Here is a 114,114-nt window from a genome sequence, read left to right on the forward strand (position 1 = left end):
AAAATTTGTTCTAGGCATGGAAACTTATACACACATACACATATCCTCAACCTTTGCTCCGCACTACTCCCCAGTCCCCACAATAACCTGTTTAGTTTAAATAAACTAACATTACACGGATGGTGTACTGCAATTTTGCTGCCATATATTACATTGCAAGTATATCTTGTAATATAGCATGATGTTATATGATATATATGATATAATGTCAATGATATGATGCAAAGCCCCAATTATCACATCTTTATTTGATGGTGCCTTTTCCCTGCATGGCAGTTATGTGCAGTAATACAGTACTTATCGACTTTTTATTATGAAAACTTGATATTAACTGCCTTCTAAAGGGCTGTACAGCTGATGCACTAGTGTGGCGTGCAGTGGTGTGACCTGTGGCCCAGAATGCAATTCTGTCCCAATCCTGAATCCGGTAAATTTGTGGCCGTATTGAGTCCGCTTGGGTGACCCATTCCTGTGGCACGGTCGTTGGCAGCAGTTTTTAAAAATTGAAAACAAGCACATCGAGCGGGCCGCAGGCGCCGTATGAATGAACATTTCCCTCCCGCGCCGTCTGAAGCGTCGGCCCTGTCCGCGTGTCCCACGCCCGTGTCCCGGCACCTCTGCCTCCCCGCTACGCTCCCCAGCCCAGGAACACGACGCGCTCGAATTGCAGATCCACTCCGGCAGCACAGGCAGAATGAAATATTAATAGGAGAGAAGAGGCGCGGGCGCGTTTTTTTGGCTGGCTCCCCCCCCCCCACCCCCCCCCACCCGCGGATCGTGCGCCCGTCAGGGGCGCCCCTCGCGGAGCCCGCTCTGACTCGTCCCATTTAGAGAGCGATTCCACTCGCCGGGGCACCGCCATGAAAAAACAATTGGCCGTGATTCGCCGCGGAGGAACATAAGCTATCCATCACTCTGCATTCAGAGCCGCACCCCCCCCCCCCCCCCCCCCAGCCTGTGTGCAAATGAGCGCCATGTCTGCGGGAGCAAGTTTGGGAATCGCTCAGCGCTCTGTGTTGTGGTTGGCTGGGAAATGCATCTTTTCTCATTTTAATGTTATTTATCCTGAATTAAGAAACTTATTATTATTATTAAGATGATGATGATTATGATGATGGTGGTGATGATGATGATGATGATTATTATTATTATTATTATTATTATTATTATTATCCCTTTGACAGCGAGTTCTGTTGGGATTTGGTCATGGAGAATTGAGAATCATTCTCCTGGAATTCAGATGAACAATATATGTAATATTCTGAATGTACATGGCAATTTCCATTGCTTTTTCATTCTGTTCTGAACCGCAAGGCTACATTTTTCTCTCGTGAAAAATGATTTGTACTGATTAAGCAGGGAGATACGCGCAATACAATAAACACGAAAATGGTCCTGTAGATTTCTTCTCTCTACATTAACGTTATTAGTCACCACCTAATTTTAGCCTTCCCTCTATCTTACCCGGGCTGAATTATTTATTGCGCTGGTGGAGCCTCGCAGTGCTTTTGCACTCAAACACATTATATGTAAGAGTTCCCAACAGCTGCTCCTCCAGCCATTTTCCATTGAAAATGAAATACAGCATTCAAACAGCATTCAAACACTGTGATGCGCCACACATTCCATCGAATAAATGACCTGAGTGTGGATATAAATCAGCAGGGTGCCGTCTGGCCTGCCCCCCCCCCCCCCCAACCCGCCACCCCCCCACCCCCGGCCAACAAACACCCCCCCCGCCCCCGCCCCCGCCCCCGCCGCCACCCCCACCCCCTCCCTCCTCTGCGGAGCGAGAGCAGGGAGAGCAGGAGGAGAGGAGGTGAATAAGTGCAGCTGATGGGGAGAGGAGTGACGGGACACACCTGAGCTCCCGCGCGTGATTAATATCGGAGCGCGGACGCGCTGATGGTAAGTACCCAGAGTTCCTGCGCAATTTATAGCTCCTGGCGCACGCCTCCCCCGGTCTTCCCCAGCTGTTCCGCACCTGGATAGCGGCCCGCGAGAGAGACGCGCCATCCATCTCTCCGAGGGGCAGGGGGCGGGGGGGGGCGGGGACGGAAGGGGGCGAGAGGGGGAGGGGCCGGGCACGCCCGGCGGGTGGCGTGCGGAGGTGAAGGGGGGCAGGACGATATCGTAGGCACCAGAAGATTTGAGCCGGGGATGACCCCCTCCCACCCCAATCATGGGAAAGGTATGCATGAGGGCAATGATTCAGTACTCCTCACTCACACACTTCCTAATGTGTTTGAAGGTTAAGGCACAGGGTATGCGTGTGCACAAGTCTCTGTTTAAGTCGGAACAGACTGCTGGCTTTGTGGTTGATACTTTAAAGGCTCAATATTTTGCGGTTTCCTGACTGGTGGTCGCAGCTTTGTTCTGCTTCAGACGACTATTTTTAGAAGACGCTCGCATACGCCAGAAGAATTCTTGCCTTTCACATTCTGATGCACTTAGCACTTAGACGTGAAAAGGTAAAATAAATTGGTTCAGATAAATGCTATCCATTTGCTGCCATCGAGACACATGATGCGGCTTGCAGTATTCAAATGAACTGCTCGGATGCGTGTGATCCCCAGAAGCTTGTTTGGTTGAAAAATTTGTGCTGCCAAAAACATAAAACAGAACAATTGCAGGTAAAGCACGCACAGTGCAGTGCTCTTTTTCATGTGCACGGACCAGCATGATGCTCAGTCACACTGCATAGGCTTATTAGGCAAGTATAAACGTCTGTGTGGGTTTGTTTTTATTCATTTTTTAAAAATCAACAGTATATCAACAAATATTCTGGCAATTACTATTTATCTGATGCAAAAATATCTATTTGCAGTAAAAAGTTGGTCAAACCGCTGGAGTGTATTGCATATCCGTGATCTTTTTATAAGATTTGTTGATTCGAAATGTAACATCATACCGACTTGAGGGGTATCAACTACAGCACCTGCAAAGCAATTATTTGCTGCTACATTAGTTCACAAATCCATCTCGCTGGGAGATGATGGCAAGAATTCTAATTTTACATCAGCCCTGGTTATCTCGATCTGAGGGCAAACAGATAACATTTCATTTCTAATAGCATACATGCAAAGCCTGTTACACTCTGTACATTGAAGCACTGATACATTAGTACCTCTAATACCATTTTTCAAGGATAAGATGTGCATATTTTGATTACAATGCAGACATTGTAATGGCTACTTGTCAAGTGATGACCCTCTGGGGTCAGACTAAGGTTTTGTGATGGACTGATAAGATGGCATTCCATGATGATGAGGATGATGAGTTGAGAGATGAGCAGTGTGGGCAGAGAGGGCATGGAGGTTAGATTAAAAGATGTAGTTTGTGACCCAAACTTACAGAATAGCGGACATTTTGTACTTTGCAGACAACCTTGTACTGGCATAAATGGTATAAATTTAATTTAAGCGTAAGGCATTTCATTTGTGACTTTTTCTTGTTCTTCCTCAAGCAGAAGATGCATCTTAATTTGAATTAATCTTAATTTAATTTTAAAGCAAGAGTTTTGTTCTTAAGGAACCTCTTTTTAAAATGGAGCTGTATGGACCATTTTTCCATACAATAAAACCATTTAAAAATAGCAGTTTTGTTTACAATAAAAATGAATAATATTTGTGAAAATTCATTACTATGAATAATAGATGTTCATGAATACTTCTGTACCATCCATAACTGCATCATAATAGATTAACTATCATCTTTTGTTTTGATCTTTTTATGCAAGGAGACCTAACCATGTATCACGCTATCAAGGGACAATTTCCCAAACCCAGAACCAAACAAGGGAAGAAACAAATCTATCTGCTCTCTGAGAAGAACATACAGTCTTGTTATTCTAAATACATTAACAAAAAAATGATAAAAGGAGATGCACTGAAACCTTTGTGTCATGGGAGATGCCATTTTTCAGAAATTACCCCCCGTTTTCAAAACGAATTCTGCATCTAGCTGCCACTTAGAGTGCATCCTTTTTTTTTTTTCCTCCAGAAGTTTAATTTCACTTTGCAGATTCTGAATCTTAATGAAATATATCTGAGCTCTGGGCCCTCCCCAGGCTTATTAACCAAGCAGCCCCGCTCAGGAGAAGTGGAACTGAAGTAAGATGGAGGAGGCTTGTCAAGCCAAGAGGAAGAGTCTGGCAGCCAGGCAACCCGGGAGATATCCGGGGTGGATCCTCCCTGTCTCAAGCATAATCAAGGCCAGATTAACTCCGTTCTCAAAATTATGCAGACATATATGTTCTCCTGTCATTTTCTTCTTTTCCCCCAAAAATATTACATCTCACAACTGGAATATAATTTGCCCTTTTCATTTAATATTTGCTGTTTTCCCCAAATGGTAGGCCTATACTAGAGCCATGTTGTGATAAATCACGCAGTGCAAAGGGAAATCTCGGGTTTTATTAGGGACAGGCTCATGACATAACTGTACCAGGCCTGTTACATTTAATAGGCTTTGTGAATTGAATCATATTATGGAAATTGCCGCACAATATCTTTTAGAATAACACATTGTTACGACCACCCGTTAATGTGCACGTTTTTATATAGCTTGCTGTTTTCAAACACATAATATATAAAGCTAGCTATGGAGCCAAGCAAATAGTCAGTCTCTGCTCTGGTCAGGTTGAGACTTCAAGACGCAATGACCATTGGGAACACAGTGACTCAACCGTGATCCAGTCGGTGTTGCAGTCAGTGTGCCAGTCCACAAAGCACTGATGTGGATGATTATGTTTGCATTGCATTTGGTAACCATGAAGCTTTGACCACACGACTTTTGCACATGCAGTCAGTGAATAATGCACGCCCACAGTGGAATGAACTATGAAAGGATTCTCAATGTGAATAAGCAATCTGAGTATAGTACAGGGTGGAGTTGTGGCTTGTCTTTTTGGAGCTTGTGTATGGTTATATTTCTATGTTAGTCTAATTGTTGATTTTAAAGAGAAAATAATGCTATGTTTCTTAGTTAAAGTAGTTTGCAAACTGAAATTTGAGAGTTGAATGAGAAAAGACTTTCTACTTTCCCTTATTATTATTTTTTTCTCGCTTTTATTCAGATGGCGGTTTGGGTGGGGGGGGGGAGGCGTGAGGGGGTGAGGGGGTGAGGGGGTGGAGCAGAGTGTCATAGCTGGGAATCGAGCCGAACTATAGAATGTGATCCAGCAGTCTGATCGCTTCTAACAGATGCTAACTCACAGATAACAGAAGGGTACAATCATACCAATCATACCAATGCAAGGGAAACCAAATTCCTATAGGGCAGTTATCATTATGCTTCTCCTATCCAATCCTCTCCATTCTCTGAAATTGTGGGAGTTTTAACTTCAGAGTTCAGACAGGATAGCATTTACTTTAATTGAACTATTATGTGCTTTGCCCCAAAAGAATATGTCTAATCTTTATGTTATTCACTTTGTATAGAACATTATCCAAGAAAGTCCCATGACAATCAAAATAATACAGTAATTTGATTCAATATGTAACCTAAAGTGCCGCTCTGAAACAAGAGCTGAAATCTTTCAACAGTTAGGCAGTTTAGGCTGTGAATAGATTGAGTGCAAGCCAAAGTTAAGACCTCACTTCACTGTTCTGTAGCTGTCCTTATTTCAGGTTTGGTGTGATTAATGCTTTTTCTTTCAAAACTGTGCATATCTGTCCTAGCTCTCAGTTAGAAAGGCGAGCTTTGCTCGGCACATGCTGCCAATTTGAAAGGCTTCCAGAGCATTATCTTCAAACATCTGTCTCATCTATCTTTTATTCCTGTCTCCCAGATTTAAAACAAATGTTTGACCGAGCCGGTCCACAGTACCATTCAACTGTATGAAGGATTGGTGCACATCTGACAAGATGCATTGGACTGTTTAATCGTATTAATGCTGAATAAATATTTACAGACGGGCGTTCGCTCCGTCTCCATTGTGAGCCGCGGCGATGATTTATATTTTGTCAGTTACGGGCAGAAGGCTCCGCCGCAGCGTCGGCGCGCGGCGGGTTCGGCTCCGGATAATTCGAGTGCGGCGCAACGGAACCCCCGCGTCCCGAGGTGCCGGAGCCGCTCCATCACTCGCGTGACGAAACGGCTTGTCACGGCCGACATTTATAGAGTGGGCGTAAAAAAAAGCGGAGCCTCTGGCTTATGACGCTCGGCCCCGCACCTGTACGTGTGTGTGCGTGCGTGTGCTACACTGTGAGCCACCACGAGGGACTTCGTTCATTCTACCTCACACTTGTCTATGAAACCATCTCATACGCTCATATGAAACGCTCATGTGTATATTTAGCTACTACTCAGAACTCACACACGTATTCTAAATACTCATATGTTCAAAAAGTGTGAGTAGGCCTATTTTATGTGAAAAAATAGTCTTCAAGTTATCCAGCTAGTTGGATGGAATAGTTAGCTATATTACATACCATATGCTAAGTGACCCTTTTAACCATTACAAATATCGCAAATACCAAGAACAGTGAAAGTGAAAGAACATGGGTATGCTAATTAAAGTTTACCAGCATTTTCCAGCCAGCTATGTAGGTAGTTTGGATGGCTAGGAGTCTTGCTAGCTGTTTGATATGGACAGCTAGTTGGATATCCAGCAATATCACTTCAACATCATTATTATGCCTGCCTGACTCTCCCTTCAGATTTCAGTCTAACTGAAAATAATATCCAATGCATACAAACACACACACACACACACACACTCACACACACACAGAAGGTGTACGTGTTTGAGGTTTGAACATACATGCGAGTGTTCATATGAGCATATGAGAGACCTTGCATACTAGCATGAGTGAGGAAAAGCATAAATGAGGTTCCTAGCTGCTCATCATAGTACACCTCTCACTCTATAACATGACTGTGGGACTGTGTTACAGCTATAGTTCTCTCTCCCCTTACTTAGAAAGCGCATTGTCATTCATAAATGAGTTTTCTATACAGTTAAGATGCTTGCTTTATCCATAAATGTATATTGCCTGCTTTTCAAGGGACTGCCATTAACGGTGTCATAACAGATTATGATATATAAAAATCCCACACATAATGTATACATTTTTGGGGGGGAGTTTTTGTCTCCCATTTTATCCTTATTATTATTTGGGTCATACAGATGTTCTTTATCACTCAGCCACGATAAATTCTAACCGCATGTGGAGCGAATGTGTACCTGAACACTCTCTCTACAGACAAAAGGCCATCGAGATCCTCTTCCAGTAAACAGGTGAGCAGGACGTCTCCTGCCCCACTGGCTCTCCTGACATCTGGTCATCAGCCCTTCTCAGGAAACCTTCTCCAGGCTGCTCACCTGGGTCAGTGCAGGTTCTCCCGCAAGATGGCCCCTGTCATCCATTATGGATCACAGTTCACATGCGGTGGGTCTTGCATACCTTCCCAGCAGGAGAGACACCTGGAACCTGTTTTTTTTTTTATTTCTTTTTGTCTGCCCCTGTGATTGCATTGCATTCTGGGAACAGGCATTGGGTATCATTGACTGTCATCCCGGGGGGCCAGTATGCATTAGAAATTATGTAAATATTATTTACTTCCTTGTCTCCGAATGGACGCTGGCTTTACTACACACAGAAAGCACTGGAGGGTGACCTCCATCTGAAACTCTTATAGCACTGAATAATGTTGAGCACAAATCTGAAATATACCATAATGCTATAATGCAATCAAGTCTCAAATACTGGCATGCCTGCCGCCCAAATAGTTTCAGTCAACTTATCATAAAGACATGGCGATAAGTATAAGGCACAACTCGTCACCATCGATGGGCATAGTATTGATTATAGAACAGCAACCCGAGCAAGTGATCAAGAACTATTTAAGCCAAGGATACTGCATTTAATAATGTTTATAGCTATAATTAATCTATGGACTTGGGTCTCAGAAAGTATGATGCAATGATGTCCAGGTATAAGAAGTCACTTTTGAGGAGGCAAGACATTCAGATTAACTCTGCTGAATCCAGAGTGTGTTTCCTGCAATTATGACAACTGTCATTCCTGCAAATAAAAATCTTTGATGAAGATTGGACCTGTGCCTTTTTTTACTTACAATTTGTAACTCAGACCTAAGGAGAAAACTGCTGTGTGATTAATTCAAACAGTACCTTCAATCCCTATGTTTGTTTTTGAATATAATATTTCAAGGAACACTCCTGAATTCTTTTGTTCTAAACCTGAAGCCAGCTAGCATTGTTTGAGGGTCTATAAATCATGGCTGTATATTTGCTTACAACAACAGTGGCAGTTTTGTTCTAGCTGGGTTGGGAGCTACTGTGTACAGTAGCCTGCATGATGTGACATCATCAGCATGCTGGGCTAGTAGTACAATGGTCTGCATAAGCAGAAGCCGGTGAGTTCATACAGATCAAACATAAATGAAAGAACACTCACCCTGTGGCAAAGGCTGGAGGTGTGACAGCTGTCTGCTTTCTTCTCCAACCTCAAGGCAGCTTTGAACAGAAAAGGACAGTGTCTTAGCTGTGGCCAAACTCGGGAAAAATCCATCAGCATACAGCAGTGTGTCTGTCTCACCTGGAGTCTGTCTCACCTGCGCTCGGAATCATGGGAAACGTGCATCTCATCCACAGTCTCAGAGCCACCGATTTCAGTTTCAAAGCTAAAATGTGAGAGAGGCTAATTGCCTAGCAGGAAAAACAACAGTAAATGGAGAAAGAAAATTATGAAGTGAGGCATTCTACTCCCCTGAAACCCCATCAGTACACAGAAGTGCCAAAGAATGGCAGAAACGTTTGTGGATAAATGGCACAAACTTTTGCCACTATGTTTAATTTAATACAAGCTTTTTTAATGAGTTCAACAGAAACTGAAAGAGCTGCAGAACTGACATGGTCATGTTTGCAAATGATGATCATTTCTAGTTCAGTGTTTGTCAGAGCCTCTGGCTATATTCTTTTCAAAACCCTTCTGAATTGCATAGGTGCCGGAGGTTGTTATCTGTCAATAAAAATGTTCATGTCTCTAAAGTACACATATAGCTCAAATGTACTACCGTGTTGGAATACCGAGCTGTTGTCTAGTAAAAATTGTCACTGCATATTAACTATTATCTTGTCTTTGGCTGTATATGTGCTGAGGTTGTTCTATGATTGAGATTAGACGAGCGATGAGGGATGAGATTCAACAAATTATATTGTACATATTTTCTCTCGCCATATATTACAGTATGGAGTCCAACCGGAACAAGGATAATAGCCTAAGTAAGGTGAACAAAGTTCACTGAGCAACCTTAAAGAACATTGCATTGAAAACTGAATGGTTTACTCAATTCCAAATACACTGCACACCCAACCATCTTCAAACACAAACAGCCACAAAAGAGGAGGGGGTATACATCTTCCATCAATTTGAACATCGCATCACTTCAACATGAGGACAACTCAACTGTTTCAGATATTACCTTTCCATTCAAGAAATGTTACATTTTCCCTTTGGTGCTGTGAAAATGAGTGGAAGGGGGGCAATGCACAAGAGAGAGAAACAGATTAAAAATTAAAGCCAAAACAAATGTGAAAAATATCACACACGAGACGTTGCGGAAATCATCTGGTTCCCATTTGCTGCTCCGGTTAAGTAAATCACAGTGTGGCATCTCGGTGCCCAGTGAAGGATCAAATCAAACCGCGTCTGAGCGTTTCGAAAAACCCACCGAATCAGCTGGCGGTTGAGACTGGCGCGGTATCTAAGTTGGAGAAGGCTGTCTGTGTAAAGACAGTGTCCAAATTGATTATTTACAGAAAAGGAAGCTGTGTGAAATCTGGGCCCCGGTCTCATACATTGCCTTTCTGCACCTGTTTTAATTCACGGCCATCCTTTTTGGCTGCGGTAAGTATGATTGAGATGTCCTCCGCGGCCCAATCCCAACCACCAGATCCGGGGCTGAATCCTGTTAGGTTAACAGGAGGCCCTGACTGGTGCTGCGCGGGTGTGAGGGAGAGATAGCAATAACGAGCCCCCCTCTTCAAGGACGTTCTTCCCTCCGGCCTGCGCTGCCCACCCCGGCCAGATGTTGGGCCACTGGCAGCCGGCCGCCGCGAGCGCCCCCCGTTCTAGAAAAAGGCTAGCGCCCAGATGCCGCTACCTGCGAGGCCCGCGAGCCAGCTGCCTCCCGTCCCGAGCGTCGACCGACCGGCGCACGACCCACCGGGCTCTCTCTCTCTCTCTCTCTCTCACTCTCTCTCTCTCTCTCTCTCTCTCACTCTCTGTCTCTGTCTCTCTCTTTCTCTCTCTCTCTTTCTCACTCTCTGTCTCTGTCTCTCTCTCTCTCTCTCTCTCTCTCTCTCTCCTCAAAGACAGTAAATCCAGAAAGCGTATAAATCAGGGTCATCGTAAATCAAATGGCCACACTCAAAACTGCTATTATAAGGCTTTAATTCTTGGACAAAGGCAACCAGGAAGTAACGGAAACTTTTCAGAATAGCCTTTATCAACCCCAGGTGGAGTCGGTGAGACAAGAAGGTCTATGGTATTGGGTGACATGGTCCTTTCCTTTGTTTTAATATTTGTCCTGAAGTCAAATGACCAAAGCAGCAGACTGTATCTACAGAAAGCAGTGGTCATTTTCAATGATTTCCATGATTCTAATGTAATTATACGGTTAAGATATAATTGTTAAAATGTTAAAATTCAACCATTAATGTGGCGGCAACTAAACTGGCACCATTTAGGGAGCTGGAAACATGAAGTTCAGAGGACTTTTCATCTTATTGAGAGATCTCAGTGGGTTTCATTGGACACCTTTTCATCCCACTGTTTCATTGGATACTTTTCAAAAAGTAGCATATTACCTGGCAGGCATTTTCTTCACCCTTTCAGTGCTTTTAGGCATATTATCTGAGCATCTGCATGTGGATGAATGGCATATGTCGTCTGATAGTTTCTCACTGATGTTTGTAATATAAAACATCATCAAATCACAAACATTTTTGTTGAAATTTATGAGAATTAAAGCAACCCAAATTGTGTGGGATTACACTGAATCACCTATGGTGTTTCTAAACAATATTTTATTGAGCCAGTTTTATTTTGGCAAAATATCATACAGAGCAAGCAAAAAACATACACACTCAGACTAACAGTGTATTCCAAATTTGCAGTACATGGCGCAGCTTTTTTGAAATAAAAGAACGAACCGTGGATATGCTGATGACGAATGGAGTCTGCTTTTGTATTATGTACAGAAGACACTCTTATCCACGGCTTACTGTCTTTACATGCTGTTCAATTCTGCCTTTGAATGATGGCTACAAGCACAGCTGTAGTGTTCCACAGGGAAAATGAGCCTGAAGCCTCTAAATCACCGGGCAACTTTACTGACCATCATACTACACTGCTACCACATTGTATGCTGCGGATTGATCAGAGAGCACAATATAGTCTCTGGCCTGGCCCAACCAATCGTCCCAATCTTAAAAATTGCTGCAACCCAGCTAGACCAAATGATTTGTACCAAGCTGGGAGCACCCTGTAATTATGGTATTTTTTCAACAAAATTCATTTTTTCATTTGCTTTGCACTTGGTAGTAGCATTCTAAAAACCGTTTTTCCATTTTATATTACAAATTAGCATGTATAATGAATATGTGCGAACGAGATCTATTTATCGGTGCCAAGTAGGCAAATCATATGGGGTAACATGTGAGAAGCTTGTGGCAGTGTCACTTGAAATTATCTACAGTAAGTATATCTAAGGTGTGCAGTTTCTAAATCATGTTTCTTTTTACAGTTTTATTGTTTCACAATTGCTCAATCATTTCAAAATGTTTAAGGCAAATTTCTCTTTGAACAAAAAGAATTACACATTCGCACATTGTAAACATTCTAAAGAATACATTCAGGACTATATGCAATGCCAATTGCATGTTTTCAATGGTGTTCCTTATAATTTGTTTTGAATAACAATTTGCATGTTCTGAAAAAACAGGCAGATATTACTGGCCATTCTTTGTTCATCAACGTCATACACAATTATGTTTCAGTTTGGAGGATTTATAAAAAGCAACATCTTCATTTGTAATGTATAGTTTAGTGGCCAATCTTTGTTTGTTTCCTTCTACCATGAATTAAACTGTTGTACATTTGGTTCGCCGTTGTCCATTTTGGTTCTCAGGATGTATACCTTCTAATGGAAGTATCCTTGGTGCACAGGGTAAGTCCTATAACCGTGGCACTCATTGCCATTGCAAAGTAAAAATCATTCTCTTGTAGGTGTGTTTATGTGCTGAAAATTGGGTATACATTTTGGCTTAAAAATTAAACATCAGTGGGATGTTTTGGTCAAAATAAAGTTAGATACATAAAATTGAAGAAAAAAAAATCTAAGTGAAACAGAATGAACAAGAAGCTTCAAACTGAAAGTTTTAAAACCCTCCAGAAACTGATTTTTTCTGGAATTCAGCTCATCCTGGAGACCTGTCTGGTGCCTCTTATGGAAGGTCTCTAGTCATTACGAATGGTGTGCAGGTTTTCCAAACACACAACGAAGATTAAAGCTTTTATTTTCTTTGAAGTTTCTGCGAAGCACTGTTTTTCCTCTTAGCAATATAGTTGTTTGTCTTCTGTCAGAAAAAGAATAACTGCCAAATTTAACTTGAGGTCATCTTCTCGTCTTTGAATCCACCACAATAACTAGGTGTAATAGCAAAATGGGGCTGCTTCCTTCTTATGTCTAAGGACAGCAAAACAGCTATTACTGAAAATCACACAAAAAAAGGGACTCGGGCAGATTTCCCAGCTACATGATGTGTACACAGCTGATGATCACAGAAATATATTCCATAAATATTTATGTGAAAAAATTGTTAAATATGGCATTCCTCAGTTTCTCTCCTCCAGGTTTTAATCCACTCTTGACACATAAACCACATTAAGGAAAGCAGCCAGTGTAAGTGAAATCCATCAACACTTGGCAGCAAATACAGCATATTTCTTCTGTATTATGCATCTATTTGTTATCACAATGAAATGAATTACACTTTACCGTATGTACTGTGTTTGTTACAAAACTGTCTTTTTCTTGCAAAGTTATAGCTAATCTTTTTTGGTCATATGGACACTTATTTTTCAATTTGTATGATTTTTTTAAGCTGTATATTTTTTGCCTCCTCCGTTACATGGGTACTAGTCTGTATTTTGGGTGACGTTCGAATTCTAGCTGCTTCCATTATTTTTCCAACATGCTCCAGAGAGACACATTGCCATCTAGTGGCCAACAGGATCACTGCGACTTGAGACGAGATTGATCATAGAAACAGTATGCTGACAATGCCTTGGTATGCTGCCAGCAGCACAATAGGAGATCCTTCACTCTGCATAAGATGTGAGACAATAGATTTCACTGATTGGAGTGCACTCCTTGCAGATCGACGGCAGCTCACTGCTTGGTATTGAGTGATTTTTTTTTCTCCCAGGGCATGAGCCCCTGATTAATTAAGCAGTAAATAATATTCATTTCTGCACAGCCATTCCTCTGGGTTGCAAAGTAAATTTAAAGGAGTTCTCCTCATAGGAGTGAGCTATGAATACACAGCTCTCAGGCAATCAGTAAAATATCTCCACCAGTATTATTATTTTATCATTACATTTTTAAATATAATTACCCGAATTGCTATCTCGGTATAATCTAGGACCCATTTGTGCGTAGACAGAATCTAACTATAACTCTTTATTACTCAAATGATCACGCATACATAAATCTCATGTGTTTAAGGTTCAAGTCCCTGAAAATTTGAGCTATACAGTATATGAGTTATATTGTTTATCAGAGACACAAGACAGAAATGACAATACTCGATCTCTTTCGAAATAAGCTATGAAGTAATACCGTTCCATGTTTTAAAGTGGTTCTGAAATCACAAAGCCCGAAGAACAGACACGCAGTAAGAGAGATGAAAAGTAATGGACCCGGTGAGATTTTCGATAGATCACTCGGAGGCATTCTGAGCCACGGTAAATGTAAATTTATGCACAGCCACTTCATCATTCTCTACATTCCCCATGAGGTAACAGTAAAAGATTTTTCTCTGTGGGCAATATTCCTTCTCAGTAATTACATCAAAAACACACCGGCTAATTATCATACAGGATGCACGCGGGGAATTTACGAGAGCTTTTCGTCTTGGTCATTTACGGACGTCATCTACTCCTTTGAAAAGAATTCTATAACACCATCAACATACATCAAACATGAGTCACCCGTATTCCAGCACGTGCATTTGTTCCATACAAATTGGAGGGGTGCTTGGCGTGCCCACACATCACATGTAAAGCACACGAGCAGAGAGTGTCTCCTGTTTGTATCTGTGAAATGAGGTTAGGAATACAAAGAGGCTGGCGTGCTTGTGTTAACAAACCGGAGTCATTATGGAGAGACATTCACACAAGGGTGACACCAGACAGAGCCTGAGGGCTGCTTTGCTGCCCCCGGCCCCAACATCTGGTCCCTGGAATAATGTGCATTCGATGGTAATTTTTTTTTTTCTTTTTTCGGTAGTACAAATGTGAAGTACTACCCCCCACTTTTCAAAGACAAAAGGTTATTTGATCAGATGCTCGGACATTTCCGATCTGTCCCAGAATCAGAATCGTTCAACCATACACGGACACACGATGAATTCCACGGGTGACTCAGTCTAACCAGTCAAACCCAGAAGCGTTTACCTGAAAAGGACTGACAACTTCACCAAAAACAATTAGGCCAGAATGTATGCTGCAATTCTGTTTTGTGCCATTGAGAGTGTTTTTCTCTCTCCCTTTATGAAAAATAGCTTCAAAGGCAAGCCAAATTGGTTTACAAAGGCAAATGAATTAGCAAGAAATAAAATACAATGCATTTCCCTTAGGCCCTCTCCTGCTTGAGTTTTTTGGAGACCATTATTTAAATGTAACATTATGTAATCCACTAGGATCACTAAAATACGGTTCTATGTTCTATGTATAACTGATTTTCCGTGTAATCCATCCCTAAATACCTGTAGATGGGAAAATAAGCCTAAGGAATGTGCCCACTCATTAAATGCCACAGAAGTTCTCTAAACATCTCAAAGCATATTGAAAGCAGTAACAACTCCATGTGTATAGCTACAAACCTCTGGAACAGAAATAGTTTAATCCCCCTCATGCGATAAATCTTTGAAATACATTTATGAAAACAAATCTATAGCACGCATGCATACACGCACGCACGTACGCACGTACGCACGCACACACACACACACGCACACATACATCTGAGCTCCATAATGTTCGGAACATATTTTTCCTTTAATGAGCTCTGTACTCCACAATTTTAGATTTAAATGTGGTCAAAGTAACGTTCTCTGATTTTAAGAGTATTTTTATACACTCTGATTTCCCTATGTAGAAATCACGGCAGTTTTTTTTTAGATAGCAAGCTCCATAATGTTTGGGACAAAAACATAATTACACCATCTAGAAATTACAGCACTTTACATATGCACTGGCAACTGTAATCTCGCACAAGAAAAGACCTGGAATTATATATCATAACTGCGTAACAGCAGAGATATTCAGTAATGAGTTCCTGTCACGTGACAAACAGGCTGTGCCAGGAGAATAAACGCATGCCTCATTTTTCCATTTAACTCATCACCAGACTGGGATTTCTCATATTGTGGACAGGTATTGTTCGTTGTTGGCAGAGCATATGCTCATTCCATCTCAACTGAGATGAACAGTTGCACCTTTATGAAACATCAATTGGTTAATATAAGGCTCGTTACAGATTGTTACAGATTGCTTCTGAGTCCATTTTATTACAAATATTACAAGTTGTAGCAGGTGTCATGAATTATATGGAAAAAGAAATGACTGAATAGAAATGTTCTGCATGTTCTTTATGAATTCAATCGACGCTTATTTTCAAAACAAAGGGATTATCAAATTGGTATATCTTCCAGTTTAGAATGTTGACATACTGCATTAAAGATTTCCTGTAGAGGGGAAAAAATAAAACAGAATGTGGTAGAGCAAAGTAGATGGCAGATATACTGCAGTCTATTGAATACTTGATACAGTAAATGGGAGGGGCCCAGAGAGTTGAGGGGTTGACTCCCTGATGATCTCACTCTCTCATACTGTAATTAATGTATCTTAACTTTTTGAATATTGCTGTGTGGTATATTTGAGTTTGCAGTATTGTAGGTGTATGGAGGTGTTCTATACTCGTGATGGAATAGATCTGAAGCAAAAACTCAATTTTACTTCTCACTTATCCATATAAGTTACTTATCTTGCTTTGCTTCAGTGAGTTATCTTTGTTTTGTACAGATTGTGTGTGTGGGTCAACTGTAGTAACACAGAAAATGTTGAGCAGCTAGGCACAGCACATGGAAAATCACACTCCCCGGCTCAGCAATGCAGTAGCCATCCACAGCTGAACCTACTGCAGTCCTGTGGGCTGTTTGTGGGCAGCCTACAGCCTGCAAGTCTCTAAGAAAATGCATAATAATGGATTGCATAGAGGTGGAGTACTGTGGCTAATGTATTCCTATTGATAACATGAGCACTGTAGAGCGGCATTATTACTATTATTATTGTAGCACACCCAAACATACAAACAAACAAACGCTTGCAGATTGTGGAAGAAAATACCCACGAAAGCCAATGTTCACTGTTGGCTATAAGGCTGTGGCTGTATTCAGGGGACCTCACTATGCCACACTTTGTTCAAACCACTCAAATAAAGGCCCTGCTTTTACGTGAGGTTCTTTTTTGACTGGACTTCTCCACTGACATTAGTTTGCTAAGTGCACTTTCCTGGCACTCCTGGATTGATTGAAACAAAATGTCACAATTATGCCCCGTAGCGCAAGCTTTAATTATTCATCAATTAGCGTTTTTTTTTTCTTTTTTTTTCTTTAAACTGATTTTTCATTCAGTTTGCAGAGATGTACGGTTCCCCCTGCTGTTAACCAGTCCAATGTCATTAGTTTCTGGGTTTGCAATTAAACCTAATGCATAATTCATCAACCCCGAGTCTTTAGACACTGCAATGAGCTCTTGAGGACTAGATGGGAAATTAATTCTGGGAAATGACGTACTTCTTGGGAGCGAGCAGATGCCATTGGTCTGGGCAGGAAAACGGGAAAAATTAACTGTCATATCATCTATTTAAGCCTAAGAGAGGCCAAGTCTCAGAATAAGGACAGTAGAACATCGTGCACTTTTCCATTTGCCTCCTGCCTCTTTGAAATTCTGATTTGGAAAAATATACTGTATACAGTAAACATAGTTTGAGACTCATGACCTTTAACTTGTGCCCCCTTTGCACAAATAAAATTCACAAAACACATCACATTGGATGTTTTATATACTGTTTTTATGTGAAAAGAAATTAGCCACAAGGAACTGTACAGGACCAAGAAGAGCCGAATGACAAGTTCTCAGCATTATACAGACTTTTTCCCCAGCTACAGCAACCTTTCAATATTTAACAGAGTACGTTTTTCAGAACTCAGTCTGGCTAGAACAGGGAGTATGGAAATGTGGTGATATGCCTAAATTAAGCTGAAGATAGCCAAATACTTCATGCATGTTCAAATGTACTAGAATTTATGTCTTTGACATTTATATAAAAACACAATTGCATATCTGCACAAAGACATCAGGCCATCATTCTGTACTACTGTTGTCACCTAGTGGAGGACTTGTGCCACAGCATTTAGCAAATACCAGTAAGTCTCGGGATATAAAATGCAATTGCTTAGAGACTGACAAATATTGAATTTGGAATATGTTCTTTTCTTTTGGTATATTTAATGTTGTAATGTAATTAATTTTTTTTCTCAGATGTAAATTTGAGTGTATTTTAAATGATGTCATGGAGAAAAGCACAAGATGGACTGACTTTATTTGGAACATTAGATGTTTACAGCAGCAGAACACATCTATTTATAGCTGAAGAAATTTTGCATCTGCTTTTAGATGTGAATTAGCAAAGAAGTATTGAACATATGTGCAGGCTATTTTTTGGTTTAAAAAATGCGTGTATACATACACACACATATATATATATATATATACCGTGTGTGTGTGTATATATATATATATATAAATGTATTTTTTTTTCTTGCCATGTAAAATGGAGCACATCACACCACAGACTTCCGTATAAAGATTTAGCCACAGTAGCTTTTAACCAAAGGTCATTCTAAAGAAAGCCATTCAGAGGCATATAAACAGACTTACACCTTTTTTTCTATACAGATGCAACTCCGTAGTACATGTGACCGCTCTGGTTGAAGCAGCTGTAGGAACAGAGCTGAACTCGCACTGGGACGGACTGCGAGCTTCTCAACTTCATGTCCTGAAGGCAGAAATGGGCAGGAGTCATCCTCCATGTCAATTATACCCGGTTTTCCCATTATATTCTAATAATTTATGCTTGTCATATTATTATTATTCTTATTATTATTATTCTTATTATTATTGTTATTATTATTATTATTAACAATATTATTATTGTTCTAAATACAGCCTTGCCAGTCGCACAAGGGTCATAGTATCCATAGATCACTGTATCCATTGAGAATAGGCAAACACAGCAGAACAACATTAGAATATATGGACATAAGAGAGCATAAGAATATATTGATGGGAATATGGTCATGGTCCAGCTCTACTCCACAACCTGTTCTCTATGCTTTGCTGCCACCAGGTGCCTAGCTCCCCCCTCCCAGCACTGACACAGTCATCGGTCCTCTCAGCCTCGACTCATCTCCCTACTGGCTCCCCACAGGTGGAATGACCTTCAGTCTGCTTCATTCAGGACACCAGAGCCCTTCCCTACCTTTCAGCATAATCTGAAGACCTTATTCTCTATTTCCCTACCCAAAAAACCCTCTCTACCTTCCCTTCCACATGTTAATTCCAGTGACAAATGATTCTCTATTACTGGTGTGTTACGGCTCAACGACTGCACCCTCATTAATTGCTACTTGGGATGCTGGTGATCTAGGCCTTTTCTTTGTGCACTAACTGTAAGTCGCTATGGATAAGACTCTCAACTAAATGCCTAAAATGTAAATGTAAAATGTCCTGCCCATCTAGGCTGACCAGTCACCTACAAATTAGAGTATTTAGCACTGTGTCAAGCCAGGATTTGAACACCCCTAGGGTCTCTGCCTCTACTACATGACTATTAGATGAAGATAAAGGATGTTAAGGATGTTAAAATGGATTTATCAAGCTCTGACTGGTTAGTCACTTCTTGTATCACCAGTATGCTAACAATCCATCCATCCATTATCTATACCCGCTTATCCTGGGCAGGGTCACGGGGGGTGCTGGTGCCTATCCCAGCGTGCATTGGACGAGAGGCAAGAACACACCCTGGACAGGCTGCCAATCTATCGCAGAGCACACACACCATTCACTCACTCATACCTATGGGCGATTTAGAGTCTCCAATTAGCCTACCTGCATGTCTTTGGACCATGGGAGGAAACCGAAGGAAACCCGTGTGGACATGGGGAGAACATGCAAACTCCACAGAGAAAGGCCTGATTCGAACCCAGGACCTTCTTCTGTGAGGCGACAATGCTGCTCACTGCACCACCGTGCCACCCTCATATGCTAACGACCCTAACCAAAATCAAAAAGTATAGTGTATTGCATGACCCCTCTGACATATTGGACTTAATGTATCTGGTGACTGCACTGTACTGTGATTTTTTTCTCAAGTGTTAACCTGTTCTGATTCGCTCATTCATTATGAATATTCAAAAAGAGAGTGGCTGAAGGCTGAACATCTATAGTTTGCAGTGCAGCAGACAGCATAGAAATCTCCCGTTAACCTTAATTTTTTCAAAAACAAGGAAGTAAGGGGTATTGGAAGGAATTTTAGAACTGTATATGCATTCTACATATCAAATATCAGTGTCCATACTTTGTGGTGCTGTGATCATATCTCTAGCAGGTGTAGTGCTTTGGCAAGATGAGCAGTTTGCCAGCCCTGGCATCATTCCTATAAATGTAGCTGTACGGACTATGATTGAGACAGGTGCTGCCATAAAGTGCAGAGCCATACCTTCCTGAGGTTAACAAACCGCACGCACTCCAGCCAGGTGGTGAGGAAGGCCTGAGAGCAGAGGGCACACCTGCCCGCCAGAGACAGCGCGTCCGCCACGGCCGGGTGGAGCGCCAGGGCCCGGCGCAGGACAGAGCGCTCCCTCCTGCACTCCATCAGGATCAGCCTGGCCGCCTGCTCCTGGCCAAGAAGGGACGGCAACAGGCATGACTAATTGAGCCCCGCTCGTCAACCTGCTGCAGAGAGGCCGCCGCTCTCCTCCCGGGCAGTCTCGTCTTGAGTGGTTTTCATAAAAGCCCAAATTCTTCACACGTTCCCATGACCAGAGGGAATATAGTTGGTTTTTTAATTTACGAAGTGCGGGATACATGACCTGCTCAAAGGTGTTCAAACCATGAAAAAATTCAAAGGCTGACAAGCTACCTTCTAGTCCTGCTTGTCCAAAGCAACAACTTGTTTAATAAATGGTAATATAGATTAAGTCTGAGCTCCTTTACTTCAAGAATGCGTACATTTTTCTGTGAACAAAGAAAATCTCTCTTTCATTCAACATGGATGGCTTAGAGAGCACTTGGGTTGTATAGCTGTGTTTCCTTCCAATGGGTTGTTGGGCATACGGGTATGGTTTGTTAGTTCAGACATTTTTATCAACATTTAGTTATGTATGCGCCGAATCTGCCAAAGAAAACCTATGTCAGTTGCTGGATCTGGAGCAGTTTTCACAGATTATAAAGACAAGGCCATCTCCAAATGTATGTACAAAACATTGCAACATATGTTTCCATTTACATCTCTTTTCCAAATTATTTGACACTAATTGCAACATTAATATGTGGAATTGCAAGAAAAATGAATAAATACCGCACATGGATGGCACTTAACCTAATACAATGCATTCAGCAGTGCTCCCCAGTAATAATAAAAGTACTAAGAGTAGTAAGAAAAGCACTCAAATTTAAACACATTACCTTTAAAGACAGCACCTCTGTCTCTTGAATGGATTCTACCAATTTGTGCTGGACGAAAGCATTTCCTTCGCAGTACAGCTCCTCCACCCTGACAAGGTGGAACTAGCAGACCAGTATCATACAAACCAGTTAACTGCTGAACGAAAGTAAATTCAGGAATTTACAACTGGTGAAAAGTAAATAAGTATTTATGTAGCACAAACTGTATTTTACCACATCTTCTTCGTCTTGACAGTTATTTGCCTTTCCTCAGCATAGAATTGATTTGTTTTGAAGAATGAATAATAGATTCAGATCCAATATACTTATTGGATATTGGTATTATTTTTTTCCTCAGTATGTTGTCTCATTAAAATAAGCCAGCACCTCTAGACATTTTTAAATGACATACATACATCCACTGGAAACATGGTCAGACAATTTCCTGCAACATCTAGGACTTTGAGCTTCGACAGTCTGAATATCCCCTGTGAAAAAGGATGAAGACTTGACTTAGTAAAGTAGGTATTTTATATAAAATTATAATTTGGAAAAAATATTGCATATTAAATTGAACAGCAGGCCTATGGACTGAATTTTGTGCTTTAGGTTTGTTAGTTCCTTTACCAAATCTTCAGTTTAAGAGTCACATAAAAGTTTAACACTGTCATTCACAGATATTTTCTTCATACCTGCAGCAGCACAGACATGTATAGATACAGTATAAGCTGTCCTGACTGAGTAAGAATTCATTATTATTCAATAATATATTTGCAGAGCTTGCACTAGAATGAAAGGATCTTACCTCAGGTAGTTCTTTCAGATAGTTTCTTGCAATATAGAGCTTTGACAGTTGTGGCAAGAAGCAGAGTTGTGGTGGCAAAGTGACAAGGTTGTTGTTAGTTAAGTTGAGCTCAGTCAGCTTATTAAGCAAAGCTATTTCAGCAGGAATAACTTCCAGTTGGTTGTGAGTCAGACTCAAAATTTCCAAGTGAGTAAGCCTGTGGATAAATGAGACCTTATGCTTTAGTTGGATCCTTCACCTTGCACTATTCGTTCAAAAAAATCTCCTTAGGCACTGAGATGTGAAGCATTCAGAAATATAACTGAAATCATGCACTGGAAAGCTAAACTTTGCAATGGTTATCTCAAATAGCCTTTTTATATACCAATGGCATACATGAACAAGTATATTCTTACAGCAATGACATGACTTTTGCACAAATAAAAACATGTTTTAAGTTACCCTTTTATCTCTGGTGGAAGGACTCTAATTTTGTTGTGATTCAAATTCAGAAGGACAAGTTTTGAGAGCGCACCTGCGGAGGACAGCTTTGGTAAGGTTCAGTACTCATTGTAATAGCTGATAAAACATTCCATTAGCAAATCGGGTGTATGTAATGTTTATCAGAATGGACGTACCAAAAATGTCTTCAGGCAAATTTTCGATTTGGTTTCCAAATACATACAGTTTTCTTAGCGATGGAAGATACTTCAGAACAGGTGGAATCTCTTCGAGAAGATTGTTTCCCAGGTTCAGCTCTGTCAACTTTCGATAGGTAAAACTGGTTTAATCGATCATGATTAATTCATTATATGTGGAAATTTAGCAAATGCTGCTGGTTGCGATAAAGTCGTTTTAAAATGATTACGTTATGTACTTACGTGGCACAAAGACTGCAATTCAATGGGCAGAGTTGAAAGGCAATTGTTATTTAACTGTAGTTTCAAAAGACTTGTAAGATTTGCAACTGTGCTAGGAATCTGGTTTATATTCTTAGAACTCAAACTAAACGATTTTGCATTTCCTCTTAAAGCTCTGATGACAAGATTGTTTGCCATTTGAAGTCACTCTCCTTGAACCTCCGCATTCAAGGTACAGCGTTTCTATGGAAATAAGACGCATCAAGAGAAAATGCTGTTGGCCGCAGAACAACAGCGACCTCTACCGCTGTATCTGTATTCCGGTGTTAAAACTACTCTCATCATTTTGGTTATTGTATGAAACTGTACTGAACGATAAAACTTTCAATTTCACTAAGAAAAGCACCTTTTAAAATTATATTGCATTATGAAAATGATCACCATTTGAGCAGAATTATTGCCAGAACTACGTGAACCACTTGAAAATGTATACATCATACAGGTTGGTGGCAATTCATTCAGATCATGTTCATTACTTTGTGGTAAGACTTGCATTCCGCCTGATCGACACAGTGTTTCTGCTGAAGACATCAGCAATGTACTAACATAGCACCATATTTTGTCAACCAGAAAAGTTTTAACCCATTTCAAATTCCAGTTCCTGGTGACCAAACAAAACTTGTTTGGATACAAATGCTGTATTTTGCATCATTAAAAAATGAGTATTAAAAACAAGATGGAAAAAATATTTTGAAACTGTTATATTTCCTTTCGCCTTACACACCTTCCAAAGTACCAGCTTGAATTTTCCTATTGCTGTTATAATACATATATTTATGACAAATTCCAGAGGAAAACCCCCACCCCCCAATGTTACCAATAATAAAAAGGCAAAATATTCAACAGTGGAGATTGTATTTTATTGAGTCAGAAAAGGTATGCCACTTAATCCAGTATTTTGAATGTTTGTGAGTATATGAAAAGTGCCAATATAGTTTGGTGTTCTATCCTGTAACATTGATATCGAAGAACTGCGTCTCCCAATCTAATCAGCTATAAAGTGAGATACCTGTGATTATAGCACTGTGCTTCCGCAGTAGACAGAATCACATTGGTTCTTAATGATCACAGAAGCTACAAAGCAGCAGTCTAATTATAAATGGTACATGATGAAATTCCCTCAGGCACAGCCTCTGTCTTTGGGCATTGCCCATGTCCTGCAGTTTCTACACTCAGCTTTACGGTATAGGTTCTTCTTTCCCGCAGGAAGGTGCAATTAACTCAAGTAAAACTTAAATAAGCGGTGTCCTTTATGACTTTAATTGCAAGATGCAATGTTGTCATAAGCATACACATAGTCCACTACCCGTTTCAGAATATACCAAAGAATAAAATGGCACACAACTGAAACTACACTGAATTACACACTTCCACGACGTGACTATTCTCTGACAAGAACGGACACACTTAACCCACTACTGAACCCTCTCTATGGTTCATTTCAACAGCACACTGCTGTATTCGCCGTCTCTGACGTTTTAGGCTAAAGCATGATCCAACAGTCACTTCATTCCTCTCTCGCATCCCAAGAATGTCTTGAGAGACACGTCTAGTTACATCCTACAGAATCCTTAAAATGATATGGGGGGTTAGCATCCTTTGAATGATAATTTCAGCTCTCCTCTTCCTTAGGCGCTTCTTTCAAAGGCTCCACAGAGTTGTAGTGCTCTCCCAGTCCATACGCATGATGCATGTATCTGAAACAGAACACGTACAGTATAGGGTGTGAGGAAGGTATTCCTCAGAAGAGGGAAGACAGGCCTATTACCTGTGGACACATCTTATATCACTCATTTCTGCTAATTTGCCTAACAACAGCAACAATTAAGAGCACGTTTCACCATTCTACTTTCGTTTCTATTGTGAAATTACATTGTATTACAGGCATTTATACAGCCAGATATATACTGAAGCAATGTAGGTTAAATACCTTGCAGGGTACAATGGCAGTTTACTACCCGGGAATCGAACTGGATAAAGACCAGTTCCTTATACCTTATACTACACTGCCCTCACAAACTCATACCTAAACAAACAGACTGCTATAAAAAGTACTAGACAATTGAAAACAAGGAAAACAGAATACAAGCAGACTCCATCGTGTACTATTTTACTGTTTAGTTAATGGTTTTTACATTATTCTAATGTTTTTCATTGTATCAGATAATACAAGCCAATAAGAGTATTGCAAGAGTGTGGCATTTCAGAACTGAACTGAAAACTGAATATCTGAACAGGGCATCCTTTTAATAATAATAATCACTTTATTTATATAGTACTTTTCATACAACGGTTTGCAGCCCAAAGTGCTTCACAGAAGAGCATTTGCACAATTTTTACCCTTAAGTAGAGACTGCTTAACTGCATGCCAATTCATAACTTTCAAAACATGAGAACCAAATGGAACCCTACATCCAAACTTCAGAAAAACGGACACGTGTTACAGACAGGGGGGCAGGAAATGGAACCCCACAACCAAACTTGTGTAAAATGGACCACAGAGATCACGGGAGGTCTGTACTCACATAAGCGTGACTGGTGCGCCCTTGTACTCTTCCCCAATCACTATTGTGGGAGAGTCGGCCTGGATGACTTCAATGGGCATCTGGAGGACCTGAGTCAGAGCCCGCAACTGTAAAACAAATGACAACCATTATCAAAACAGGACATCCTTTGCTAATTTCATTAGGATAACTAGCTGCATTTTTACATTTCACCTGTATTATTTTGGATCAAATCCAGCTGAACAAATAGGAGATATTCGTAAATTCCAAAAGTTTCACCCAAAATATCATCAGAGGAGCCAGATAAACCACTGTGAGATCCGAACACAACTCCCAAAATCAGCATTACCAGGAGAGAATCACAGGCTCATTACATACTTCAGCAGTGCAGGGGGCAGTGTGGTGAGCCAGTGAGTGTGTCCTTACCTCCAGCTGTCCACCCCAGGCAGCAGTGCTCTCCACATCGCTGCAGTACTTCTCAAATTCACCTGAGAACACACATCACACACTCTTAATGACAGGGAACAAAACATGAGTCCAGCTTCACACAGCTGCAACTATTCTGCACAACTGTGTAAAATGTGGAGATCAATTATTCCCTGTAATAAAACATCTATGTACAGTCCTGACTAAGCATGGGGGGGGAAGCTTTTAAAAACGGTCTGAGTATCAATATTTAGTGAGAGAATGATTCATTGTGATGGCTAATCTGTTCTTGGATATTGTAACGAACTTCGCGGGAGTGGGGGGTGGTGGATTCACTTTTAGCGAAACAGCCAGCCAGTGTATGAAGCGGATCGCTGCAGATATAATTACACATCACTGGACTGAAGTCATCTGGTGCAGCAATGCGATCTGAAAAAGTAATGCTGGTCCCATGGGACCTTACTTTGTTCCACAGAGCTGTTGGCTAGCACTACAGTTTAATGCATTTTTTTTTTTTTTTTTTAAATGGTCATCAATGTGCTTAATTACCTGAACAGGAAAACATGACCAATGCATTTCCCCAGTGTTCAATAGCCAATTGCTTACTCAGTGTCCGAAAAGAGGCTGGATCAAGCCCAGATACACACACTGGCCCTTCGCTGGGTCTAAACAACAGCCATCCTTGCAGGGTGTTTTAATGGCTGAGTATCACACATAAAATTTAATGGAAGGAACGCTCGGCAGATGGGTGCCACGCCGGATGGTCCGACAGCGAGTCCTGACGGCGCCAGAGCCAACAGTGGCTGCCAGGCGAACAGTGGGCAGCGCAATGGGCTAAAGCAGGACCCCGGTGAGACCGTTTCACAAGGCTACTTATCACACAGCAACAACTGCCCCGCTCAAACAGGTGACTGCAGGCCTCCTGCAGCAGCTGCGTTAGACGCGCAGGCTTCTGCTGCAGTGACATCACAGCTCAGACGGACTACGGTGTGAAAGGAAGAAGCAGCGGCTGACGGTTTGCGCCTCAGAGCGTTTCTAAAATTGACAAAGGCCGCAGTTGCGCCTACAAACACAAAGGGGCAGTCCAATCGGGGATAGAAAGAAAAACATGGGTATAAAATGAAATCAAAGCCGACTCAACTAAACAACTGTACCCTTCGTATGAATCTCACTTTACAGTACGAACACACGTTTATGTAGATTACCGGCAGGGAAAGGGGTCTTCTGACTGAAAGTCATGGGCTCCATACAGACGTCATCTTGGATAAGAGAGTTATTTATGTACTCAATAAAACGCACTATAATGAACCACTAAAATAGATCGTTTCCCAGCTTTCATTCAACAGCATAGCCACGTTTCCAGCCCTCACCTGCGGTGTACATGTCCCCAGTGTTGGGGTTGGTGAGGAAGGGCAGGAAGTCGTCGGCGTGGCTCCTCATGTGCTGGGCGGTCAGGGTGCGGAGCTGCGCCAGGTCCAGGGCGTGCCCGCGCGCCCCCAGCTGGTCCTCCACGGCGCGGTACATGCAGTGCCCGTCCGAGGAGATCTCCCTGATTTGCAGCTGCCGCTCGGCCAACTTCTCGGACACCTTCAGCTTCTCCTGGTGCCTGAAGCCCGACAGGTTCATGACCTCAGCCTCAGCAATCCTGCTCTCCCTCTCCTTCTCAAGGGCTGCCTTCTTATCCTAGGAGGGGGGGGGGGGGGTTATCCATTTTATATATATACATGCACACAAACATACAGTGCCCTCCATAATGACTGGGACTGAGACATGTGTTTCTTTCCTTGATTTGGCTCTGTATACACTATTTTAGTCTTGTAATTAAACAATTCAGAAGTTAAGTGCAAATTCTCCGCCTTTATTAAAGGGTATTTTCATACTTTTTATTTTCACCATGTAGAACTCACAGCACTCTTTTATACATAGCAGCCCCTCCCGCCTATTTCAGGGCACCATGATATTTGGGACACACTCATGTCATGTCAAAGTAGTCATGTTCAGTAATTCGTAGCATTTCCTTCGCATGGAATGGCTGCTTGAAGTCTGAGGCCCAAAACATTGTCAGGTGCGGAGTATCTTGTCTGATGGTGCTCTGCTAGGCCTGTACTGCAGCCCTCTTCAGCTCCCGCTTGTTTCAGGGACTAGTTGCCTTTTTTTCTTTTTCTTCAGCATATAAAACACATGTTCAATTGGATTCATACCAGGTGACTGATGTGTTAAGTCAAGAATTTTCCAGTTTTTGGCTTTGTAAAACTCCTTTGTTGCCACAGCAGAATGTTTGGGATCATTGTCTTACTGAAGTGATGAAGTGCCATCCAATGGGCATGCAGGCATTTGCTTGAACTTGAGAAGATGTTTCTGTACACTTCGAAATTCATTCTGCTGCTGCTATCAGCAGTTACATCATCATGTTACACAGATGAGGCAGTATTCTTTGGATGTTGGGCAGTCGCTTTTGGCCTCCACATTTTGCTCCACATCTCTGATACAAATCAACCTTGGTCTCATCTGTCCACAAGACATTTTTCCAGAACTCCGCAGGCTCTTTTAGGTACATCTTAGCAAACTGTAACCTGGCCATCCTGTGCTTGCAGCTAAGTAGTGTTCTGGCTGTTGTAGTGTCACCACTGTAGTTCTGTATGTGAACTCTTGTGTGGACAATAGACACTAACATAGGCCTGAAGAGTGTTCCTGATCGGTCAGACAGGGGTTTGGGGGTTTGTCATCATTATGGAGAAAATTATTTGGTCATAAACTTGTAGAGGTCCTCCTTGGCCTACTAAGCCCTTTGTGAATACTGAGCTCTCTTTCTTCTTAATGATGTTCCAAACAGTTGATTTTGGTAAGACTAAAGTCTGGCCTATGTCTATGGCAGTTTTTTCTTATTTGTCAACCTCATATTGGCTGCCTTGGCTTTCATTGGCACAACTCTTGTCCTCATATAGACAAACACCAATAACAGACTTTGAAGGAAATCAAAAGCCTAGAATCAAGACTAGATACTGAAAGCTCTCTTATAGTAGCACTAAGGAAGCAATTGAAACACCTGGCTAATCAGAAACACCTGTGAAGCCATTCGTCCCAAACATTTTGGCACCCTTGAAGTGTATATAAAGTGCTGTAATGCAATGGTGAAACAGAAATACAAAAAAAAACCTTGAATTTATTTGTTTGATACGAATCTAATATTGTACAGTACAGAGCCAAATCAAGAAAAAAATGTTTTAGTCCCAAATGTATTATGGAGAGCACTGTGTGTGTGTGTGTGTGTGAGAGAGAGAGAGAGAGAGAAAGTGTGAGTGTGAGTGCATATATATATATATATATAGACAGACAGACAGACAAAACTAATATGCACAAGCCCGACAGAGGTCCAAAGGCAAATGATATGAAACTTAGTGGCTCTTGCACAGACTCATTCGCTATGAGAGAAACAGGAATGTGATGTTTTATGATCAGAAAGCACTGAAGTTCTATCAGATCCCTGAGAGGCTTTTCTCACCCGCCTCTTCTGAGCCTTGGAAGTACGACTTTGCTTGGTTTCTTTCGGTTCTTCAACGTCCAAATCCAGTTTCTCTACCCCATTTTCGATGGTGTCAACCTTAAAGAAACACTTCAGATGTGAAACCAATTAATACCAAATATAGCCTTTCATGAGAATACCTTTTAATTTATGCAATGCACATTATATATATATATATATATATATATATATATATATATATATATATACTCAAACAAATACATTGTAAAAACTGCATACCTTATCTCCATCTTGGTTATCGTTTAGCTGCTTAAGTTCTTCCTCATGTTTTTGATTGAGTTCAGCCTCCAGCTTGGCAATGTCTTCTACAAGTTGCTTTCTCCTCTTTTTATCGTTTTTGGGGACAGCATTTTTCATGCTTTGAATTTTGGCTGCAAAATATCGAATATATATTTAGGTATGTGTTGTTTGAAATGAACTGATTTGTTACCGCTATTCTCTTTTGCTTTCATCCAGTTAGTTGCCGTGTCATCATATGAGAGATAAACTACCAAGATACAATGACAATACATAACATCAATGCTAGCAATTATTGTCATTGTTGTTAGTTAGCGTTAGTGGTTAGAGCAGGTTCACTAATAGCAGACATGAAATCGGTATTTTAAATATTCTTACGACACGTTCAAGTCCATATTAGGCTGAATGGCGTGCCAGTCTTGTTGATTCACTTAAGATTTTTGGCAAGCTAGCTAGCAACAACACATTTGTCCCCATTCAAAGGATTTGCTGTGCAAGCGAGCTGGTGTTAATGTTCATGCAGAAAATGACAATGGTAACAATCACTGCGTTTTGCTTGTGAACCCCCCGGCTAAGATGAAATCGTCTGGTTTGTATGGGCATGCTAGGCTAGTTGCTAGCCAGCTAGCACTAGCAAGCTGGTTCACTATCCCGAGCCCACACATACCCTGCAAATCCTTTTTCTCTTTCCGATGTTGTTTGCTTACGAGTTCCTCCGGCGTCTCAGCTACTTCCATTGTTGTTGATAGGGTGTTAAATATAAGTGAATATCTAATCAGAAAAATATCAAACACAGTAGCATGCTTCTCCCTGCCATGACCAGCAGACAGAAGGGCCGAGTGATCTACAAGGCGCACTGTCAATGACGTTTGGTTTCCGGATGCTTGCATTTTATTGGTCACTCGAAAGCATAGCTGCCGTCGACGCGAGTGGGGTTGCCAGATCACAGAAAACGCAGTATTTCAACAGGATTTAGAGAAAAGGAAATCGAGAATATTGGGAGAAATGTTTGTGTGGAGAAATTGATTGGGAGCGTACAGCGTAGTGTTCGTTTAATTAGATTCGGATACTTAGTTCTGCAAGTCCCTGCTTCTTCTTTTACGTGAACAGGAGAAAAAAGAAAAATGTAAAATATGTGAAAATACCTTCAAATGAGTATTTTTGACTCTGTATTACAATGGAAATTTGCAGCACTTCAGATGACCACAGTGACTGCAGTGAATACCTACATTGAGATATTATCTGTGGTTTGACATACTCCAGCACACCCACAGAGCTGATATAATGTAATGTGACCATAAAGGAAAAGAGGCAGTCTGGCCCAGAGGAAAAAGAGAAATGGCAGAAGTAGACAAACAGAACAATTAAATCAAAGCAACTGACACTGATAGATGTAGCACTGCCTGTCTCGTCCAGTGAAAATATGGTGTCCCAAAGACAAAGAAAGAAAATGACCTCATAAGCAAAGAGCAACTGGTTTCCCACTGTTTTCTAACATTAGTGAGCATCATTTTAATTATGTGTTTTTATTATTAACAGGTTAAACATGTGGGCAGGATTTGGCATGACCTTGGGAGCCATGGACCTCATCCTTCAGTAAACAACAGAGCATTTAGCCCAAGACTTGAGACATCCTAGCCAGCAAAGAAAGCCAGCTATTGATTGGTCTTTTTTTTTTTTTTTTTTTTTTTTTTTTTTTGCAGTATGTCATAATATGCCCATAAGGAACAAAGGGAGTCATATTTCCTTTTGTTCATTTCATGATTTGGCATTACGGCTGACAAGTCAACAGCTCATCTACAGGATTAGCAGGCAATACAACAACATTTGACCTTTAATATTATTAACCCACAATATAAAGTAAACTGATTGTTAAGAGAGGTTTTAGATCACCAATATGTTTTATAGTAACCTCAGGGGAAACTACTGTATCAAAACTCTTCCTTTCTTATATCTGCATTTAGTTTTCTGAATAACTATAGCATAGAGTGCATGTTGTTGTCTGAGAAAGTGCAGTATATGCATCTAGTGAGTGAAGTACTGAACTCACTGCCAATGAGTGTGTGCAGCCCATTGTTTAAATTATATTATGCAGTATGGAATGACTGTGTCCAGTTAAGAGTCTGAGTTGTGACATTGTGCTTCACACTTGAAAATTAAATTATAACATTAAACCTCTCATGTAAAACAAAGCATGTGTATTTAAAAACCAGGTTCCCCTGGTCTGAATCTTGGAAACCTGAAAAAAGGCAGAAGAAATCACAGAACATTAATTTATCAAATGTATTCAATTTATTAAATGACTTAATAGATATCATGCCCAGCACCTGGAAACAACTGAGATAACATGACCCACTGTAGCAATAGTAACAAGCGCTTGAAGCTTAAAAAAAAAAAAAACTGGCAGTTGCTGGCTGTTTTGCAATTACTTGCTTAATTTGGTCCATCACAGAATGAAAGAGCAAGCTTTTTGCCTTTAATTTAACAAAACGTTGTTAGAAATAAAGCATCGTAAAATTGCATTATTAAAGTAAACATGGATACCGTGTGTCAGGTTTTATATCTTTAAATATGTTGGACATTGCAAGGTTTGAGTCTTCGACTGATGGTCTTCAACACTGTTGACAGGGGCCATCAATCATCTGATTGCAACAACTGACAAGGACAAGAATCTTGATCCCAGTGCATTCCAGAATGTGCATAGTAGCATATGCATTGTTTTGCTATGTTTCTCCCAGCATTTGGCAATAGGCTATTGTTAAAATACATGGGTCTATAGTAACAACACCAGAGGCTACCTTAAGATTGACAGTTACCATCCTGAACTGGCAACAAAAAAATCACAGAAAGCACTAAAAACAGAGGAAATGGCAAAATATATGGAAAGTCATAGAATCTGTGGCACCAGTGACTCCCATAACAAAAAATGGATATGATCCAGCAGCAAATGTTAAAACCAAGCCAGAAACAACCAAAATGCTTCCGTTTAATACCACCAAGTTCCGCTATGCCGAATGCTTAATGTTACTGTTGCGCTCAGTGTTTTCGTATTGCATTCCCTTGCTCTGCCCTCCCCGTTTACGTTTTTAGCCCCGCCTCCAGAAGGCTGCCCTCTCCGAAGCCGGAGGAGCATTTCTCACGAGTCACTGGTCTTTTCCCAAAGAACAGACCGAGGGAACCCGACGGAGCTGTTGTTGTTTTGCTGTCGCTGCCAACCGCTGCAAACGCCGGTGTTACCGCTGCAGACATGGCCTCCGATGGCATGGATGAACGATCCCCTCTGTTGTCAGCACCAAACTCTGGGAATGTCACACCCACGGCACCACCGTACCTGCAGGACACCAGTCCAAGAGGTAGGCTTATACGTAAGACGGCGATATGACAGACTGAGCGTGCTGATTCATTTTGGGCGTATCTTCTTGTGCAATGTTTTGTGTTGTGGTGCAAGTGAATTAATAGAACGGACAAGGGCATCTGCAACGGATCACTGGACCAGTGTAAATGAAAAAGGTGGAGCTTTGGACAGTAAAGGCAGTAAACGTAGGCCTTCGGTCTTGCACAGTACTGAACAATTCTACCAATGCAGCAATTTCGTTTTCACTACGGTCTCAAAATTTTTTTTATTAAATGGTTTTGAAAATCTGCTCAAATGAACAGCCGTTGCTTTTATTTATTTTTTTACCAGAAATAGTGTGCCATATGTGACCCGATGGATGTATAATGTATAGAGTCGAGATGTGTTGTGATAACCTAGCTTATAAAATTTTATAGGGTGGGGTGTCTTAGTATGGGTTGTAACAAGTACTTAATTACTAAAGTACACAGTAAATTGTAGCCTACTAATGTATAATAATGCTATTGTATAAATTTCGAAAATGTAAAACATTTGCACTATTATATAAATATATGGAGGTTTGAATTCCGTAGTTAGCTAGCTTAAAAGTATGATCTTTTACCATTTTAAGATAGCTAACATGAGAATATTTCATTAATAATTTATAGCTTAATGTATGCTGATGCCGTGAAATGTGTTAGAGACAAAAACATCAAATTCTGAAAGAATTGTACACCATTCAATTTTATTTGAATTGACTTTGTAATTGATGGGCCTGGACATCCCCTAGAATTTCAGTGGTGACTGTAATCTCAGCGCATATCTGTCGAAGCAAGCAAGCACTTTTCTGAAAGGGAAGAGCTTTGTTTTGTCCTCAGAAGTCTGAAATAAACTGTAGTAGGCTTGAACGTGTTGTTGTTTGTCAATTTATCAGTGCACCATTTGTATTTTAAAATGCAATACTTTCAAATGTGCGAATGTTTGTCGTTCGGTATCTGTCTAATCATGGCCAGACAAGTATGGGATGGGACAATGTGCTGTCTTTATTTAGCCAACAGGCGAGCTGTCTTTAAAGTATCTATAGGTGATAGTGTATATACAGTGAGATCCATAAATGTTTGGGACATTAGTATTGCTTGGTTTGACTCTGTACTCCACAATTTTAGATTTGTAATCAATTAATAATTCACATATGGTTATAGTACAGATTCTAAGCTCCCCCCCACCCCTCAAGACATAATAATAATATTTGGTACACATTAATGTCATGAAAATACTAGTCAAGTCATGTTTAGTATGTTGTTGCATTTCCTTGTCATGCAATGACTGCTTGAAGTCTATGACTCATAAACATTGACTGATGCTGAGTATCTTCTCTGGCGATGCTCTGCCAGGCCTGAGCTGCAGCAGTCTTCAGCTCCTGCTTGTTTCAGGGGCGAGTTGCCTTACATTTTCTCTTCAGCATATGACACGCATGTTCATTTGGATTCAGATCGGGTGACTGACTTGGGCAGTCAAGAATTTTCCAGTTTTTGGCTTTGAAAATCTCATGGGTTACTTTAGCTGTGTGTTTGGGATCATTGTCCTGCTGCATGTTGCAGCACCGTCTAATGAGTTTGGAGGCATTTGGTGGAACTTGAGCACATAAGATGCTTCTGTACACTTCAGAATTCATACTGCTGCTGCTATCAGCAGTTATCTCATCAATGAATACAAGCCAGTACCTGTGGCAACCATACATGCCAAAACCATAACACCGCCACCACCGTATTTCACAGATGGGGGGTGGGGGGAGGTGCTTTGGATCCAGGGCAGTCCCTTTTGGCTTCCACACTTAGCTCTTGCCCTCACTCTGATGTAAGTAAATCGTGGTGTCATCTGTCCACAAGGCCTTTTTCCAGAACTCCGCAGGCTCTTTTGGGTACTTCTTAGCAAACTGTAACCTGGCCATCCTGTTCTTGCAGTGAAGTAGTGTTCTGGATGTTGTAGTGTTGCCACTGTAGTTCTGTATGTGTGCTGACAATAAGTAGTCACTAACACATGCCTCCTGAAGAGTGTTTCTCATCTGTCAGACAGAACTAACCAGATAGCCTAAACAAATGAGCCCTATAGCGTCGACACCAATAGTGTCTGGGCTTTGTTACTAGTCAACTGTGATGAAGGGTCTGTGGTGGTTGTCCTGTTGTCTCCTCTTTTTATAAGGTGGCCTTATATCGGCATGCATGCCTTAGGTCGCTACTGCTGAAGGGCCTTCTAGATTCTCATCATCTAGCACCTATGTATACTATGGACCAATGATTGGTCATGGTATTTGTTTTGCACCAATAATTGGTTGTGTTATTATTTTTGCGTGTGCTAAAAGGTTTTGCATATGCTAAAGGTCCTATGTGGCTTGTATGTGTGTGTTTTGGAAAAGTGCATGAGGTTCAGGTGCAGTGATCACTGTGTGGCTGTGGGTGGCATAATGGTCACAGCAGAGCATACTGCAACAGGAGATTCCAAAAGTGTGTTTAAAGAAGGAACCCCCTCCCCCAATAAAAAGAAAATAGATATGGACAACCCCCTTCACATGAACATAAATATCCGACATGGCTACTGCATGAGAACTTGGAGACACTCCCAAGAGTCTTCAGCACAAGCAGCATGCCTTTGGCAGCCCTTTCTTTTGACAGATCCTACACATAAGATGGCCAGATTGAGTCTCTAAGTACAAGTAAAAAAGCAAAGGGAAAGTTACTGTGATGTACACCCTGCAGAAAATCCTACTTTACAATGCTGTGGGTTATCAATGTTATACCTCCAAAATATTATCATATTTTATTGGGTGGGGGTAGCTGGGTAGCTCATTCCATAAAAGCACCACTTGTGGCATAGGAGTGAGCACCGCCATCTCAGATCAAATCTGGCTCATGCCAGCAGAGACTGTGGTCGGCAGCCTAGCAGAGGCGGCACACAATTGGCTTTTGTGTCACCCAAAGGATATTTGGGAGGGATACAGTCATCAGGATAGTTGTGCTCATTGCTTGAGCGACCCCTGTTGGCCATCTGGGTGCCCATGGTTTCCTCTCTGCGCACAAGTATGATTTGGTCTCCTCTGCCCCAGCTCTGCATGTGCATGGCTTGTGGCTGCTTTGTGAAAAGAAGCAGCTGACTAACATGGCATGTTTTGGAGGAGAACCGCGAGGTGTCATACGCTGTGTTGGTGGGAATGTATTGTATCAATTCCTTACCACACAGGAGCATGCTCACTCAACCACAATCTGAGTTTATTTTCTGAGAGATCATCTCATTGAAGTGCTTTAATGAAAAAGAATGAGATGGGCAAGCCCTCAAGCCCTGGCACAGACAGTGGATGTTGAGCTCAAGGTCATCCACATGACCAGCAGGGTTTGAGCTAAACAACCCATCCTAGTTGGAAACAAATACAGGACCATTGTGTTCAATCGTGGAGACTCACATGTCATGCAGTTTGCTTTACGGCAATAGGGAAACTAGATTTATGGGGAAAGCAGATTTACTGACAAACTATGGCCTTTAGAAATGTTACTTTTGACAGATAGAAGTTATGTCTTTTGTGGGTAATCCATCAGTCATTTCACTGTTATATTTGTATCACAATTAAGTCTATATTGTAAGGGACATCTGTCGGTTTGTTTTGCTACCATTCAGAGAATCTGAGGCACTGTAGCAGTATGTATATTAAACATCATTTTGGAATAGTTTGTTGAGCCTTAGATTATTACTGGTTCTTTTCCTTTTGGAATATCTGATTACAAGTCTTAGATTCTTTGTGTATGAAGGGGATTAGCTGTGAGCAGTGACCATAGCACAAATCTGCTGAGTTGGGCTGCAGAGTTCTGTGAACTGGGAGTACAGTTCTAGGATGTGTGGCCACTGCGCTCTGGAGAGCGCCATGAAACTTTAAACCGCTCTGACAGGCCCGTGGATCAGGGCCACAGGAGGCCTAAGAATAAACTGGCCCAGCGCCCTTAATTTGTCCAGGGTTTGTCAGTGAGGAGCATCCAGTGGGACGCTGTAACTCAGCTAAACTCAGCGAAACTCGGCGCAGTAAACATGAGCAAAAGATTTACCGAGTTTCTTGGGTCATGTCTGACGCAGACATGGAACTAACAGCCACTATTCTGCATTTTGACCTGTTGAGATTACTGAGCCGTTATCTTAGACCTTATCCAGACCAGATAAGCACCATACAGAGAAATGTGTTGTGAAAATAGAGCTTTATTTCACAAACTGACTCAATCAGCAATATATGTATTTCAAGATCAGCTCTAGTTTGCCTATTACAATAGAGGTTTGCTTTCTGAAAAGGAATACTGACTGACCCAGTACTCATCCTCGGTGAATAGCTTGTTATCTGCAAATTCTTAGTTGTCTTACAGTAGTTCCCAGGTATATATAATTTCAGGTATATCCTCAGAATGAAAAAAAATCTAATTAGTAAAGGTAATAACTAAAATGGCTGTGGGCGTGACGGACGCTATTAGGGCTTTTCAGCTTCTCATTTGTGGCTGGAGCAGTGAGTTTGAAAACAGACGGATGCCACAGTTTGGGGGAAATGGTTCCTGTAATGATCTGGCATTCTTTGTCCTTTCAAGCAAATCCATCCTCTCCATCATCTAAGGAAGCCACAGTCTTTATGGGTCTCAGTGGGATCCTATCACTGTATTATTGAGTCAAAGTAGTTTTTACCTTCAGTGATACACTCAAATCAGCAGATAATAGATTTAGAGAAGATGCAATCAGGAGGATGACTAGAAAGAGTCCTTTTTTTCCATTTTTCTCCCCAATTTAGTCGTTATACCAATTCCCCATGTGTATCACGGTCCTGGTTGATGCGCTATACTTCTGTTGGTCTGGGGAGGGTGTAGACTACCACATGCCTCCTTTGATACATGTGGAGTCGCCAGCCGCTTCTTTTCACCTGACAGCGAGGAGATTCACTGGGAGAGTGTAACGCGTGCGGAGGTTAACGCTATCTCCCCCAGATCCCCTCCCTGCTGAACAGGCACCCCGACCAACCAGTAGAAGTCGCTAATGCAACGATCAGGACTCATACCCTCACTGGCTTCCCACCCGCGAACAATGCTAACGAGTGCTTTTACCTCTACACTACCCAGACGGCCCAGAAAAAGTCCTTTTAACGCTGAGACACTACATATTTTTGTGTGTGTGTGTTTTGTTGTTGCCACTAGTAACTGTGTGCCATTTAAAGTGCTTGTGTGCTTCCTCGTGTGTGGTGCCTGTATGGTTTGTTAGTAACTTATAGCCTACTTTCACTTTGAACTTTTTCCTACAAAGGCAACATGTGAATTTCCAGATCCTAAAAAAATCTGAAATCAGGTTAGGTTAGGTTTTAGTGTGGGAAAATAAGAAATTAATTTATATGGCAGTTGAATGGCCATACATAAGAGATGCAGAGGTACCTATGTCTTTTTCTCATTGTTCAGCTCACCCAAGCATACACACTGTATATGGCTGTTCAACTGGGATGTGAGAAATGAGCAGGGCAGTGCTGCACAATTATGGCTGTGTGCAGTGTTCTGTGCAAGAATGTCTGTTCTGTCTGAATTTCTGCCCATTTCCCAAAAACCTCTGCTCAATGAGGAGCTGGTTATATAGAAATCTTGCACAACTCTTTCAAGAAAACATTCTGAAGGGAAAGTCAATTTGTTACCGTTAATTAACTGCATTAATTGACCCAAAATATGGATGTACGTGATGTCTGGACCTGTGATGAAAGCCACTGTTTAAAGCAACATGGCTTCCACAACCTAATGAGCTCATTGTAATTTTAGCACCGACAACGGCTATAAACACTGAACAACCATACATTCTCACAAACATTTGATAGGATTTCTGAAGCATATACAGCATGTAGTATTATCTATGTAAAAATAGTGTTATGAGTGCCTCAGTTTCAGTGTTTCAGAATTGATTTGAGTCTTTTTAACATTTTTTCTGTACTTTTTTGTACAATACTGGACATTATGTTTTTGGGGAGCTCCAGAAATATCAGTCCTCTTGTCAGATTAAAAATAATAATTGCATGATGTGTAACGAGTAGAGACCGTTGATTGATATGCAGTCTTTTCCTCATTTCTGTGATGTTTTGCAGAAGCATTTTACATTGTCCTTGGCTTGACCTTTGCGAAAGGAAACCAAAGTGGTCGTCATGAGTTGTAGCAAGAAACGGAACCGCGATGTTTCAAGAACGTCGGAAGCACGTGAATTGCGTCACAATTTGGCAGAGTCACATGGTTGGCAGGTTCAGCGTCTTGAATTAAGGCTCACAATAGTAGTAGACTGTTGCAGTAAAAAAAAGCCGTCTGTATTTTAACACTGCCATCACTGTTGCTGCTTCTACAGCCAAAATGTCTTGCCTTTCGGTTTCCCCGGTTACTGATTCAGAAACAATCGGCTCTCTGTGTCACAGATTTCTCTGTGTTAATGCTGAGGTCTGCACGCGCGCATAGACACTTTCTGAACCCAAACAATAAGCTGGTGATTTGAATGTTTAAACCTGCAGAAATATTGGTGGGGATTTACAGTCAGAGTTTTAGGATTCCGAGGGGCTGTACGCAAGCAAAGAAGCACAGTCAATGTTCTGTATGGACTGCAGCTTTTGCAATGGCAAAGAGCGAGCCTTTCCCCCGTAGCCCAGCTCCCCATGTTATCTTCTTAACCACTGTCACTCTCCAAGGGCGAATAGAGTGGGCCACAAAGACATCGTTGTTTTGACTCGAGAACCCTGAGCAATGGCCAGTGAAATTAAGACCCCTGTATCCATTTACTTCAGCAGCTGTGATGGCTTAATGCAGTTGCAGAAGAAGAACATACACCCATCCATAGGACTGCACAGGTGCAGGGCATTACATTTGAAAATCATCCCAGAAAGGAATGCAACCCAGCATACTGCTGCTTTGAAAAGTGTATTCAACTCAGGCCTACATTTTGACAACAATTGTCTTCAGCTTCCCAATTAACTAATTAGCCCTTGAAGTGTTTTCTTGTCTGTTTTTTTTCTATTACTAAATGCCACTCTCACAATCATCATTTAAAGCAAGTGAAAATACCTCCTCACAGTAGTATTTGGCAAAAATTATCATTCAAGCTTTCATCAACAACTAGAAATTAATATTCAATCAATATACCCTTTTCCCTTCACATACCCCAGTTATTATGCAAAATTAATTTGAGAAAATCGTTACATCTGAGCTGGAAGAAGGGAATCATTGCGAATCATTTTCAATTGTGAATATTTATATCCCAGAATGCACCTGATTGTGGGTGCTGAAAAGCAAATAAATAAGACAGTGAAGAATGAAAGAAAATCCAGTATTAATAATCAGTGTTATTGTCAGCGTCATCAATGAAATGCTGCCTCTGTCTGTGCTTACCCAGCAAGCCAGTCTCTCACTCGGTAGGCTGAACACCAAATCCCAGGAGACCCTCTAATGGCAGAACAGCGGTATCAAGTGAAGCCGCCTCCAGACTGTAGGTCTGTTGTTTCCGAAGGCCTCTCCTCTTTCAGTCACCTCTGTGCAATGTTGAGGAAACCAGAGCACGCCAGCATTTCGGTGGTACATCAGGAGAGACCGATACCCGATTGGCGTGGCGGGTATGAAGCAAATGTAAATGTCAGCCTGTGCAGCCTGAGGTGTAACACCCTTCCTGTTAACTGCATTATAAATGGGCCTTTTGTGCCTACTTACGAAGTATATGTATACTTCAACTGATTAAGTAGCCTATTTGTACAAGTATTAATCAGTTGAAGTCACGTATACTTAACAATATTGCATGCAAACGCTCCGTAATTTTAAATAAATCCAGCAATTCATTTTTTTGAGTGTGTAAAATCTGTGGCACGCCCAGATTTGATTTTATCTGGACAGGACATTTTGCATAGTTCACATGTAGATATTATCCATTTATACACCAGATTTATGTGATCAATGCAGGATACTGGCCTTGCACATGGTTACAAAATGGCAAATGAACCTCTCATGTAGCAGCTTAATTTTGGCAGCTGCTGCAAGTTACAATTTTTAATATTTTGCAGGTAGTTAATTTCTCAAGAATAGTGGATAACACAGTAGCATTGAAAGTGGGCCATAGTTTCACTTCATAGTGTTTTAGTGTGACATGCTGTGGCACAATGGGACATACTGTAAGCCTTTGGCCTCTTCCTTCCTGGAAAGCCACTGACGATGCACTGTATCACAACAGATTACAGCTCCATCTGTCACCACTAGGTTGAAAAGGCTTACCTGCCATCACGGTCACTCACCCATTGTGACCCATGTTATTACTGTTTTGTACCTACTGTAAGCTCCTGGGGCTGGCTCCAGTGCTCAAATGCAAGAGTGATCAAGACCCTGATTCAATCTAACCACAAAGACCATTGTGCTTAACTTTGCATTCCTCATCTGGAGATAAAAAAAATATACACATGTATCACCTGAACAAAGGAATGGTATTATATAGGAGACTGAATCTCATTTGAGTTCATGTGATTGCCAGCTATGGCTAAGTAGACATTGTATTCATGTCTATTCTCACTGGCCTGGTTTCAGTCTAAAGTCCAACCAACCTTCAGTTGTTGAGCTTTATATTTAATATCATTCATGGCATTCAGTAGCCATGTATTGTGTAAGTGTATACAAATGACAAGAAGTGATTGCTTCTAATGATATTGCAAAACTGAACTGAATAAGCACAAAACCGTCCAGACCCATGGCGCAGCTGTACTAACTATATAGCTAGCTAGCTATGGCATGTCCTCACCTTTGTAACATTATTTGTTGTCCTCCGTGTGTCCATACATCTGTATCAGTGGTTGTAACTGTGTGTCCTTAGCTCCTACTCGTGCGTGCAGGATAGCATCTGTACACGCTAACTAGGTTAACTAAAGTAGGTGAAACGCTAACATGTTAGGGTTAGCAAAAGTAACGTTCAGCGATAAAGCTGTGCTTAAACATCTCGTGCCATACCACCTGCGCATGCGTCCTACTAAACGAAGCACCACCTACGCATGTGTCCTACAAAACGTCCCTCTCAGGTCGCCCATGAGTGAGTGAGTGACTACAATTTGCCACGCATAGCCCACGGCGACAGTCCTGCCTGTGCGCCGTGGGGAAAAAGATCAAATCAAATTGTATTAAGTGAACAAAAGCACATCTACAATTGAACCCAGCATATATCGTTGAATGTTTGAATAGCCTACAAATGCAGTTGTGCATGATGGGGGATGAGGTCCAGCATTGGGTACTGAGTCTGCGTGTGATGTTGCTCAGCAGCTTGTAAGGTCACGCTACTGTCACCGTTTTTCTCATCAGCATTAAAATATTTCCCTTTCTTAGTCACTTAATCACTGCTGACTTCTATTTACTGTAGACATCATTCTTAAGAGAAAGAAGGAAGTGGCAACGTGGGGGGTAGAGGTTGTGCACTTTTCAAATGCTGCGGTTGCAGTTTTTGGAGAGAGAGAGAGAAATGATACCATGATTGGACAGTTGTCCAAAGGCATAAAAGTATATTATGAAAGCATAAGAGCCGTAATCATCTGTGGCGCCACAGTACGTGTTTCTGAATGAGTTTTGCTTTAACTGCAAATCAGTATAAGTCAATTATAGTCTTGTAAATTGCAGGGAGTCCAATTTGCTTACCCTTCCCTACAGCCCCCTTTTTATGCTTGTTACTGCATATTTTTATTTACATCTTTACAGGTCTCTCGGTTGCTTCTAATGTGCTGCGCTGTGATTGGTGCTTTTCTCTGCGCAGCTGAGCTACCTCCTCCGTACACGGCCATCGCCAGTCCGGACGCCGGGGGAGTGCCGGTGATAAACTGCCGCGTGTGCCAGTCTCTCATCAACTTGGACGGCAAGCTCCACCAGCATGTGGTCAAATGCACCGTCTGCAACGAGGCCACGGTGAGGCCGCCGCCTCCTCATCTCCCCAGCGCACTGGGCTATGCCCATGTCTTCAGAGTGGAAAGCCACCATTTTGGCCTTCATTTGGTATCTTTTTTTTTCTTGACAGAAGTCACTTGACAGCTGGTGTTCCTGAGGGGAAATTGAGTCTTTTCTGCACATTAACGCGCATTTCCCAGCATTTTAGAGTAATAAATATATAGTTTTCATGGTAGTTTCTGGTTAGCTTTGAAAATAAAAATGAATAGTGACTTGTATACAAATGGCCTGAGGTTGCTCTTAACTGTCAAGCTGTTCACTGAGCTTTGCTGCTATACAGGCTCCTGCAAGGCTCTCCTTTCTGTCTCAGTTCATTATCTTCACTATTTTTAGCAGTTCTTTCTGTCAGTGACCCATCAAACCTCTCCCTATCACTGACCTCACAGTGCTGTCCAAAGGCTTGTCACATTCGAGTCCGTTTTAACCAGCTGGAGCAGTTCATTTTGCAGAGGGCTGTCTGTGGTGCTGTCAGCTTGGTGGCACGATTCAGCTGTTGAGCACACCCCCATCCGGTGTCACGAGAACCGTCTTATATGCACAAAAAGCAAGCATGACCCATGTCGGCCATCAGTGTTTTTGTGACTTGTGGTCTCTATGAGGCTCTTGCCCATTGACTGGTGGGGGTATAACGAGCAGGGCAGTAAGCAGTGTAAGGGGTAGACAGCACTGTCTATGTCAGTGTGGACCTGGATGAGCTGTGGACCTGGATGAGCTATGGCCCATCAAACACTGGGAAATAATGCAGTGTGGTCCTTCTTCAGTAAGGGAGACTATGTAAATCCATTACCCTAAAACGCTAGGCCTGCCAAGGTATGGTTATGAAGGGGTGTTCTGCTAGTCAGAGGTCCTCTTAGCAGCTTTTGATGCTCCAAGAATCTGCCAAGCCATAGATCTCCCGAGCGCTGAAGTGCCCATAATGCTAATCCTGAGTCAGGGCACACCGCAGTATTTCAAACCAGCCCACGAATATAAGTGTAGGGTGCTGTCCGTTTATGATCAGACTAGGCACACCTGCATTAAGGAGGCAAAATAAATCCTAGCTGACAAGCCTGCTATCTTAATGGCGTACCGTTCCCTTCTCTCTCAGCCTATCAAAAACCCGCCGGCCGGTAAGAAGTATGTGCGCTGTCCGTGCAACTGCCTTTTAATCTGCAAAGACACGTCTCGGAGGATAGGATGCCCAAGGCCCAACTGGTAAGTGTAAAATACTGGGGTGATGGCATCTGCCCTTTTAGATGTCAAGACTGCATGTCCAATGATATGGCAGTTGTGGTGGGATCATAAGACGTGTCTGCTTGAGCATGTTACGGCATGTATAGTACCCAGTATGGGGGATTTTGTGCTCTGGAGTGAAAGAGTGAAGATAAAAGGATGTGGCATCTGTGTTTTGACTATACAGAAAAAGGGATGAGTGGTTTCTTTTCATATTTTCTGAACAATTTCTAATCACATTATTCTGCAAATACTAACTGACAGGGGAAAAGCTCAATGAGGCTGTTGACATAATGCATAGTGACACCGAATCTGTTGTTTATTTTGGGGATACAAAAGTTAGCTTTGGCAGACTACATTCTATAAAATCATTGAGTGATGAATTGAGAGAATTTTATCAAAGCATTTCAATGTCCTCCAGCTGCAATGCCCAACAATGTTTTTTTTTTTTGTGCTATGTTTTTCTAAATTAACTGGCACCCATTGTGACATCATCATGCCATCATGTCTCCTCCCACAGCAGACGCATCATCAACCTGAGCCCAGTGATGGTCATTCCTGAGGAACAGCCCAGTCAGCCGGCCCTGCCCGTCCAGCCCGAGGGTATGCGTGTGGTGTGTGGGCACTGCGGCAACACATTCCTCGTATGTACCCATTACAGCGCCCATCTCCACACAGCCATGCACTGCACGCCACGTAAAATATGTACAGTAGGCTTGCTGAGTCTTTTTTTAGTCACTTGCGTGTACATGTAAGTGGGTGTAATGGTAGCTTTTTTTTTTACATGTATGTCTATGTCATGCAGAATAGTTGTGTTGGCAGTAGACGTAGCTTTCATGTTTACCGTCTGCCCGTTATGCCTCTGGCATCTAGGGCGGCGAAGACGCCTTGCCACCCCAGCCTGTGTCTGGCCTTCCTCTTGATGGAGTCTCAGCTGTATTCAAGGTCCACAAGCTCGGCATCTTGTCCCTGAGCCTTGCACTTTTAGTGACTGATAGAATTAACACCAGCATAACACTACCTCAGAAACTGAAATTAACTTTACTTGAATACTAAACTCAATGCAGAATGAGTGTTGAAGCTGCAACTCCGTAACTCCTTTCAAATCATTATAATGCCCCCTCCCCAAATAATACAGGCCTTTTCCACTGGATTATAGTAGAACAGAGAGATATGTAACTCTAAAGAGTAAATTTGTTTTCCTTGTTTAACACTGAAGGAAAGCCTCTCCATCACCACTGCCCTCCCAAAACAAGTGTGATTCATTCAAGATTTTCTTCCTTCCAGGGACTTAGCAGAGCCCGTGGTGCAAAGCAGGGTTTATGGAGCCCCAGGACTCTGTGATCACTAAGCTTTGCTCTAGATTTTTGGGTTCCCTCTCCTGAAACCCTTTCATTCAGAGAGGGAACGCATTGACCTGTCTTCAGTGCGTCCCATCAAAAGAGCAGGCGTGTGTTGTTACTGTATTTCAGTCTGAACGTCAGTGAACTGAAAGTAAAATGTCCCTCTGTTTGTGTTCACAGTGGATGGAACTGCGGTTTAACACACTGGCCAAGTGCCCACACTGCAAAAAAATGTAAGTTTGTGTCGCTGCTGTAAGTTCTGAGAGGTGCACTTACACCAGACTTGCTTCACAGAAGATTCTGGATGCTTCAGAGGTTTTGTTGGCCACCCCATTAATGATGCATAGATTTTGTGTCATCGTCTGATTGGTAAACCTCTCTAGGCCATGGTGGTTAACAGGAGCGTGTGACAGGCATTATGACCAGAGCCAAGCTGTAGTTTTAAATAGATAATCCTGGTGCTGGGAAAAAAAACAAACAATTGGGCAGCCAGTGTGGTCAGAGCAGTGAGGAGGATTCGTAAGAAAGCTTCAGTGACGCAAGTACTGGGACCTTCCCCTGATATGTGGACAGCCAGGGCACAGCCAGGGAAACAGACACTGCCCCACTGCAGGAGACCGGGAATAAATCACTCTCTGATGTAACAGAGACTCTGCGCATGCAGCAAAAGCTATGGAAGTCAAACTGCTACAGGACTTGTTTTCCTTTTCAGTTCTGTTCAGAACCAGACAGACCTGTTCTGTAGTTGGAGCTTCTAATGCTGTTTTTTTTTTTTTTAAAGAAGCTGTTGGTTCAGTTTTTTTTTTCATCTAACCCATATTCTCTTGCTTTGTGGACTATAACAGTGATTTTCCTAATGTGCGTAACTGTTTTTAAGTTCTGACTGCATGGCTCAGACTCAGCCTTCCTAGTGAAAAGGAGAAGTATGCCATTGGGGCAAATGGGGAATAGCTCCAGTAACTGCAATGAGTGAGATTAGGTTGTCTTAAACCAGCTGATTTGCTACAAGCTCAAAAGCACGTTTCCCAATCCGGTCACATGAGAAACGCGTGGGTAGTAACTGTGAGGCCTAATGAGATGTCACCGGGAGCCGGGCAGGTCATGTGATCCATGCTAGGCACTGTAAGACCGCTATGTGTTTGATGCTATCAAATTATCTTCATTGCCTGACTAATTGTCCAATGAACTATGGCTTTTTAATAAGGGCTCTTACACAAAGCCATTGTCATCTTGCCGCATTAATTCAAAGCATGCTTGAAAGCTAGCCTGTCTGTGAACTCCTGGTGATATTTGTAGGGGATAGGAGTAGTTGGGAAAAGTTGGGTTTTGCTTCTTTTCTTTTTTTTCTAACTCATTTTTAACCCCTGATTTTTCTTTTTTGTAGACAGCAGCTCTCCGGACTAATGCTAGGAGTTATCCCATGGGAAATTTAACTTATTTTCATAGTTATTTCCATTTTGGAACAATCTGGTATGATGCATACATATTATAAATATCACAGTTATTTCTTTTACTACTTTGTAAAGATTAACAGTTAATTATCAGGACACTGCAGGAAACTGTTTCTAAATCCACTGACAAAATTGGCAATACTGCTATTGGGACACAGGAAAAATGAGAAGGTAAAAGCAGTTTGGCACCATTGAAAACTACCTTATTAGCAAGTACAGTTTTCTGTATAGCATTTTCACAAGCATTAAGCATGATCATGGACAAAAAACACTTAGTTTCTCAAAAAATCTTTTTACCAGTTTATTCTCCATTTTAGAACTATGGACACTGTAGTGTTCTCCTCTGAGGAGTATGCAGTCAGCCATCACTTCTTTCCCTCCCTCCCTGCACAACACTATGTACAATAATGCCCCACGGAAGTTTCCAGGCTACTCAGTAATCACACAGCTTAGATTTCATCAGCACTGCAGGACCTATCACTGTAATGAACATTGAACACACCATCGAAGCCATGGTCCACTTTAACCATTTTAAATGTTTGTTCCTCATTTGAAAAAAAATATTATTGAAATCGAGTTTGATATGGGAAGACCAGTTTTTAGTAGTAATACTCTACTGCAACTTCCAAATTGTTTCCGCAGTATGTACACCATTTATCCTAAGTGGCTTATGACTGAGCAAGTTTTCTGGCTCTCAGCCATTGTGCTTCATGCCTGGCTGGGTCATAGCCACAAAAAGCACAAAAAATCTAAATGGGTATAATAAAATCAATGTCTAATTGGATGTGAATATTGGCTTGCTGCCAAATGCTGTCCTGTTATCTCCATTCTCTATTTTTACAGTTCTGTATCAGTAATCCTTTAAAACAGTCAAAGTTTTAAATCATGGAATAGTTTTCTTTGCTAGTCTCCCATGAATACTTTCCCCTTTCGAGATGATATTCAAAGTAACTGATACTCATTAATATTCAGATGTGTGTTCATTATTGGAACAGAGAAATCTAAAGCTATTAAAAACCCACTTTCTATGAAGCCCACACATGTAATACATTATAAATGCCCTCAGGCATTATTCATAATAAACATTTTGGATAATGAGCTACACAGCAATTATAAGGCAATATAATCTTTGTTATGATATCAGATTATAAACCACTATGAGTGATTGGCCTTTGATTGCTTGAAGTGATGAAATGCCTGTGGCACAGACAGATATTACTCTTAACGACTATAAAGTACTGTAAATTGTAATTATCTGCTTTACGTAAAGAAAAACCTTTTTTACTTTAATCTATGCGAGAAAAACGCACAACTTGGGACTGCATTGTTAGTTCTGCGGCTCTGGAGGATAATACACAGGCTTCTCTTACGCATCCGTTGGCAGTATCTTCTGCGTGGAATGAGCTCGGATGGCACGGTCAGGGACTCTTTCCCAGCAGACGGCCATGTGTTGAGTAGTGTCAGGCATGGCCTGACCGTGTGTTGAGTAGTGGTGGGTGTGGCCTGACCGTGTGTTGAGTAGTGCTGGGTGTGGCCTGACCGTGTGTTGAGTAGTGTCAGTTGTGGCCTGGATGTGTGTTGAGTAGTGTCGGGCATGGCCTGACCGTGTGTTGAGTAGTGGTGGGCGTGGCCTGACCGTGTGTTGAGTAGTGCTGGGCGTGGCTTGACCGTGTGTTGAGTAGTGCTGGGCGTGGCCTGGCTGTGTGTTGAGTAATGTCGATTGTGACCTGACCGTGTGTTGAGTAGTGTCGAGCGTGGCCTGACCGTGTGTTGAGTAGTGTCGAGCGTGGCCTGACGAGTGTGTTGAGTAGTGTTGGGCGTGGCCCTGACTGTGTGTTGAGTAGTGTCGGGCGTGGCCCTGACTGTGTGTTGAGTAGTGTCCATTCTGGCCTGACCGTGTATTGAGTAGTGTCAGTTCTGGCCTGACCGTGTGTTGAGTAGTGTCCGTTCTGGCCTGACTGTGTGTTGAGTAGTGTCAGTTCTGGCCTGACCGTGTGTTGAGTAGTGTCGGGCGTGGCCCTGACTGTGTGTTGAGTAGTGTCAGTTCTGGCCTGACTTTGTGTTGAGTAGTGTCGGTTGTGGCCCTGACTGTGTGTTGAGTAGTGTCAGTTCTGGCCGGACTGTGTGTTGAGTAGTGTCGGTTGTGGCCTGACCGTGTGTTGAGTAGTGTCGGTTCTGGCCTGACCGTGTGTTGAGTAGTGTCGGTTGTGGCCTGGCCGTGTGTTGAGTAGTGTCGAGCGTGGCCTGACCGTGTGTTGAGTAGTGTCGGTTGTGGCCTGACCGTGTGTTGAGTAGTGTCGGTTGTGGCCTGACCTCGCTGCCGCCCTTTTCCCCAGATCCTCCGTGGGCAGCGCTCTCCCGCGAAGGCGCTGCTGCGCATACATCACCGTGGGAATGATCTGCATCTTCATCGGGGTCGGGCTGACTGTGAGTACACGCCCCCCGGCAGTCCTGCAAGTCACACATCACCCCCACGTGCTGAACGGCCATCTTTATTATTATTAGACTATTAGTAGTAGTAGTAGTAGTATCATTATTATTAATATTATTATTTTTGTTGTTGTTGTTGTTGTTGCTAATAGTAGCAGTAGTATTGTGGGAGGGTACATGCTTGGTTTTTTAAAGTTTTGAGAATATTGTCGCTTTGTGTTCTTGTTATAACTTTCAAGACACAGTTCTGTATGAGTATTTCATTGTTATAGCAACTACGCATAACTTCAAAGGCACCCTTTTGATTGGCGCTCTGTTGCTTCCCTCCAGGTGGGGACCCAGGACTTCGCTAGCCGCTATCATGCCACGTACGTGTCCTGGGCTTTGGCGTACCTGCTGGGCCTGATATGCCTGGTGCGGGCGTGCTACTGGGGAGCCATTAAAGTGAGCTATCCAGAGAACAGCTTTGCGTAGGCCTGTGCCCGCTGAATAAAGAGCCCGTCTACTGTTTGTTTCGTTTGGACGCAGCCAGTTCCCGGCCAGCCATCCCTTGTCCTCGAGAACCCAGATCTAGTCCAGGTAATGTGGAGTTCACCCCTCAAATCCTGCAATCGGCCACCTGTGTTATCGCAAATGATTCATTTTATTTATTTTATTCTTTCGAATGTCTGATTGGACCTACAAGGAAAAGTTACACGTATTTTAATGAAGTTGCTTGGTCTTAATAAATGTGATGTATCTGAACACCTTATTGGATATTTGGGCTATTCAGGACCAATGTTGGCCACCACTGGTTGGGCACTGTACATGTTTAATTACCGAACTTGCTACCAACTAGACCAAATGAGGTTACCTTTTAAGAAATACTGCCCATTGCACTACATTTTTATGCAATTATTCTGTTGTGTTGCTGCTAGATTATCCAGCCATTGACAGCTGGGATGCCGTATTTCATGTGTCAGAATCCTGCCTGTACACAACGTCTATTTATGTTTTTTTTTTTTTCATATACTGAACAAATTTACATTTGAAATAAATCGTTGTTAAATCCGTCTGTGCCATTATCAACAAAGTTGCCGTGTAAGTATGTGTTGACAAAATGCCTTTCAAAAAAAATTTGGCTGTTCTGGTGTTTTGAAGTTACGCTTGCATTCAGTTTGAGCAATAAACATTTTGTTTGTCACTTTCCTTATGCACTGTATATTTTCTCTTAAATGGCCTTCTCATTAGCCGATTGAAAGCGAAATGTAACGACAGACTCATGCATGCTTTCCGTTTTCACTGCGCTCTTTTGTCCAGTCAGCCTCAGCAGGCCAAGCATTCAGCTTCACACTCTGTTGTGGCTTGTGTGTAAATCCTTCCTGCTTACAGCCTGTTGCCTGGATTGGCTAACTTTGATAGCATTACCATAGTTGAGCATTCTGTTGAGAAAATGGGCACAGCTAATCTCGTTCTGAATGTGAGGAAACAGAAACCCTTTGTACAGAATGAATTCAGCGAGCTGAAATGGTAGCTTGAGTTCGAATACGGCTTGGATCTTTTTAAGGATAATTTATCAATAAAACCGTAAAACATTTATTGCAATCTTGTATGCTTTTTCATTGTTATTATTCTCTGAAAAACGTCAGTTGTGTACTTTCTGTGTATTATTTGAATAAATATGCTTTCTGTACATGCACATGCAGTGCAGAATCTGTGGTGAATCACCTGAGTATATCTAACTTATCACTATATCTAACAATAGGGATGAGATGTAATAGATATTATCCCTATTGGACTCATAAACTGATAAATTAACTGATTGACATGACACTGAACATTTTGCTATGGTTGAAACTATATCATTGGAAGTGTTTTGTTGGGCTAATTAATGTAAGGTGTTTTTCCACACATACACTGGGTTTAATTTCATATCAGAGCTATAAAATATGCCTTTTAACTGAGAACACTTTAAAATGTTACACTGCAACCACAATATTCAGGCAGAAGCCTTTCATTTTAAAAAACTAAGCGAAAAATATGATGGAAATTTTGTAGAGCTGTGAATCTCCAGAGGAAGTCACAAAACTGTGCTAGTTTTTATTGGGATTTCTAGCTGTGCCTCTTGAGCTGGGCCACACACAGCCATACCAAGAATGCTGCAGCTGAAGCACATGCACTCCAACCCCCTCATCCATGAGCCAGTGATTATATTCAATACAGGTCATGCAGAGCAGAGCCACTACCATAGAGCTCAGATCTGGATCATAACTGGTGGCTTGTGGTCACCAGCTGCATTTTTGGGAGGACCTAATGTAGACAGGGAGGACCTAATGTAGACAGCTTTTTCAGTTTGTAGTTTTGTTCATAACCTTTTAGAACTTTTAATTCTCATTATTTAAAAGACAAAGACACTTTGTGCGAAAGAATAATTTCAAAAGTATGTCCAAATGAACAAAGCATTTTTCCCATTTTGCTCTTGAGTTTTCGAGTGAGTGGCTACATCTTATTTTCAAAAAATTTTAAGACCACATCTTAAATGGGTGGATATACATTTGCTTATTTTAATAATTATATTTATGTAACTAGGAACAGTGTGGGAATTAAAACACCAGGAAAAAATAAAGCATGGTGCAATACAAACTTTTGTCCTTTTGGTGGCACTGTTGATCTAATACTGAATTATATAGAAAATCCAGATGGGATGTTAGCCACCAAGATGAACATCTGTAATACCTTGCCTGTGACCAGGGGCGTCGTAGTGGGGGGAAAAGTGGGAGTGACTACCCAGGGCCCGAATGGGGGGAGGGCCCTCGAAAAGCCTGGAATGATGCATGAGAAACATGGATCAAGAGAGGAAGGGGGCCCACAGAGACTGCTTATGTATAGGGCCCAGCATTTTGTGCTACACCCCTGCCTGTGACTATGTATTCTACTGATTCTGGGCACACTGTCAACATCACCTGATAACATATTTTTGGCACTAAGACTGTCATACAGATTCAGTGAACCACCTTTAAGAACATGTGCTGCTTTGAGGATAATTGTTGGTGCTTTGATGGTTCAGACTAGGCATTAACCAAGCCTAGACCAACACAAAGTTCTAGTCTGCAGCCAAGAAATGACAACAGAGTGGTGTGGCTTCAGGCCAACCTCAGCAAGGTTGCCAATCAACAATGATACAAAGCCAGCTTTCAGAGTGTAAGTAAATAGCAATTCATATGTAGCACCAGTTCAAATGAACATACCCAGCTACAGCTATCAAGTTAAATGATTTAGCATTCTGAAATCATTTTGAAGACTGAAATGTAAATGCTTATTTTGCTACTCTGGACCTACAGTAACCAATTTCACATCCAAAAATCCAAAAATGAATGTGTTGTATCCTCAGACACGAATCAGAATTAAAACCATCTTGCAACAGATGTATGTTGCAGTATTGGTGTACCAAAAGTAAAGATTCCGTGGGGGTGGAAAAAAACAACAACTACAGAATCCTTCATAAATTATATCTTTAACAGATTTCAATAGAGTTTCCAGCTACTTGTATATATTCTATTCTTGTGTACTGATGACCATTTCAACAAGCACAAATATGTAACTGGAGGACCATGTCTTATTGTTTTAAAATGGGAAACAGCAGATTGCCTCTCATTGATCTCCTGCTGAGGGACAGACAGGATCCCCCAATTCTCTTTCCCCAGCACCTCAGGCATCTGCAAATCCTTTTCCAAAATGCTATCAGCGACCATCGCCTTGCACCTTTTGGTACTTGAGCGTCTGAGTCGCATTGCGCCTTAACGGCAATAATGTTCACACACTGGCCTGCTCCTCACTTATTGGAGATGGATGGAGCCGCCATCTTGTATCTCTCCCCCTGTTCATTCATTAAAGTGGCTCTTGGGTTATGTATTACAGGCACTTCCCCTTTCTCAATTACTGCTGCTTCGGCTTCGTCCCTCACAGATTATTCTTTCTCCATTAAGGCTGCCTCCTCTTCATCTATAACCGTTGCTTCCACTGTGTCCATTACAGCCACTTTCAATTTGTCCATTGTAAGTGCTTGTTCTTTATCCATTATAGCTGCCTCCTTTTCATCTTCAGCTACACCCTGCTCATAGTTCACTGCGGCCGTTTGTTCCTTTGTAGTCGTCTCTTCAGCAGCCAGTTTCTTCAGTCTCTAGGTTTCTCAGAACTCCCTCTTTTCAAATTTGTATGCTGATTTGGTCTTTTGGGAATCCACAGATCAGACCTCTCTCCATTTCTTCCACTGTCGACATCTCTGGCTGGTACTGTTGCCTCTTCATCAGTGACAGCAGCTGCCATTGGTTCTTCTGCGCAAATACTGTAGTTCTCCATTCCTTAATAGCTGCACATGTGAAGCAGTTCTCGCCAGGTTCAGTACAGTGCTATCAGGCCTCCTGTTGTGCTGCAGATTGTCAGTGTTCTCCAACATATACATTAATATTGTCATTTTAGAAATATAATTACAATTTTATCATTTAATATCCACTTTTAGACAAAACAACTTACATAAGTGTCTTTTACGTGGTACGAAAACACCACTACAGCAAGAAATATAAATTTGCCTAGTTATAAATTGACTGGTTTTGAGTTGCCTAACTTTCTTATCAATCTGGAGCATTAGTCCACGCACATGTTTGTTAAGGTAATCTTATCCACTTCTGAAAACATGAAGCGTTTCCTCAGGTAACTGTATTGTATAAGTTTGTTAAAGATGACTATATTTACAATTTCCCCATCTTTTTCTAGGAATTTTCTATGGTGTAATAAAGATGGCCACTGTTTGAAAAAGATAATGTCACATAGGTCTCATCAGTTCAGCAACAGTATGCAACAGTTAGACAGCTGTGTTCACTACTGTCCTATAGCTAAGCACACGTCAGCTGTGTCTATTCAGGCTGACCAGATCATAAGAAAGCTGAATGAAAAAAAATTATGAATTATACATCTAATGTGTCTATTGTGCTAGCTGTTGCTGTTTTCACTCCCTATTTTTATAGCACCAACATGACCCATGCCACAACGTGCGTTGGACCTGAAGTGCACGAAACATAAACTTATAGATAAATCAGAAAAACATATGCAAACTGAAAAAAAATCTAAGTTACAAGAAAACCTCATTGGAACACGCCATACTTCTGTAAGGCACCTCCTGGACTCCCTTTATGCTTCTGTGGCAGTATAGTTAGCTAACATGGCAAATATGCCGCTAGGCTAGTATGCCTAGGACATGGTGTTCACTGGCATTCTATATAAAGTAAGCTTATTATTTTTAAGATACCAAATTTAATTATAATTTACCATTCACATGAGCAAAACATCAAATTGTAAGGTAGTTTTTCTTGTTGAAGGTAAAGACCAAATCCAAAAACAATGGATATTAGATTTGAGGCCATTAGATGGCAGTAATGTGTAAATATCTTTTCCTCTCCCTCAACTGCCATGTCTCCACTGTCACAATTAATGAACAATTTTCTTAATCATCTCCCACGACAACCATCAAATGAGGATTTTGCTGATTTATGAAGTCCTCACAACTAAAAGAGTTCTGTGTTTGTCCAAGTTAATGTTTGAAACAAAATTAATTTCCAGCAGAACCAGCTCAAGGGATAAATAAAATTCTTATGAAGATTACCAGGAGCGTGATGCACAAATTAAGGCACAGCATCAACATCTAAACCAAACTGGGGAGGTGGGAACACCACAGATTACATGAACACAGGTTAAAGTACAGGAGGAGTTCTGAAACTGTGTTTACCTTACAGACAAAGAACATACAGTGTGGAGCTTAGCAGAGACTGCTAAAAAATACATGACTGAAACATAGGGTGGTTAAATGGTAAGCTACTGGCATATTCCATAGTGATATTATGCAATACAATGCAATGAATGTGTATCATTTAAAGAAGAGTATTTATAATGTGATGAAATTTACAATGCATATATCCGATGTGTTGACAATATGTTGTAAGTACATGCCCATTTGTTTGGGTCAACAGTTATTACCTGGAGGAATACAATATAAAGTACAGTATTATATCTGATCATTCCTAATCACAATGGATCTTGTGAATGTCTGTGCTAATGTACTTGTATAGTAGAATAGGTTCAGAGAAGGCAATACACAAAAAAACATATTATTATTGTTATTGGATTATTTTCACAGGATATTGTTATAACAGTTAATATTATGTCTGTCTATGGCCATCCTCACCTTGAATAGAACTACCTGGGAATGGCCTGATGTCTCAGGTTCCCTCCAGCAGAACTCCACACATCAAAGCGCTCCTTTTCCGTTATCTCATCACAACCGAGAAACACACTTCTGACTGACAGCTTATTGCAATGGTGTTCAGATAATTAGTGCACCTATTCATGACCATTTCAACCTTATTGGCTCATTATACTCATTTCCATTGAGCCCATGTTTAAGGAGGTCAAAACCATCAAGTATTCAGTCACTCAAAATGAAGAAGTTGACAATAAAATATTTTTTTATTTATGATAAAATTCATCTACAAACTTAAAAGACTGAAGACTATGACTATACTAACTGTACACAGTAACTTGTATGGTTTGCTACAAAGTACAAATCCATGTTATGGTGGGCAGATGATATTTAGGTAGTTTATCTCAAAAGCACCGCCACAAATGGTTTCAACAAGTACTGTTACATATACATCCAACACAATGTGTACTATATCAGACCATATGATGAGAATTTCAGATCTTCAACTGATAACAAAAGGTCATTCCTCAAAACACCCCTGCTTGAGCAGAGCCTTTATCTGAATGTAACATCTAGTGGTACAAGTGATCTCAAGGAAACAAAAGATGAGACATGTCTGATGTGTCCACCATGTTTCACAGTAAACATCAGGTGCAGTTCCAAGAGCCTAATCGTTTCTGACAGAAAACTACAACTATGACTACAGGCCCCTGACTAACTCTGGCATCCCAAAGCACCCACATCTAGTTATTGTTCAGCACCCACCATGAAGCTGCAAAAAAAGAAACCTGTGTTAAAATCACATGGTAACATTTCACTTAGGGGGGAGGGTTTTGTGAATATGCACACATTTTCTTATTAAGTGCCTCACAGTACTGCATGAAACCGTTTATAATGCTCTTAACACCACTCAGTGTCATTAAAGGTAGTTCAAGAACATTGGCAGGCACAGATATCCAAGGTCAGGAAGCACGACATTATTCAAAGCAACCTGCCATATTGTAAGACAGCCGCAATCAAAAGTTCTGAAAGATCACAAGCCATTATGAAATCATTATCGTGGGATGATTATTCTCAGAAGTATTTATACAGATGCTACTTCTACAGTACATTCATTTTGAAATCAATCCTCTTTGAAATCAAAGTTAATAGCTTGATACTTCTTGATACTTCCGTTAGAGTGCCAGGGGGCTATTTTTAAATGTGCACTGCTGTGAAAAAGTGCTTTGCACTCTGATGCAATAGAAAACTAAGCTTTGTATTCAATTATGAAAAATTCACATAAAATCAAATTATACACTTTGGTTTCATTGTGCATCTATTTAGAAAATGTATAATGTCTAGGTTTCCATAGCAGTGTATAATGTAATAAATAGACTGCAAAACATACATTTAAAATTAATTGAGTTGTAGGGGTATTCACAATGGAATAGGTTTTCACAACTCAATTAAACATAAGAAAAAATAGTTTCACTCCAAAGTTAAAGACCAGTAAATGCTTGAATAGAGTAAGCTTCCCTGGTTGAAGACCATTGGTTTTCTCAAACCATCTGAGTAGACTGAACTTTAACAGTGTGGGTTCCCCTTGATTCAGATATGGACTTGAGTGTCATACTGTACCTGGAACCAGCATTGTGGTCATGATCTCTGGTGTCTCCAGAAAATCAACATTGCCTCTCTGGAAGGTTTTGCTGTAGTTTGTCTGAAGATGACTGCAAAGACAAACCAGACACCAAAAAAGATTCTATTCATGTTCTGCTTTATTATTTATGCTTCCTGGTAATACAAGACAGATACAGTATGTATATATATATATATATATATATATACACACACACACACAAACACACACACATAGGCGGGTGACAAATTAAAGGAAAAACTTGAATAAATGAGTAGATAACGAATGCAGATTCATAAGTGGTATTAAAATGTATTTGAAATCTATCACTTATTCTGATCATAACTGATGCAAGCAGTTGTCATGAGTAGGTGTAATTGGCAAACATACGTACTTCTTCCATACATTGCTGTGCTCCCAGAACTCATACAGCATGAAGCGGGATTCGTTGGAGAGCTTCTGGACAGCAACACTGCCAAAGGAAAAGCAATTTGTTACGTTTTTTATTAACAACACATAAACTGGCTAGGGGGCAGGGGGGGGGGGGCGGTGTTTAAGCCAACTGCTATCTAGTTTCCTGAATATATAACAACTATAGAAATAAGCAATATTTTTTTATTTATTCAAGAAATGGAACAATGGAACATATGACATGTAAGAATAAAATAGTTAAGTGTCCGTTGCTTATTTGAATGTAAGGACACAACCGCACAGTAACTAGAATTAAATACTTCACTCAGTGTAAAGCATTTTTTAATCAATGTAAAGACCTTTCCTTTAAAATGAACCAGTTCTGCAGAAGCACAAATTCTCAGAATAAAATCCTTATTAGCAGGAAATTCTAATGCTTCAACATACTACACTCATTCATGGAAAACAAAATGAATTTCCAAAAGCCATTTGAGCAAAAGAAAAAGGATTATTAAGATTATGCAAACACATTTTTAGAATGCCAGACAGGACTTCAGCGAGCCCACACTGCAGGGACCCCAGGCCTGAGCAAACGTGCGTGTCTGAGATTGGGGTCAGTGCAGACAGGGCAGTACGCTTCTCTGGTGCCACTGTGCACAACGCGTTCAGTCAGGAAAAAGGCGGGCACTGTGGAGCTGAATGGCCTGTTCTTGTCATTATGTAATGTTATGCTACGTTATGTAACACTCCAAACACACTGCTTTGCAGATTCCCACAGCGGAAGGGGAGAGTTTAACAAGAGACTATTATCAAGATATGATATTACCCAAGAAACCGTAGTAAAACATTCTTCAAACTAATGGCAGAAACATCACAGCTTATTTTTTCACCCTTAGCTCTCAGGACGTGTCACTTTCATCTCTCCAACTGGAGTTTGTGCCTGTGGTGTATCTCAAGGTGTCAAAGCTAATTTGTTAGTCATATTCTGCTAATATTATATCTTCTTGTACCCCATAAAAGTAAAACAGATTTTACAACAAAAATTTGAACGGATTCTTTACACTGCATGCTTTCTGTGCTCACTTCATCGCAAGATTATAATTAAAATGTCCTTCATTTTTTAGTTCAAGATCTAGGCACAGTCTAAAAAATATTACACAAACTTTTTAATGAAGTGCCAAGGCCAACACTATAAACCCTGTACACAGACTCACACCTTGTCAAAAGAAATCTACCCAATGAACAGGAGCGGTTTCCTCCCTAGGCAGAACAGGAAGGAACTCTGGGGCACTAAACACCAGAACAGACAAGGTCAACGGTGCAAATAATGAAAGCCCATCACATGCTACACAGTCTGCCTTCGCCAGGCCCTTTTGTGCGGCTGCAGCTCGCGTTCAGAAAGGCACACGGGAGCTGAGCTGAGGAGGCGCGCTCCCACACGGGAGCTGAGGAGGCGCGCTCCCACGCGGGAGCTGAGGAGGCGCGCTCCCACACGGGAGCTGAGGAGGCGCGCTCCCGTGTGTGAACTCACTGCAGGCAGCCGGTCTGGGTGCTGGAGCACTCGATGTACTGGCGGAGCGCCAGGCGGAACTCCTCCAGCTCCTCCTCCAGCACGGAGAGCTGCCGCTGCACTATCAGGATGTGCTGCGCGGGAACAGGCAAACAAAGCACAGGGCAAACGGGCTTCGGGTCAGGCTGGGGATTCACACACAGCGCCTCAGAGCAGGAGCGCTGACCTCGGATCAGTTCCGCCCCGTAAGCCCATGATGGAAAATGCCAGCATTTCGTCAGGGGGAAAACCGATCAGAGATCGCTCTTGCTTTGAGACGAGCAAACCGAGCACGCGAGCACAGGCGCTTCCTCCACTCTAAAAGTCTAAAACCCCAGTCGTTTAAACAGGGCTGTACGAGCTGTCAGTCTGTGTAAGCGGTGACATAACGATAGTTGATACATATCACAGCGCGACACCGAGCACAGTGACAGAGATGCCCGAGTGTCAAAGCATGGGAAGTGAAAGCTCTGTCCCCAGGGACACCACTGACCTCTCCACAAGCTAGCGCACATGTGATGTAAGCGTGATGTAAGCGCTCAAAGTAGCTCTGTCATGTGATCCCGATAAAATCGTGATTTGCGACTGCAAAGCAGTTTTTTCGGCTTTGCTGAAACCGCAGTGCAATTTGTCCTCTATACTGAGTAAAGAACTGACAGGTTTTATTAATTAATTACAGTAGCCGTCATATATGATAATTCTGCATCAGTAATAAATTAAATTATTTATTTAGGCTTGTCAGTTTATTGCCTCTGTGCTAGTGCGCTGGAGTATTCATAATGAACCATAATGACATGTCAATCAGGCTCACCTTGCCCTGCTTATTTGTGGTGAGCTGCTGTTACAGTAACAGTGCGTTTCTGATGAAGCGATCGCGTCTGTGCGTCGTTGCTCAGCTGTAGAGTTTATGAAGAGCTGTCATTCACTTGATGATGGGTTCGTGATGCAGCGACTGGCGCTTGCGATAAGCCATTTGTTACGGTGAGTTTGCGATGCAGCGTCTGCGATAATGAGTTTCTCACTCCGCGCTGTCCTGACTGTCAATCAAAGGCAATCTCTGCCTTTCATTTGTTTCTTCAACCATGAAATAAAGTAATATATTACTGGGCTTGTTAAAGTATGCCTGCCTTTTCTCTTTCTTGCTCTCCATCCCTTCTCTCCCACCCGCAAAACGCATGTCTATTACTAATGATATCATTCCCTTTTTTTTAAGAAAAAGCCAGACATTGTTCATTATTCTTGCTCTGATACATTATGCTCTCATACAAAATTACATGGACTTGAGGTTTGAATACTAGCCTTCTAGAATCTTCGCAACAAGTGACAATTTATAACCCTTAATGACAGTCCTTCATATGTCCTGGAGTTCTTTGCAGGCTGACAGGACTAGCTGAAGAAACTAGACAGCCATTTCTGTGGCCAGTGTACTACAGCAGAATGGACAGGACACTGAGCTACCATAGAATGAACAGTGAGCTACATAAGCTCTGTAAAAACAACCAGTCACATGACTTTGCTGGGAGAAGTCATCTCCAGGTCTTTTGACTGTCATCCCCGTATTAGGAGTCCATATGTTCTTTGACACAGACCCCCTAATTCACCACAGCTGTCATAAAATTCAATATAGATATAATGAACATACAGTCATCATTTGGTGACTCCTCCCTGTATTAGTCCAGCCATTTTGTGTCCTCCTAACTCTCCTGTCTTTGTACACAATTTATCTTCTATTCTCTGCATCCTTTTCTTCAGCTTCTTCAGTTATCATTCATCATTCATCCTCATTTGACACACAATCACACAGTAAAATGTTCAGTGTAAAATCAACTCCGATATCAACTCTGAGTATTTTTAATTGCAATAGTAGTAATCAGCTGATTTAACACCAGTAATTTTTTCTGTGTACAGTAGGACATTGATGTCTTTTAAATGAAGACATCTACTCAATATATGAAGATCAGGAGATAAAACTGATAAAATTTCTGCGTTTATTTATCCTCCTGAGACTCAGCAGAAATTAAAATTAACGAACTGTCTTGGATGACAAAAAAAAAATGAAATCATTTTATTTTTATTGAATGTTCCTAGTAGTGTGAATTTCAACGTAGCAAAATATATGGCTCTTGAGATGAAGACCAGATACTTTTGTCCCTTACAGGGGACAAAAATAAATTGCAGTCTTAGGAGGTTATAGCATTCTCCACTGTGGTTAATTATAAACTGAGCTAGGGTGAATACTGTAGTAAATATTTGTCTGGAATAGTTACCGCTTTTGTGGTGCCCTCCAAGACCTCTTCTTCAACAGGTTCAATTCGAAGCTCCTGTGAAAATTTAGGATTCAGGTCATGACAAATGAATGGCTCGGAAATATACAGCAATGTATGCTTTCAGACCCATCAGTAGGAAGAACAGGACACTCTATGCGCCTTGTATACCTATGTATCTGAGAGACAGAAAGTGGGAAAGAGAGACAGAGAGTGAAAGAGAGAAAGAGTGAGTTAGAGAGAGAGAGACAGAGAGAGGGGTGGGTAGGATAACTGGCAAGAAATTGGCAACTAGCATAACTTTTACAATGTCTTCTGCCCACACACTGGTCTACAACTCAAGTAGTTCGGGCAACTGAAGAAAAACTGCATTTTCTTTTCTTTCCCCGCTGTATTTGAAACAACTAATGGAGTTTCCCCCAATGGTCAATTACAGCAATCATTACCCAGCGAGAGTGTGAGATGGAGGAGGGGGGAGAAACAGAGAGAGAGGGATAGAGATGGGTAGGGTAACTGGCAGGGAAAAGGAAATCTAGTACACATTTAAAAATCTGCTCTGCCCAGACACTGGTCTGCAATCACAAGTAGACTGGACAACTCAACAAATCAAAATATTTAATTTAAAATTTGATTACACATGCACTACATGAAAAAAGGTATCTGGACACCCCTTAGTCTGGGGCTGTTTTTCATGGTTTGGGCTAAGCCCCTTAGTTCCAGTGAAGGCAAATTTTAATGCTACAGCATAAAATCACATTCTAGATGATTCTGCACTTCTACAAGTTTGGGGAAGGCACTTTCCTGTTTCAGCATGACAATGCCCCCGGGCACACAGCGAGGTCCATATATAAATAGTTTTGTCGAGAACAGTGTGGAAGAACTTGACAGGCCTCCATAGAGCCCGGACCTCAGCCCCATCCAAAGCATTTGGGATCAGTTGGAAAGCCAACTGCAAGCCAGGCCTCATAGCCCAATCAGTGCCCAACCTCACTAATGCTCTTCTGTCTAAATGGAAGCAAATCCCTGCAGCAATGCTTCAAAATATAGTATAAAGCCTTCCCAGAACAGCAGAGGTTGCTTTTGCAGCAGAGGTTGGACCAATTCCATATTAATGCCCATAATTTTGGATGAGATGTTGGATGTCAGGTGTCCACATACATTTGGCCATGTGCTGTAAATTTGATTAAATATGTAATCAATGCACTGGACCACACAGTTAATTCAACCTCCACTGTTAATTCATCTCTAAATATTTCACTATGCATCAGTCACTCATTAATATAATTTAAAATAAATATGGATATAATCCCTTTAAATTTAAAAAAAACTATATAGGTCTGTGTACCTTCTTTTCTAAGCGGTCAATCAGTTTCTGGAGTCTGTTGATCTGGGTCATCCATTGATTGTCTTCGTCATAAAGACCTGGCAAAATAAATATGTCAGAGGAAAAAAAAACATCTGCCTCATTTATGCCAGATGAGGACTGAGTCATTTTTGGTTCCAATAGCACAGTGGTTCTCAAACTCGGTCCTGGGGGACCCCTGTGTATGCTGGTTTTCATTCCAACCCCATCAGCAATCCCAGAATTTTAACAAGCTGTTAATTTTTCTTAATTAGGTGATTTTCATGTTTTAGAGCTGGGGTTCCAGAAAGGGCCAGTGTGGGTGCACACACCTGATTCTACTAATCAATCACTAGAGTCATTGCTAAGCCCCTTGATTAGTAGAATCAGGATCAGGTGTGTGCACCCACACTGGCCCTTTCTGGATAAAACTGGGGACCCCAGCTCTAAAACACGAAAAGCACCTAATTAAGAAAAATTAACAGCTTGTTAAAATTCTGGGATAGCTGTTGAGGTTGGAATGAGAACCAGCATACACAGGGGTACCCCAGGACCGAGTTTGAGAACCACTGCAATAGCACACCCCAAACACACTGCTGCTTGTCTTCTGTTTCAGTGAGATTGAATATGTGTGAACCAATCAGAGAAGCAAGATGTATTTGATATAAGGGCCATACGACACTGACGTTCTGCTGACCCTGTTTTTCCTTCTCAAACATTTTCAGAAACCAAACACCCAGGTCTAGACATTAAAGTGTAATGAGAACATTACAGACTCTTCTGTAAAACTAAAAATGGCTGCTGGGACTGCCTCCAGTGTAATTATAGCGTGGTCGAGGAGACAGGTAAAGTTACAGCAGCAGCGTGACTGGGTGAAATATTTTATAGGTCCTACCTAAAAATATATCAACAAAAGAACTGCACATCCATGTTAATGAAAAACCGTTCAGGGGAGGCAGTGCAACTTAATGGCTGAGGAACTGGGCCTGCAAGGCCAACGTAGGTTCAGTTGCCAAGTGGAGCACTGCCATTGTACCCCTGAGCAAGGCACTTAACTTGAATTGCTTCGGTATACGCAATGTGTAAATATATTTATATATGGATTGTATCGAACGATTAAGAATCTAAGTTTGCATAAGGGCATTTTATAAATGCCCCTGAAGTGCACAAAAATATATTCAGGGAAAGGAAAAAAGAGGTATGTGTAGCATATACATGGCAAGGAGAGGCAGTCTACAGGCTCTGCTGTATTATAGATACTGTATTTTCCGGGGCCTAAGCAGAGAACTGGCCCTTTTGAGGCAGGCAGGGAAGCCGAAGGACCAGCCGACCTGAATTGGTGAGGCTGAGGAGCGGGTTGTTAGGAGACAGGCTGTTATTCCTCTGAAGCCTCCGATTCGACCGCCTTCCAGGCCACTGAACCGGCAGCACCTCAGGCTTCACCGGCCCTTGTCTGCAAGTGAAATACAGCAGGCGGCTAGACATGCGTAAATTACACCCCTTATTTCTTCCAGCCCGTATACCGCCCCCCCCCCCCCCCCCCCCCCCGACCCCCGCCACTCCCCACACACATACAGCCATCAGAGAAATGAAAGGGCTTTGCATGCTGTACCCTACGGCTGCTCCAATTTAAGCTGGAGGAATGACTCACCAGGAAAGAAAAAGGCAGGAGTGCGGTGCTAAGTACATTCTTACGGAAAAATGAGGTAGTACTTTGAGCTGGGTCTCTTTTTTGGTATATATAAAGACGAGAAAAAAAAGATGTGAGTGCTGATATGGGTGGATATTCAATCACTGAAAATATGAGCACAAAAATAACTGCTCGGTATGGTATCTGAGGCCTAACAGCTCATTGCAAAAGTAGCTCATTTTTCACGTATTTAATAGGTCCTTTTGATGGATTCCTGTTCGGGTCTGCAATATCACAATTTTAAGAGAGACGCCTTCAGATTGAGGATGCCTTTAGGTTGTCTTTTAAGTTGTTTTCTCAAATATTTCTCACTTTTACAGAACATCACTTCGATACTACTTCAGAGAGTGTGAGAACATCTGCTTCAGGATTCAGAAAACAACACAAGTTCCGTTGCTTGGCAAGTGCTATACATAGTCACAGCCTCCAGAAAAGAGTGTGATCTTTCAAATACACCAACAACTGTTGTCATTTTATAGGCATCATATTGGATCCCCTTAGGGTTTGCAGCCTTCTTTCGAAGTGAGGTGATAACTACAGCCGATATTCAGCACTGCACAACAAGCAACTACAGGTCAACTTGCGGTCCATTACAGGCGGAAATCTCCAGTGACATTTCCCCATGGCAAGCACCCTCTGTCACAGGCACTCATATTAACTAATGTTATTATTTTAAAAAATTTAAATAATAAATTGATTTACTTTCAAGTGCGCAAAAGGTTTACATAGTGCTCAGCCTGAGTAGTACTTTTCTTTACATTTAATATGGCCATATTGTATAATGAAATGGCACCAATAGCTGATATATGTACGTTGGCAATATCCCCCTCAGCACTATACAGATTAGATTGTTCATGAGTTTCTTGTGTAATCCTGTCTCACTGGCATAAATCCAAAACCGGACTGAGCTATTTAATAAAAAAAGAATTCCGCAGTGGCTTCTTAACATAGACTTCTTAACATAAAAGGAATCTGGCTCAGCCTCACGCCAGGCTCATTCTCTACCTGTGTGGTGTATGCTCCCCCTTCTATCAGTGGTGTAAACCTCAGGCTTCACCACCATAGGATTCCATACGATTTCTACTCTTCAGGCAATGGTTCCTTATTTAATTTGGCTGCAATATGATCCAAAATGATCTGATATCATTTGAAACAATCAATATATTTGATCCAGCAAACACAGCACTATTACATAGTACGCATGCAATCAAAATAAGGTGTCGTTAAGATCTTGCACTCTCTGCAAAATCTTATCGACATCACGTGTATCGGAAGGAAAGACAGAACTTGTACGAGCGATGATGAGCTTCAGTCGGAAACGTTAACAGTAATGTTGGCCGTGTTGGCAGAGACCGCCACAAGATTATGGACATTTAAATGAATATTTTGCTATGATTTTGAAACGGCTGGATCATATTGTTGCCCTTTGAACTGATATGTCGATCTGGATCGATGTGTCGCTATACTCCTACTTTCTATTTTGTGGTCTTTGGGTGGTCTCATAACAAAGTAAAACCCAGTGGAGGTGTTTGGTTGGGCATACCATGTGCTAATTGTTAAGCCCTGCAGGGGTCAATGATTTGGCGTTTACACGGCATGTTCTGTCTGAATATTTTCCCTGGGGTCCATTATCAAAAAAGGCGATATTTCTGAAAACATTTCTAATATACTCTTAATTCTCAGAATGACAGTTTGTAGGTCTATTCACACGTTTTAAAAGAGTTTGCTTTAAGGTGAGGAGCTTGCATTTCATTAAACAATGCTCTTCCATTAAGGAGTCCAGGGGCATGAGTCTTAATCCGGAAGGGTGAGTTGTGTTCCGCGTATCGCATCATGAATGTAAAATGTCACTATAGGGCATGCTTCGCCATGGATACCGGAAACACGCAGCTTCAGAAAGAGCCCGGCTAAACACATCAGACAGAACAGAGGATGGATTCCACCGTTTCAGTCTGTTCTGGGCTCAACTTTAGACCCATCGGATGCAGAGCATATACCAAGAGTGGACCACGAGACTGAAAAAATGAGCACTACTGTTTTGTGTTGTTTTGCCCAAAATTGCCTCTTTTTTTCAAAACATACATCTGAGATGGAATTGCACAATATTTCTCCCGTAGACCTTCCAATTTGCAGTTGGTCACTTTTAATACCATCAGAAAGGCAGAAACCTAAAACCTAACCTAAAAATGAAAACAAATTTTTTTTAAAATATTATATTTTGTGGTATAAATATACACTTTATTAATATTATTATTATTGAATGTAAAGCACTGATCATTTGTTGAATTCATATAACTTCAATGTGTCTAAATGATTTTTAACAAATACATTCTGTGGAAGAACAAGCTGCAGTTGGTTCATTGTCCAGATTCTCCAGACAACATCTGTTATGTAATGAACACAGTATGAATGATACACTAGTACAAACACAATGAGAGTCCTGAAGGTCCTGATATAGACTGGCCACCATGACTATGTCTTAAAAACTTTGGGCAATGAATTTAACAGGGTATTACATGGGCATGCAAACAATAGCTTTCAATGAACAATAGTTTTTTAGTGAAAGCATAACTCAAATAACACATTGTATTGTGCTGACACCGCAAAAAATGCAACACTGGCATAAATCCATGACTGTAAGTTGAGAGGCATGGTGCATCAGGATTGTGACATATTTTAAAAAGCGTTCTGATCCCAGAGAGAGCTGGAATGAAAGCTTTGGGGGCTGACCCCTGAGGGGAGCCCATAAACAAGCTGCAGAGCTCAAATGACTTGTGAAAGTGGGAAAACGAGTCATTTAAAGTGCTTTACGGTTGAGAAGTCAGACGCGCTCACATCGCTGCTCTCTGGACCTTACAGGATGACTTCAGACAAGTCCCAAAGCACAGGCTCTCCCTTTTTTCATTACTCATGTTGCTGTTTCATACATTCTTTGTAAATTTATGCTTCATGCAGATGCACACAAATCTGTTGTTGCGTCAAATACCATACCCCTATTTATGCCATTTTATATGCTAAATTTGACAACCAATTCTAGATACTGCACGTACAGCATATTCGATACTTAATGAATACGGCTGTAGATAGTGAACACTTTATGCAGTCTGGGATTTGCCGCCCACAAAAAAAATAAATTGCGCGAGCTTCATTCATGGTGGAAAATAACGATGAGGGCTGCGGGCCTCAGCTGTGCCAGATGGCCAGGCAGCCCACAGGCACTGCGAGCCAATTCGTCCGCTCCTTGCCCTGAAACGCGATCCTCCAGGCGCCAGAAGAAACGCCCGTTCCTCAGCCGCAGCCGCCGATGCTAATTTCCAGACCCGGGAACAGGCGCCGCGTGGTACGGCGCCCCGCGCGCTCGCGTCTCATCCTGCGCCCGGTGAGTCACAGCTAACGTTGGCGGCTCGGCCGCCGTCGCGGAAGAGAGGGCCCGCATCAACCCGCGGGAACGGCGCCCACTGTAACAGCTTGTTTTCCCGCGAGGGGATTCGGAAATTCAGATGCTCGGCATCAGGATTCGCGAGTGGGCGAAGTAAACAGCTACGGTTGACTCATTACACGCGGAGCGGCGGTGGGGACGTTCGGTAATTACACATTTTCTAAATGCTCATTAGCGAATAATGCGCGCGTATCGCGGACCTCCTCGTGTGTGCGCACCACGTGCGCGCCCGCTTCCCGAAACGAGTGTTGGCGGCTGATGCTAATGCCATATTTAGCGGCTAGAAAGCACAGCCAGTTCCCTCGAGGCTATGTGCTTCGCCTCGCTTACTCCATGTCATTTGCTAACTGTATAAAAACAGAGATACACCTCGTATGGCAGTCCCTAATCGGGTCTTCAGTGTCACGTACAGGCTTAATCCTGAGCCATTAAGCGATTAGATGCAGCCATTTTGATCGGCAGGGTTGCACAGGCACATCGCAATGAAATGAAAGGCACGTGGAGCAGCCCTTGGAGGCAGCACATTTGATTGACAGATAAATGATGGGCCTTTCTATAACCTGAGTCAACAGTCTGTTATTGTGGGCACACACAAAAAACTGGCCTCTATCCCATATGGCCCCCAAGCTCGTGTACATTCATCAATCGCTAAAGTAAGCAGCATTCTTGTACTTGCGTAACTACGGGTCACTTGCCTGTCCTGGCGGGTCTGCTCAGCAGTGGTCTCTATAGCACAGTCCAGAGAACTCTGGAGGGACTGAAGCTGATTGGTCGTCTCCTTCAGCAGGAAGCGAGTCACAAACTGCTCAAGATGGGTCGACTCCTCGTAATCCTGTGGAGGAGACATTGGCATAGCGCAGCATTAACAGACACCATCTTGCAACGGATGTTGAGGTTTCTGTCGCTCAGAAGCCACAGGCTACATCAACAAAAAACATTGCTCCAACAACCTCTTTATATTAATTCACAAAATCACAAGATCACAAAAAGTACATAAAATCAAATTAAATATATCCCCTAAACAGCTACCTACAGTACTTCCCTCCCACCCCAGGTTCAACACCCTTGAATGAAATCACATAGTATCAATAGAGCATACATAGAGCAACTAAACTTACTTTAGATTATCAATAGTGAATAATGTGAAAAATGTGGGGGGAAAAAAACATTTCACCATAAATTTTTTTATTTTTTTCGAGAAGGGATGAATATAACATCCAGGCAATTTGAGAAACCACCACCTTGAATTTTATCCACTTTGTTAAGGCTTTATACCTTTTAATAAGAATTTCTGAGAAAACAGTCATAACATCCAGAGGACACAAATAATATTTGCATCCCTTATGAAAGCCACTGTAACTTCACAGAAGGACACACAAGATTCGATTCCATGCCGTTACAGAGGACAGAAGTGTAGCATTAGCAAACTCACCTGCTGACTTTCCTTATAGCACATATGTCATTATATGGTATATACTCTTAATAAGGCCTCTGCTGACAGAGCCAGTAGAATCCAGTGTAGATATTATTAAAGAATGTCAAAAAAAACAATGAAGAAGATGACAGCATTACCAAGCTACTTGCTGCATATTTGTGCATGGACAAAAAATTACTTTTGTACAGATTTCTCACCTTTATTAAGTATATCATTCTTGTTTTACTGCACTCCCCAAGCAAAGATCAAGCCATGCATTTGTTATCGGCAGCTTTTCCTGCAGTCATTATTTCTCAATGCACAGGCGTGGAGCATCCAATTATATCCTAAAGTGTCGAGGAGTATACGAAGGAAGTGTCGAGGAATACGGCACTCATGCCTAAAACTGTCACAGGCGATGACCATCATTAGAACTATGCAAATCCACCACCTCACAGAATGAATTCAGAGTAAAAGTGCACTGAATAATTTCCAGTAAATCCATGTGAGAGCTGCACCTAGTGATTAATTCCTTTTTAGCACAATGGAGATGGGCCAGTTTTGAGTAGAGGCTGTTATTCATGTGTTTTTTTAAATACAAATATCTTTTGTTTGTTTTTTTTTCAAAAGGGATTTGAAATAAATTTCAGAATGGATGTGAATACATAAAAAAAGATTAAAGGAGGTCACATGTGTTTGATGAGTTATAACTCATGACCCTCCAGATCAAATAGGCATGTTGTCAAGCAACAATCATAACGTCCTGAGGCACACCAGAATCAGATTGGCATTCACATTCATGCAACCACACCACCCAGGCAATACAGTCCATACCCATCGAACCCTATATGCAACGAGCAGGTGAGTAAATGTATACAGAATCGAAACCTCATCTTTCCTGGCAGGAGTAGGGAATCAAGATCTGGATTAAACCAAACCTTTCACCACACAGACATTAATCTTTCAGTGTCTCACCAGCGAGTCTCTTCAAGCAACAGATCAGTGGCAGAGAGAACTTCTGACTAAGACCTATGGGAAACCTATAGAAGACCTATGGGAGACCTATGGAGACCTAAGGGCATGTGTGTTGTGAAGAAAGGAGAAAGGACCTCAGAATGCTGGAAGCAAAGGACCCCAGTATGCTGGAAGCAAGGACTCCAGTATGCTGGAAGCAAGGACCCCAGTATGCTGGAAGCAAGGACCCCAGTATGCTGGTGAGACGTGGTCTGAGGCACTGAGCATGCTCCACACACTCCAGCAGCATCCGCCGCTCCCACACACACACACAAAACGCCATGACCACGACACGGAACAGTCCGCACCGCGATTCCCCCGGCTGTGGGGTTATGGCACATGATCAGCGTCTGATTCCTTTTAGCGCACACTGAAAATCATTTAGAAAAAATATTACCCTCAGAACTGAATACCCCACCCCCCACCCCTCCCTCACCTTCCCACTCCCCAACAACCATTTTACAATCTTCCGGTTCCCTGGATTTTACACAGCGCATGTCTGGGTCACTGAAAAGGCGACATTTTAAACAACAAACTGAAAAGAAAAATAGTCTGAGTCTGACGGAAAAAGTATGTACACTGGTTAACAGTTTTCTTTATTATCCTGAATTTGTATGTTTGGGTTATTGCTTTCATTTGCTATTCTAATCTCATCCCATCTCCCTTTTGCAAAGTGCTCTTATTATTCTGCTTTTATCATTCTATTTGCACTTTTCAGACTGATGTCTTTTTTATCTCTTTGTTTTATGGATTTTATGCAAAACATTTTCCCATGCAGCCACACATCCACAACCCCTTACTCCCTAAAACACCCCCCACCCCCACCACCACCCACAAATCAGCTATCCACCACCAACTGACACCTCCTACCTCCCAGTCCCTCCTCTTCAGGGGGAACATTTTTCAAATAAAGTTAACCAATATAAGATATAATGGTAAAAAGTAAATGAGAGAACAAAAAAGAAAAAAGAAGGACTCTTAAGAAGCAACAAGCACTGTGCCGTTGATACAAATGCTCTTAGCTGTGTCAGCAGACCACGTCGAGGAGTATTGGATTCTGTTTAATTTAAGATACCGCATTAAGTCTTTTATCAAATGGTAAAGAAAGGGTGACGCAGCTCTCCTCCAGTTCAATAGCACTCGGCAACAGACCAACGATAAGGCAATAGCCAGAGAGTGCTTTTTTTATTATTCTGCAGTATGCTTCACAAAACCGAACTACGCAGCTCATACTGTAGCATCAGCAATAGAAAAACTTGCTCCAGTTGGGAAAATCCCAAAAAAAAATTTCAAATAGTTTTGAGCTGAATGTAGACAAGGAGCTACCTTGTTCCAATACCAGTTGTGAAATACATATACATATTTTTAATATACATAGAACAGGGTGGTGATAAAACAGTTTACTGTGCAAACTTTCTCTAGTCTGAAATGCACTACTCAGCAAAATGTCCAGTGTTAATTCAACTCTAAAAGATTACATATGAGTCCAACAGGGACCTGTAAGAGTTGATTTAACACTGTACATTTCATAGTGCAGTCATCGTGTTAGTGACTTGTTTCAGAAGCAATTTCGGCATTACTTTCGCATTTGCGGTGTTTGGGTTGTTCACCCCACTCCTGGGATGAGGGCTTTGGAGAATTTCATTTACTCCACGTCGCTCTATCCAAAATGGGTGCCACGTAAGCCATTTATTTTTGAAGTACATGTAAGTCAGGTCACTTCACACAGGGCTTCCATCCACAGCTCTGAATTACTGGTTACCCAATATTTCACATATCAAGAGGCCTCTTGTAGGTGCCACCTAAATTTCACATTCACTTAAAATACGGTTCATTTGATTGTTATAACATTTATGATTACTGTAGGTGAGTATTTGAAGTATCCTTTCACATAGATTGAATAAATATTTTATAAGAATGTTACCTATTTCTGCACATAAAACTCTTTTCATCATTTCTCTTCACTGAATTCATCCCAGCCTCAAAAAATGATAAAATATGCAGATTTTCTGTTCCCTGCATTGATTTCATGCAATCTGTCAGTTGAATGAACGAATAAATGAATTTATTTGACAATTTAAAAATGAGATTTCATAAGACTGCCTAGCAGACAGTAAACCTTTCAAAACTGTTGAGGATAGAAACACAAGAAAGCCAGCAGGCTTATTTCCATTGTGGTCCTCTAACATTCAAACATAGACATGACAAAACATCCATTACACTACAGTTAATGCAATACAAACAGATGTGACCGAACAATACATTCACCACAGGACAGACAGCATACTGGCAGATTGGCAGATTATATTATAAAAACAATGATGGTTACACAATATTTAACAGCCATCTTATTAGCTTAAAATTATTCTCTAATGCACATTATTTCAGTTCAAAGGGAAGTCTATTCCACTGAACCACAGCCACAGTGAACCACAGTGAAATGCACTTTTGTACGTCGCTTTGGATAAAAGCGTCTGCCAAATAAATGTAATGTATGTAATGTTATACAAAAAGGTATTTTTCCCCATTAGGCTCTTGAATGTACAGGAGACAAAATCAGTGGGATTGCCCCCGGCTCCATAATTACAGATGTCTCTGATGCGAGTAAAATAATTTACCAAATAGCTTGGTACGGAGTTATTTACAATTTTGTATGTAAGCCTCATAGTAATCTCCATGGCCCTTTTGTCTACTGTAAGCCATTTAAGTTCCTTAAAATGAGAATCAACTAGATTAAGTACAAGGATGGAGCTTTAAAATAACTCTGATCAATTTACTTCGTGCTGTTTGAAATTTATGTTTGATGTGCTGAGGTAGACCATAATACCACGAGCAAGCAGCATAATCAAATTGGCTTTGTATCAAAGCTCCTACTCACATTTGTAGTGTTGCGTTATCCAAAAATGAAGCTTTTTTGAGAAAGAAATTTAGTCTTCTAGTTTATTTTAGTAATGGCTTTTAAAGTCATACTTTCCCCAAAAAGGTGATTGTCTAAGACACATCCCAGATAATTGACAGATGTTTTAGCAACAATCTGAGAGTCCCCCACTTTGATACTGAATCCTGGTGATTTCCCAAGCTTCATTTTGGAACCAGATAATATGATTTCCGTTTTTCCGACATCACGATTCCATCTAACTACATTTTGCAATTCCACACTTAGCGCTTTTTCGACAGCTTTAGTTATGGTCATAATTAAAACAATGGCTGCCAAGCTCCATTAGCAAAGTCAAGAGCTTTCAGTTCCTGTCGAGCTAAAACATGAATTGCTTAATATTAAACATAATTTACGAAGTAGGGACGCATCTATGGACACCCAGGCTTTTATGCATACACGTGTATGGGCCCTTAAAAGTCACCGTCACACAGGCCCACGGCCAACAAACCCCAAACAGCAGCTCTGATTACGCACCTCCCAATAGCACCTCATCTCTCACAATTTCTATTATGAATAATTCAAGTACACTACGTCTGATGAAACAAACTCCAATTTAACTGATTGATAGTCTTCAGAGCTTTACATTTCCAAGCTAACAGCAGCTGAAGGTTAATGCATTTTGACACAAACATGTGAGCTGGGAATCAATCCAAAATGGTGTCATATGAATTCAAAATGAATAGTGATAGTAACCATAGTGTCCTGGACAGCTTCCTCAACTGGCTTTCCACAGGTGGCCACTCTCTCCCCTTAAAGATAACTAATTAATAATCTTGAATTGGTATATGGGTCTATGTCATTATTGTACAAATGTAAAAAGCACAAAGCACACTCACTATAAATCTGTAAAAAATAAAAATAAAAAGAACTCAAGAAATATGTAAGAAAGGTTAAAAATATGTCTGTGTGCCAAATTAATGATATCAAAATGACAGTTACAATTATGTTACCCGTAGAAAACGTATAGCAGGATTATACTTGAATGTTTATGATGCTATAAATGGTTGTTGTGTACGTAATGACATTCCTGTAGCACCACTAAATGTGTTCAGTGTTCCAGTTCAAAATTTCCATTCAGTAGCTTGAAGCTGTCCATGAAATATATCACTGCGTGAGGTTTTACGGTCGTTGTCAGCTGGAAAAATGTTTCCTTACGAATAATTAATAAAGACCCATCAAGGCAGGGCTGAACATTTTTTCTTAGGGTACTTTCACTGTCAGATCATTATTCGTGTGCTTGTTTAAATGTCACAATTCACTGCACCAGTGCAGATCACTGTCGTCATCACTTGATGTCGGCAGCATTTAACTTAAAATGGAGGACAAGAGTAGTGACGGCATTCTGTGGTGAGACAAGTCGATTATTCAATAGATATTTGGGGAGATGCTTCCATTCAAGCTGTACTCGAGGGAACGTATCGCAATGTTTTTTGTTGTTAGCGCACGCATACGGGTTCTTTCAGGACAGAGGTCCGTTCACACTCACGTCAGATATGCGTCACTCACAATCACAAACACGAATGCGGACAGTCAATGCAAAAAGATCGGATCCGAGCAAACAATCTGAATTGAGCGTTAAGGCCTGTAATGTGAACTTAAAAATATCTGAACGATCCGCAAATTGGCTGTTCTCAGGGCCTTCATGTGTGACCAGTGGCCAGGCAGGCACACATGGCTGAACCGCTCCTCTGCAATCACACTCCCGCTCACGCGGCGCAGAAAATGCCGGGGGCGGAAAAATCATTCTTATTTTCGCAGCGCTCTCATAAATCCAAAAGTCCCGGGCCTCAGAAATCAGCGGCAGCGCACGCTCTCAGCACGGAGCAAAAGTCCGCGCGGTTTTCAGTCTCGCACCTTACTGTGTCGCTCTGCAATTCTGAAGATTCGGTCAGGTCGGGCTACACTTTCGTGGAAAAAACGCCGTGCCCAGACTATCTATATCATTTTCACCAACCACTGTAATCAGTCCGCCAGACAGACATATTATGCACATTGGGTGTGTAATTAAATTCCTGGAGAGCCGTGCGGCCTGTATTTCATCTGAAGGACTTAGGTTACGAATTAAAAATTAATTTAAATTATTATCTGTGTTAGCGGGTCTATCCCTTCCCCTTGTACATTGGATATATCTGGGAAATCATTAGTGCTGGGACAAAGAGGATTCATGAACCCCCAAACGGGAGGTAGTTATTATGTGTTTTTAATGATTCACTCACTCGATCCAGACCCACTGCTTGAGTAGCTATTTTGGGGTTCAAATTCAAATCTCTCCTGTTGCTGGGAATTATTTAGTAGGCCGTAGCCACTGGAGGCAGGAGCTGTGCACCCCAGGTTAATCCACAATATACGGGGTAAGACACTCTGTGTAGCCAATACAGGCTATATTTGTAGTTGCATAGAGTCTACCAGTGTCTGAAATTCTGTAGGAGTACTACCCCAATCTTCCAAAAGAAACTCCATGAACTCACACTTAGCTGAGGAAGTGGAAACATTGTCTGGATCGTCATTCCAGGGTATTCTTTAAACTTTTGCTTGGGTTCAGATCAGGTGACTGAGAAACCCATGAAAATTTGATAACTTCAATGCCTTTACTCCTCAAGCCACTGGGCAGCCTCACAGTTTGCGGACGTGCACCTGAAGAAAAGTTGCCTGAGTGCCTAATCGACTACAGCACAATAAAGGTGATGAAATGATAACAGAAAATAGGAAAAGATTACTCTTGACTTGACCATTCAGCCTAAATACGACTGAACTGCAAGACAGCAAGCGCCTCATCGCTGATTGCCCATGCAGAGCGAGCCTAACATATGCAAATCCACCCAATGGCAATCATATTTCATTGTAAATTCCTTGGCAATGCTTAAGAGAGCTGTTACGGTAACATAGTCTCTCGAATTCTCCCAATGTGTCTCCATCTTTGACATGTTCCCAATGCTGTAACGTAAATATGTCAATTCCACTGGATGAGATTGATCCTTTACTTCAAGGTCCAGGAAACTGAAACCTGGGAATTATTTGCCGATGTACTTTTTTGCAATCGGCTCAGAAATATTTTTAGATGAAAACTGTAGAAAAGCCTGTGCCGAAATGGGCTTGCTTTCCCCCTTCTCTGGATGCAGAGAAAGCAATATGCCTTCTTTTTTCCCAAAAATTAAGAGACCCTCAAGAAACGGGTTTGTTTAGGAGTCCACAGGCACTGAAATATTGCAACAACCCTTACAGTTAGTATTTGCAGAGTCCACTTTCATCGAGAACAGATGACTGGTGGATTGGTAAATAGGCCTACCATTATCTAGCTAGCTAATTTAATAGCTTTCAAACTTAGACATGCAGAATCAAAGCCTTTCTTAGTTAAGGTGTTCAGACTGCTGTAGAGTCTAATGTACAGTAGTTCAGTGATAACCTCATTACACATTGAATGATCTTCAGGTTTAACTCTACAATGTTAAAGCTTATGTTGCTGTCTTTCGTTATGTCTAGTACTGCAATGTTACTGCAAGGGACAATCTTCTCTAACCGGCTCTAATCTAGCAACTAGAAATAGTTTACATATGATGTGTCTTACGGATATGAATGTTAATGAGCAAAGGACACACGCCAACCCTGTCCTTGTCTGCCAAACAGATCACGATAATCTAATAGTGTTTATTCCAAATCAATGGTTATAACTGGGTTAAAAACTTTAAGTAAATATTAAGAAGATAATCAATTTCACTTCTGGGGAATATAATCACAATTTGAATCCAGTTTCCTGGACCAGTAAAAATTTCCTAGGGAAAAAAACTGAGAACACAATAGGTTGTCCGACAGAAAAAGTCAAGTTAATTGGCATTTAAGGCATCACCTCAAGCTTCTCCCATAAGGAGAAGGAAAACCATCAAATCTGGCTGAAAGGTCACTGGACACATGAAGCTTGCTATCAGACAGACTCCACCCAGCAATAAAACAAAGATTGTTTCTCCCTACTGCTGAACCCTCCCCCATTGCACATACACACACTCTCTCTCAGATTGTTTCTCCATACTGCTGAACCCTCCCGCATTGCACATACACACTCTCTCTCTCTCACTCTCTCTCTCTCTGTATGCGAGAGTGGCATTTTAATATGACTGTCTGCAAATTGCACATCTCACGCGTACACTGGGGACAAGGGAACGGCAGAGGGAGATTAGGAAATACTGCCACCAGACTGAGGGTGGGATCGGAATACCAATATCTCATATCTCAAATCTCATCCACATCCTACAAACACGACAGTGACCACAGGAGAGCTCGCCTTTAATGGTGTCGCGCCTCACAGATCTGTGCTCTCAATCCCGCGCCACACAGCTAACTACCTGTACATCCGAATCCCACCTCTTCCCACAGAGCACATCTAATGGACATCGATCAATGACAGCGCTAATGTACTGTTCCACTAACGCTAGGCTAAGCTATAACAAAGCTAAATCAGACAGGCCATTAGACATGTGCATACGCAATGCGGCTTACTCAGTTACGTGCTCAAAGTTGATTATTATGCTCCAGGATCTAAAGCCGTATTATATCTTCACGGTAATGGAGGCAACATGCAAAAATTTTGTCCCACTCTCAAAGCTCAGATAAATGAACAGTTTTAACATATTTTAACATAACAAGCGACAGCTGCGTGAGCAGAGATATACCCTTTTGGTTTTGTCCATGGCCTTCAGTATTGAGGTGTTCAGGTCCTCCAAGGCTGCAAGGACATTTTCATATTCACCAAGGTGCTGAGAGAAGTACTCTTTAAAAAGAAGAGGGAAAGCAATGTTTTGTTAGAGAAAGGACAGTTTGCAGACTTAAGATAAAGGATGTAGTCTCAGATTTAGGCAGAAAATCTGTAATGTTATAGAAAATATAGGACAACAACCAAGAAGGAAATGTTGACTTACCACACAATTCGTCAGTGTCCACATTACTGTAAAAAAAACATCAAAAAAAGGTTAGATTTAAAAATAGAGCATGCATCTAATACCCTTTGGAATTATTTAGATTTCCCATGCTGCAGTACAGTTCAGACAGCACAACACCAAACAAAGTTCGGAAACGCACTGACGAAGTAAACGCTGTATTTGATATCAACCAGATCTGACAACGCATGATTTTTAGCTGCGGCTTCAGGGCATGGGGTCCGCAGAATGGACTGCAGGGAGGCCGTCCGGAACGAGCAGGCACTCGAACCCACTGACTGACAGGCCAAGTGTTGACAAGGAAACGTACAGATCTTCGTTTGTGGTGAACTCAGAGGCAAGCGGGCCGCACGCCGCCCTTCCCGCGAGAGAGGAGGACGGTCTCCGTGCGCGTCCGCGTACGTCCACTTGCACGCGCGTGTGCTTCCCAGGCCCGACAATCTCCATCTGCGACAGGCTTTCATTACGAATACCCAGCTGACCGAGCTCCTCATTTAGGGCCTTCACATGAGAGGAGCGACGGGCTTTGAGGACGGCGACGTCATTCAGCTCCGCATCTCACATCTGCGGAGGAATTTGCTTCAGGGGAGACAGCAAAGCTGCCTTTAATCCTCCGATCAACATTGGCGAGAAGAGAAATCCACCCAGTCTGACAGCCGGCAATATTCTCCTCAGCCGCTCCATCTCCAGAGCACCTGCCGCCCCGGCCTGCTCCGCTGACATTTTAAACACATGTTCTGATGCAAGGAGCAAACCCCGGAGTGTTCGCTCCTTGTATTTATCGAGCGTCGCATCGCTAATAGTGTCTTTTCAGGTTATATCCTGCAAAAACAAGTTACCTCAGTGGGTAGCAGGATATCGCATTACTGTTGCGATAATGAATGTACAATTTTTTTCAGACACCCGAGGCAGTGGTTGTCATGAATAATACAACGATAAATCAAACGTGTTATTAAAAAAAACATTCTCTACTTTCGGATAAAAATGAATTATTAACATCTGATAGGTGTGTGTGGTTGTGGTGTGTGTGTGTGTGTGTGTGTGTGTGTGCGTATGTCCTCTGGGCAAAAAGTGTCAAAAGCAAGACACCTAACTCTCAATTGCTCCCAACAAACTGGTCGGCACCTTGCATGGCTGCCTTTCACCGCTGGTGTGTGTGAGTGTGTGAACGGTTCAATGAGAGCTATTCATTGTAAAGCCGTTTCTATAGCTTCTGAAAGTGCTATATAAATGCAGTCATTGTATCATGTGTTTCTGTACATGCAGTTTATGTGAGTGTAATAATTTCTAAGCAAAAAAGCATTGATTAATACTAGTTCACAACTATGCCTCCAAACTTGGACTTGTAGAATTTCCAGTCCTCACTAATTGACATGCAAATTCCACTGTCTGTGCATGCAGATTGCACTGGCTTCATTTCAGTTTGGATAAAGGCCAAACAGGCTTGAAAAGAACTTCTGGTCATTCCCACAGGCACCCTGCTCCTCACTTCTTCACAAATGTCATAGCACACATTTAATCAAGGCACAATCTTCACGGAAGCTACATAATTAAAGGTGGGTTAGGAAAAATGGCACTGAAGCTTGGAATTCTCAAATGATACTGTGTCCATATTTATTTCCTGCTGAGACTTGAGTCTGTAAAAAGACAGCACAGAAATTTTTTTTATTGATTGTGATGTTTGGTTTCACAGTCTCCTTCAAGAACCTTACAGTTTCAATGTATATTTTTTACAAGCTTTATATAAAAAATTAAATAGAAATACCTAGTCAGGTGCAATTAATCATGTGCACTTAGCTTGACACACAGAATAACAATCACCACTCTAAAGTTATAAAATAGGACATATGTGCAATCACGTTGCTCTTTTCAAAACACAGATCCCCACATTAGATCCCTGTTCAGAACACTCAAATGACAATAAACTTCCACAGTGAACAGCACATAAAAATCCATAATACAGTCTGCACCCATTCTTTTTCAGGTTTAAGACCGATTCCATCTCCTCAAGGCAGCTCAGTGTCTGACCCTTTCTTGTTAATACCAGAAACAGACTGTTGCCAAACAACACTGATTGAGATACCTTTCCTACAAGAGGTGGAGTTAATTGCGTCAATAAGAGTGGTGTTTATGAGCCATGGCTGCGTGGATCTCCACAGCGGAGCTCAATATTGCAATTTCAGGAACACAGTCACTCCGGGATGATTCTCCCAGCAGCAAAGACAAATTCAACAAAGGACAGACAACAAAGAAAAACACCACCCAGCGCTAACAAATTAAGGCCCTGTCAATTGCATGTTTTTGTAAAATCATTTAAGACGTGTAAAAATAAATGTAATGGAGAGATGTTTCTGATGACGTGTCTAGATGTGCTCAAGTTGATGACTGAACACAAGCCTTTTTTTGGGGGAAGAGATTTTGGTACCTCTTCACAAACTCTCTGTCTTTCAAGCCACATCTTTCAAGTGTGTACAAAAAACCTTTTTCATGAGCCAATCTTTCATCCATCTTTCATTGTCCATCTGCTGTCCAGAGACTGGGTTTCACTTTCATTTCTGAGTTCAGAGAAAATGCTCCTTCGACATATAGGCCTCTCCTGCAGGTCGTACAGTATTAAAAAGATGAGAAGCTATTATTAGATTTCCGAGCCACATGAAACACACGAGAACATCAGCACATACTACAAAGGGCCCAGAGTATCTGCTTGGGAAACCTGCTGCCATGGAAACCGGGATGACTTGAGTGACTTCGTATCATCGGCCTACACTTAAGTAAGATATTCGCCGAAATGTGCAGCACATGGTAAGTGCGTGCTTAGGATTCCCCAGTGTGCATCAAGACATCTTTGAAGCGTGACATTCTTTTACACTGAGCTCAAAGTTTTTCTTGATTTGGCTCTGTATGTCACTATTTTAGATTTGTAATCGAACAATTCACATTTAGTTAAAGTGCACATCCTCTGCTTTTTTAAATGGTATTTTTATACACTTTGGTCTCACCATGTAGAAATGAGACCACTTTTTTAGTCCCCCCATTTCAGGGCACCATAACGTTTGGGACATATTAATGTTATGTAAATTAACTTGGTCATGTTTAGTACTTTGTCACATATCCTTTGCATGCAATGACTGTTTGTCTGTGACCCATAGACATCACCAGGTGCTGAGCATCTTCCCTGGGGACAGCTGTACAGCAGGAATCTTCAGCTCCTGCTCGTTTTGGGGGCTAGTTGCCTTAAGTTTTCTCTTAAGCATAAAAAACACATGTTCAATTGGATTCAGTTTAGGTGAATGACTTGGCCAGTCAGAACTTTCCATTTTGAGGCCCTGAAAAACTCCTTTGTTGCTTTAGCAGGATGTTTGGGATCAGAGTCTTGTTGTAGAATGAAGTGCTGCCCAATGAGGCCTTTGGTTTAACATGGGCAGATAAGATGCTCCTGTACACTTCAGAATTCATTCTGCTGCTATCAGCAGTTACATCATCAATGAAAACAAAAGAGCCAGTACCTGTGGCAGCCATACATGCCCAAATCATAACACCCCCATCACCATGTTTCACAGATGACAGTGGATCTTGGGCAGTTCCTTTTGGCCTCCACACTTTGCTCTTGTCATCACTCTGATACAAGTGAATATTTGTCTCGTTTGTCCACAATACCTTTTTCCCGAACTCCGCAGGGTCTTTTTGGTACTTTTTAGCCGACCGTAGCCAGACCATCCTGTTTTTGCAGCTAACTAGTGGTTTGCACCTTGCAGTGCAGCCTCCGTTCATGAAGTCTTCTGCAGACAGTCACTGACACATCCACGTCTGCGTCCTGAAGAGTGTTTTCTTCACGTCTGCCCCCTGAAGAGTGTCGGACAGGTGTTTGAGGGTTTTTCTTCATTATGGTGAGAATTCTTCAGTCATCAACTGTAGAGACTTCCTTGGCCTACCAGGCCCTTTGCGATAAAGTGAATTCACCAGTACTCTCTCTCTCTTCTTAATGATATTCCCATTTTATTGTCCAATGTTTCTCAGCCTCATAATGGCTTCCTTGAGCCATTGGCACAATTCTCATCTTTCTATTTATAAACACCAATAACAGACAAAAGAAATCAAAAGGCTAGAATCAAGACTAAATACAGAAACCTCTCTTACACAAGCACTAAGGAAGCAATTTAACACAACTGACTCATCAAAAACACCTATGAAGCCATCTATGCCAAATATTATTGTGTCCTGAAATAGGGGGACTATGTATAAAATGTACTTTATTTTCTACATAGTGAAACCAAACCAAAATGTAAAAAATGCCCTGTAATAAAAGCTGAGAACCTGTACAACCATAATTGTTAAACTACAAACCTAAAAAATTTGGGGTAGAGAGCCAAATGAAGAAAAATACATGTTTGTCCCAAATATTATGGAGCTCACTGAATATCAAACTTCAGTAGCTTAAGTGTTCAAGACAAGCAAGAAAGAAAAAAAAACATTTGTTTGTCCCTTTTCTTCATCAGTGCCAGTTTACATCAGTGAAATTGCTATTTTAAGTTTTTATATTTCTGCAAGCAATATTGCCACCTTCAATTTATGTTAAATTCCTATTTGTAAGGGAGGGAGTGAAGTTCCTAATTACACCCTTTCACAGAAATACAGAGATTTTTTTTTTTTGTTTTGTCCCACATGCTATTATGCTCTCGTAATATATAAAACTCCTCAAAATAATAACACTTGTCCGGTATATTTTAAGCATTTTTCAGTGCTAGGCAGGGACCCTTCTCCTCCTACGCACTACCAATTTCCATTTCAGCCATCTTGGCAGGTAATAAAGACAGGCTCTACTGTTTATAGTAGTCCACCAGGCATCTCTTACTGGGGCTACTTCACGAACTGAATAACCATTTGAACTTTAGCAGAAGAATCAATCACTTTCTTTTCTTTGATCATCTCCGAGTTAAAATGGAAATCCTCTGATCTTGGAAGACATAAACTATTTATGAGCTCCCATACACTGTGGCAGTACTGTAGTGCTCAGTAGGTAACGTAAGTCTCCTGTAGGTCTTTCTTTGATACGTGGCCTAATTTCTGAAATAAAATTATCAGCGATGTATTCCCTCCCACAATTGATGGTATGGTATTGAGGTCGAAGATATCGACACTGATTTTGCTGTAAATGATTTTAATATTCACGATGATCCTGACAATGTTATGGTGCTGATGATGTAGATGTGAACGTTTTAACAAACGACAATTGATGTTTATAACGAAATTGATAAAAATTATGACAGGGATGTTTATGATGTTTATGATGATATTAATGAAGACGTTGATGATGGCGAAGGTATTTATGAATATATTAATTCATTAAGATGATGAGGATGATGGTGGTGGTGATGATGATGGTGATGCTGTTCATGATGATATCAATTCGGTGAGGATGAGGGTGATGACACTGCTGCAGATGAAGACAATGATTGAATAAAAAGAGGACAGACAAGGAGGAGACTGCTGGAATGCCGCACACTCCCCTGTCGGCTGTGTGGGCCGCATGTCCTCGTTTGTACCTTTCCCAGTGTTCTAAGGTGAAAGCTCGCCGTGGACCTGACTCATTCAGAGCAGAGCCTGTTGTCATGACATTATTTCTATGACTGGGCGATAATTTGTGAAGCAGCTCAATGCAAAGTCCATCAGCCATGAAACCAAACAGCTCAAGCCTGCAGTGCAAACAAGAAAAACCCATTCCAGCTCTACAGAGAATGATCAAATGGTTAGAGATAATTAAAAATTCTACACTATAAAACCATCTTTGTTTTGAAATTCTTCAGATTTATTCAAAATGGTTTCCATACAAACCCAATTCATACTTATTTATATATAATGTACAAATATGAATTAATAATGTTCCATGCAATAACCTGGCTAAGAGCAAAATACATCAGCAAAGACAAATAACCTCCTACCACACAGTTTCCCCATCACTATAGTAGTCCATTCATTTCTACATGGACAGTGAGGAAATACTGCCATCCAGCCCACCTCAACTTACTGCTGAATAACATGAATATTGTGGAAGGTCACATATCCTACAATGAACCAAATACAGCTATGTTAACTTTAGCCATTTGTTGTGAAAAGGCTATGGACTGGTACAAATCTAACAACATTTATGACCACAAAAACTTTTTCTCATCAGTCAGTGATTTCTCACCACTGTACTATTCAATCTGCCAGATTGTTTTCAAAAATACAGTGACTGGTAGGGTTCCTTAGGACATTATTTTAAAATGTGCCACATACATACTGTGCAATGACCCTGTCGTTAAACCACCAAAAGCTGTTAGCAGCTTACAGTACATTGCATGGCTTGTCTGTAGAGGTCAGAAATCATTAGCACTGAAAATTGTGACTGGGTTGGAAATCATGGGAAAGCGGGACAATAAGGAGTCGTTATTTAAGTAGAGAGAGATGCAGAAGCATACAGTGTAAAAAGAGGCTCACATTTAAGTTGAAAAGTACTGTACATAATGACCACAGAAGTATTTTTGTACTTGTAAATAATTTTGAAGTACAAACGCATATAATGTGAAGTATACAATGTATATTTTTTGCAATTTAGTAATTATTCATGCAGACAATTACTATACTGGTTGCCAATTAAGATATATATAATCTTAATTTACATAATTAACAGTATTAACAAGGTGACAGTATAGAATTATTCACAGCCACCCACTTTGCTTTGACAAACCAAAAACACATTGCAGAATTCTAAACTGTGTACCTTGTTTGGAAGGCTCAGCATGGTGTGTGAACTATTATTAAAAAGTGTCCCCGCTGCCCTCTATTGTAACTCTGTTTCATTCAACCGAGCTGTTTGAAACGCCTTGAAATGAGACAACAATCTATATGTCTTGTTTTGAAAAGCACAGCTGTTCAATTTTTCTGTGAAAGGAAAACACACTGGGTTTAAAAACAGTCTAAAAATGGTCTGTAAAGCCATTTGTACAATGTGTCCGTGTTTAATTGAATGTACCGTAGTTTAAGGTTACTTCAGTGCAGTGGATAAAGTCACCATAGGAGAGCAACACATTTATAAACAATTCAGTAAAAAGCAAGGTGTTGTGACCTTCTCAACTGCATTCATATGATGAGATGGAAGAGCTCATTTAGAACTGTGTATTTTCTAGAAGGTAGTGAACCATGTAATATAGTTGTTAGTATTGCATTTTTATTTCAAAACCATCTTTTCTTCCACTAAATGAGTGAGGTACAATGAAAACTGTGATGTTTCCCAAGTTATGAAAATAGACAATCACTACAAAATGGTAGTTGTATTGTGACATGCAAGGCACATTAAGAAAAAAAAGGGAGGTATCCTGTCACATACATTACTTCCAAAACAGGCAACCAAACAGAATAATAGCGTTAACTGGTCTTACTCTGTGTTGTGAGTGTCAATGGTGTGGAAGAGCTCCTGCAGTTCGTCTCCACTCAGCACTCCGTCCGAGAAGTAGGCCTTGAACTCATCAAAGGACAACTTACCATCATCTGAAAAGAGCACAGAGCTTTTGATGGCATCAAAAGAGAAACGGAGGGGAAAACTCATCTCCTTCAATAAGGGACCCAAACTACCACAATAATACCACATTTTGCAATCTGACATGTACATCCCAAAGAAAACAAAAACAGATGGGGAGAGAGAGAGAGCAAGAGAGTGAAAGAGGCCTGTTATGTTTCATACTTTGTTGGGGCAGCGCTGTCCAGACCTTCCGCGGTGTTTGGCTTCAGGCGGTGTAGAGAAGCAGCTCATGCTTATGTATGCGAGAGAGCCGGAGCAAGGCTGTGCCCCGTTGCCATATTCTAGCCTCAGGCTCCCCGCGATGACATCACCAAGTCTGGGTGAGTCATGCATGAGGTTCAAAATGTGACTGCAGTGGAAACCGACATTTTGAACAATCCGCCGATATGAGAACCTGCGTCACTGATGCACTAACGAGGTGGCTCACACCCCAGCGCCTCCGCTGTTCACAAATATCTCTGAACATGTGGGTACGCATATGTGATGTACTGAACGTGTTGGGCATAAATGCGTGAGCGGTGTCCTTAAACTGCGCACTGGGCATTTAAAAAAATTAAAAAACTGACACTCTGACTGCTACTCTGGCAAAGCACACCTAAGGAATCAGGCCATGTTTTGGCTGGGAAACAGCATGTGTAGAGATGAAAGGCAAAATGGCTAAAGATGACTTTGATCTGAATATGGAGAGGTCAGCTGAATGGCCACTCACATGCGGACTGAGCCGAAAGACATCTGCCTCAAGCTTTGATGCCTGCGTACGTAGGATCTTTCTAATTACAGCATTCAGACAATGCTCTTCCAAGGCGGGGGAATAATTCACACTTGTGCAAGTTAGGGAAATAGTGAAGAAATGTGTTATGGCAAAGCTAGCCACGGGATGCTCTAAAATAGAATCCCAGCTTTGCAATGTTACTTTCTGAAGCCAACCTGGGGAAGACATACTAAATATTATCCTGCCGGATTTAATGTGAAACATTTATTTCACTCTTATTATTTGCCTACTGCACAGTACTTCATTTCGCAGCACAATTTCTGCTCTTCCTTTAATACTAAACGTGTCATCAAGTTAGCCGAGTATGTTCACACTAAACATGAACACATCCTAAAAGTACAGCCGAGTCTGGCACCCTTGATACACTGTTATGGCTAGGAGCTTTAATTATAATTTTTTGTAGTGCTGCTACCCTCGTTAATATTTTCACAGCACTTGTGTATGTCCTTTATAAGTGGCTTGGGAAAAGAGAGTCTCAATAATGATTGCACAGCTTAAAGACATGTGTGGATCACCACCAGGAGAAGCATGAATTAAAATGGATGCATCGGTTGGCATGCCATCAACACACAGTGTCAACGTTACACGTTTAGGCTAAAATGTATCTTTTCTCCTAATAAGGAGAAAATTGGTTATTTCATGATAATGAGTGAATAAATAATTTGGTAATGGTGTCTTCTTTTCTGTCAAAGACAAAATAACTATTTACTGTATTTCGTAATATTAAACTTATTTAACTATGATATTCTCATAAGGTAAAAATATCGACATAGCAGCATTGTGCTTCCATACTATTAATACACAAAGGTACGAAATTAGCAGAAAGACAGTGATCACCAAATATTGAGTCCAATGTTAAACTATTTTAACATTTATTATCACAATGTTAGGGATAATAAAATATGGATAAAACAGCTACTTTGTCTAGTTATCTTAACATGTTATCTTACTTGTGGAAAACATAGAGGAGCTCCACCCATCTGGGGCTACATTGATAAAAACCAATAGAATAACATTGAAGGTAAAATGAAGGATACTTTTTGGCTACATGCTAGTAATTCTCACAAGAATTTCAGAAGTATAGTGTACACAGTCAGCCTTATTACTAATATACTCTATGATTGATGGTGCTCCTCTTTCATGTCTATGAGTAAGTTGGCATCACATCCCTGTCTCTATTACATATTTTCTGAACAATGCGAGGAAGTAACATGGGAAAATCAGGCAGAATACTGACAAAATATGTTCAGTATATAGAATTGCTGTAGTATATGAATACCTCATCAATATTACTTATTTTCCTTGCTATGAAAAATTCCATAAATTTGCACACAAATAAAAAATGTGAACCATGACCGTCACAAGTACTGTGAAATATTATTCTGCAAACTAACGAATGGTAACCAATAACCTGAAATCAGTCACACTTTCTGCAAGCTACAGTTTAAAATGTACATTTGCTTGGCTTTACCTTTGTCTATCATTTGCATTTCACAAAGGGAAATGTGTTTGTGGAAACAAAGGGTGTTTCAACTTGTCGCTATACCTGCCAGTCTAACAATATTAACGTATCAATCATCTGTCATTGCAGCACAGAGGTATAGCCAATCCAGAGTTTCCATGACAACAGTGAAACAGCGTTCATTATTTTTAACCGTGGTTAATTGAGAGGTCATGTCTGCCCAAGGAATCCTTTCACTCCAGCCGGCCCTATGGTCTTGGTGGCCCTAAAAAAGAATGTTGTTGTGGCCCCAAAGTGCTTCAACAGAAATCATACCCACCACTGAAAACTTGAATTGTGTGGCACAGGGATGGTTGCGGTCCTAAATGTCACCACAGAGTGTTTATGCCAGTGGCCAGCTCAACCTTTCGCCCCAGGAAACGTCACAGCAAGCTAAGCTAGCGTAGCGCACAGTGGTGGCAAGAATCAGACCTGTTAGCACCTAGCATGATGCTGTGCGGCGGTGATCTTACCGTTTTTATCAGCTCTTCTTAATATCTGAAAAAGACAGGCGAAAAAGGGCTGTCATGGAATTTGCACATCTTCAAAGAACAAAGCACCACCTTGGTTACATTCAAAGGCACTACAGAGCCGAGTTATTTATATCGGACAACAGAGATGAAAGAGAGAACGATGGCCTCAGCGCCTTTGAAAACCCTGGTCCTTCGGGCCACCAGCTCTGTGTCACCCTCCTGAAAGGGAATCGATTACTCTTGCCAGGGTTAATGCTCAATAATTAAAGACAACATGTTTAGACGGACAACACTTTAAGCTGCTCTTCACGTCACAGGACGGTACGATGTAACCACGCGGTGTAATTTCGGCAGCAAGGTGAAAAAAAGTGCCGGATTTTTGGACGACTTGTTAGGATGGCCCTGATAATTTCTAAGGATGGAATCAGAGCCACTTATGTGTTTCCGGAACAATCCGTTCATCTCACACGTCTGCTGTTGGCCACCGGGTGAAAAAAAAGCAGGGCTTTTTGTGCGCAGCGCTTGGGGGCGAGGAAGCGTGATGGACTCGCGTGTTCCTGCGGCAGCGGCTGATCGATGCCGCTCTTTCAGACCGCCCCTGCTCTTTACAGACATGACCCCGCGGTGCCGGGCGCGAGAAGAAAGGGACGGCCGAGGAAGAGGCTCGGGCACCTCCTCCCGCCAATCGGATTATCAGCTTTCCATCAAACTGGCACCGCTGGCCAATCCCCTCACCCGCGAGGACGGCGACAGCTGGACTGAAACGTCCCGCGCTGCGTCCGCTCTGCAGCGACGCCCGTCTCGGAGGCCGTGCGGCGGCTCGGCCGCTGCACTTCAGCGGTCGTCGTCTACAGACAGGCGCCATCCTCCCGCGCTCTGACGTCTGCGACATGAAAGATTCGCAGCTGTGATACATCGACCGCGCATGCCACGACGAACCGGGCCCAAAAGACGCCGCGCGTGCTACGGCCAGGGCTTCGGTAAAAACTAAAACACGACACCCTCCGCAGTCACCACGTCAGGACCGGGGTTCGATTTTCGCAGCCACTTTACAAGTCAATGTATGCAACGACAACAACAAAACAAAAAATCATATTTTGCCTGGCTGTGATGGTTCCAGCGCTTCCCACAAAATGACATGTTTCTCATCACCAGCAGCTGTCTGCACTCAGTAGACAAAAAAAGCTTCCAGGCTATGAATACCAGAGGACCCACAGCTCATATTCTGTATGCAAATAGAAGCTGGAGACGGGCGGCGTACGCTGACGTACGTTCTTGCTATAATCGAACCCTCCCGGTTGGAGCGTAGCGCTCTTCCTTTCAGTCTGAGGCTTTCCATCCCTCCGTACACACGACGAAGCATGCAGGTGCTTTCCCTATAGGGAACGACAGCAGCAGAGAGGACGCGCTGACTGCAAATTCACCACGCAGATCAGTGGAGCGGGAAAACAGGTGACGGTCGAGGAAAACAGCAATGTCTCATTTATCTGCCATCCAAACACAGTCTGTATACAAATTCACCCGTTGGAAGGGGTCACCCCGTTTACAGTTAGTCAAATACCGAGGTGTTTTTCACAGCACACAATCATCTGTTCTCGCTTGACCAACAGAAGCCCAATGTGCACACATGATAAACCACAATTGTGGGCACACTTCACCGCTCCCGTTCCCACAAGAACAAAGGCCTGGGCTACATCCACAGATGAAAAGTTGTCAATGATTAGATAGAGGCAGGGGGCATCCGATGAGGTCATCCTAAACACTGCCAGGTGTGCTGAGAAAACATGAGAAAGCACATACACCGAAGCACCATGACTAAGGTCCAAACATTATAATTATGATAGGATTGCCATTCTCACACCAGTGGCTATCCAACTATTAGACTAATATAGGGGAGCAATAGTGCCAGCATGCATTAAATCTCATTTAAAAAAATACCCCTATTCCCAAAGAGAGAACACAGCAACTACATTTCCATATCAGCAGTGCATTTTGATATTTTTAAAAGGCTGAAAATAGCCAATAATGTAACCCACATTGGCCTGATATTCACACTTTTGCTGGTAATAAATATAATTTGGATGTTTATGTTGGATAGGGGTTAAGATATGAATAGGGGATTTGAGATGTATGACAATCAATGAAGATTTCTCTCGAGAATGCTGGTTTATTGCATTCATATATCATAGTAATGTCAGAAGACCAATATTTGCGCGTAACTGGTTCAGCAAATAGGCTACACATGTTAAAACTGCCATCTACATTGAATTCCATATCAGCGATCAAAGCAACTAAAACATTAAAAGCACTATTAACCAAAATGTTCACAAAGTAATACCTGACGCACAATTGTAAGTGTTGCCATTATATTATTATTATAGTTAACAACATTATCAGAGTATTCGCTGTTTATATGCAATCGTACATGCGTATAGGCGGGAAATAACTGCGTTAAGTTCGAAGTATCATTTCCGAGGAGGTGAAACGGATAGTATTCAGAGTAGTCAAATAGCAGGCAGAAATGAAAGGTCAGTACTGTCAAATTAAGTCAGCATTCCAAGAGCGTGAATGATGGAGCGGAATCGCCTCATTTCTTAATTTCACGTTTTCCAAAATTTTCATCAGCCAGAAGGCTACATTCTCAGATTCTTAACTAGATTGAATCTATTTCGCGGTTTGTTTGTTTGCGTCTTGCATATTCATGTCAATTGCAGATATCCATGAAAATCAAATCGACGGTGCGTTTCTTATAAATAATATCACGGTCTCGCGCAGTCCATCTGTTGCTCTCTGTGCTTCAGTAAAAGCCCGTTTGCAATGAAATTCGCGACATTAGCGATAAAGCTGAAACAGTTACGCATTTCCGAAATAGTAAAGCCAATCACAACTACTACAATTATAGGTAGTCTACATACCCTATACTAAAACGGAATTTAGACGACACTTAAGTTATTACTTATTCCTCCCCAATGTCTATCGAAATTAATAGATAATGCGGTAGCCTACTATAACGTGTTTCGTTAATTAAATGCAACAATTTTCTAAAGTAGGCAACGGTATGTATTTTAATGCCTCAAAGTTCCTGAAACTGAATTCGCTACAGCAATTGTGTACAAGTTCTATTTAATTTATTTGAAAACATAATGTTACTTCCATGCGAGCGCAACCCATCAGAAACAGTTAAATATGTAATTTTACACAACATTCGTGTATTAACCGAATTTTCCATAAATTTCACTTACATCCAGAAATATTGACATTCCTTTCTTTAACTCCATTGGGGATCTTGCTTCGTCTGAGGGAGATTGTACTTCTTCCGAGCAATCCATGTCTTCCTCGAACAAACTAATGCGAATGTGTTTAATCTTAATTCCGTGCACTGAGCTAAAAGGGCTATTTAATAAAATGGCATAAAACGTGAGTGCTGCGCAGTGGGGCGCGTCTTAACTCGTTCGATACAACTCTATGCGAAGCGCGCCCCTTGTGACAAAAACGGGTAGGACACTTGTTTAAAACAAGTCGTCAAACGGTCCTGCAATTTTTTGTCCGAACCTCACCAGCATGGTTGTCTTTTTCACCACATGTTATGGTCACTCAGGCCGCGAAACGAAGTCTTAAGTCTTGGACCAAGCGATGCCCTTGGCATTAAGATAAGGGAAATTAAATATCGAAAGCAGCACAGTTATTTCCACGGAGACCAATTAGTGAAACAAGGGAAAAGAAACTTGTTTCATAAAACGTATGTCGTGTGTGAGTCAGTAGGCAACATGTTTCCATGCTAGTCTTAATCAGAGAGGGAATTTTAATCAGGGAATATATTATCACAAACATATGGTGGCGATCAAGAACAGACATGAAAAGAAATTGCAGTTTTTTCAAATTTACAGATCACACGATTAATTTGACTAATTGAATCTAACGGAATTATTATAACAATTTGTATAAATGTGTATTATTATGCAGCACTGAGGCAGTAATTAATGTCGCAGAGCGCTATTAATAAGTTTCGATTGATCTGTTTCTGCATGGCAAATGATTATCTTTGGAGTTGGGCCCAAAGGGTTCTTTGATGATAAGGAGTGATATTGTTTCACAATGCACGGCAGTGAAATTGCAGTGGTGTAGTATTAGAGAACTGGCATCGCAACTGAATAGTAGCAGGTTTGATTCCCTGTTAGCTGCCATTGCAGACCCTCTGGATACGAGCAATTGCTGGATATCAAAATGCAAATTGATGGATTTGTTACAGATCAAACGTAATTCAAAGTGACTTTAGCCATCACTTCATGTTATGAAAATGCTCAATGACTTGCTTTATTATGTCAGTTATTTAGTTATTTATAAGATTGTCCCAGTGGGTTCATACACAGTAAAATGTTGTTTGTTAAATAAACTCTTACAGAGTGCATATGGTCCCAATTGGACTCATATGCACTCTGTTAGAGTTGAATTAACACTGGGCATTTTTCAGTGTGTGTTTAGATAATATAGATCTATAAATTAGATTTTCATTATTAAAATTATATCAAATGAATGTAATTTATGAGCCATTCATTAACACCTTTTTATATGTATATACATAATTTTCAATTTATGTCATCTCAGACATAAAGCTGTTTCTGGGTATGTATTTTAACATTATCCTTGCTATTTTTTTATTTTGTTTTATATGCTTGTTTGGGGAAAGATTACAAATTAAAGTTAAACACTGACGTAATACATCAGACACACAACGGACAATAAATGAATGAATAAATAAGTAAATAAATAAATAAATAATAAATAAAATCTACAATCTAAAGGTAAATTTAAAGAGATACACTTATTAATTAAATCATTACTGTGCAATTAAATTAATAACGGTATAAATCAATCAGTTGTTGGATAATTCATACTATTTTATTGTTGGGAAATCCAGACACCTTTACTTGTCTTTTCAGAGAAATAAATTGAGATGTTGCGCCATCTAGTGGAGACAAGGGGCAATAGCAAAACCATGCATCAATCAATCACGCATGCGAACGCGATAACAAGGTACAGACTGGTGACAAATCAAAGGAAACCCTGAATAAATTAGTGGAAAAACATAATACATGATACAATTCAGCAATTAACTTCCTATCATGCTCTGTGGCATATACAGAAATGTTGAGCAGGGCAACAGGCCCAGATGACCTTGATTTTGGATTGAAATGGCAAGAGGAAAATATTTAAGTGACTTTGAAACAGGGTTTCAATAGGAACAGTGCCTAAGTGACATCTGCATTTAGATCTACGGGAAAGACATCAGTAAATGTTGTAAATTGTGTAGCGTGCATTTAATGACTGTGATGCTCAAGCATTAGTGCGATATGTAAGGAAAAACAGAAGGAAATTGAGAATTTCAATGCAGGACCTGATCACACTGTCAGCAAGAACAGTCCATTGACAACTACATAGTAAGAAATGTTATAGCGGGGCTGCAGTGCATAAAACTCTCATTACATGTGAGAGTTCAGTGGTGCAAAAAGCATAGGCACTGATCTACAGAGATGTGGAAAATACTGATATGGTCAGAGAAGTCATCCTACACCATATTCTCGACAAGTGGGCGAATGCATGTGTGGCATACACCAAGAGAACGGTACAAGCCTGAATACTTGCCCCTACAGTGAGGGAGTCCGGTGGCTCTGTTATGTTGTGGGGGGGATTCTCCTGACATGGTTTGGGTCCACCTAGAGCAGTGGTCTCCAACCCTGGTCCCTGGAGAGCTACAGGGTCTGCTGGTTTTTGTTTTCACCTGAAAATCAGCACCCAATTGAGACCCAAGACACCAGGTGAGTTGAGTGAACTGTGTAATCAACTGCTCTAATTGATTCATGAAGTGCAGAGTCACCATGAAAACCAGCAGACCCTGTAGCTCTCCAGGACCAGGGTTGGAGACCACTGACTTAGAGGGAAGGGTCCCTGCAAATCAATACAAAATTATTGTGATCATCTTTATCCTATGATTAAACATTTCTATCCTGATGGGAGTGGTCTCTTCCAGGATGACAATGCCCCCATCCACGGGGCACGAGGGGTCACTGAACAGTTTGATGAGTATGAAAATGATGTGAATCATATGCTATGGCCTTCAGTCACCAGATCTCAACCCAATTGAGCACCTATGGGAGATTTTGAACCAACGTTTTAGACAGTGCTCTCCATCACCATCATCAAACCACCAAATGAGGGAATATCTTTTGTAAGAATGGTGTTCCATCCTTTCGGTAGAGTTCCAACTTGTAGAATCTATGCCAAGGTGCATTGTTCTGGCAGCTCGTGGTGGCCCAACACCGTACTAAGACACTTTATGTTGGTTTTTCCTTTAATTTGTCACCTGTCTGTATATAATATAACATTAAATTACAGGCATTTGGCAGACACTCTTATCCAGAGTGACGTACAACAAAGTGTATAACATAACCAGGAACAAAGTGTGTTGAAAACCCTAGAGGGAAGTACAGTTCCAAGTGTGGGGAACGACCGCGTAGTTTAACTTGGACCCTATAGGTTCATCTGATTAACACAAACAAAAAACAAAAACAGCAACAAAGGTATATAAGGTATTTTTAGAGTAAATTATTAAAAATTTAGAACTAATATAAACACATATTGATTCATTTATTTAATGTTACATGCAATTATTTCATTTTACTTTAAAAGACTGGCAGTGACTGAATTTATTCTGTGTACCCTTTCCATCAATCTTACTTTAGTCTGATAGGCAATAAATAGCAATTTCTCAACTTTATTTCACATAGCAAGCTCTGATAACATGCATTGCATGATTAGAAAGTGTAATCTTGTCCATTTTCTTCTGATTTGTCAGAGAACAATCTGATAATGTGTGACACATGATAAACTTTCATGTAATCAGTTGTGAAGATTGGCATGTAGGAACACAAAGTGTTTGCGTGATCAGAGTAGAATGAGTGGGATAGTAAGCTAACTCAAGGACGCGTGCTCCATGTTCCCAGAATGGACACGTATGATCTGACTACAGTTCCACATGTCACTATGGATTAAACTGAGTGACACATCTGACTTAATGCTCAAGGAAAGCAGGCCACCTTACTAGCAGTGTAAAAACTGGAAGATACCCTTTTCTTTTCTTTTTTTAGTCTAAATTTAACATCTCACAGTTTAATAGTTACCCTGCATCCAAGGAAGAGTAATGCTTTATCAAGTAATGAGGGGGTCCCCACTTACCCACCAGCCCAGATCCTGACTTAGGGGTATTAGCAGATTTCCCTGTTTTCTACATTAAAGGAAAAGGCTCCATTGTCCAGCCCTGGTATTGTTTTCACAGTTACATAGTTCTTCCTTTTTTTTTTTTACATGGGACCCTGTTCATACACCAGAGAGATGACACAGCATTCGAGATAAGAACATGTGAAGACCACATGTGCAAGGTGCATCAGGTCCAGCGCTCTAACCTGCAGACTGGACTTTCTGACAACCCCATCGCCCAGATGGAGGTGATTAAGCTGAGGTACACCAGCTGCAAGGGACTCCGGAACATTCCCCCCCAAGAAAGGGTAAGCAATGAGCAACTGGTCCCATGCGGATAGTAAATATCTTGTGATGACTTTCCCCGCCCTGGCTGGCTTAGACACATGACTCATTCCCCATTTTCCCTCAGCAGCTGTGCTTCAAACAGAAGGCAGCAGCAGGAAGCATGTCCGCTGAAGGTGTGTGTTTAATAAGAGCAAGCGCACAAATACATTCCATATCGTGCTCCTAAACGCCATCTCTTCACACACTCATTATTGATTACTCCCAGGCATTATCATCATCATCTAATTACCTCATCATTAGGTGGTGACCTCTATTTGATGGATGTCAGTGTGCACTACAGTATACAACATCATTCCAGTGCTGATCAGGGAAACTGAGAGTGAATTTACTATACTACATACAGGGCTCTCCCAGGACAGTAATGCCAAAGAACACCATGTACTATTTGCAAGCCGCAAACTACTACCCTGGGAGCAGAGGCATGCAGGGGCAATATTAAATTCAATTACACGGTGTTTAACTTTTATAACACTTCGTACAATTTTGCTACAAATATTTTTGACGTGCTGGGTACCTCCAGTCAGACTCTCTTATCATAATCTGCATGTTTTTACCTCATCTTTAGATAGGGCTTGATTATAGTTATATGCAAAACCACAAAACCAACCGCTGAGCGATGCAAACTGGAAAACTTTTTTTTTTTTTTACCTTACATCATGCCTGTCCTACTGCTTCTGTTCCTGGATATGCAAATGGTGATGATTTGACGAAGATTCTCTTTTGAATGGCATGTTTTCACACCTGGTATTAAAATGAATCAATTAGAACACATACGCACTAACCCAAACAGAAATATAAATGACACCGTATGCGGTTACATTGAGTTCACCAACACTTAAGGAGCAAATCAGTTGAAGAAATTATTCTGGACAAGGGACAGCTGTTATGGTTCAGATGGAGCCCAGTGGTCCACATGTTCAATTTCAATATATTACTTTCAACTCAGGTCAGATGTCTGTTGCAATTGACAAAACACCACGGCTGTCTTTTGATTCCAATCAGCGCACAATAAGATAACATCAAATATGTGCAATTTGCTGTGACATAATTGTACTAACAGTACAAATTTCTGTATGCTATATGAGAATCGTGTTTAATTGCCAACTCCACTTTGCCACTGCTGGTAGCCTTACTGTTGACAAGTTACCCGTTTTCACTGAATACGTAAATTCGCAAATGTCCTCCCTAACTTATCATCGTCTCTACGGAGGCCTGGTGTGTTCCTTATTAAATTGTTAACTGTTAATACATTTTATTGCAATAATATATGTGGACGGACTGACATAAATACCTCAAGCTATGAAATGTAATGTGGTCAATCTCGCGATGCACACCATCGCGTGAATTTAAGCTGTCGTCACATGGGTTGTGCACTTGGCATTCTGGGAAAATAAACAGTGCTTTCAATAACAGCATCGACAGCATTTGCTTCAGTTGGCGAAGTGAGAATTAGAGCTCCGTTAGGTAGCTGGTTTAAAAACCAAGCATACAAACTTCAGTGCAGAGTCATTCTTCTTGAACCGATGAAATCGCAGTAGTTAGTTAGCTAGCTAGCTAGCTCGTGCAATGACAGAAACGCTAAATTGGATAGCACGACTTGCAGCAGGCGGGTGAAGAGTGGAGAGCACAGCAATGATTTAGCTGGGTAGCTAGCTAATGCAACACGGCCAGGAACCGTAAAAGTTACAGCATTGCTTTGATTCGTTGTCAGCTATTGTAGATTAATCACTGGCAATATATAGATACTTAAACATAACTAGCGTTAGCTGTCAATTCGTGTTGACCAACTAGTAAACGGCTTCCGATGATACCAGTGCGTTCTATTGCGATGTTAACTGAGAATATGGCATTTTTTTCAACGTCGGATAACAAGCCAGCAAATCAATACCACAAATCCTTGAACTGGCATGATTCTAGACTGGTGTACCCAAGATAAATTCAACCATTTCATATTCAGGATGAATCCCTGTGATTGAAACAGGGAGCGGGTCAATATATTGAGAATTGATTTTGTTGACTAAGCTATCTGGATAATCGTCTCGTTGTGCGGCGATTAGCTAGCTAGTGTTTTTCTTGGATTGCTAGTTGGCTAAGAATGAAAAATTTTGCCATCTCATAATCTTATAGATTTTTATTTAGACAAGGCAACTTGAATTATTTTGAGATCTCTGTTATCATTTTTGTCATGATTCCAGCCAGTGCGGTGTCAGATGGAAGCTAGCTTGAATCGTGGCTGGCTAGCCGGTAGTTATACAAATGCAACGAATGAAGGAAAATAAATAACTGCACACTGAACATTCAGATAAAGGACGGTTTGATACGTAACTTGATAAAAAAATTGTTTAAAAAAAAAAAAAACTTGCCCGACGTCAGGACCTCCTGAAAGGGCAATTATGTGGAACTCGGGATCTACAACGCTGCAATTCTTTGTCAAAGTCCTGAAACATACGGCTGGAAGAGGGCACATTCAGCTGAGTCGCTGGCTACAGAGATCATCCCAGGAATCCATGGACTGTGATAAAATCGATATACTAATTTGCAACGCGTTTGATGAGCGAGGCGCAGGTGGAAAGTTGGATGTGGACTTGGAGAGTGACATCAACAACGAAACGGGGATCTCTTTCCTCGGGGACGTAAGACATCCGTGCTGTATCACCACCTGTTGTTTCAAAAGTGCTGTACTGGTGTGCATTTTGACGGCGGTCTGCTTCTCGTCGGTGGCCCTTGTCCGCCAGTACCTCAAGGACCTTCTTATTTGGGTAGAGAGTTTGGACAGCCTGGTCGGAGCTCTGCTCTTTATCGTTGGGTTGATTTTAGTATCCTTTCCTTGCGGGTGGGGATATATAGTACTCAACGTGGCTGCTGGATACCTGTATGGGTTCGTATTGGGCATGGGACTGGTGATGGTTGGGGTACTGATTGGGACCTTCATCGCTCATGAGGTCTGCAAGCGGGTATTGACTGACTGGGTTTTAACCAAGATTGGAAACAGCGAACAGCTGAGTGCTGTCATAAGGGTTGTGGAGGGAGGAAGTGGACTTAAAATTGTGGCCTTAGCAAGACTCACGCCAATACCCTTTGGACTCCAAAACGCAGTGTTTTCGGTGAGTAGCAAGTCCAATAAGTGGAACTATTAACACTTTGTTCATAGTTGAATATTCCACATTGTAATTGTCATATGTTTTGCCAGATCAAGATCTTTATTCAAAAATCTTTAAATTTTTGAATGACATCCAGATGATTGACCTTGACTTTCTTAGGTTGAGCAAGGGGGCATGGAGTCAGTTTGGAACAAGATTTGACTGTATCAGGTTACAAGTCTGGTATAAGCGCTTCCTGTATTGCCCATGACCTGGGCAGGGTTTTTCCTTTCACATAATGTCTGCTGACATAGGCTCCAGCCCCCCCCCCCCCCCGCACCTCCCCGATTCTGACCTGGAGCAAGCAGTTTATGAAAATAGATGGATGAATTCACATATTGCCCGTCCCAAGTGGAAATTGCCACACATCTTTTCTAGCCATTACGTAGCTTTAAAAATGGTTTTACTTCAAACCCCCCTGCACACCTGTAGATGAAGTAGATGGGACAATGCAGTATGTGTAATAATTGAGCACTAATCAGTAAAACATTGGCCTTGCAGGATTCATTTTGGATTAGCTGTGGCCATGTGACCAGTCATGTAATCACCACACCTGTAACTGCGTACCTTCTTTGATTTATGTTTATGATAAATATTTACATTTCCACGCAATGCATAGGAAACACATTTGACGTGCTGCCATGGCTGTAAATTAAGTGAATGTCATGCTCAAACGCAGCCTAATCATAGTCATCTGAACGGTTTATTATTTTTAATTTACACCAGCCAAACTCACAAGCACAACTATTGAGACTCTGTATGTATCTAGACTCCTCTAGACTCATGCTCGCTGCTGAGTAATCAAGTCAGCCAGTTGAAATATTTTAATATACAAATAAAATCTGACACTTTTTTCCATCGTGTGCTGAGCTGCATGTTCCATGAATGTGAAAACGTGGTTTTGCTGTTTGCATTTATGCTGTAATGTAGGGAGGTATCAGCATTGGTGTCGACCAATATGCCCAGGCAAATATTGGTTACTGGTAATAGCCCCAGAATCACCATATCCTGCATACCTACCTTAAAGGCGTACAGAACATTTTTTTAACTGGAGCATGTTCAGTAAACTGCAGTTGGTATGAGCACCTTAGTTGGTTAAAATATTGCATATTTTGAATATCATAAATATTGACTATTTCTTTTCACAATAAACTGGAGTATTAAATCCAGACAGATCTCATCAACAAGAAACTGTAGATTTTGTCTTGGATAAAATGTGCCCAATAGTGTAACCATATAAAACCTGGCTGATAATGGGATTGGCAGTTCGCCGATATAGTGGGAGAGTTATCTCTCCAAGGTGTGTGCTGCTTACTCAGAAAATAACGTTCTACCTTTGAGATTTGAACCTCATGTCATCTCTCTTATCCCTTATCTTAAATGTAATAGTGGGCACCTGTCCATTATCTCACGCTATGTGGAAGGGGCGTGCCTGTTTTTCTGTGGTGTCACTCTCAATGCCCTTTCCCTCTTCATTCAGGTAACTCTTATCTCCCGTTGCTCTGTTGCAGCAAGTTGAAAACGTGGGCAAGAGTTAAGTTCCCCAAACCGGGTAATAGAAGTTATGTAATGCAGTGGCGCCGTCTACTCTGAGAGACACTGTTGGGCTGAAGAGTGTACTTTAGTAATTGGGCACCATTTGGTACATGCCTACAGGCCTCGTTCCCCCAGGACTAGGAGGATCAGCTGTCCGCTTTGTGTTCGTGCTGCACTTTCTAGGAAGGGTGACGAGAGATCCACGTACAGATCACTACATTTCCCATGACCGCACCCTGTAATTAAGCTGGAAAGGGCAGGTATCACTTCGACTGGTTGCGTGTTCGAGCTGCTTATGTACAGTTTTTCGGAGGGACTGCCGCCTAGTCATAACACCTGCGAGTTACATGTCATTGTCATGCCGTCATAGTCATGCTGTCTGTCATTGCGGACATCTTCATGACAGGCTAATATATAGTGTCCGTGTTGCTAATGTATGGAAGTTAGCCTCTTTTAGTCTAGTAGGTGCAGGTCAGTACTTTGAATTTTATAATTTTGTTTTTCAGTAGACAAATGTCTGTGATAGATTGTCGGCTTGTCCAATACATGCTGGGATAGGCTCCAGCACCGCCCACGACTCTGCCCAGGATAAGCAGCTATAGATAATGGATGGATGGAGCAGACAAATGTAATATTTTCAAAAAGCCAGACCTTAATATCGCCTAAATAGCTAGCAAGCTCTCTAGACGTCTTAATTAAATAAGTAATGGTATATTTTTCCTCAAAAGATCAGTTCCTCAAATGTGGAATAACGGGGTGTGGAATACTTGTAAAGATACTGTAGTCCTGAAAGACTAGTACAAACTAACCCTGCAGGCACCACCCTATGTCTTCAAAGCAGCAGATTAGTTTACCATATACTGAAAGAAAATGCCAAAAGATGCCTTGAGACCTTTCAGGGAAAAGTTGGGTTTCTTCTGCTTGTGTTCATTTTGCGATGAATACTGTGTCTGTGTGCCATCGCTGGAAGGAATCTGCATGATATCAGCAATCTTCTGGGTCACAAGAATTTTGTGGAAAATAAGAGATTTAAAACATTGCTTTCGTATCAAATGTAGAGAGATACGGAGAGAGGAGAGAGAGAGAAGGAGAGAGTGAGAGAACTGTAATATAAGACAACTCCTTTATCCTTGTTTATTCCGTGTCCCTACAAAATTTCATCAATTAAATCTTAAGTGTAGGAATAAAACTCAAAATAAATATATGAATAAAATGGCAATATGCCCCCTCAAACTCACTTTCATGTTGTCAAATCAGCCGTGTTCCTTATGCATGCATGCGAAAGGACCTTTAAGTCCTCCAAAGGGGAAAATTCCCCTTTTATGGCAAAGGTATGCCTTTAACTCTGAACTATTTGCCTGATGTTTTCACTATGAAGCCTTATGCTCCAGGGGGAACTGAGATGTCAACATTGCCCTCAGAAGCGAGGGGGGCGTTTTGTCTGGCTGTCCGGTGGTAAATTGGCGGCGCCTTTGCTTTTGGGGCTCCGTTGGAGCGCGGCGCACTAAGGAACGGGCCGATCCTAAGCGCGACGCTGGAATCCCAATGTCGCTGATGACAGCGGGGAACGGGATCAGCTGCACCGTCACTCGTCATACCAGTTCACAGCGCTGACGCGCTGCTCCCAGAGACCAGAACATTCTGTCACTAACAGTCACAGCAGCGTTCCATGGTCGTGGGATGGCACAGTAATTTCAACGTTGAGGGAAAACTGGTTGCTCATTAGATACTAAAGCATATTTTTGTCTGCATCTGTGAGCAGAGCGGGAATATAGGCTGTCTGCTGTCATTGCTATGAATTGTGTAACGCACCAAAACGTTTAAAAAAATTTAAAAAAAAGTCGTTTCCGATGGCAACATTAACGTTTTGTGAAGATGTGTTACGGATCGATAATGACAACTGTTCTTTCAGCCTTCGTGTTTAGCAAAAACAAGCTGAGCAAGAAAAGCTTGCGACGTGCCATTGAATAATTCGCGGTTCCATGGGCCGCGTTTTTTTCCAGGAAAACGTGACACGGGGCCCAGCCCATGTGCAGTTGCGGTGCGTATGACTGTCTCTGGTGTACAGCCACGCACAGAATCCGCCCGCTAAGGCTGTCAAAAGTGCCATGAAATTGAGTTTGAATATTAGTTTTTGTAATTAGTAAGAGTTCGAATATATTCGAATATCATTTGCCTATAATTCACAAAAATAAGCTGCTTATTGTCGGGCGCAATATGCACGTGACGCTCCCTCTAAAGTGGCCTACGCGTTATTTTCCACGAGCGGGCAGTAGAATAGAGGACATCGGTGAATTTGAATACGAGGTTACTACATCTGGGGCCTCATTTATACAACGTATTCTAGATCAACTGTGTGGCGCGTGTGTAGAAAATCACGTCAAAGTGGTGATTTATAAAATTTCAACATGACTCGATTTGACCGTGGAAACGGTCGTGGCTCTACATCTGGGCTTCACTTGACGTACGCACGCAAGTTCATTTTATAAATGAGCCCCCTGCAGTTTCTATAGCCTAATGCGCAAATTAATAAAGCACTTTCTCGTAGATGTGATTTGCCACAAATCGGCATTTATTAATCATAGGGAAATGACTGTTTATAGGAAATCCCTGTTTATTTCTTAACACAAAAACTATTCAAACGGCTAATACCTGTAGCCTAAAACAACAAATTACTTACTCCGTTTAGTTTGTTTAACTTCTTTCATCATCCAATTTTATCAAGATCTTCAGAAAAGAAAGGAAACATAGCCTGCCATGGGAACATTATTTAGCCTCATTTGTTAGCTGACCAGATCTGTTGAACAAAGTGAAACAAGAGACTGGCTCGCGAGGCTAGCTGACCAGTAACGTTAGGTGTCCATGGAGCTGAAAGTATCACCGGAGGTTATTGGCAAGGAAAACGAGACGATCAACTTGCCCTAGGTCCAGGGCAGAACGTTTTTTGTTGACAGAGTAAGTAACGTTAGCACAGGAAATGAACTTTGCGTGCATGAACATGATTTGCCACATGACATTAAAGCCTGCATGTTAATTACAATACGCGGGATCCAATACGAATATTCGAATGCTCAAATTTAGGTTCGAACTTTAAAAAAAGAATAGTTTTCGAACTTCGAATATTTTTTTGACAGCCCTACCGCCCGCATATACAGTACACGCACAATTAAAATTCTACTGAGAAGTGTCAGACTGTACGACACGCGTGAAGCGACTCCCAGGAGGAAACGGAGCTGTGCCCTGGCCTCTCGTGCGATTCCTCGGCCTCAAGGCGCCGGCCCTCCAGCAGGCTTGAGCATTTTCGCGAGGCCTAAGGACAAATTGCAGATTTGTTGAAGCGAGAACATTAGCGCCATCGGTCCAGGATCGCATTTGTGCCGTTGCCGTTGCCGTTGTTTGATAACGGAGGCCGGTGGCTCTGACAGCCCGCGTATGGCTCCAGCGTGATTACTCTTACCGTCACGCTGTTTGCATAATGGATTCGCTGCACTTTCAGCAGGTGAAGTACGCCCCAGCGAAGTGCACCCTCTGGCATTTGGAGAGGACACCGCCTTCGTCAACCGGCGCCTTTCTGAACGATGAGAGGGACGCGATACGAAAGCCTCGTCACCGAGCCCCTATAATGTTTTGTGTCAGGCCCACGTTTTTACGTTTTTAGCGTACTGTAAACGTTTTGCTGCATTATGCAATCTCTGTTTGTGGTTTACCTTGTGCCATTTCCCCAGCTAGATTTTTTTGCTGCAGTTTCATTAAAATGCTCAGCGGCTTACAACCCACTTTTACCTTCTTGCGTGTTTTTTTTAGCCAGCACGTTGGCATCAGCCAGCTTTACCTCAGTTTGCGTAGGCTGCTACTTGAAACACAAGCACCAGATTGAAACCTTCCAGAAAGTACAAAATAAGGATTAAAGAAGTTATTTTGACAACTGGCAAGTTGGAAATATTTTGGTATTTCATTGTCAAGTTTTTAAAATGTCGATATATTATATTTGAAAGCCTAGTACACGGGCTCTCTGTCAGACCAGGGAGTCTCCCTCGTTGTGTTGGGTTAGTTACCACAAACATCAAACAATTTGATGGCATTGCCTTTGACAGTATTTGACGATGGCTTTTCTTTCCCCTGGCAGAAAAGAGACGGGATTAACAGTCCTGAGAGTCATCGCTAGCATCTCCACAGATGCTCATTCTTCTCATGAAGTCGGTTAATAATAAGCGAGGTTCTCTCTCATTCTCTCTGAGTTTCGGTTTCAGCCCTGGGGCAATTTTCAGGCAAAGCCCGTTTTCGTGCCTCCACGTTTACAGCCTACCCGATAGCATAAAACGTGCTGGTAATCTCACCTTTGTATCTCCGTTTTTATAACCAGCACGAAGGTGTGGCCCGTGGGCACGACAGCCACGTCGGTGGGTAATGTCCAGACTGCTTTCAGTAAGCACATTCTGTGTGAGTACCTACATTTTACTGTAGCCTGAACTTATTTCAGCTGAAGCAGAAATAATGGATAATGAAGCACTGCGGTATCTTTTATTAAGGATAACCCAAAATGCTTGGACTGCAAAATGGGGCTGGTCCTATATCCTGTAATACTGTATACCACACTATAAAAGTACCAGTGGTGTTATTTCAATAGCATCCAAGCCAGTTTTTAGTGCACCAGTTTATAATTTTATTACCATTTTAGAAGCGTTCCTTTAAATCGCATTTGTTTGTAAAGCACTACCACCATTTACAAATATAACATTGTGATGCATACGGGTGATGACGTGGCATCTAATTACTATTAATATGTTAGAAGTGATCCTGTTGGCTAGCGGATTAGACAGGAGTAATGCGACAAAATGGAGGCCCAAGATTTGGTTGCTTAAAAAAAGGGACGGCTTCAGTGTGGCAGAAAATTTGCTGTACGCCACATAAAGAAAAGCCCCAAGAACCTGCTGACTTCTGCGACGGCAGAAGAAGGATACACGTTAAACTTCTGAGTGTGTCTTCCTGCTCATTCCGAAGAGCAGAAAAATAAAATGTCAGGAAAATAGAGTTTAAAAAGGGACAAACCTGCGGCTCAGCGTAACTGGGATTGGGATATGTACCGTGGGCCAAGCTTGCGTGCAGTCTGCCAGGCAGTGAGCAGAACAAACCCAACTCGACTTGCCAGGAAGGGGAATGCAGTTTGAAGCAACATGTCAGCAGCGAGTCTCACCGTGAAGCTGTCTCGCCCATTAAATACATTCAAATTCCGAGCACCGGTAGGCACTTTTGTGCTTGCAGGCAGGTAGGCCGCGTGCCTGCTCTGTGCACAGCTGGGTGTGCCGCTGCTTGCTGCGGGTTTGCAGACGTGCCCATTCAAACACTCTGGGGCATGCATGATTAAATCCAGACCATGCCAGTGCTGGCTTTGGCCAATGCCCCAGAGGGTGACGCGTGACTCGCGATTGCGTCACCCAGGTTTCGGGAGGGTTCAGTCAGTTGGAGGCCCACGTTTCATGGTTGTCTAGCGACCCCCCCACCCCCCCCTCCCCTGCTGGTTGATCGGGAGCCCTCCACTGCATGCCAGTGCTGCATATGAGATGTCTTCCTCTGACTCATCACTGTGTGAGCTTCGCTCTGGGCTGCGGTGTGAAAAGAAGCATCTGGTTACGCCACGTGTTTCGTCGGAGAACTGCAGATGTCTTCACTCTGCCGAATCGGCAGATAAGAGGGATACGCAGCCACAAATAGTTAATAGGATATTACAAATTAGGATGGGAATTGGACACGCTCACCCCATATTATTATTTTTAAAAGATTTATAGCTTAATAGCACAGTATTTGTCACTGATGATGGTGTGAAAATCTGGATAGCACCCAACACTACTGCAAGGCTAGCAGAACGATCTCTTGGCAGCCGTTGACGGGCAAAGCACATAATTGTGACCTGGACGACATAAAGTGTTATTATATACTAAATTAATATTCCTGTCCCCTCCCCGTCTTCGGAGAACTGTGTAATGAAACAGAAGTGGGTCATGAATCTTTTGACTAGAGAATCAACATTTAAACGTGCAGCGTTTTGGTTTAATAATTAGCTAGTAAAATCTGTTTTGTTTCCACGTGCCCCCCCCCCCCCCAGGTCATGAGCCCTTCGTTCCAAAGTAAAACGTGGCGGTACACCGTAGCAGGCATGCGTTACATCTCCAAGGAAAAAAAGAGATACCCTTAGGTGCACAGCGCTGAATGCTCCCAAACAGGTTTACAAGTGCAATCGTTGCCGACTTCAGCTGTGCGATCGCACGGTTGTGCTTTTCTTTAGGCTTTCAGTAAAATGTTGCTTGTAGTGTTTAACCAGCTTTTCCACATCAGGCTGCTTCAGACCCCCCAGCACCTGTCAAATTTTTTGAGATATGTGCCGCCTTCTCTGTCCTGTCACCCCAGAGGAACCAAGATGAGCTTTAAAAATCAGCACAGCCTGTACGTCCCGTGGCGCAGAGTAGCGTCAGCTTCTGGAATGCTGCGGAAGGAACAGGACACCGCTCCATCAGTCAGGTCACGCTTGGAGCCGGTGCAGATGTAATGAAAGCCGGAACGCGCGGCCTCGGGCATCGTTCCAGAATATTCCATAAACGCTCCATTAGGTTCAGAGGGTGACTGAGAATGAGAATTATTTGCTGCAGGAATAATGCCCGTTCCCTGCTCCGTGGACCATTGGCTGGATACCCCTGTGCTGTGGATGCATTAAATAACAGAAGATACCTGCCTTGCATTCCAAGGGGGTATACACCATGCCAGAAAAATGCGTCCCAGAACATTATGCAGCTGTTGGACCGGTATTTGCTTCTTTCCTGTTCCCTTCCCGTAGTCCACCCCCCAACCCCCCCCCCACCGCCCTCACTCCACTTTTTAAAAAATCTAGTTGCATATAAGCACATATTTCCAATTGGATCCACGGGAATTATAATTTGTAAAGCTCTTTACACTACTTTGAGTTTCTTTGAAATTATGTAAACTGATGGATTGTTCCCCGGTTAGTAAACAACACGTGGGGCTGCAGTATCTATAGTATGAACCGTAATGTTGCTAATCTGTGCCTGGTATGAGTTAAACATTTACCAAAAGAGATGTAGACATGCATTTTGCACTTGGTAGTGAGTGAGAGACTTTTGCAACACCACACAATTCTCACCCACACAAAAAAAAGGGCCATTTTTTCAAAGGCTGACGAGAATTCAACGCGTGGAAAAACATACAGACAGATAACCCTGTGGGGGATGTTAGCGTTCGTCAGCCTCGCTGAGAACATCCGCATTGCTGAAGTGTTTTTGCCCTAAATGCTGGATTGCGCTCTCGGGCCTGCGCACCCGACGGGTGACATCCTGCCTCCGTTCTCTGAGAAACATCACCTGCCACGTGCTGTGCTAACACCGCTAGCGCCTGCTCGCTCCGTCTGGAGCCCGGCGTCTTCAGCACGACTCCCGGCTAAATAGATTTCCCTCCGCCCCAAAAGACTTTTCAGTATTTGGTTGATTATTCCTATAAGCAACACACTATACTTTTGTATTCGTTGTTTTTTCTTTTAAATGTCGAAGTGACATACAGCCGACTCTCGTTTCGCCTCGGGAGCTGGCCCTCCCCCCCTCCCCCGCATAGCCCGTGTATGTAGAGCAGAGCAGGGAGGACAGTGCCTGAACGAGAACATAATTAGGACAGTCATGCAAATGTATCTGTGCCAGGTAACAAAATATTTTACGTTTTTCAAAATCTTTAAAATTTTGCCATTGCTATGCATTGTTTCTTCAAAAGAACGTTTCCTCTACCCTAACCAAGACTGCAAAGTTGTCAACATTATTTGGATTAATGTAAGCTAGCATTTAGGAAGCATTCACCCAGCTAACGTTAGCCTAGATAGTTAATGAAAACGTGAACTTTTCACTTTTGGCAGAGATGCATATAGAAAAATTCTTGTATAAAAACAGAAGGCTAGAAGAGGAGGAGGGAAAAACTGCACCACAGATAGGTTGCTATTAATGACTGTTACAGTTAACAGTTAGGCCTACTTACTTTAATTGATATTGATGAAAATGAGGGCATTTTGGATATCAGGCACCAATGACTTTAAAGGGGAATTTCACTTTGTAGCACTTCTGGGGTCATTTTCACACCTACCCGGGCTAGGTTTGTGTGCACCCCAGACTGTTTTTTGGTTGCTTGCTTCAATATTTAGATATTTAGATATATCCGTGTAAGCAAGTACCCCATACCCCCCCCCCCCCCCCCCCCCCCCTGGCCTCTCATGACTGATATTGTCCTTCTAATGAATGTGTCACCCTTCATTCTTCGATTAGTTATTTCATTATGATAATATTTTACGCTGTTTTGTTGCTTTCCTTTACAAATGCAGGAAGCAGACCCAGGCAGTTTAGTGTCGAACTCGAGGATGCATATCATTGCGCGACTTCTGATGTGGGCATACCTGCAGACAATAACATTAGGTTGGTCGTAGAAATAGTGTTGTATTAGGCTACTACTAGCTAGCGAAACCGAAAATGTCCGAGGACGAAATAAACGTATGGTGGCAACCCTATAACAATAACCAGCAAGCTGTCTAACTGTTACCGTAGACATCCTATGTATCACAGACAGACGCGATAGCGTTAGCCAGACCGCTTAGTACCTACCTCGAGCGGTTCGACCAACGATGGGAAAATGGTGGGTACAGCTCCAGGCTTCAGATGGTCACCTTGGTAGTCGGTGGCTTCAAAGTGGTCACTGCATACCCTTAGTCCTCGTTTGCGAACTTCTTCGGCTGTTATGTTGGGGTGTCGGATTACATCCAGCCATGTCTATGAAAATGTGCTTTCAAGGCAAGTTTAACGGGGGAATTATAACAACCGGGTACAATGCACCTCATTATTACGCCGATATCGCATCAAACAAAAGCTAGCAGATGTTTCGATTTCGATTTCAACGCTAAGTTAACCGAATGTTTTGCTTCGCTTCTTCTTGCCGCGAAACGAAATCGAAGAAGAAATAACCGGAAACCGTACTACTATGTGGACTTGCGCTAAAAAATAGGTATTTGTTTCTAACGTTAGATATTTAAAATAAAATAACTAATCAAGAAATGAAGGGCGACACATTCATTAGAAGGACAATATCAGTCATGAGAAGCAGGGATGTGTGTTTACAATGAGTCCAACGTGGAGTTTGATGTTGAATGGGCTTCCATTGAATGGGGGTTTGCTTACACAGGTATATCTAAATATCTAAATATTGAAGCAAGCAACCTAAAAACGATCTGGGGTGCACACAAAAGCCCAGGTAGGTGTGAAAATGACCCCAGAAGTGTTATAAAGTGAAATTCCCCTTTAAAGCCCCTGACTTATGTTTAGAATTTGTATCCTCCCCTAGGCCATTACTGCTAAAATAGTTTGGGTTCCTTTTGCATTCTGTTCATTTTCGCCGGTTCAACTGGATGCCAAAAGTGCCCTACAGATTTCATTTTCATCTGGAGATATGGCCAAAGTAAAAATAAATACATAAATAAAATTGCACTCACGCGAAATATAAAGTGCCCGAACACAAAATGTGAACCTTGTCTGCACCATGAAATTTAATAACCTCTCCGTAGTTACAATACAATTTAATAAAAACAAACAAGATGTGTTCTGACAGATTGTTCCCCATGCTAGGAATCGATTTGGAATCGAGCACGTTGTGCGATCACTCGATCTTTGAAGTAATTGAAAATCACGATTCCTAGTTCTTTTTTTTTTGTGCACCTGAGAGTTTGCCAACCGATTGGTCCTTTCAGATCACAGACGTGTCCTTGCCAAATTACCTTGTGGCTTCGTCGGTGGGTCTGCTGCCGACGCAGCTCCTCAACTCGTACCTGGGCACGACGCTCCGAACGATGGAGGACGTCATCGCAGAGCAGAGCGTCAGCGGCTACTTCGTGTTCAGCCTGCAGGTACGTTCCAGGTGGTCTCAACACAACCGGCCTTGGAAAGAACGTTCCAGAAAACTGGATGCTGGTCCTAGAATACCGTTGGCTGGACTCAGTCAACATTCATGCTTCGGTCTGAGTTTGAATAAATGCAAATCCTACTTTTAAAAATTCAACAGTGCGGCGAGTACATTTTTTTGTGATCACCAAACTCCTCAGACTAGATTTGTGAGGGAAAACATGCATACAAGCTTACTGAGTCAAACAAATTTTAAGAACAAATGTTGACTGAATCCAGACCTTCATCCTCTCCCTTTTCAACTTATTTTGGCTTGATCTCCTTCTTTGGCTGTTCTGTCCTTCTGGTGATTGCAGTGCTCTGTACATGCTTAAGAATTCGAAGAATATGGTTTTAAACAGAATTTGTTGTTCACCAGTGACGTATTCCAGCTTCATAATGTCTCTGGTCAGCTTGGCTTTGTGCTTCTTTGTACCACAAGGAGCATCAGTTTTAGAATGTGAGTCTTTGAGTCTTTGTGTGCCTAGCTAAAAAAGGGGAAATGTTTTTTTCAGGACTAAAATATATATCTTCTTGGTGTCTTTGTAGGTATTAAAAACATTTTGCTACCAGTGACAGTAGGCTTGGCAGTTTGGAAGGAATTTAATGTGGTTAAAGACTGGAATGTTCAGTTAGGAGGTGGACTGGTAAGATGAAAACCAGAGGAGTTAAATCCATCTGATCTCAACTGTAATTTCACAGTTACACACTACATGGTAGCTGTGGCATTTCAAAAGGCACTAACAGTGGTTTTCTGGGCGGGGATTACGCGAAGAAAGTGTTTGTTTGGGCACATCTTGTGCTTACAGAACATCCGAGTAAAGTCTAGTGCCTCGTTCCCAGGTTCTGTGACCTGGGAACGAGGAAATGGCGAGGCCACCATAGTGGGCAAATATTTATGGGGACGGGGTAGTGGGGCATTTTTCCACAGCTGCTGCCTGTGAGCCAGAGACTATTTTCCACATTATTGGCCACACTGTTCCACAGGAACGCGATGCGTATCTCTTGCTGATAGCCACTGATAGCCTGTGGCGTTTGGTGTGTTATTAGGAGGAAGTAATGCTGAGGCAAACCCAGTAAACCTGGCTGATTTAAAACCCGCCCCCACCCCTGGGAGGACGAGGCCTGTTGTGTCCCGGCTTCTCTGACACTTCATCATGTTAAGCTGAAGTCATAGATCATAGACTCGAGTCTGTAGCGTCTTGGCTTCAGCACCAAGCCCGTACTTGTGGTGAAACGCTGCGTTCTTAACACGAGCCAATGTTTTGTCTGCGTAACCTTTGGCAGCTAGCACCACGCTAAAAACCTTTCTCCCGCCGCGTCCCTCCCTCTGCAGATCGTCATCAGCATAGGCCTGATGTTCTACGTGGTCCACCGAGCGCAAGTGGAGCTGAACGCCGCCATCGCCGCCTGCCAGATGGAGCTGAAGACCTCGTACATGAACGGGAGCACCGCCAGCCACGGCGGCTCCACCTACTGCAGCAAGCGGACGGCGGCGGGGGGCGGGGTCAACGTGGTTTAGACCCTCCTGCTAAAATATACCGTTTTTTTTTTGTCTCTCTCTCTCTCTCTCTTTTTCCCCCCTGGTCTTTTCCGTTTGCGGTCGTGTGGCACTGAACCGAGCTGCGCGCCGAGGCAGCGACATGCCAAACTCCCGAACGTGCGGAAGGGCTCTCTGGCAGTTCTGCGTGCCGTCGGCGCCCCGGCCGGTTTCCCGCTGATGCGCGGCCCCCGGCGAGCTGCGGGGTCGCGAACTCTGACCCCTGACCCCGGCCGAGGCCCGTGCGTGGGAACACTGAGCCAGTACTTTATTAGGAATCTATTGGGAACCTTTTTAAAAACTGGTTTTGCGGTACATTTAACTGGGCTTTTTATTGCTTTGTACGCTTTTTTTCTCCCCCTTGTAAGCGGTACTAATTATGATTTTTTATTTTGGTATGTCTGAAGTTCACAGCGGGCTGACAGGGTGTTTTCACGTCACAAACGCAAACCTGTACAGTTCAGGAGATGGAGTTCATCTTCGCCATAAAAAAACGTCATCGCCTCATCGTGAGATGGCTCAGAATGCGTTTGAAGGGACAAAAGTGCTGTTCTCGGTACGCCAGGTCAATACAGTGGTAGTAATGCACAGAGGTACACTTTACCACAATTCACAAGCATCTTACTATATTTCTACAGTTTTTTCCCCATTTGGAAAAAGCAAAGAAAATAAGGGCATTCTTTTTTTTAAAACACAAGGTACAGATACACTTGTGTTTAAGATGTTTTTTGAATTGGTTTGTTTTGAATAAGCTATTGGCGAGCGCAGCTGGACAGCTGTTCCAGCCGTGGGCGGGACGCGATTGGCCGGTTAGAGTGGACGCGCCTGTGAGGAGATGGCGGCGGGGCCTCTGCGTTTCCTCTGGGGGGGGGCGCGCGTCCTTTAACTCGGTCTCCCGCCTTTTCGCTCTCAGCCGCCGTGACAACAGATGGAGGCAGACGGCAAACATTGCGCATGACTCCCTGCCCCCCTCCCCCCTCCCCCTGCCAACATTCTGCCGGGAACCTTTAGTAAAATGTGATTAAATCCGGTGAAGAATTAGGGTCTTTATTGCTCACGCAATCTAAAATATCACTACTGACAGAGCAGATCGTCGTGGCCCAGCAATCAGTCTTTTTTATACGCGATCAATTTTCCCTCCCTCCCTAAAAAGAAAGACGGGGAATGATCTATCTTATTATGTTCTGAACGGTTATAATCGCATTGTCATTTTTTTATTATTACGCTATCTTTCATTGTCCCATTTAGATGTGCTCTGAGTTGACTCCTAAGTGGCCTAGTTTCTGGAATGACTCCAAGCTGTTTACACTTGATTCCTAACCCTGATGTAACACAAATACCGTATAAAATCATTTCGTGGGAAGATTATTTGAAAAGTACAGACTTCCTGTGAGCCAAAAATGGAATCCCATGTAGTTCTCATGTGAACACTACAGCATACTTCAACAGCTGGGTCATGCTGCTTGGACTGCACACGATATGTGATAAGTACTGCTGAAACGGTGAACACATGTACTTTGTGCCAATGCAGAGTGATGCTGGTCATATAAAACCATCTTCACCTTTTCTGCTGGAAAGTGTTTGACTTCCTCCGATTATGCACACGGGTTCTTGAGTTTCCAAAATGCTGGTCGTAACCCAGGTGTTCGGACGGTGATGTAAAAGCACACTGTGTTTAGGGGGCGCGGTCAGCCCAGGGGTCCGCCCCGTCCTCAGCCTTGACTGGTTTAAGGCGGGTCCTGCTGGAATTCTGCCGCTGGGCGGGGCTGTGGGGGTCTCCTGCGCTGCCCCGCCCAGTAGCCCTGCCTATCGCAGTGCATAGCAAGAGACCCTTCCCAGGTCTCCGAAGCCCGCTGCGTCTGAAGGGTTTAATTCCACCCCAAAACGCACTGACCGTTCAGCTTACCTCAGCGCGCGGTCCTCATTTTGACCGGATTGCAGAGAGCGCTGGAAGTGTCAAA

General features: G+C 41.9%; 5 protein-coding genes across 13 annotated transcripts; 2 read left to right on the forward strand and 3 right to left on the reverse strand.

Annotated features, from left to right (window-relative positions):
• Nucleotides 1–17,371: 17,371 nt before the first annotated feature.
• Nucleotides 17,372–22,951, reverse strand: lrrc69 (leucine rich repeat containing 69). Of its 6 annotated transcripts, none has more exons than XM_035431296.1 (8): nucleotides 22,710–22,951; nucleotides 22,467–22,593; nucleotides 22,291–22,363; nucleotides 21,850–22,045; nucleotides 21,461–21,532; nucleotides 21,066–21,167; nucleotides 20,098–20,271; nucleotides 17,372–18,375 (listed from the first exon to the last, which is right to left on the reverse strand). In XM_035431296.1, the coding sequence occupies exons 1-8, from the start codon at nucleotides 22,884–22,886 to the stop codon at nucleotides 18,268–18,270; spliced, it is 1,029 nt and encodes a 342-aa protein (XP_035287187.1). In that variant the 5' UTR covers nucleotides 22,887–22,951; the 3' UTR covers nucleotides 17,372–18,267. The 6 variants fall into 6 exon arrangements, with proteins under 6 accessions (XP_035287187.1, XP_035287186.1, XP_035287189.1 ...); XM_035431295.1 differs by having other exon boundaries at nucleotides 20,098–20,277; XM_035431298.1 differs by having other exon boundaries at nucleotides 18,242–18,375; nucleotides 20,098–20,277; nucleotides 21,066–21,198.
• A 635-nt stretch (nucleotides 22,952–23,586) lies between these two features.
• On the reverse strand, nucleotides 23,587–30,320 carry otud6b (OTU deubiquitinase 6B). The gene is made up of 7 exons (XM_035431301.1): nucleotides 30,127–30,320; nucleotides 29,442–29,593; nucleotides 29,181–29,279; nucleotides 27,049–27,361; nucleotides 25,679–25,740; nucleotides 25,274–25,380; nucleotides 23,587–24,445 (listed from the first exon to the last, which is right to left on the reverse strand). The coding sequence occupies exons 1-7, from the start codon at nucleotides 30,194–30,196 to the stop codon at nucleotides 24,361–24,363; spliced, it is 888 nt and encodes a 295-aa protein (XP_035287192.1). The 5' UTR covers nucleotides 30,197–30,320; the 3' UTR covers nucleotides 23,587–24,360.
• Nucleotides 30,321–32,543: 2,223 nt separating this feature from the next.
• On the forward strand, nucleotides 32,544–50,794 carry pip4p2 (phosphatidylinositol-4,5-bisphosphate 4-phosphatase 2). Of its 2 annotated transcripts, XM_035431315.1 has the most exons (8): nucleotides 32,544–32,812; nucleotides 42,595–42,743; nucleotides 43,870–43,976; nucleotides 44,515–44,638; nucleotides 44,868–44,939; nucleotides 45,518–45,570; nucleotides 49,125–49,215; nucleotides 49,549–50,794. In XM_035431315.1, exons 1-8 carry the CDS (start codon nucleotides 32,707–32,709, stop codon nucleotides 49,690–49,692), a joined length of 846 nt encoding a protein of 281 aa, XP_035287206.1. In that variant the 5' UTR covers nucleotides 32,544–32,706; the 3' UTR covers nucleotides 49,693–50,794. The 2 variants fall into 2 exon arrangements, with proteins under 2 accessions (XP_035287206.1, XP_035287207.1); XM_035431316.1 differs by lacking the exon at nucleotides 44,868–44,939 and having other exon boundaries at nucleotides 32,547–32,812.
• A 4,903-nt stretch (nucleotides 50,795–55,697) lies between these two features.
• necab1 (N-terminal EF-hand calcium binding protein 1) lies at nucleotides 55,698–91,846 on the reverse strand. The gene is made up of 13 exons (XM_035431238.1): nucleotides 91,607–91,846; nucleotides 88,365–88,389; nucleotides 85,479–85,587; nucleotides 78,043–78,068; nucleotides 77,797–77,894; nucleotides 68,462–68,598; nucleotides 63,969–64,090; nucleotides 62,641–62,717; nucleotides 61,299–61,352; nucleotides 59,014–59,126; nucleotides 57,466–57,543; nucleotides 57,071–57,162; nucleotides 55,698–56,222 (listed from the first exon to the last, which is right to left on the reverse strand). Exons 1-13 carry the CDS (start codon nucleotides 91,691–91,693, stop codon nucleotides 56,194–56,196), a joined length of 1,047 nt encoding a protein of 348 aa, XP_035287129.1. The 5' UTR covers nucleotides 91,694–91,846; the 3' UTR covers nucleotides 55,698–56,193.
• Nucleotides 91,847–97,357: 5,511 nt separating this feature from the next.
• tmem64 (transmembrane protein 64) lies at nucleotides 97,358–112,325 on the forward strand. 3 transcript variants are annotated; one of them, XM_035429370.1, is made up of 3 exons: nucleotides 97,358–99,070; nucleotides 110,424–110,579; nucleotides 111,950–112,325. In XM_035429370.1, the coding sequence occupies exons 1-3, from the start codon at nucleotides 98,360–98,362 to the stop codon at nucleotides 112,133–112,135; spliced, it is 1,053 nt and encodes a 350-aa protein (XP_035285261.1). In that variant the 5' UTR covers nucleotides 97,358–98,359; the 3' UTR covers nucleotides 112,136–112,325. The 3 variants fall into 3 exon arrangements, with proteins under 3 accessions (XP_035285261.1, XP_035285264.1, XP_035285262.1); XM_035429373.1 differs by having other exon boundaries at nucleotides 97,358–98,599; XM_035429371.1 differs by lacking the exons at nucleotides 110,424–110,579; nucleotides 111,950–112,325 and adding an exon at nucleotides 104,139–107,410.
• The last annotated feature ends 1,789 nt before the right edge of the window (nucleotides 112,326–114,114 follow it).

This window comes from Anguilla anguilla, chromosome 8 (assembly GCF_013347855.1).
Source record: "Anguilla anguilla isolate fAngAng1 chromosome 8, fAngAng1.pri, whole genome shotgun sequence".
Taxonomy (NCBI): Eukaryota; Metazoa; Chordata; class Actinopteri; order Anguilliformes; family Anguillidae; genus Anguilla; species Anguilla anguilla.

What these genes read in the sequence shown, in the direction of transcription:
- necab1 (XM_035431238.1), bottom strand. Translation starts at nt 91,693, where the DNA reads ATGGATTGCTCGGAAGAAGTACAATCTCCCTCAGACGAAGCAAGATCC. An exon ending in TGGAGGGCACCACAAAAGCG is followed by an intron (nt 59,127 to 61,298) that starts GTAACTATTCCA and finishes GTTCCCGCGCAG; the next exon opens with CACATCCTGATAGTGCAGCG. An exon ending in ACCCAGACCGGCTGCCTGCA is followed by an intron (nt 57,544 to 59,013) that starts GTGAGTTCACAC and finishes TTCCTTTGGCAG; the next exon opens with TGTTGCTGTCCAGAAGCTCT.
- lrrc69 (XM_035431295.1), bottom strand. Translation starts at nt 22,886, where the DNA reads ATGGCAAACAATCTTGTCATCAGAGCTTTAAGAGGAAATGCAAAATCG. An exon ending in AATTGCAGTCTTTGTGCCAC is followed by an intron (nt 22,594 to 22,709) that starts GTAAGTACATAA and finishes ACCTATCGAAAG; the next exon opens with TTGACAGAGCTGAACCTGGG. An exon ending in GGTTTGTTAACCTCAGGAAG is followed by an intron (nt 18,376 to 20,097) that starts GTATGGCTCTGC and finishes TTCTGCCTTCAG; the next exon opens with GACATGAAGTTGAGAAGCTC.
- tmem64 (XM_035429370.1), top strand. Translation starts at nt 98,360, where the DNA reads ATGTGGAACTCGGGATCTACAACGCTGCAATTCTTTGTCAAAGTCCTG. An exon ending in TCCAAAACGCAGTGTTTTCG is followed by an intron (nt 99,071 to 110,423) that starts GTGAGTAGCAAG and finishes TGGTCCTTTCAG; the next exon opens with ATCACAGACGTGTCCTTGCC. An exon ending in ACTTCGTGTTCAGCCTGCAG is followed by an intron (nt 110,580 to 111,949) that starts GTACGTTCCAGG and finishes CTCCCTCTGCAG; the next exon opens with ATCGTCATCAGCATAGGCCT.
- pip4p2 (XM_035431315.1), top strand. Translation starts at nt 32,707, where the DNA reads ATGGCCTCCGATGGCATGGATGAACGATCCCCTCTGTTGTCAGCACCA. An exon ending in GGATGCCCAAGGCCCAACTG is followed by an intron (nt 43,977 to 44,514) that starts GTAAGTGTAAAA and finishes CTCCTCCCACAG; the next exon opens with CAGACGCATCATCAACCTGA. An exon ending in TGCCCACACTGCAAAAAAAT is followed by an intron (nt 45,571 to 49,124) that starts GTAAGTTTGTGT and finishes CCTTTTCCCCAG; the next exon opens with ATCCTCCGTGGGCAGCGCTC.
- otud6b (XM_035431301.1), bottom strand. Translation starts at nt 30,196, where the DNA reads ATGGAAGTAGCTGAGACGCCGGAGGAACTCGTAAGCAAACAACATCGG. An exon ending in CCTGGGGTGGACAGCTGGAG is followed by an intron (nt 25,381 to 25,678) that starts GTAAGGACACAC and finishes TTTGTTTTACAG; the next exon opens with TTGCGGGCTCTGACTCAGGT. An exon ending in GGCGCACCAGTCACGCTTAT is followed by an intron (nt 24,446 to 25,273) that starts GTGAGTACAGAC and finishes GTTCTGTTTCAG; the next exon opens with ATACATGCATCATGCGTATG.